The 142,122-nt window shown below is 48.1% G+C and overlaps 2 protein-coding genes, 2 long non-coding RNA genes and 1 pseudogene across 11 annotated transcripts; 3 read left to right on the top strand and 2 right to left on the bottom strand.

The window, feature by feature from the left end:
• The first annotated feature begins 43,622 nt into the window (after nucleotides 1–43,622).
• Nucleotides 43,623–60,872, top strand: CBX7 (chromobox 7). 2 transcript variants are annotated; one of them, XM_037006940.2, is made up of 6 exons: nucleotides 43,623–43,916; nucleotides 46,062–46,105; nucleotides 52,552–52,617; nucleotides 54,487–54,553; nucleotides 57,541–57,613; nucleotides 57,960–60,872. In XM_037006940.2, exons 1-6 carry the CDS (start codon nucleotides 43,848–43,850, stop codon nucleotides 58,115–58,117), a joined length of 477 nt encoding a protein of 158 aa, XP_036862835.1. In that variant the 5' UTR covers nucleotides 43,623–43,847; the 3' UTR covers nucleotides 58,118–60,872. The 2 variants fall into 2 exon arrangements, with proteins under 2 accessions (XP_036862835.1, XP_036862834.1); XM_037006939.2 differs by having other exon boundaries at nucleotides 43,753–43,916; nucleotides 57,262–57,613.
• On the top strand, nucleotides 46,060–93,477 carry LOC108386308 (DNA dC->dU-editing enzyme APOBEC-3G). 7 transcript variants are annotated; one of them, XM_073213891.1, is made up of 12 exons: nucleotides 46,060–46,105; nucleotides 52,552–52,617; nucleotides 77,609–77,644; nucleotides 78,723–78,764; nucleotides 83,084–83,306; nucleotides 85,779–85,938; nucleotides 87,093–87,372; nucleotides 87,587–87,698; nucleotides 90,672–90,816; nucleotides 92,175–92,451; nucleotides 92,882–92,997; nucleotides 93,249–93,477. In XM_073213891.1, the coding sequence occupies exons 2-12, from the start codon at nucleotides 52,608–52,610 to the stop codon at nucleotides 93,261–93,263; spliced, it is 1,416 nt and encodes a 471-aa protein (XP_073069992.1). In that variant the 5' UTR covers nucleotides 46,060–46,105; nucleotides 52,552–52,607; the 3' UTR covers nucleotides 93,264–93,477. The 7 variants fall into 7 exon arrangements, with proteins under 7 accessions (XP_073069992.1, XP_073069990.1, XP_073069991.1 ...); XM_073213889.1 differs by lacking the exons at nucleotides 46,060–46,105; nucleotides 52,552–52,617 and adding an exon at nucleotides 69,253–69,325; XM_073213890.1 differs by lacking the exons at nucleotides 46,060–46,105; nucleotides 52,552–52,617; nucleotides 78,723–78,764 and adding an exon at nucleotides 69,253–69,325.
• On the bottom strand, nucleotides 61,218–69,238 carry LOC118970196 (uncharacterized; annotated as a pseudogene).
• LOC140843649 (uncharacterized) lies at nucleotides 71,170–77,601 on the bottom strand. The gene is made up of 2 exons (XR_012121607.1): nucleotides 77,017–77,601; nucleotides 71,170–73,540 (listed from the first exon to the last, which is right to left on the bottom strand). It is a non-coding gene; the product is annotated as an uncharacterized lncRNA (long non-coding RNA).
• On the top strand, nucleotides 78,762–82,949 carry LOC140843650 (uncharacterized). The gene is made up of 2 exons (XR_012121608.1): nucleotides 78,762–78,894; nucleotides 82,018–82,949. It is a non-coding gene; the product is annotated as an uncharacterized lncRNA (long non-coding RNA).
• Nucleotides 93,478–142,122: the final 48,645 nt, after the last annotated feature.

Raw genomic sequence — 142,122 nt, 5'->3', positions numbered from 1 at the left:
GAGCCTCAATAAAGCCTTCCTTCAGTGGGCTGTTCATTCCAGGTGTCCAGGTGGCAAGTCTGAACTGCTGTTTCCCTCTACATGCCCCAGGATTCCAGATCTGATCCCTTATTATGTGCTGCATTTTTACTGTCTTCAGTCCTAGGCAGTCCAGATAACCAATATCCTCCAACATACATTGCCTGCAACCACCACTGGCACCAATTTCTATATAAGGCAACATTCTCAGTTGCAGGCAACAGACACCAACTCTAGTTAACTTAAGCAGAAAAGGACGTTCAAAGAGTAGATATTCAAAGGGATATTCAAAGAATGTTGGGTGACTCATGAGCTGCAGACTTGGGCTTGTGGTATGCAAACAGGATCAATATTCTTAGGTGGCCCATGAAGTCAACACTCCAAACTCTTACTGGATGCCACAGCTGTGTGTGACATGCACATCCCATGCTCAGCCCCCAGCACCGGGCACCAACGCTGTCCCCAGGGCTCAGCACAGATGCCCTCTGCTTCTCTGCAGCATGTCGTGTTGTTAAATCTCAAGTTGGTGAGCCTCAGAAGGTCCAGCTGAAGGGAGTCTGTGAACATAGGCAGCTGGCAGTTTCTATAGAGGGGGGTGGTCCGTGGATTTCTAAGTGGGGTTCAGAAAGTGGGTGGGAAGACAACCAGACAGAAGCCTGCCTCATTCTGTACCACTCTCATCTCTTCCAGTCTGTCTGCCCAAGTGTCTGTGCCCTCTGATCAGTATTTCTGATTATTATTTCTATTTGAGGATGAAGAACTACCACCTACTGTTGGATCCCTGGGTCCCGGTGCAGTTGCAGGTGCATCAGGGCACATGGTGAGCGTTGTTGGACATCCCACAGCCAGGATGAGGGCCAGGCCAGTGAGGTGCTCACCTCACGTGCCAACTTTAAGGGGCACTGAAAGCTCAGTGATCAGGCAAGTAACGTTTGAATGCAATATTGTCAAAAACTCAAAATTAATAGAAAAAACCCACAATGAACCAAATCACGTTTCAATCACAGACAGGCTCCAGCCCTTGGCATGTGCGATGCCACACCTACCGGTCCTTGCTCTGCTCTCACTGTCCTCGCTTCCTTTTGTGGCTTTGCTCTACGGTCTTCACTCTCTCTTGCTCCAACCAGCAAAAATCTCCTCCTGGAATTCTCCAATCCCAGAATATTCTAGCACAGTCCACCTCACTCTCAGCTGCCCCAGTAGCCTCTTGGGGGCAGAGTGGTCAAGTCACTCTGTTGCTCAAAACCTACTATGACCCCTGTCCCCAAATGATGGTCATACTCACCAGTAAGAGGTTTAAAGCCCTTTGCCCCACCCTGCACTCTGGCCTCTCCCTCCCCAGCTCCCCTGCATGCAGGCCACCCCCCTCCTCGCCATTCAGGCTGTGCCCTCCCCACTCCAGGCCCCTGTGCGGAATGCCTTTCCCCACATCTGAACCCCACTGACCTCCTTCAAGGTCAACTTCATTCGCTGTAAAATTGCCCCTGCAGGAATATAAAATGGTGCCGCTGCTGTGGAAAATATATGGCGCTTCCTGAAAAAATTAAGCAGAATTACCATATGATCCAGCAATTCTGCTCTGGGTACACACCCTAAAGAATTGAAAGCAGGGTCTTGAAGAGATATTTGTACACTCATGTTCAGAGCAGCATTATTCACAACAGCCAAAAGGTGGAAGCAACCCAAGCGTCTATCGATAGATGAATGGATAAACAAAATGCAGTGTATCCATACAATGGAATATTATTCAGCCTAAAAAGTATGGAAAAATTCTGACACATCCTACAGCTGTACACTTAAAAATGATTGAGATGATAAATTTTATGTTGTGTGTATTTTACCACATTTAAAAAACTGGGGGGATAATTAACTGCCCTTGGAGCTCTCCTGGCCGCAAGTGAGCTTTCTATCCTCTGAATCCCTTCAAACGTTCTACCCAAGATTTCCTTGAATTGGGAGAGGCGGCAAGATCTCTCTTGGAGGGCAGGATCTGTGACTGAGCCACCAGTCTGTACCCCTGTGGCCTGACTGGGTGCCCGGCACCCACAGATGTCAAATGGATGAAGGAACAAGACGTGTGGGCTCAGCGCATGCCCGAGAAAGCACAGTGAGCCCGTGGGCACACGTCCCCGCGCTCCCCACACAGCGGGCAGTCACCTGTCAGGACCTGGGTGCTCAGGTAGCCTGGCTGCACACTTAGCTACGGGAGGGCAGGTGTGCGGTGAGGTCGGTGGTAAATGGGGCCTGACAGTGGTCCTGTGGGACGCTGTCCTGCTTTCCTGGCATTTGACCCCCTCCATGACCTGGCAGTCTGGCAGAATGGTGAAGAACATGAAGCAGTTCTGCTCCTGGCTAGCTTTGTCTGCTAGATTGTCTTTGTAAGACTGTGCGAGGCTGTGTGAAGATAAATGAGACGATGTATGTGAACTGCTTCGCATAGTATCTGGGGGAACATATCCTGTCTGTCACCAGCGGCCATCCTCCCTTTTCTGGATAAACAGAACCACCCCTGACCTGCTTGTGGAACCAGCAGAAATGCTGTGGTCTCAGCACTAGAAGGTGGACTGAGACTGGTCTAAACCAGTCATGGACATCTGAGTCCCCTGGACCCGTGGTTGGTCTAAATTAAAGGTACCCAAGTGACCCCATTCTAACTAGTGGGATGTCAGAGGAAATCTGTCGAGTATGGAAGGAGGGTGACAGTGGAGGCTCTTCCTCAAGAAAAAGACAAAGACCACCAGGGACATAGTTCTTCCTTATTCTCCCTTCCCCCTGCTTTGAATATAGATGTGATGCTTTGAGGATCAGCGGACATTTTGCAGTAATGAGGTGATAAGGATGATGGTCAAGGGAAGAACAGGAACTCTAGCCCTGATAGTTTCAGGACACTTGCTAATGCCAGGGTTACTATCTCCCGATTTCTTGTGATGGAAGAAAAATAAATTCAACCCTGTTTTTCTTCCCTCAGCCATACAAGTTGTTATTTTGTTTCTATTACTTGCAACTGAATGCATTCCTATAGAATACACCATTACTTAGCCCAATAAATGTTAGCTTTTATCTGACCTCATATTCTTTTCCATCCTTGGGCAAGATGTACAACCCTCTGAGCACATCCCATCATGTATAAGTTGGAGGCAGAGACAACTGTCTCCCCAGACTGTTGTGAGGATTAGATGAGACCCAGGCTGTGAAATTGCTCTGTGGACTGTGAAGGCTTCAGCTGGGAGAGAGGGTTGTTGTGGGCCTCTCTCCTGGAGACCAGGGCTCCCCGGGGTCGGGGAGGAACAAGTTAGCTGCGGCCAGAGGGAAGAAAGCAAGAAGGCGTATCTCAGGGCAGAGCCCCAGCCCCAGCTGCTGGCAGTGCCGCGTCCCTGTTTCTGGAAAAGGAGATTCGATTAGTAAGGGGCAGCATGATGGGTTGGTTACATGCTCCCGTTCTGGAGCCCAGCGGCTTCTGCCTCACCCTTAGACATGTTGCAGCCTCTCTGTGCCTCCATTTCCTCACTTGAAATATGGGAGTAATGATAAGGGTGAACCACATAAAAAGAGCGTGTAAGAGCTCAGCAAATGCGAGCTGCTTGAGCCAGTGATTGACACACCAACACTATGGAACAAACTCTGAACTCAGTGGCACGGAGCAATGAGCTTGTCTTTCTCCTTTTGGGTCTGCAGGTTGACTGGACTTGGTTCCACACTGTGGGTGGGGTCCAGGCTTGCTCCACCTGTCTCTCGTTCTCTGCGGACCAGCGGCTACCTCATCTTCTCTTGGCGAAAGGCAGGACTGCAAGACTGTTGTCAAGAACGTGTCAGACTTTTGCTCACCTCTCACTTGCTGACATCCCTGTGGCCACAGCAAGTCCCTTGGCCAAGCCCCACTGTCCAGGTGTCGGGAAGCTGTGTCATGGAGTCAACACACAGCCCTACTCCAGGGCAACGAGGACTGAAGCCAGCACTCAGTCAGGCATGTTCGCTGCGTCATACAGAGCATGGCATGTATTGGGAAGAGCAGAAAGCTGCAGGTTATCCCGTCAGGCCCTGCAGAGGATACAAGATTAAGTGAAGGCACCGCCACCTGCCCACACCTTAGCACCTGATATCCGACATTAATTTAACCCCACTCTGTGGTGGGCCCTAGTGAGGCCCCACTAGAAATGGGGATATAGAGACTAACAAGACAGGTGCCTGCCATCCAGAAGTTCCCCGGGCTGCAAGGGTAGATAGACAGTGTGGAGTGACAGGCTGTGAAGGCGGGAGACAGGGGGGCTGTAGGAGTGTCAAGGAGGATGGTCTCTAACTCTGCCCGGGGTTAGAGAGGGTAGGAGGAACCAGGAGAGAAAAGACACCTGGCCCTAGGCTTCAGAGGTGGGGGCGGACACAGCCTGCAGACAAGGGAGGAGCGGACGGGGCAGCACGTGCAAAGGCTCCCGAGAGAAAGAGAGAGAGAGAGAGAGAGAGAGAGAGAGAGAGAGAGAGAGAGAGAGAGAGAGAGAGAGAGAAAACAGAGCCCTGCCTGGCTGGAGAGGAGGGAGGGGCCATGCCACCCAGTCATGTGCATGCCAGGGCTCAGTGTGCTCCACGGGAGGAGCAAAACAACTGCGGCCCCCATAGTCCCCTGCGGGTCTCCCTTCATGGCCTTGATCTGTACCCTGTGTTGTCATTGCCTGTTTACCTTGGGGCCCTAACACAAGAACTGAAGGTATCCTGCTCCCTGCCCAGGCCCAGGGGAGTTTGGAGGCTGGAGGAGAGACTGGCATGACCCAGGGTGATTGGGGATAATGCCTTGATGGAAAGGAGGGGTGAACCTGACCTTGAGGATGGCTAGCAGGTGGATCAGGCCTGCAGGGGAAGTGAGTATGGCCAGGTGCATGTGAGGTGGGCAGGGCCATGTCCTAGGAGAGGGGCTGGGGCTGGCAGGGGAGATGAGGGGTTTTGGAGGTCAGATGGCAGCACTTCCAGCCAGATGATGGGGCGCCAGGGCACCCTGCGTTCAGGAAGATGATGAGGTCACATTTGCTTTCTTGGAGAATCTGGCAGCTGCTTGGGGGCCTGGCTTGGGGGTGAGGGTGGTGACTGCAGGACTGCAGGTGGGGCTGAGCCCAGGGTGGGGTTGCCCAGCCATTCATTCAACAAACAAATGTTTACTGAGCATCGACTATGTGCCAAGCTGGGTGCTGGGATACAGCTTGAGTGGGACAAAGATCCTTTGCATGTGGAGCTCCAATCCTGGGGGAAGCAGGCGATGGAGGTGGATGGAGAAGATAGGGACAATGCACAGGAGATCTGAAGGTGATGCCTACCGAAAGGCCAATCACTGTGCCCCTACTGTGTGCCAGAGCCAGGGGAGCTGAGATCTCTGCCTTCTAGGACTCAGCCTTTCGAGGGCCAAAGCTGTGTGTACCTCTGTCCCCTCCTCTGTGGGTTTGTAGTCTGGGTTCGTGTCTGTGTGTGTATGTGTGCACAGCTGTCTGTGGGTGTGGCTGAGAGTGCATCCGCCTTGGCTGGCAGCTCTGTGTATTCCTGAGACTGGGTGTGTGTGTGTAAGGAGGGAGTGGGGGGGGCCAAAGCCATGATTCAGGCCTTCCCCTGCTACAGGACAAGCTGAAGTCTGGAGGGGCCTCTCCCACACACCTGCCCCCCTGGCTCGGGCTGGGGGTGGGGCACCCTGAGGGTGCCTATGACTTTGTGGGAAGAAGGTCAGGGCGCAGCCGGAATGTGTTTGCGTTTCCTGGGTGACTGACTGTGGGGAGCAGGCTGTCTTCCAGTGACAGATGCAGGAATGTTTCTGTTAATCAAGGCGGAAAGCAGGGGCGTGGGGGCTGCCCGAGGCCTCCCTCAGCCGTGCTCCACGGCCACCTGTCAGGGCCTGGGAAACAGTTGAGCAATGGTAGGGAGACACTCCCAGGCCTAGGAGACTCCACTGAGCCCCTCTGCCTCCAGGCACTGCTCACCTGCTCCCCAACTCTCCCCAGGGTAGGTGGGAGAATGGGGCCCAGGGTTTAGTCTGGGAGGAGCCTGGACATTGAGGGGCTTTTGAGTGAGGAAGAAGGACATTGAGTGTCGGTCCTACCAGCCTGGGGGACCAGGGAGGGGAAGTGCCCATTTTTCCAAGGTTCCCTGTGAGTCCCCTGCCCCCAGCCAGTCCTGCCAAGGGCAGCCCCCAGCCAGTCCTGCCAAGGGCAGCCCCCAGGTATTTCCACATTTCTTTTCTGAGTGGTGGTCTAATAGAGCCCTACAATGGTCAGTGATAGGCAGGTCCTGGGTCTTAAGGAGGTGGCACTGTCTTCCCAACCTCAGGGGCCCTGCCCCCAGCCCCACATTCTCCAGCCTGCCGTCCTGGGTAGGGTAAGGGGGCAGCAGATAATGTGATCCCCCGGGCCAGTGTGGTCTGGCCTGTGCCCAGGTCTAGGCTTCTGTCCACTCATCTGTGAGAACAGGTGACTCCCTGCCCCATCTACACACATCCCAGTGGGCGGATGGAGCCCTGGATATGTGAGGACTTTGTAACTGAGGTGAGGGTGGCGTGGGCCCAGGACTTGTGGGTGACAGCTGGCTGCCAGTCTGCATGGCTCCAACCCCAAGACCCCTGGGAGGCTGTGGATGGGATGTCATCTTGTGTCAGCCTTCCCCCGCTATATCCAGGGAGTTCTTCCACAAGTCCCATGGGGCGTGTGAGGGAGGGAAGGAGTTGATGGCCTGCCTTGTTTTCCAGTTGAGGATCCCTACCCCTGACCCAGGCAGGCCCGCGGCCCAGCCAGCCAGTCCGAAGTCGCTGTCTCAGGTTTGCCTCTGAGACCCCCCTGCACCCTCCCCCTTTCCCAGTCTGCCCTTGAAGATCAGGGGAGGAGGGATGTGCCTGTGAGTCACCGTATGACTCATGGGAGGCATAGGCAGGGCTATGGGGGGTGGGGGGTGCACTCAGGTGAGTGTGTGTGTTCGTGCATTAGGGGGACGGGCCTGTGCTGGGGTGGGGGGACATGCTTTGGCTTTCTTACCAAGTCACATTTCAAGTTCTCAGTAGCCACAGGTGGCTAGTGGCTACCGTACTGGGTAACAGGTCTAGGAGACCCAGTGCAGTGTTTAATGGAAATGGGGATTGCAACCATCCTTGCCTCATTACTGATCTCAACAGGAATACTTTCACCATTCCTGCAATTTTGTCACTTAAAGAAGGTTTATATATATACATGAAGGATATACACATGGAGTCATACAGTATGTAAACTTTGGGGACTGGCTTTCTTCCCTCAGCATAACTCTTGGAGAGTCATCCAGGTGTTGTGTGTATTAGAAAGTAGTTCATTTCCTTTCTTTATGGAGTGGTTTTTTGTGGCTGGGATGTACACAGTTTGTTTAACTCTTCATTTGTGAAACATCTGGATTGTTTCCAGTTTGGGGCTATTATGAATAAAGTTGCTATAAACATCCCTGTATACAGGTTTTTGTGTGAACCGAAGTCTTCATTTCTCTGGGATAAATGCCCAGGAGTGTAATTGCTGGGTTGTCTGGTCTGGTAGTTGCATGTTTAATTTTTTAAAGAAACTGTCAAACTGTTTTCCAGAGTAGCTGTACCATTTTACATTCCCACCAGCAATGTATAATCGATCCAGTTTCTCTGCGTTTTTGCCAACATTTGATCTTGTCACTTTTTAATTTTAGCCATTCGGACAGGTGTGTAATGATAGCTCATTGTGGTTTAGTTTTCATTTCACCAAAGGTTAATGATGTTGAACATATTTTCATGTGCTTTTCTGCCATCTGCATATCCTCTTTGGTGAAATGTCTCTTCATGTGTTTTGCCCATTTTCCAATTGGATTTTATTCTGATTGTTGCATTTTGAGAGTTCTTTATATGTTCTAGATGATACTGGTCCTTGTCAGATAAGTGGGTTGCAAAGATTTCTTCCCAGTCTGTAGTTTATCTTTTCATCTCCTTAATGGCTCTTTCACAAAGGAAAGTTTTAAATTTTGCTGTAGTCCAATTTATCAATCTTTCCATTTATGGATGATGCTTTTGGTGTCAAGTGTAAGAACTGCTTTGCTTAGCACTAGATCCCAAAGGTTTTCTCCTGTGTTTTTTCTAAAAGTTTTATAGTTTTATGTTTTATTTAAGCTCATGGTCTATTTTGAATTTATTTTATATACAGTATGAAACTTAGGTTGAGGGCACCCCCCCAACCCAGGGAAGTCCAATTGATCCAACACAGTTTGCTTAAAAGTCTGTCTTTCCTTCATTGAATTACTTTCCCATTCCTGTAAAAAATCAATTAAGCATACTTGTGGGCTATTTTTGGGTTCTCTACTCTGTTGCATTGATCTTTATGTGACTAGCTTTGCCGGTATTATAGTCTTCATTACTATAGGTATAAGTCTTATATGCCTTATACATGAGGTTTAAAATAAATCACATAGATGGATTCCTCTCATTTTGTTCTTTTTCAAACTTGTTTCAGTGATTCCAGTTCCTTTGTTTTTCCACAGAAATTTTAGAATAACCTTGTCTATAAGTACAAAAACTCTTGCTGGAGTTTTTATAGGTATTGCATTAAATCTGTATGTCAATTTGGGGAGAACTGACATCTTTACTATGTTGAGTCTTCCAATTCATGGACATAGAATGTCTCTATCTTCTTTGATTTATTCATCAGCATTTTGTGAGTTTCTAGAATGCAAGGCCTATATATATATTTTGTTAGACTCACAGCTCAGCATCTCAGTTTTTTGAGCAATTTGTAAATTTTGGTGACCAGGTGCTCATTGCTAGGATATGGAAATATTGTTGATTTTGCATATTTATCTTGTATCCTGCCATCTTGCCTAATGCACTTACTAGTTCTAGAAGTTGGTTTATAGATTCCTTGGGATTTTCTAAATAGACAGTCATTTCATTTGAAATTGGGGCAGATTTATTTCTTCCTTTCTGAACCGTATGTGTTTTATTTCTTTTTCTTGCCTTACTGCATAAGTTAGAACTTCCAGCACTATGTTGGATAAGGGTGAGATTTATTCCTGATAAATAAATATTGCTGTATTCCTGATCTTAGGGGAAAAGCATTTAGTCTTTTATCATTAGATATAATGTTAGCTGTAGAGTTTTTGTAGATATTCTCTTAAGTTAAAGAATTTCCCCCTCCAGTCCTATTTTTTTTCCTGAGAGTTTTTATGATGAATTGGATTTTGTCAGATGTTTTTTTCTCCATTACTTGGTATGATAACATGTTTTTTTCTTCTTTAGCCTGTTAGTACAACACATTATGTTGATTGCTTTTCAAATAAAAACACCAGTCTTGCCTCCCTGGAATAAACCCCACTTGATCATGGTGTATAATTCTTTTCATATATTGCTGAAAGTTTATTAAGGATTTTTGCACCCATATGCATGAGGGAAATTGGCTTGTAGTTTTCTTTTTTTGTATTCTCCCTTCTTTGTTGTGGTATCAAGATAATACGAGCTTCATTAAATGAATTGGCAAGTGTTTTCTCCACTTCTGATTTTTTGAAGAGGTTGTGTATAGTTGGTAGTAATCCTTCATTAAACATTTGGAAGAATTCTCTGATGAAAACATCTGGGCCTGGAGGCTTTTTGGGGGTGTGTTTTAAAATTATAAATTCAATTTGTTTGATGGTCACAGGCTATTCAAATTATCTATTTCATATTGAAAGAGTTGTGGTAGTTGGTGTTTTTCTAAAAGTTGGTGTATTTCATCTGAGTTGTCAAATTTGTGCATGTAGAATTGACCACAGTATTTCCTTATTATCCTCTTGATGTCTATAGAGTCTGTAGTGATGTGCCCTATTTCCATCCTGGAATTGATAATTTGCATCTTCTTTTTTCCTTTTCAGCTTGCTAAAGGCTTGTAAATTTTAAACATCTTTTCAAAGAAATCTCTCTTTGTTTCATTGATTTTCTCCATTGTTTTTCTATTTTCAACATCACCAATTTCTTCTTTATCTTAACTAGGCCCTTGTTTTGCTTATTTTGAGTTTATTTTATTCTTTTCCTAGATTCTTGAAATGGGGTACTTTCCCTCTTTCCTGATTTCTCTCTCAGCACTGCCTTAGCTGTGTCTCACAAATTTTGCTATGTATTTTAATTTTCATTCAGTTCAATGTATTTTTAGAATTCCTTTGAGACTTCTTTTTTTGGATCTGTGACTGTTTTGTTTAGCTTATAAGTGTTTGGAGATTTTCCTGTTCCCTTTCTGATCTAGGTTTCTAGTTTGATTCCACTGTAGTCAGAGAACAACTTTGTATAATTTCAATTATTTAAAATTTACTAAGTTTTTTTTTTAGTGGTCCAGGATATGGCCTAATTTGTTACATGTTTCAAGGGTACTTGGAAAGAATGTGTATTTTGCTGTTGTTGGGTGGAGTGTTATATAAATAATGGTCGGATCCTGTTTGTTGATGGTGTTGAGTTCTATCTTCTCGCTGATTTCCTGTCTGTTTGTTCTATTACTTATCAATAAGTGGTAAGAGGGTGTTGAAGTCTCCATCTCTAACAATTTGTCAGAAGACAAATATGGGAATTTTTCGATTTTTCCTTTTAGTTCTATAAGTTTCTGCTTAATCACGTATTTTGCAGTCCTATTGTTTGGTGCATACATATTCAGGATTGCTATGACTTCTTGGTGGATTAACCCTCTTATCATTATATAATATTTCTCTCTGCCTCTGGTAATTTCTTTTGCCTTTGCATCTACTTTTAATCTGATTTTGATATAGTCATTTCCACATTTTTTTGATTAATACTTGTGTAGTATCTTTTTTTTATCCTTTTGCTTTTAACCTGCCTATTTCATTATATTTGAAGTACATTTCTTATAGACAGCATACAGTTGGGCGATGTTTTTAAATCCACTCTTTCAATCTCTACCTTTAACTAGTGTAATTAGGCCATTAACATTTAATATCATTGTGATATCCTAGGGCTTAATTTTGTTTTTTGGCTTTCTGTTTGCTCTGTTTTTCATTTCTCTGTTTTCTTTTTCTGTATTCCTATGGGTCACTTAAACATTCTTTAGAACTCCATTTTGATTTATCTATGGTATTTTTAAGTGTATATCTTCATATAGCTTTTTGGGTAGTTTTTCTAAATATTGCATTACGTATATGTAATGTATCGCAGTATACTGGGTTCATCATTTTACTAGTTTCAGTGAAGTGTAGAAATTTTACCTCCCTTTAAGTCCTTTTCCTTTCTCCTATTTATAATGGCCTTAAATATTTCCTCTACATACAGTTAGAGCCACACCAGACAGCATTACATTTTTGCTGCAACTCTCAAACTCATGAAGGGAAGGAAAATCTAATGTTTTTACAAAAACTTTTTTTTTTTTGCTTGCAAAAGCTTTTTTTATGTTTTTTCATTCTATATGATCCAAGATTATTTCTTTTATAATTTCTGTTCTGTTTAGAGCAATTTCTTTAGCTATTCTTTTAGGATAGGTTTGCTGGTGACAAATTCTTAATTGTCCTTCAAGAATATCTTGATTTCCTCTTCATTCTCAAAGGATATATTCTCTGGATATAAGATTCTAGGTTGACAGGTTTTTTTTTTCAGCACTTGAAAATGTTGTGCCACATCTTTCTAGACTCCACAGTTTATGAAAGAAAGTCCGTTGCCTTTCAAATTATTTTTGCCCTATAGGTAACATGTGTTCACTCTTGCTGACTTCTTAGTTTTCAGAAAAAAATTTGACCATAATGTGTCTTTGTGTGGATTTATTTGGCTTTATCCTGTTCAGGATTTGCTCAGCCTCTTGAATCTGTACTCTTATGTCTTTTGTGGAATTTGGTACATATTTTCAGCCCTTATTTCTCTGAGTACTTTCCAGCTGTGACCTCTTTCTCTTTTCCTTCTGGAACTCCAAAGACAAATGTTAGATCTTGTGTTATATTCTCACAGCTCTCTGAGACTCTTCATTATTTTTTTGAGTTCATTTTCTCTCCATTGTTCAGATAAGGTAATGCCTATTGTTCTATATTTCAGTTCACTGATTCATTCCTCCTTACCCTCCATTCTATGGTTGAGATTCTTTATATCTTCTATTTCTTTGCTGAGACTCTCAATTTTTGTTTGTTTGTTTCAGGTGTGTTCCTCACATTTCTGTTGTCTTGATTTTGGCATCTGTTGATTGTCTTTATTCAGTTTGAGATCATCCTGGTTCTCAGCACAAGGAGTGATTTTCTATTGGCATGAGGAGTGCTTTTCCACTAAACCTGGACATTTTGGGTATTATGTTATAAGACTCTGTATCTTGTTAAGCCTTATGCTTTAGGTGGTTTCCTCTGATGCTGCTCCTGCAAGGTAAGTTGGGAAGTGCTTCATTGCTGCCAGACAGGGTTAGAAGTCCAAATTCTCCACTTGACCTCTGTTAAAACATGAGGTCGTGGAACTTCTTATTACTGCTTAGGTGGAGAGGAAAGTCCCACCCCTACTTGCCCTTCTCTGACAGCATCCTGACATGGAGATTGGACCACTGTATAACCTGTGGAAGGTGGAAGTCTAGGTTTCCCATTTGGACTTGCTGACATGGATGGAGTCACAGATTTTTCTGAGGTGTTTGGCTAGAGAAGAGCAATAATTGTCTAAAATTTTTCTGTTGTTAGCTGCCTCTTTTCTGGTTCTTTGGCTAGAGAGAGCAGGCTTTTTTGGGGGGCATTTCATGTCCAGATCCCTTGGTGTTTCCAGTTTCCTGGCTTCTTCAGCTCCAAATCTGAGGTGTATGAGGCAAATTAAAAACAAAATCTGGGAAACTCATCACCATGTTGTTCCTTAGATCCTGCAATCCCTAGCTAATCTGTCTTCTCCTCCTCTGCTTTCACAGTCTCTTTATGCTTGCTTTATCTATTATGTCTAGGGATTTTAGTCGTGTTTAATGGAAGGAATAGGAAAAAGAGTATGTCTACTACATCTTCCCAGAAGCAGTAAACTTTAAAAATTTTAAATTTACTTTTACTTCAAGTAGAGATTACTGAGTTAATTAAAATCCTTGGTTCTTAGCACATTTAGTTGTCTATACAAGGCCCTATCTTATTTTATATAAAGTATATATGTATGTGGGTATAAAAACACCTCCACTCTTCCCTGAACCAATTCCTATTCCCCTCCCTCCAAAAGCTCCCCCATCTATTATAGACAATATAGGCCCTTACATACATATGTACCTTCAAAAGTATTTAGCTTTTTTGGATGTGTGAGTATGTGTGTGTGTGTCTTTTAAGTTTACACAAATGGTATCATGTTAGACATCCCATTTTATTCATTTCCTTTTTACTCAAAACTGGGTCTTTTCGGGTTGACCCATGTTGTCCTACAGATGGGCTATTTCTTTTAGCCACCACCTTTTACTTACCCATTCTGATGTAATGAATCAAAAGAAATACGTATTTGGTCATGTGACCCAATATATATTTTCCAGGTATATTTGGTCTTCATCTACAGTTCCTGAAAACAATACAGAGTCGTAAAGGTGAAACTGGTATTTTGTCATGTTAATGAGAGACTTTTGTATCCCCACCCAAGGGTGGGGACTGGCAGTTGAATCAGCCAATGGCCAGTAATTTAGTCAATCATGACAATGCAATGAAAGCCTTACAAAACCCCTGGAGAGGAGCTTATCATTCTCTTGGATCTTGCTTCCCTGCTGGAGGGAGGGAGCTTCTATGCTTGGAGCCAGAATGCCTCCACATGCTAACAAGCCAAGTCCCAAGCTCCACAAGGATAAAGCTCCTTTACTTGGGGAAACTTGCCCTGTGTAGCTCTTCATCTGGCTATTAACTTGTACACTTTACGGTATCCTTTATTAAGCTAGTAAATGTGTTTTCTGGAATTCTGTGAGCCACTCTAGCAAATGAATCAAACCTAAGGGGGGAGGTGGTGGGAACCTGCAGTCTGTAGCCAGTAGGTCAGAAGCACAGGTAACTGCCTGGAACTTGAACTTGTGATCGGTGTCTAATGTTGGGGGTGGAGGGCAGTCGTGCAGTACAGAGCCCTTAACCTGGGGAATCTGGTGCTGTCTCTGGGCAGACAACATCAGAATTGAGTTCTCTGACACCCTGCTGGTGTTTGAGAATTGCTTGGTGTAATGTGTGGGAAGATCCCCTCCCACACACTTACACACACATTGGAATCCGGTCTGGGAACCTGAACGGAGTTGTACTACCACTACTGCTCTGTATAATACTATTAGTGTTGTTGTATATGCAAGAACACATAGCACCCATTTTCCTAGTGAGGGACATCTGGATTGCCTCCACCTCCCAGCTGCTGCCAGGGACATCTGGAGCAGGCCTCCTGTCAACCTGGGCATCATGTGCTCCGAGGTTTACACCAAGGAGTGGGGTTGCTGGGTCACGGGCATACACTGTCATAATCACTCCAAGTCCTGGTTTATTGCTTCTGGGAGGGGGAGTACCTGTTTATGCTCCTGCCAGCAATGTCTGGGAAATCCTGTTGGGAAGACTAATTAAAATAGCTTTGGGAATTATTTGGTAAAGCAGACATTATTTTGGCAAGGTGAACAACTGCCCCCTAAATCATGTTTGGGCTTGTGAATAACTAGGCAGTACAACCCAAGGTTCCCTTGACTTTTCCCTGGTGGTCACGGAGAGTTCTGCCTGGTCCAGTGGAAGGGAGCTGAGGTATGGAATGGGGAAACATCCAGGATCAAGGAGATGCTCAAACCCAGAGAGACCCCAGGAGTTGAAATATCCACTGGGAATTTGGCATGAATGGGAGGCCAAGGGGACAGCCCCTCCTATAGGGCCTGGCATGTAGTAGGTACTCAATTAATGTTTATGAACTAAATAAATGAATGAAGGTAGGAATGACTGCTGGGGGTCTGTGCCTCTGGGAATCCGAACCTTTATTTCTCACACTGGCTCAGGCAGCTGGAGGTGCATACTTGTGAAGGGGCAACCTCCTGGAGTCCCCCAAGCCCCTGCCCATCTCTTCCAGACTCCAATACTCCCAGACACTTGTCTGGACCAGGCTCTGTGCTAGCTCTTGGGGGCTGAGCGATGAATGGCAGCCTGATCCCAAGACACTCACAGTTTAAGGCTCTCGGTCAGCATGGTCCACTCAGCCTGGAGACTCCTCCCGGGGACTCTTGACCTGGCTCCCATTTGTTCTCTGGGTCTCTGCACTGGAGACCCTTCCCTGATCTTCCAGTGTAAACCAGCCCCTCCCACTCCTCCACACCCTGCATTATTCTCCACTGATTTTCTAAACTTCCCTTCTTGGTCATTAGTTGGAATTGTCAGTGTCTATTTATTTCTGATTATTTAAATAGTTTTTGCCTAGTGTTAACTTATGACTATGTAATTTACAGGCATATGTGCTTGGCTCATTGCAAACACTCAGCACGTACTGGGCTGACTGTCAGATGAGCAAGGACAGAAGTGAATTTGCCTGTGGCCCCTTGAGGAGGGAGAAACCACCTCTGTCTCGGGCCAGGAGGAAAGGCTTCCTGACGGTGGTGGTGACCCCAGGACAGAGTGCCCACCAAGCGGCAGAGAGAACTATCACATGTCCAGGAAGCTGAGCATATGCCGACAGCAACCTCCATGGAGGACTTTGGGCGATACAGGCGGAGGCTCTTTTGAAAATCCTTTTCTTGAAGAGAAATGTATGTAGAGAAAAGTGCTCATGGCGTCTAAGTGTCCAGCTCCATGAATTTTCACAAGCTAGATACACCTGTGTACCCAGGGCCTAGATCAAGACACAGGTCATTATTGCCAGTACTCAAGAAATCCCCATTGTACCTTCTTCCCTTTAAGGGAAAAAGGAAGCATTGTTCTTCCTTTTTCCTCAAAGAGAACCATATCCTGACTTCAGTGCAGTTTCACCTATTTTTGAAGCTCACGAAAATAGAACCACACAGCGTATCCTCCTTTGTGTCCACCTTCTTCCTTTCAGTGCCATGAGATGTGGCCACCTGGTTGTGGTGTTCATACCTCATCCGTTCTCATTCCATTCTACTGTTGATCGGCATTCAGGTTCTCTCTGGGTTTTGGCTGCTGTGAATACTTGTACGTGATCAATGAACAGGAACAAATGATCAATGAGTATGTACAGCATTTCTTTGGGACATACACCCAGGAGTGGAATTGCTGGATATAGGGTAGGCAGACGTCCAGCTTTAGTAGACAACACAAAGCAATTTTCCTAAGAGGTTGTACCAAATACGCTGCCCTCAGCAGCAGTGTCCTGAGAATTCCAGTTGCTCCACGTCCTCACCAATACTTAATATTTTCTATGATGTTCATGTTAGCAATTTTGGTGGGCATGTAGTGGTATCTCATTGTGGTTTTATTTTGCATTGCCCTGGTAACTACTACTGTTCTCATGTATTTATAGGCCTCTTTTGTGAAGGGTTTCTTCAAAGCCTTTTGCCCCTTTTCTACTGCTCTCTTTTTCTAGTTGATTAGTAGGAGCTCTTTATATACTCTGGGTATAAGTCTTTTGTCAGGTACAAGTTTTGCAAATATTCACTGAAGGCTTTGATCCCAGAGACTGATGAGATTGAACTGCATTTCTAAAAGCTCCCCCTGGCTACAGATGTTAGACAGACTGACTAAGACCAGGAAGGAGGAGTGTGATGGAGGAAGTGACCAGTGGCTGTGCGGCTGGGTGACAGGGGCTGGGGTCTAAACATAACATGTCATGTCATGTCATGGCAGAAGCAAAAGATATGCATGGTGACAGAGAAAGTGGGTGACAAGTCTGACTTCCAGGTCTGGCTGGCTGGCCAGTGAGCTGGCGCACTCTGCCCGCCTGGCATCCAGCAGCCAAAGGCAGCTTTGTCCTCCCAGGCCTGTTGTTTGGGGATGCTCTGGGGTCACTGTCAGGACACTGGAGAGAGCAACCAATGTAGAATTTGGTCTCCCTTGGCAACTGAGGCACAAACACACCCCCTTCCCCCCACACACACACACTGCTGGGCTGGTCCAAGAAGACCCTGTGCCCAAGATGGGCTGGCAGCTCTGCGATCTGGGCTCAGCCAGGACAGACAATGACTCCCTGTCTGCAGTCTCCTCACCCCTGCTGAGCCCAGGCTCAGGATGAGAGACTTGCCCCCATCCTCGGGGAAAGGGTGGAAACAGATTCTGCAGTGTCTGGGCTTCCACTGAGCACAGTGACAACACTGGGACTGGACCTGAGTCCCTCCCAGGAAGCGAGGACCCCTGGTTAATTTCTGGGCAGATATCCCACCGAACCTGCTTCTCGCTGTTTACTTGGAAGAGAGCTCACCCTCTTCAGCTTGTCGCACAGAGTTCAGTGGATCACAGCATGACTGCCCCAGTGTCACAAACCGTGCAAGCCCTTTCCTCCCACTGCAGGGGGTGGCACGCACCACGCACCGCCCTGTGCTTGATGCATGTAGTACCTGGAGCTCCTCCCAGGGACTGCTAGTGGATGTATTTGTTTCTTTTCGTAGATGAGGACACTGACTTGCCCAAGTTCACACAGCCCCAGTGGGATTTGATTTGGGCTGGCTGGACCCTGCCTCCCCTTTCTTCTATCTCCCCAGCCTCCCTGATGGTGGTGGCCTGGAGGGATCTGAATGTCCTCCCAACCAGTGGCCCCCCATCAGGTTACTCTGTGTATGGAAATGGGCCTGACTGGGCTGCCTATGGGGAAGGGGGACAGTATTGAGAGAGCTCAGTTCATGCCCCGGCTTTGCGCTACCTTGCTGGGGGACCTCGGGTGGGTCAGGGCCTCGGCCTGCCCATCTGAGCAGTGGGGTAATCCTCACTGCCAGCCTTGCTCCCGGGTTCTTGGCAGAGCAAGACACAGAAGTACCACAAAGCTATCTGCTTCTGTCTCATACTGCTTGTTTGATGCCCCCCCACCCCATTCCCCCACCTAAGCTGACCCTTTCTGTTCCCTTTTTTACTGTTAAGGAAGAGTCAGATGGCTTCCCTGCCCCAGCCCCGCCAGCCTGCACTCTTCCTGGCCTAACCAGCCTCCAGATGCCAGAGAGCCCCAGGCATGTCCTGGGGTTCCGGCCGGTGGTGGCCGCCCCCATCCCAGGGCTCCAGGCTGGCCACGTGGGCAGCTGGTACTGGAAATAGCCTTGATGGGAGATTCCCCCCTTTCCGGTGCTCAACCACTTCCTCTCTGACAGAGCACGCAGTCTCCAGAGGTTCTGCTGGGAAGGACTGAGGGACATGCCTTGGGTCCTTGTCTGCTGTCCCCCGGTGTGTCCTGTGGTGGCACACACTGGGGCACTCTCTCCTGGCCCATCACCTTTCTTCCCTCCTGACAGGACACCGTTTCCCAGCCCATGGCAGGGTTCTGTAGGCACCATCCCTGAACAGTTTAACCCAATGATTATGTCCTATCCCGTGGCCACTGTGACTGGTTCAGGGATGGACACATGACCCACATCAGGCCAATGAGAGCAACAGCCTCTCCTTGAGATTGTGGGGAGGTGGACTTTCTCTCTGTGCATTGGATGTGAAGAGAAGCATGTAGTCCCAGACCGGACTGGGGGCCATGCAGATACTCCCCAGGGGAGAGCCAGCCTGGGAAAGGAACACATGGAGAACATGGAGCCCAGAGACGGAGGCAGAGAACCAGGTCCTGTGACCCTGCTTGCGTGGCTGGATCAAGCTTCACTTGAAACCTCCAATACCCCTGTGCTTTTCAGTTACTACACAGCCCATTGATGTTAGTTTTTAAAGCCACCTTGAGTTGGGTTTCTGCTACTTGGAACCTAAAAATCCTCAATAAGACCTGCAGTGTAAGGAGACCCAGGCCTCTCATCCTCTTCCTGCACGGCCAGCTCACAGGATAGAGCCTGGGCCCCAGCCTAGCATCAGTTCAGACCTGTGGAAACATGACCAAAAATGTCCCTGTCCCATCCTTAATCTCAGAGCCAGAGATCACTCCAAAGCGTTAAGTCCAAGGCCCCCATTTTCAGGTGGAAGCACTGAGGCTCCCCCTCACCCCCTCCCAGTCCACTGGCCGCATGCCTTAACCTACAGGGTCAAGTCCAAACACCTTAGTCTGTCCTGGAGACCCAATCCCCTCCATTCCCCGCCAGAGGCAAGAAGGGAAACTTGTGACTGAAGCCTTCTGTCCCTGCAGAAACGTGTTGAGTAGCATTGGGCCAAAGAGGTGTATCTCTTTAAATTCACAACCAGAATCTCAAGTTGGCCCTTGGTGTTTGTTCTGATTTGCTATTTCTGCTTCAGAAAGTAAAGACTTGAGACAACCATACATTTATGATTTCTTGTGGATTGTGTGGGCCTGGATTTGGGAGAGGTTCGGTAAGGTTGTTCGAGTCTCACAGAGTGGCAGACAGACAGTGGCTGGGGCTGCAGCATCTGGGAGCTGGCCGGACATCCCTCCCTCCCTCTCTCTTTGGACTCAGGGCCTTTCCTGTGGTCTTTCTGCACAGGCAAGTTGGGCTTCCTCACAGCAGGGGAGCTCAGGGCTCAGCATGGTGTCTACAAGTCGGCAGCTTTTCCCATGAAGCTTCAGCAGTGTGGCTGTGTCACTCCTGCTACATGCCACTGGCAATGAGTGAGTCCCAAGCCTGCTCAGGTTCAAGGGAAGGGGAATTGGACTCGAGTTCTTAGTAAGGGAGTAGAAGGTTCTAGAAGAGCTGTGGAGTGGGAGACGTTACGGCCATCTTGGGAGAGTGCTAGAGTGTGGCCGCATCTCTCTGGTCCCTTGCTCCCCCTGCATGTGAGAGGGCTCTTTCATACGTTCTTCCCCCTCCGCAAACCTCCAGGGGCTTCTTCCCTTATTTATAGCCCATGGCCTTGCAGCTCTTTTACTGACATAACAAAAGGAATCATGGGAAAACTTCTACATGATCTCCTGCTCCACCCACCGTGCCTGGTGCCCCTCACGCTGCCTTCGCCCCTGGTCTTGTGGATGGAGCATCTGTGAGCGTCCCTAGGCCAGCCCCTCATGCGTTGCTGGGTCCCATCCCTCCTACAATTCCCACCTGCTCCTGCACCACCCATCTCCCCTCTCTGAGATCATTCTTAGGAGAGAATGCTAGTTCTCCCACCTCAAAAAACAAGACAAAAACAACTGTCGTCACCCTGCCCCTGTCTTCACCTCACCGCTCCAGCTCTCTGCTCCCAGGTCAGCCCAACACCTCAGGGCCTGGGCCAACGCACACATGGAGGCCCACTCCTGACCTGCTAGGTCTAAACATCAAAATGGGAGAAACGCATTAAACAACTGCTAAGTCATTCTCTCTTTTAACTTGAAAGTAGAGCTTCTTAGTGAAAGATTTGGAAACTGAATTCTCCTGCTCCTGGGACGTGGGTGCTCGGGGAGAGCCAGCTTTGGCCCTGGCCCGGGTCTCCATCCCAGCCCCCTCCTTCTCTCACCCTTGGCTCTTCCCGCCCCTTGAATGGCCTTGAGCACCCATATGTGGACTCCCAGCGCTGACCAAGCTCTTTCAATCCCCCCACTCTGGCAGCAGACAGCTGTCTCTGGGCCACCCCTGGGAGGGCGGCGGGAGGAGGGCCGTGGCCATGCAGGGCTCTCTGAGCCTCTTGCCCGGGTTCGGGGAGGCACTGCTGCTCGCCTGTACAGCCGCACTGCTGGCAAGAGCTGTCTCCACTGTCCCTTTGACTTCCTCTGCCCCGTTCCTTCCCTATCGCCCTCTCGAGACCATTAGGCTTGTCTGCACTGCTTGGCTCGGCAGGAACAGTCGCTTCCCCGCCGATCTCTGGGCTGCTGAGGATCCCACTCTCCCAGGCCTTCCACCCCCGCGGCTGCCCCTCTCAGGCTCCCTTGCTGGCCCCTCCTCATCTCTCTAATGTCTAAATATTGAGGGGAGCCCAGGACTCCAGGCTTGCACCTCCTCCTTGTCTGTATCCATTTCCAGGTGAGCTCATCCTATCTCATGGGTTAATTGCCGCCCCCGAGCCAATGACACCCAAATGTGTGCCTCTAGCTGGGCCTGAACTTTGGACTCTCATATTTGGCTGCCTGCCCCCTGCTCGCCGTGGATAGCTCAGGAGTACCGCTGGGCAGTAACCTGCCCCACGCCTGTGGGGCCTGCTCCTGCTCCCACCCGTCCCAAACCTGCCTCCCCCTAGCCGATTCCATCCTCCCAAGCGCTGGGGCCCAAACCTTGGACTCAGCCTTGACCTTCCCTTTCCTTTACCCTGGCCCCCATCTAGTCTGTGAACATTGTCAGCTCCACCTTCTAAGTACATTTAGAATCTACTCCTTTTACCACCTCCATACTGCCAGCCCAGTGGCTGCCGACCCATCCTCAGTCCCCCACTGCCCCAAACCCCAGGCTGCAGCCAGGGTGTAAGTCAGGTCACACTTCTTTGCTTAAACAACACCCGCCTCTGCACTCCCAGTAAAAGCCCAAGTCCTCACAGAGGCCCGCAGGACCTGGGGGCCTCATGCTGACCTCACCCTTCCCATGCTCCCCGGTGCATTTGGGGCCCCCAGCCTGAAGCCCTCCTCCTGCAGACCCCATATTTCCTTCCTTTAGTTTCTGCTCAAAAGCCATGCTGGGTAGGCCTTCCCTGACCCCCTTGCATACAGGAACCCTGCCTCCCACCGCCTCCTCCCGTTCCCTCACCCGGGCTCCTCCCTCCCACAGGCTCCTTACCGCCGGAGGGACGCACTGTTCTCATTAACTGTGCTACTGTCTGCTTCCCTCCATGGAAGCTGCCCTGCAGGACCCCAGACCACGCAGTGCCCTTAGCAGGTAGTCAAAAAGCAGTTCTTTAATGAATGAATGAATGAATTTCAGATCAGTCCTTGCATTCTTTCCCAAGGATGCCTACGTAGCTTCAGTCTCTCTCAACCCAGCCCCACAGACCCGCAGTGCGTGGAGGCCTGTTGCTCACGCCTGCCCTGTAGCTGTGCTGCAGACACACCACCCGCCACCCTTCCCTTCACGATCTTCTGCCCTCCCTGGAGCCCTCCCCATTCACACAGCTCTCTCTCTCTCCCTGCCGCCCTCCTGAGGGGATCACATTCCACCTGTATCTGCATCATCTATGACTGGTGACTGTCCCCCCTCCCAGGGACAGGGCTCTGGCCTGGTGGGCAGGGGACGGGGGGCTACATCTTGTGCATTTCTGTCCTGCACTCTGCAGAGCCCCAGCTAGTGTTTACTCAGCCTTTGCTAACCTGAGTTGAACATTTGCCTTAGTTTTATGTTTAATATTTTCCATTTGGCCTTAGTTTCTTTCATTTTAAATCATGCTTCTTTGTTTTATAGTTCATCTCTAATTGTTTTTATGGAAGTATAGTTGATATACAGTCTTATATTAGTTTCTAGTATACAACACAGAGGTTCAGCAGTTGCCTACATTATTAAATCCTCACCCTAACTGATGTATTTACTAGGCGGCAACATAGGAAGGTATTACAGAATCATTGGCTGTATTCTAGTGGCTGTATTACCATCCCCATGACCGATTTATGTTATAATTGAGAATTTTGTGCCCCTTTATCCCTCTCACCCTCCTCACCCACCCGCCCCAACCCCTTCCCCATGGTAACCACCAGTCACTTCTCCGTGTCTATGAGTCTACAGCTATTTTGTTCATTTGGTTTCATTTTGTTTTTATATTCCACAAATAAGTGAAACCATATTGTATTTGTCTTTCTCCACCTGGCTCATTTCACTGAGCATAATACCCTCTAGGTCTATCCATGTTGCTGCAACTGGCAGGGTTTCTTTTTTTATGGCTGAATAATATTCCATTGTGTATATGCACCACATCTTTATCCATTCATCTACTGATGGACACTTAGGTTGCTTCTGTATCTTGGCTATTGTAAATAATGTGGCAATAAACATAGGGGTGCATACATCTTTTTGAACCAGGGATTTCGAATTTGTTTTTCATTACCTTTATTCTCCTTCTTCTGATTATAAAAGTAACACTGCAGGAAATGTTGAAACTATGCAAGAGTATAAAGGAAAGACAAGACTACTTATAATTTAGGAACCCAGAGATAATTATTATTTGATGTAGCCAGTTCAACTTTTTCTTCTGGGAGCACATTTTTTCTTTTACTAAATCTTTTCTTGTGACCATTTCTTATGTCATGACTATTCCTCAAAGGCCTCATATTTAATGGCTGCATAATATTTTACTGTATCAGTTTATTTTAATTTACTTAACCAAGCATTCCACACACAAATGATCACCACCTGCCTGCCCTGTCCTCTACACACATATGCACAAGCCCCACACTCACACACAGGCACACGCTCTGGCAGCTCCAGATCTCCACACTTGGGGTGATTTCCCAACAGAGGGTGAGTAGTGCACTGGTCACGTGGACCCAGCAGGGTGGCATTCCAGCCTTTTCCTCTTATTGTCCCTCAGACAGACAGATGTCGGGACAGACACAGACAGGACAGGCGGACAGGGAGCGCAGGTGGGAGGTGGAGGGGGGTCAGGGGAAGGTGGAGGCAATGGCTTTGGGGTGTCCATGTTCTCAGAGGAGTCAGATGATCAGGAAGGTGGGATTGTTGTGAGCAAGCCCCAGCTGAGGGCAAGTGACAGGATGGGGTAGTGGGAGCAGATGGTCCCAGAGCCAAAGAGCCGAATCTAAGAATTCTGGGACCACAGAGCGTCTGAGTGGGGCTGGCCCAGAAGGACCATTTTGTCCAACTGCGCCATGGTCAGTGCGAATGCTGGGGCCCAGTGGTTGGAACCCCTTAGGGCACCTAACTTGGGCAAAGAGACTTTTCTGCCTCCCTGTGTGGCCAGGACCACGTTGCCAGGTCTCTGTCCCCAAAGCCAGAATGAGCTCTGGATCTGTGCAATGGGGCATTGAATGCAGACCCCCTGGAGGCCTCTAGGTCTGGGCAGAGGGACTTGGGATGTTCCTTGGGCCACAGGCAAAGAGAGAAGGAGGGAGTCCAGAGACTGGTGCCCCAGGCTTGACCCCAGCTGTGTCCACCCCAGCACAGCCCTTCTGCCCCTGCCTCACGGGGTCCCTGCACCTCCTCTAGGCTTCCCCCTGCAGGGGCCTCCCAGGGGCCCGCAGAGGTGCCTCAGCCTGGGTCACCTGCTCCCAGGCGTGGTGTCCTGTGGAAGGAGGTTTCTGAGGCGGACCCCTGGGGAGCTGCTCTGCTCTGGCTCCTTTCCAGACTGCTCTGCTTCCATGGGTCAGAAACCAGAGGCTGTTTTCAGAAAAAACATGGAAAAGAATGGATTCAGTTCAGGGCAGCTCTGAGAAGGAGCAGCAAACGCGTGGGGTCCAGGGCCAGCTCCACCTGGCTGACTGTGGGGTCTTGGACAAGTCATTTCCATCCCAGAACCCCCGAGATGCCCGCAGGCAGGAGGCACCGAAGCCTGACCACCCTGGGACTGAGTTGTTCCCAGCTCTTCTCTGAAGCTTGTGGACCATTGCACGGCTGGAATTGGCGCTGGTGGGAATCTGCCATAACCTGCAGGAGGCCAGGCTCAGCGGGGAGGAGGGCTGGGTTTCTGTCCTTGGTCAGGGGAAGAGGCTCCTTAAAGAGGCAATTACTCGATCCTGACACCACAGTCCAGCAAGGTTGAGGATGCCCGAAGGCGGGAGGAACCCTTCCATTCTGCAGATGGGCAAACTGTGTCCCAGAAAGGAAAAGCCCCTGTCCCAGGCAATAAAGAGCCCTCTGCCCCTCCCCTCACACCTGTCCACCCCCGCCCCCTGGCCACTCTTCAGAGCTTCCCTGGGGGTGGAGGGCAGGATGGGGGGCTCTATCAGGTAGAACTGAAAGCAGAAACCTCTCCCCTGTTGACTGACTACCTCTAGACCCCCTAAATCTCTCCAGGGTTAGGGTTTGTCTGATTCTGTGACAACCTAGGGTGAGTGGGACCAGTCCAAGTCCCAGGGGCACCCCAAGTGGGACGCTCTTCTGCCACACCGGGACAGTGTGGCACTGGGCCAGCATCCCGGCGGCAGCAGCTCCAGGCAGCTGGACGGGGCTGCCGCCAAGAATGCCAGGAATGTGGAGCGGCTGTGTCCTTCCCGCTCCTCTTCCTCCCCCCACTCAGAGAACAGGATATTCCCTGTCCAGGGAAGCCCAAGTCCTGCCCCCTCATGGGAAAACCTCATGGTGAGCGCTGTTCTGCCCTGCCATGAGCACTTGGCACAGTGTGGAACCTGGGGGGTCTGGCACTGCTGGGGAGGACACCGCAGGTCTGTGTGGGTTCAGCATGTGTTGAGGACCCACTATGTGCTAAGCACTTCATGTGTATTAACTCAGTCTTGCAGCAATTCTGGAAAAAGCTGTTTTCTGAATCAGGAAGTTGAGGCTCAGAGGGGCTAAGGAACTTATCCATGGGCATCAGCTGGCAAGTGGCAAAGTCACACTTGATCCAGGCCAGTCTGATGCTGACACCCATACTCAACTCCACTGTGGCCACTGGGGGCCATCCCCTGGTGCTCCCCATGGCATCTGCAGAGGATGGGGGGCATGCTACAGAGGCAACCCCTTTCTACTGGCAGTTGGTCTACTCTGCACTGGGCAAAGGGTCGATGTGGGAGTTTTGTCTCTGAGATACGGGGGCTGGAAGCTCAACTCCAGGTCCTTTCCTGGCTGTTCTTGCAGGGTCCTAGCACCAGGGAATCCCAGGGTTTGGCCAGGGTATAGGCCACTAGCTGCAGGAGGGACTCCTCTGGACACCCTGTGATGGGCAGGGAGGCTGTCACTGGGGGGGCCAATGACAGAAGGTGGGGTTCTGGGAAGTCTGCAGAGGATTGCAGGGGTCAGAGGGGAGCACAAACTGCACCCAGACACCCATCCATGATTCGAGAGGTGCTGCCTGCCCCCAGGCCCTGGCCCCATCTCCTCCCTCCTTCTAAGGCCAGCTTGCTTGGCCCTTTGGCTGGGATACGCCTCTAGGCATCGCCCTGGCTGGGTCAGGTGCAGCCCTTCCACCCTTGACCCGAGAATTGGAGGGCCCAGCCCCGGACCAGGCCTGTTGGCAGGGGGTGGACAGAGAAGACTGCAGAACCGTGGGCTGTGCCGTAGGGAGGCTCAGACTCAGGCCCACCCCAAGAGATTGGAGTACCCCAGCCACATACACAGGGGGATTAACCCATTAGAAAGAGGGGGAACTGAGGCCCAGGAGGTCAGGTGACCTGCTTGAAGTCACAACTCTCACCTAGCAAGCTGTGATTGGACTCCCAGTGCCGTCTCTGGTGCCCAGCAGCCCTCATGAAGGGGGTCTGGGGTCTGGGCTGGAGCCAGTGTCCCTCACCTTCCCCTGGCCTTCCACTGGATCCCATAGCCCCTGAGGTCTGACTGGTTCTGTCCCAGTATGTTGTCTTGCAATGGCTCCCAGTCCCCCAGGGGGCTGGGGTCAGGTAAACAGGATCCCAGCCGCACTCCCTGACCTTGTTTACCTCCCGAAAGAATGTGAGGGCATTCTTCCCCTTCCCAGGCTGTGAGTCACCCCTCAGCAATGTGCCCGGCTCCGCCACTGCCTGCCCAGCCCCCACTCAGCCCCTCTGGACCACGACCCTTGCCTCCTCACCGGGTGATGTCAACCATGTCACCCCCTCCCCACCCCTCGGAGCCCACCAGGCCTTGAGTCACCATGGCGACAGCTCACAACAGGAAGCAAGGCCCCGTGGAGGCCGTGCTGGGCAGAAACACAGGAAGCAGCGCTGAGCACTGCGCAGCATTGTCAGCCTAGTAAAAAACAAAGCAGGACAAAAAGACTTAATGAGAACAATTAGCCCAAAGAAAAAGGAAAAAAAAAAGGCCAAAAAAATAAACAAAGCCAAACAGCCTGAAGGCAGGGGGCTGGCTGAGCTCCAAGGACCCCGTGTTTCCCCTCCCAGCACAATGTCAGTTAAATGCTTCCTTCTCAGAAGAACGCTCCTTGGGGGGAAAAGGGGCCTACCCAATGGCTCCTCTGCTGTGCACCCCAGCCTCTGAGGCCCCCAGGGCTGGCCCTGAAGTAGCCCTGACCCAGGCCCAGCTCTGTAACCTCCGCAAAAGCTGTGGGGGACAGGGCTAGTCCAGGTAGTAGCAATCCCCAGGTCCTACAAGGGCGACAGCCAGCTCAGGGGCAGAAAGAGCACAGGGCCTGTGTGTTCTCAGATGAAAACTCAACTCCTGGCCCCACTGTGCACGGCCGTGAGCTGCTGTGCAGGGATGAACCTCTTGAGCCTCATTTTCCCCTCATCACCATCAGCAGCGTCATCCTCCCCACCTCACGGAGGTGTCCCTTCCTGTCTTGGGGGAGCGCCCTGCTCCCCTCCGGCTGCCTATGGCCCTTCCTCGCACCACCCAGCCTCCCCAGCCCCACCTCACGGAGGGACTGCCGAGCTTCAGTGAGTGGCGCACCGTAGGTGCTCGATGTGGGTTGAATTATCTGGTGCAAGAATGAATGAGCCAGGCAGGTTGCATAGAGGCAGTTTCCAGCTGGGTGTGAACCAGCGGTCAGAGATGGGTAAGATGCCTCCTGAGGGGCAGAGCTCCCGCAGGAGAGGCGGATGGAACAGAGGCTGGGAAGACGTGGGGTTTTGTACAGGGTGGGGCTGATGACATGGTTTCTTTTACTTTGAACTCAGTAATGACACAGAATAGGTGCTCCATCAGTAACAGGTGCTCTTGAATGAGTAAGTGATAACCACCTTATACTGAGATATTTACTTTGCATACATTGTCTTATCAATTCTCACTACAACCCTATGAAGTAGGCCTCAATCTTACCTGTTTTTACCAATGAGAAAATAGAGTCTCAGAGAGGTTAAGGGACTTGCTCCAGACTGCACAGCATGTAATGGTGGGGCCAGATTTTAGACCAGCTGCCTTCCACCTGCCATCTCAGGCATGCCACACTGTGGTAACCCCGTGCCAGCTACATGCAGATGATCAACTTCGGAGGAGCCCCTGGGTTAATGGTCTCTTCCCAGCCATAGAGCAAGGGGCAGTGGAGAAAGCCCCAAGCCCCCCTGAGCTCGCTCACCACCAGCCTCAGAGAGCCAGGTGGGCACCAAGGAGAGCAGGGGGGCTCCACAAGCCTGGCTGGGGAAGGGGAGGCTGAGAGGAGGAGGGAAAGAGGAGCAGCTGAGAGGAGATCGGATACCCGTGGGCGTCCTGCAGGAAGAGGAGCGAAGCCCAGGACTCGGCAAGGGGAAGGAGGGGCAGATGTGGTGAGTGGCAGGAGCAGGTGTGGCCAGGAGCCCGAGCAAAGGAATCTCAGTCCCAGCCCCTTGGGCCCTGGGCCTGCTCACCGGAAGCTGCGCTCCAAACACAGCTGAAGGGGTTTGGGCCTGCACCTGACGGCCTCAGGTGGGCCCGCAAAGGACACGCCTGCCTACACTGCCTCCTCATCCTCATCCGGTGCCCCTCGAGCACCTGCCCTGCGGTGGGGAAGAGCCAGAATCTCTTCCAATCCCTGGTGGAAATCCTTATCCCCGAGGGAGCTACTGAAACGGGCTGCAGGAAGGGGATACAGTCTGAGTGTGTGTCTGAGCAGGTGAGGCTGGGGAGGCTGGGTGGTGCGAGGAAGGGCCATAGGCAGCCGGAGGGGAGCAGGGCGCTCCCCCAGGACAGGAAGGGACAAGCGGTCATCACAAATGGCTGAGGAAGGGGTACTGGCTTGGGAGCCCCGGGCCAAAGTCTTGTTTTGGTTCTGCTCATGCAAGGGATGGGGGTCTCTGATGAGTTATTCCCCTCTTTTGGCCTCAGTTTCCTCATCTGTGAAATGAAGAGTTCTGACTCCAAGGAGAGGCAGCCAGCAGGCCTAGAGCTGGAGTGCGGGTCGGCAGCTGGACTGTCTGGGCTCAGTCCTGGCTCCAAAGCCACCAAACCCGATGGTCAGGCATTTTAACAACACACGATGTGATATGGTCTGCAGTGTGGAAATGTTCTGGCTCTGTCAGTCGTTAGCTGTGTGACTTGGCAAGATGCTCAACATCTCTGTGCCTATTTCCCTATCTGCAAGAAGAGGATTGTATATAACAACACCCATTCCTGGGGTGCTGGAGGCCCCAGAGATGTGATGCATTTATGGAGGCAGCATGGTGCCTGGCAGGCTGTGAGTGCCCAGATAGCCATCCTAAGATGCTTTTTAACTGGGGATCCTGTTTCCAGAGATGGAAACAGGCAGAGGAGGAGGAAGAGAGAGTGGGCAACAGTCTGGCCCAGAGGCTGAGACTGCCTCCCTTGTCCTGTCTCCTGGCCCTGATCACATTCAGGGCAGGAGCGAGCCATGGGTCGGGCTTTGTCATTCCCCCTCCTGGACTGGGCAGGTGCTTGGCACACAGCAGGGGCTCACTGGGAGGTGCTGGGTCCTGGGAGAGAGGGTGTGGCCTGGGCTTCTCAGAGAGTCACACAGCCACTCGGGGTTCAGGGTGCTCCTCTGCAGAGTGAGGACTGGCAGCATGAGGACCCGAGGACATCCCACCTTGGGGGGCTCCCAGTGAGCTGGGGAGGTGCTCCGGGGGCTGCTCCTCTCTCCTGCCCCTTCCATCAGCTGCTCCCTCTCTATTGAATCGTCTCCCCCAGCCATCTAGACTCATTCTCAAATGTCTGCTCTAAAACAAAAAGACAGGCCCCTGGCCCCCAGCTCCCACCATCCTCCTCCCTTTTCCCTCTGGTCCACACTGCCTCTCCAGCTTAGCCTGACACCGTCGCTGTCACTCCTTAGCCTGCCGCATCTCCCACCAGGCTGCAGCACCTCCTGCCTCTGGCTTCCTTCTGGGGCCTCTGCCTCCACCCTCTTCTCTCCTCCCTGGTGCAGACATCACAGCCATGGCTAATCCCTCCCCTGCAGGATCTCGGTGGGCCAGAACCCACCTGCTAGCTACTCAGTCTTTTGCTAACCTCTTAACTGCTCTATGGTTCAGTTCTCTCATCTGTAGAATGGGGTTAATAGTGTTTCCTGCCTCCAAGAGTGATTGTGGGATTAACTGAGTAATAAATATGAAGTACTCAGAAGGTGTCTGCACACAGCAAGAGCAAGCCTCGGAGCACTCAAGTCCCACAGCCCTAAGTGTCAGAGGGGGACTTGAGCCCAGGTCTCCTAACATTATTCTTGTGACATACCCATCACCCAAGGCTCCTCCCTGGGGGATTTTGAGGTGGAGGGCAGGCATTGCATCTAAAGTGGTGGAATCTCATGCACAGAAACGCAAATGCAGCAAGACCCCCTGAGGACTTGAGGTGACACTAAGGGCTGGCCTAGAGGGACCCGCTAGCGTTGCTGTGGTGGGCCCGGCAGTTCCGGCTCTGGCTTCCTTGGTGCTCCATCCCAAGAGGAAAGTTGCGCAGCCAGACGACTGGGAGCCTGGCGCCACCTGGTGGTCAGAGTGAGTCCTACTGTCCTCTAGGGATCAGGAGGGTTACGGAGAGCCGGGCATTCTGTACCCATCCCTCTGCAATTAGTTTTTTCGACCCTGGCTGGCCCTTTAACAGCCCTCCCACCCTGTGCTGTGCATCCCGCATCTTTTGCCCTTTTCCCTGCACCTTGCTGCAGGCCAGCCTCTCACTGAGCATTTATTTATTCACTCAATAAACCTAAACCGCCACCAAGTGCCTGGCCCCGGGCAGAGCACTGGGAGAGTGAGACGCAACAGACGTGGTCGCTGTCCTGGGGAAGCTCCCAATCCGGTGGGGAAACACACATAAACCAACAGCAGGATCAGGCTGTGACTGGGAGAAGCCCAGGGGTTTTGCTGAGGTCAGGCAGAAGGATAGCCCAGGAGGCGCCGTGGAGGGGAACAAGGTTGAGCTTCATTGTGAAAGATGGAAACAGTAGCGACTGGTTCTGAGTAACCTGAGGGGTGGGGAGGGATGCCAATGAAGGGAAGAGCATAGGCAGAGCGCGGAGGTTGAACTGAGAGCCATTGAAGGGTGGTCTGGTGTGTTTTTTCCACCACCAACAACCAATGTGCCGAGTTCTAACTATCTTCTTGGGGATAGCGTTGGGTCCCCCCATAGGTTAAGGGCTCAGTCCCACAAGCCTGCCTCCCCACCCCGACCTCCCCACCATTCAGAAGCCAATCACAAGAGAACTTGTGCTTCTGGCCACCCAAATGGCTCTAAACAGGATGTTCCTATGACCTTTTTCTTGGATTCGATTAATTTGCTAGAGTGGCTCACAGAACTAAAGGAAACAGTTTATTACCTAAGATATTACCAGTTTATTATAAAAATAAGTAACTCAGGAACAGTCAGATGAAGAGGTGCCTAGAACACGATGGTGGGGAATGCGATGTGGAGCTTCCACGCTTTCTGAGCCCGCTGCTCTGCCAAGACCTCCGGGCGTTCACCACTCTGAAAGCTCTCTGAACCCCATCGTTTTGGGGTTTTACTGAGGCTTCATTATTCGGGCATGATTGATTAAAAATCATTGGCCCTTGGCTACCGATTCAACTTCCAGCCTCCCTCTCCTCCCGGGTGGTCTTTTGGGTGGGGCTCAATGTTCCAACACACTAATCACCCAGTTGATTTCCCTGGCAATCAGCCCCCACCCTTAGTTGCTTTTAAAATTGCAACTGCATTAACATAAATTCACAAGTGGTTGGAAGGGGTTTGTTATGAATATCAAGACACTATTATTATTCTAGTCACTTAGGAAATACCAAGGGTTTTAGAATCTCAGGTGCCAGAAATGGGGAAGAAGGCTAAATCCTAATTTCCTCAATTATTGCAACTACAATATCACAAGTAGTTAGTAGGCATTGATATTGTCCCTCTGGCTGAGGGCTGGGTGGAGGAGGTGACCTGGAACGGAGTCTGGCATGCTGGTGGCTTGAGCTGGGAGGGAAAGGAATGGTGTGGTGGTGACCAGAGTGGCTGGGAGAAGGGGATGGAGTTGAGAGATGGGAGGAAGACAGGCCACAAGGAGGGTCTGGGAGTCTGCATGTTCATATTTAAGAACCAAAATTTTAAAAATATATTTAACTTTATTATTGATTTTAAAAAGCAAACCCTAAGTGACCGTATTAACCAAACCAGAAAAGCCATATGATCATCCCAATAAATGCAGAAAAAGCATTTCACAAAATTTGACACTGTTGTAACAACTTGGCAAACTAGTGTTGTTGGGCAGCTGCATCTGGGGGGTCTCTCCCTGCACCCCAGGTGAAACCTCAACCTGGACAGGGGAAGATTCTTGACTCTGACCAAGAAAGAATTCTCGACCAGGTCAGATGAGTGTAGGTAAGGCAGTAATTCATTAAAGCAAGGATAGTAATGAACGGCAGCAGCCGTGCGGGTAGTAGAGAGCAAGGAAGAACAGAGGGAGGAAAGGGAAACTCATTGAATCCCTGCTGGCATAGAGCAGATCCTTTGCCAACTCCTGAACCCAGGGTCACCTGGTGTCCAGTGTCCGCTTGAATCTGCACGGTGTGGGGACTAAGCCCCTACTGTCCCAGGACCTGAGGGAGCCACAGCGCACTGGATGGAGTGAGATTATGTTCTGAGAAGTTACTAAAGCAAAGAAAGGAGATTTCCAGGCAGGCTGCTAAAGAGCACGATCGCACAGCTGCAGTTGTGTCCGGGTCACCAGGGTGGACAGGAGCTTGCAAGCCAAATCAGGTCTCAGCAGCCCCTCCCTACTTGTCTGAAGTAGGACAGAGAGAGTGAAGAGGACTTGTGCTTAAGTCTACAAAACTGAATGAAATAGCAAAGTAATAAAGACGCTTACCTCTGAAAGAACTCAGTAAGTTGAACAGCGAGAAGTCCTTAAAGGCAAAAATACACACTTGAAGAAAGGGGAGTATGGGCAACTTCAGAGAGGAGCATGCTCAAAGGCTTAGGCATTAAAGAATGGGGCAAAGGGCTGGGGGTGGGGACCGTAGGCGTGACATGTGCTCTCATGATGTCTGTCACCAGTGAGAAACATTATGTCATTATCCATAGTCTATCCTCTAGATACTCTGTAAGAGAAACTTAACACAAGATCCTGTTCTTCTCCAAGACAGTGATTATCCTCACACAGTGGGGACACACCATTTAGGACTACTTGCCCTGCCTTAAGATAGGGTCAGTTACTGGCTGATTACCATAAAATACGTTAGGAATCTTCCCTCCTAACTCCCTGGTTTTAAAAATGGAATCTTAGCCCTAAGATGGGGTCCCTCCTGTTCTTACTATACTGTCTATATCTTGGCATTTTTCATCATAGGCAGGAAAAATTAATCATCACGCTTGTCCCAAGTCCTTGCCCTGCCTCACTAGGAATAGGAGGAAACTTTCTCAGTCTAACAAAGGATATCTGTATATATATATATATTTTTTTTAATCTAAAGCTGATTATTGTTGCTGAGCACTCCCATCTGAGGAGATACCTCCCTGCCCTGTAGGGGAAACTTCAGCCCAGGAGAGGGTCCTTGGCTCTGCCTGAGAAAGACTTCACGAACAGGTCCAACAAATGCAAGGAAAAAGGAATTCATTACAGAGAAAGTTAAGTGGGTCACCCAGGCAACAGGCATGTGCAAGCCCCCACATCAGAGGTGTCGGCCCCCACCTCCCTACTTGCCTGGAATGAAACAGGGAGAGAGGAGAGACTTCCTATAAGACTAGGAAGTTGAGTGAGATGGCCAAGTAACAAAGATGCTTACCACTGCTGACAGAAAGGGGTCTCTTATTAACCTTCCAACAGGCTTGAAAGAACTAGAAGACAAAATGCAACAAGCTAAGCAGCAAGAAGGTTTAATTTAAAGCAAAATACACACCCAAAGGAAGGGGAGTTCAGGGAACCTCAGAGAGAGGGTTTAAGGTTTGGGGCTTTATAGGGCCTTTTGGCTGTATAAGGCACAAGGTATACAGGTGATTTATAATTCCTATGAAGTTTTGTCTTAAGAATAGGGTTGTCCTGTTGGTTTATATCTTGGCATTCTTTATCCATCAAAATTGACACATAGGTTTGTTAACACCCCAGAGGTCTGTTCTCTGTCCTGGTTACGCTCTGGAGGTTTGTCCCGTGTCTCGAATACTCTATTATTTAATTGACTGATGTAACTAGAAGAAGGGAGAACAACATGTTGAAGGTTGAGTTAAAGAGTAAACTAGGCCTTTGTTCATAGGCAGGAAAAATTAAGCATGATTCTTGGGCCCTGTTCTACACCTCTATATCATAAATAGTGGTAAAAATCTGAGTGCTTTCTCCCTAAGATCAGGAAAAAAGCAGAGATGTCTGTCCTCAATACTTCTGGTCAACAGTGTACTAAGATTTTAGGCAGTGCAGTAAAGTAAGAAAAGAAGGGCATACAGCCTGGAAATGAAAGAAAACTGTCTTTATTCACAGACACGATCATCTATATAGAAAACTGGATGGAATTTATAAAAAAAAGCAAATCAAACTAATAAATGAGTTTGGCAATGTTGTAGGACACAAAGTCAATATAAAAAGTTAAATTTAGTTCTACAGACTAGTCATGAACAACTGGAAATTGAAATGTAAACTTAGCACTTACAACAATGATGAAACACTCAGGAACAATTCTAAGAAAGATGTGTAGCAACTGTACCTCCCAAACTACAGGAGATTGCTGAAAATTTCAAGATTGTTGAAAGAAATTGAACAAGAACTTAGTGTTAAATGTTGTTAAGTGGAGAGTTACAACATTTTCATGGACTAGAAAACTCAGTATTGTTAAAACATCAGTCATTTCCAAATTGAGCTACAGATTCAACATGATCCCAGGAAAAATGCTATCAGTCTTTTTTTTTCCCACAGAAATTGACAGGATGAAAAACCGTATGGAAAAAGATGAACCTTGGTCCTCACCTCACATCATATACAAAAATTTACTCATAATGGATCATATATCTAAATATAGGAGCTTTTGTTCTTTGAAAGACACCATTAAGAAAATTAAAAGACAGACCACAGTCTAAGAGAAAATATTTGTGAAATGTTTATCTGATGTAGAACTTGGAATATAGAAAGAATTCTTATAACAAAAATGAGACAAACAACCTGATTTTTTAAATGGGCAAAAGACTTGAAAACACATTTTACCAAAAAGGATATATGAATGGCAAATAAATACATGAAAAGATGCTCAATATCATTAGTCACTAAAGAAATGAAAATTCTCTACCCTCTATCACTATACATGCAATAAGTAGTTAAAATGGAAAAGATTGATGATAACAAGTGTTGACAAGGATGTGGAGCAACTGGAATGTCAGTGTTGATAGGAATGTAAAATAGTCCAGAAGTTGTAGAAAACAGCTTGATGTTTCTTTGGAAGTTGCCATTTACAACACAGTGATTCCATGCCTAGGTTTCTACTTGAATATTACTTTCTAGGCTTGCTAACAGGTACATCTCTGAAATTTCTTTCCACTGGACTCCTGGATAAATCCCTTTGTTCCTTGTTTCCTCCTTCCTCTTAGTTGGTTTCTACCAACTGAGTCTAGAGACTGAAGGTACTCACCAAAGACCGTGAGCTCATCTGCTTCCTGGCACCGCGGTTGATGACCCAGTTCTCTGCACCCTGCTGGGTCACAGGACTACTTCATGCCAATGAAGTGCGCCTTGAGGTCTGTTACTTCTGTGGAAGTGACGTTCCTTCTTTATTCCCTCTCTCCCCTTGGCCACCAGCTGAATGTTCCTACGGAATACTCCAACCCAGGGGATGGCAGAACAACGAGATGGAAGAAATCTAGGTCCTGAATGACTGTGTGGGGCAACCTCCCCTGCTCCTGCCCTGGCCATAGTAACCCACACTGGACTCTGAGGTGGTCAAGAAATGAACCCTTAGCGTATTTAACTACTGAGAATCTGTGTATGTGTGTTTGGTTTAATAGCTAGTATTACTTATGCTAATACATGAACATTCTTGCTAAAGGAGATTCTCAAATAACTCCCCAATGAAGGGTGCTCAGGAGATAAATTTTCAGAGCTCTTGCATGTCTGAAAAATGTCTTTATTTAGCCCTCACATTTGAGTTTGGCTAGTGAGGCTGACCTGCTAGCTGCCTACCTCATATCCATTCCCCCACTTATACCCCCCACTTATATCTCCCCCACTTATATCTTTTGCATGTATGGGTAGCCATGTAACTTGCCTAAATACTTGCTTTCTCAGGCTCTTTGGCAGCCAGGAGGAGCTATGTGACACGTTTCTGGCAACTGAATCTTAAGTAGTTTTCCTGAGTTTCCTGGGTAAGCTTTATTTTCCAGATAAAATCAGGATAAAAGGGAACTTATGCACGTGGCACCACCCTTCCTCCTCCTTCCTGAAAGGGATATGGGTGTAATGTCTGGAACTGTCAAAGTCATCTTGTGATATTGTGGAAACAAATAGAAGCTAAATGCCTGTGGAATCAGGGAGATGCTAGCCCTGATGTCTCTACCTGCTGACTAGCAAACAATGCTTCCTAAAGATGTCTTGTTAGAAGGGAAAAGTCACGTCCTATTTGTTTAAGCCACTCTAAATTGTATTTTCAGCTACATAGAACATTTTTAACTGGTCAAGAACATTTTCAACTGGCTAAGGATTTTAGGTTCAAAGTAATTCTTCCTTAGAACTTGAAGATGTTTCTCTGGCTTTTGTTGTGGGTGATGCCAGACTGATCCATATTCCTTTCTTTTCATCCCTTTTTTAAAAATTTTTTTATTTAGGTATTATTGATATACACTCTTATGAAGGTTTCACATGAAAAAACAATGTGGTTACTACATTTACCCGTATTATCAAGTCCCCACCCACACCCCAATGCAGTCACTGTCTATCCTTTGCATCTTTTCTTAACACAAAGTTTTTAAATCAAGTATTTTTTCTAAATCCTTGCTGTTCAGATATTTCTCAGTGTGTGCAGGTGTTAGTCTTTACAAAAAGTCCACTTTGCTCATCATTTTCAATTTGATGGTGGTATCTGCTCAGCTCTAGAAAATTCTTTTCTCTTTGGCCATTCTTCCCCTTTGTTTTCTCTGCCCTCTCTTTCTAAAGCTCCTGCTAGCTGAGGTTGGACCTGGGTAGATTCCCTGTAGCTCTTGTCTTGTCTTCCCAAATCTGGGCTATGTTCTAGAATCCACTAACTCCCCAGTGAATTCTGAAAATTTCATCAAGGGTTTTATCATCTAAGAAGTCTTTCGTATTTTCTGGTCTCCCCCTTCTCAAAGCTCCTTTCTCAGGCTCAACTTGGTTTCTTCCTGTGGTATCTCCTTAACTATCTCTGAGAAGTGTCCATCTCAAAGTTATCTTTTGTATCTGAATTATCTTTATTTTCTTTTGAGTCACTTTTCTTCTATTACTCTTGGTTTTTCTCTTTCAGCTGCAGTTTTCTTCTCAACTGTCTGGTATTTTTAGGATAAAGACCAAAATGCTTAAAATAGCCTAAAATGTCCTGTATAGTCTGGCCCCTAACTACAGTTTCAGGAACATTTCTTTTAAATTTAATTTAATTTTTGGATTGTGACACATAATGTATAAATAAGAGTATAAGAAACATATGGACATTCAAAGAATAATAATAAAGCTAATGTCCACATAAACAACTTCCAAATTAAGAAAAGGCACATGGCCAGGACTCTGTGTTCCTCTGCATTCATGCTCACCTTGCTCCCCAAGGGGAGACACTCTTCTGATTTCTGCAATAACAATTTCCTTGCTTTCGCATTAGTTTTACCACTTATGCATGCGTCCCTATACAAGACAGTGTTTGGCTTTGCCTGTCTTTGAACTGTACCTAAGTAACACCGCATGGTTTGTATTCTCATTTCTTTTGCTAAGCATTATTTTGAAGGATTCATTCAAGTTGATGTGCATCACTGTAGTTCCTTCCATTTGAGTGCTGGATAAATAATGTGATGTGTGGCTATTCCAGACTTTACTTGCCCAGCCTAACTGGATATGGGGACTGTCTTCAGATTCAAGTTTTTACAAATTTTGTTGCTATGAACATTAAAAATAGGCTTTCTGATGCACATGTGCAAGAATTACTCTAAGGTGTGTCCCTAGGAGACAAATTGTAGTTTCATAGATTGTGTGCAGGTTTAAATTGACTCAGCGGTGACAAACTAATTTTCCAAAAATTTTCCACTTTTTTTTCCCACCAGTCGTGTCTGAGAGAGAGGTCATGTTGCTCCACATTCTTGTCAGGACCCGCCATTGCCAGGCTTGTACACGTTTGCTTCTCAGGTGGGGGTGAAGTTGAATCTCACCAGGGGTTTGTATTTGCAATGCCCATGAAGTTGAAGAACCTTTTCATTTTATTGGTCACTTGTTCCTCTTTATGAAATGCCTGTTCGAGTCTTCTCTACTCCTGTATTTTTGCTCGAATTGGTTGTCTATCTGGCTCACTGATTCACAGGACTTCCTTACATAACCTCCTGTGTCAATTTATGAGTGTTTTAAATATTTTCTTTATTTTTCATTTTCTCTATAGTGTTTGATAAAGAAACTTTATACCTTATTTTAATGTAGTTGAAGATATCAGCTATTTCCTATGTGACTTCTGCTCTTTGTTTCTGGTGTAAGAAATTCTTCCCTTCCTCATGTTTAAAAGCTGTTTTTCAATATCTTCTAAAAGTTTCAGTTTTGCTTTTCACATTTAGGCTTTTAGGTTAGTATGGAGCTAATTTTCATGATGTAGGAAGTCTAACTTCATTTTTTCCCATATGGATAACTAATAATCTCAGGACCATTTATTGAAAAATTGATACCCACTGACCAATAGTCTCTCTCTCTCTCTCTCTCTCTCTCTCTCTCTCTCTCTGTATATATATATATATATATATATATATATATATATATACACAAAAATATATATATATATAAAGATTCTATATAGAATATACATTTTATATTCTTTCTATGGATTCTCCTGAATAATAAGAATAAATGAAAAATATATTCTTTCATTTTTGTTTCCTCGTCCTATCTGTCTATCCTTGTGTCAATGGCACTTTACCTTACTTGCTTTATTATGTCTTGCTTTCTGCTGGGGATGATTCTATTACCACCATCTCCTCTCCCTTCAAGGGTCTCTTGGCTAGTCTCAGCCCTGTGCACTTCCATATAAATTTTGCATTTATCTTACCCAGTTCCAAAAAAATTATCCGTGCTGATTTTGATTAGGATCCTCTGACTCTATAGACCAATTTGCAGAGAATTGACCTGGTTCTAGTACCGAGTCTCTCAATCCATGCACACAACTTAATGTTCCATTTTTATCTTGTCTTTATTGTCTCTCCATAAAATTTTACTTTATCCCATAAGGACCTTGCACATTTTCATTAGGTTTATTATTCCTAGGTACTTTACATATTTAATTGTATTCTAAATGATATCATATTTTACTTAATTTTCTAGTTGTTTATTGTTGGCATAGAGAAACACAAAATAACAGATTTTTGTACATTGGTTTTTTTAATCCAACAATTTTGCTAATTTCTCTTACTAATTCTAATAAATAACCTGAAGAATTTTTTGGATTTTTCTATATAAAGAAATCTGAAAATAATGACCATTTCATTTATTTCTAATCCCTTCATCTTTGTTTCATTTTGTTGTCTTACTATCTGGGATAGCACTGTACAATAGAAAACTAATGTGAGTCATAAATACAGATCATATGTAGAATTCGAAATTTTCTAATAGCCACATTACAAAACTTAAAAGAAGTGAATTTAGTTTTATATTTAATATAACCCAATTATCAAAAATAGTTTCAATATGTAATCAATATAAAATTATTAATAAGACATTTTATGATTTTTAAAAATTAAGTCTTTGAAATCTAATGTGCAGTTAATTTTACTCTTACATCTCAATTTGGACTAGTCACATTTCAAGTTCTTAATAGTCCCACACTGGGCAACACAAGTCTAGGATATCTTGTGCAATATTTAATGGAAATGGGGTTTGCAGCCATCCTTCCCTTGTTACTGATTTCAAGGGGAATGCTTTCAACATTTCCCCATTAGTTAGGATATTTGCTGAAGGTTTTTTTGTAGATGTCTTTACCAGGATGAAGACATTCCCTTGTATTCCTAGTTAGCTTCAAGTTTTAAAACATAAACAGATGTTGAATTTTTCTTGCATCTATTGAGACTACCATTTGTCTTTCTCCTTTAACTTTTAATGTGGTAAATTACAGTAACAGATTTTCCAATGTTAAGCCAATCTTGAGTTTCTGGATGAGACCCGATTTTGTTGTGATGTGTTACCATTTTTATAGACTACCAGATGTGGTTTGCCAATGTTTTGTTTAGGACTTTTTAATCTATATTTGTGAGTGACAATGGCCTATAATTTTCTTTTTTGTACTGTACTTGCCATAAAAAGAACTAGGAAGTATTCCCTCTTTTTCTACTACGTGGAAAAGATGGGGAAAGACTGAAATTGTTTCTTCTTTAAAGAACTCATAGGTGAAGCCCTCTGTGCCTGAGTTTTGTCTATGAGAACATTATTCATGATTGATTCAATTCTTTTAGTGGTCATGGGGAGGTCTGATGTTCAGCTGGTACCCCTATATATCAGCTTGCTAAAGGACCAGAAGTGTTACACCAGGTGGTATATAGCCACCACTCCCAAACACCTAAATGCAACAACCTCTCCATGGCTTCCCCATATTCCCCAGTCCTTCTGATAACATATAGGTCAAGACTTAATGCCTGGCATAGACAGGGGTCTTTTGGACTCTGCTCCGTGGGAAGGCTGGAATTTGTTATGAATGCTCAGTGCCCAGCTGTTTAACACTTTGGTACTATGATCACAGATGGCGCTCATTCAGATTTTCTCTTTCTCTTTGAGTCAGTTTTGGTAAGTTATACTTCTCTAGGAATTTGTCCATTTCATTAAAAATTAAACCTATTATAATAATCTTTCATTTTTTCTTTTTGTCAATGTCTGAAGACTTTTTAGCTTTTCATTCCTCATGTGGGTTAGTTGTGCCTTCTTATTTCTTGTTCAATTTCACCACAGTTTACAATTAGTGTTTTCATAGAAATAATTTTTGGTTTTGCTGATCCTTTTCATTATTTCTCTTCCCTTTATTCTGTCCTTCCTATTGTTGTCCTTGGTTTACTTTCCTGTACTTCTTTTAACTTCTTGAGATGGGCACTTACTACTTCAGCCTTTTCTTTTTTCTAACATAACATTAAAGGTCACAAACTTCCTTTTAAGTCATGCTTTCGCTGTGCCTACAATTTTTAATATGTAATATTTCCGTTCTCATTCATTTTAAAAATACTTTAAAATTTCCATTGTGATTTCTTCTTTGATCCATCAGTTATTTAGAAACACACTTCTTAATTTCCAAACACATGCGACTTTTGAAGTCATCTTTTTGTTATTGGTCTTTGGCTTGTGTTGTGTTCCAAGAATATACTCTATAAGATTTCTAACTTTTGAAATTTCTTGAGATTTACTGTTTTTATAAATAATCTACATCTTGAAGAGAAAAGTATTCTGCAGTTGTAGCCACAATGTTCTATACAAGTCCACTAGTTAAGTTTCTGAATTACATGCTTATTGACTATATTGCTGCTTGTTCTACCAGTTACAGAGGAGTTTTTAAATCTCCACTTTAATTGTGGATTTGTCTATTTATCTGAGTAGGTCTCTTCTTCACGTTTCTTGTATTTTAAGACTATAGTATTTGCGTACAAATTAGAAAATTTTCTATCTAGTAGATTGGACCATTTTCATTATGAAGGACCTTTTTTATCTCCAGTGATGCTTTTTTCTGCTATTAAAGTAACTGCACCTGCCTTCTTTTTGTTAGCCTTTATGTGCTGCATTTTCTCCCATGCATTTACTGTTGCCTTTTCAGGATTGTTTTGGAAGTGTCTCTTGTGGATGTCTTGTGTAAATTGCATGTAGCCTGTCTGATAATCTTTGTGTTTTAACTATAACATTACTTACATTTATTGAATTATAATACATTTGAATTTATATCTGCCATCCATTTGTCCCATCTGCCTTGTATTTTTATTTTCTCTCCATTCTTGCTTATTTTAGGACTGACTGGGTTAATTTTCCCATTTCTTTCCCCTCTAATAATTTGAATGAATAGTAAACACTGCCTTTCCATTCTTTTAGTTTACTCTGGTGAGGACAACTTGCATTCTTAACTCATCAAAGCCTAGGTGTATTTGATTTCTACATTTTCCTCCTGAAGAATATGAGCATCTTCAAATACTTTAACTCCACTCACTCAAGTTATATGCCATTGCTGTTGTGTATTTTAATTCTATTTTTAACCCAGAAGACATTGTTATTGTTTTATATTGTCAGAGTTCTTCATTGTTCTTTATTCCCTATTGCATCAGACCTTTGTGATCATCTTCCTCCTGCCTGAAGTTCCTCCGTTGGAATTTCCTTTAGGGAGGGTCTGCTAGTGGCAAAGTCTTAGTTTTTGTACTCGTAAATGTTATTATTTCACCTGGTTCTGGAAAAATATTTTCACTGGGGACACAATTCTTGAAAGACATTTTCCCTGGGTATTTGTAAGATGACGGTTATTTTCTCTCAGGACATTGGACGTACCATTCCACTGCCTTCTGGCTAGCTTCCGTTGCTTCTACTGAAAAGTCCAGTATAAATCTATCATTTCTTCTTTCCGCGCTCCGGAGTAAGGTATTTGGACTTTACTCTGAGGGGAACAGGGAGCCATGGAAAATTTTTAAGCACTAGAGCGACCCAGTCGCACGCGCGTTTTAGAAAGCGCCCCTCCGGCACGGTGCGGACACGGGCTCCGAGACGGCTGCTCGGCGGGAAGGCTGTTCCTGCAGCCCAGAGAAAGGACGAGGGCTGTGCCTGGGGCAGGACAGAGGGCCAGGGCTCAGGATCAGCGCGGATAGGCGGCGGGAGCCGGAGGGGCGCGGATGGCTCCGCGTTGCTCGCGAGAGTGAACGGCGGCGTCGTCGGCGAAAACAGAGGGGGTTTGGGGCGGCTGGGGTCAGAGTTCGTCTAGGACGTCAAGGTCCGGTCATTCCACAAATAGTCGAACACCTACTGCGCGCCGAGATCAAGCGTGTGTGCGTGTGTGTGCTATGTGTGCGCGGGGTGGGGGCAGACCAGTGGCAAAATCCATCCCGGGTGCACCGTGTGTCCGCTGCAGCCGCACTTTGTGCGAGTTGTCGCCCTCTCGGGGCCCTCGACACAGCGTCCGCGACGGACCCGGGCATCTCAGCACCACCGCCCAAAGCCTGATGGACGGACAGACGTGGAGACGCCTGCTCAGGACAGGCCGAACCACAGCGCTCCGGAGCCTGAATCTGGAGAGCGCTTAGCCCTGTGGCGCCCCATCAGGTTGGGGAGCCTCGGCAGCACCCGCCTTCCTCTAGCTCGAGGGTCCGCGCCCCAGCCCCGCCTACTACTTTGCGAGATGGGGCGAACGGCCTCCCCCGCCCTGCAGGTTTCTTTTCCGCCCCCCTCCCGGGCCACGCCCCTCAGTGTCGTCCGGAGGATCTTTGAAAACGCTTCTCATCGCCCCCGGGCGATGTTAAGATCTCATCGCCCCCGGGAGCCCAGCAGCGCACGCGCCAAATAAGTCCCGGGCCGAAGGCGCTGAGGTGAGCGGCCCAGGCTACCGCGCGCGGGACTCCCTGGGGACGGAGAATGTGGGGCGTGACTAGGGGCGTGGCCAGTAAGGAGAGGGCGACCAGGGGGAGGGGCGTGACCTGCCTGGCGCGAGCCAGGCCCCTGCCCCGCCCCTGCCCGCGCGCTCGCTCGCTCGCTCGCGCTGAGGAAAATGTTGCGCAGGTTCAAAAATGGAACGTCGGCAGCGTGAGGGAGCGCGAGGGGGTGTGCGCGCGTGCGCGTGCGCGTGCGCGCCCGGGCGAGGGTGACGGGGACCCCGCGGCCCGACCATCGCGCGCCACAGCCGCGGCCCCGCAGCTCCGCCCCCAGCCCAGCCCGGCCTCGGGCCAGCTCGCCCTCCGCCCCGCATGGAGCTGTCAGCCATCGGCGAGCAGGTGTTCGCTGTGGAGAGCATCCGGAAGAAGCGCGTGCGGAAGGTGAGGCTGCGTGGGGGCGGCTCCCAGGACCCCTCTGGGGTCCCTCCTGTCCCCAGCACCGTCCCCTTCACCTGGGAGCGAAGGGGAAAGTGGGGCGGGAGGCCCAGGCAGCCCTGCGCTGCTGGGCTTGGCTCCCCAGTCTGTGCCTCAGTTTCCCCTCCACCTTGTAGGATAAGTAGAATAAAAGTTATCTACCCGGATCCTGGGGGCAGCTGAGCCCACCAGAGCTGGAGATGAGGGTCAGACTTTAGGGATCCTGAATGATCATCCTCATCCTCCTCATTCTAAATATGGGGAGACTGAGGCCCAAGTTAAGCAAAGGGCTTGCCTAGTGTGTTAACGTCCGAACTGGGTCTAGAACTCAGGACTCTGGACTCTTGCGACCAAGACCTTTGAAGTTGGAGGCGGAGCTCTGGAACAGTGTCCTGCCTCTGAAGTCAAATTACTGGACTTAGACCTTCTCCGATCCCTTCCACACCCCCACCTCCGTCTTTCCCCCCCTCTAAAGTGCACACCCCTCTTTCTTCCCCACCCCAGCTCTCAGCCCCGCCCGGCGGCCCAGTGAAGCCGCCTACAGCGCTCGGGCATCCTCCAGGCGCCTCCCCCCGCTCCTACGCCTCCAAAACAGACACACAGCCTGCAATTTAAGGAGGCATCTGTTGTGCTGGGTCCGGTGCCGGCGCCTCGGGGCTGGGCTTTGGCGGCCCACACGCTTCCTGTGCACGTGTTGCGGAGTGCGCTCCCCCGGGCTGGAGGTTGGGGATGGAATTCTTCGGGAAAAGTTCCTTTCCTGGTGCTCACTGCCATCCTTTTCCTGGATCTCCTCTGTTCAGCCCCTTGGGTTGATCCAGCGGCAGGGCTGGGAGGGGTCACAGGTTACCTCTCCTCTTTTGACAAAGACAGAAACTGAGGCCCAGGCAGGGGAAATGACCTCGTCAAGGTCATGCGGCCAGTTAGGGATGGAGGTAGAGCGGGAGCTCGAGTTGGCTGATTGCCAGCTGATCTTCTTTCCAGAGAGAAAACTTGGCTCTGGCATCTTGGGCCAAGGGGGAAGGTCAAGGTGGGCCATGAGCTTTTCTTCCCCCAACCCAGATGGGGTTGAACTGTATTCAGGTCCGAGCTGCTCCTCCCCACTTCCTCCAGGGTTTCCTCAAATTTAATTTATTCCACAAAGCCTAGGGCTTTCCATAATCAGGTGCAGTAAATACCCCTTCTTTGTGGGGCCTGAGGGATGGTACCAGAGGGTAAAGAGCATCGTTCCTTTAGTCATTTATTCAAAGTGTATTTATTGAGGGAGGATCTGTTATGTACCAGGCACCATTCTAAGCCTCAGGGAGGGATAAATCCCTCCCGTCCTGGAACTGGCATTCCAGCAGAGGAGACACACAATAAAAGAGGAAATAAATACAGATCCTACCTAGGAAGAACTGTAAGGTGGGAAGGATGGCATAGAAGGGTTAGACAGGGCAGGCCTCTTTGAGGAAGTGGCATATCTTGGTCTTAAAGTTCCAGTGTAGAGGGGTTTCACCCATTGGATGAAAACAGCCCTGCCAGCTGTGAGAAAGGGAGGGGCCTGGCTCTGTTTTCTAACTCTTGGAGGGGTGACCACCATTTTTGAAGGTGGAGACTTTTGTCAGCCTTCTCTGGGGTCCTGCCAGGGTCTTTTGAGTTGTGGGTCTTACAGTCATTGGCCTGTCACCTCTGGGCCAGAGGCAGCATTTCCCAGGAAAGGGGCTGGTGGGGCTAGAGCCATGGGGAACACCCCAGCAAGAAATTTCCTAGGACTTGGAGAGTCTTCTGATCTAAAAAGGAAAGAGAGTTATAGTCTTAGCACTGGGCCTCTGGACACTGGATTTTTGGTGGTATAGGCCTCCATGTGGTCTCAGTTTCCCCTGTGTGGCATGAGCTCTGAGCTTCTGCCACAGGAGACCCAGCAATGTTGGCGGCCAGATGCACTCCTGTGCTGTAGTAGGGAGAGCAGTCTGGGATGGTCATGCAGCCAAAGTGTGGGGGCCTTTGCATTGGTGGAGATGTGGGAGGTGGTCCCTGGACTGTGTGTTTGCAGAGGGGAATGGGCCTTACTGTCCTGTGAGTAGTTACTGGGTGGGTGTGTGTCTCACTGTGTCTGTTTCTCTCTCTTCCCAGGGTAAAGTCGAATATTTGGTGAAGTGGAAGGGATGGCCCCCAAAGTAAGACTCCTTTATGTGTGTATGTCTTTTTGTCTATACATCTTCCCATCTACTTTTTGCTTTCTCTCCTGCCTAGCTTTTAGCTCCAGCTGCTCTAGTAATTGGCCAGTAGACTTTGATTAAAGCATACTCTTCTCTGGGCTTCAGTTTCCCCTCCGCCAGCCTAGCAGCTTGTGGCACATGAAGGTCCCAGTGGGCCCCAGCTTCTCTTCTCACCTGCTCCCCTCCAGGTTGAGCTCCATGTTGGAGCCTCCTCCCCTTTCCTTCTGGCTTTCCTGGCACTGGGATGTGAAGGCACAGCATCTTGGCTTCTGAGATGTCTGCTGGCCAGGTGGAGGGGCTCCCAAGGCACAGTGCTGGGTGGGGGTTATTGGGTCTGGGAAAGGCAAGTCTAGCCAGGGAGACACAAGTCCTCAGTGCCATAAGGCTAGGGACAGAGCCCAAGCACACCTCTCTCCAGTCTACAGAGCAGGTTCCCATACAGCCTGGTGAGGCAGATGTGGTAGTGACTTATTAAGAGGAGGAAACAGCCTCAGAGAAGGTAAGCAGTTGCTGTATGTCACACAGCAAGTGGAGGCAGAGTTGAGCTTGAACTAGGCCTCCCCATTTCCAGGTATCTCCTCTGTACCTCCTCCATCTCACAATTGAGGACCAAGTACCTCTCCTAGTTGCTCCACCGCTCCTTCTGCAGCCCAGTCAGGAACTTTCCCCCAACCAATCACTTCCCAGCAGGGAGTTTTGTTGGGGGAGGGAATAAGCAAGTCGTGGGGCCTCTCCATTGGTCTGTGGGTGCCCCACCTCCCTGCCCTGCCTCCTAGCAACTGACTTCTGGAAACCCCCTCAGGCTGGAAACCCCCTCAGTCCCCAGCCTCTGCTGTCAGTGCTGGGGGCTGATCTGGTATTGGGTCCTGGAAGCATCTTGGAGGCATGTTGGGGAGAGATGGCAGAGGGGAAGGTAGCCCATTTGCCTCAGCTTTCGTCTCTGCAAAATGGGTTCAGTAGTCCTGGCCTTGCCCTCCCCTCTTAGGCTCCCTCACTCTTGAGGGGGAGAGACTCGGGTGCATGTTCAGGGGGACCTGCAGGCATCCTGATAATTGGGGTTGGCAGCTGGCCAACCAGGTAATGGACTCCAGGGACAGAGCCCAAGCACACGACTCTCCAGTCTTCTCCTACACTGGGCAGGCTTGAGGTGGATTTCCAGCCTAGACAAAGGGCAGTAAGAGGTGCGGGAGGATTATCAGGGGAAGCCCGCCCAGGGTGGGCTGCTGGAGCACTGGCTCCCTGCGTACTCGTTCGCTTCTTAGCCTCTACGCTGGAAGGCCGGGTGTCCCACTATAGCCTCCAGCCTACTGGCCTTCAAGGCACTGTTGGCTATTTTTCCTCCTCTGTAGACTCCATCTTTTGAAAGATTTCCTTCTCTAAACAGAGGTACTTATCAATTAAAAGTTCCTTCTCCCACTGTTATAAATCCCAGATGAATTATAAATCCCGTCAGAGCTTCAGCAGGAGGGAAGGCCCTCGCGCTCCAAAGGCAGTCCCTCATGTTTCTGTTGGCCCGCACCCCCAACCCTGGGCTCCCTTGTTTCATGACATACTGAGACCACCAGTGGGACCTTATGACTGCCTTTGGAAACCCGAGGGGGTTCTGGGAGCCCTGTTTGATCAGTTGGCCTGGGGTACCTCTGGCTCCCCCACACTTTGGTCCTGGGTTTGTGGCCCATGGTGGGATAGCTGTGAGCTCCTGGGCAGGTCACCAACGTGGCAGGGTCTCTGTTTCCACATCTCCAAAGTGGAATAATAAAGCCTCCGTCACAACGTTGTTGTGAGGATTAGATGATGGATATAAAGGATCTGGTGTTTTCTCAGCCTACCAAGCAGTTAGAAAATGTTTGCATTTAATACAAAGTTAGGCAGCTTGGCTCTTAGGTCTCTCCCAGCCAGGAGAGGGATCTGGGGGGTTGTATTTCTCACAGGAGCTCAGAGTAGCCTTTAGAAATCATTTAGATCAGTCTTCAGCTGGGGAAACTGAGGCCCAGAGAGGGGAGGTCATTACAAGAATATAACTGCCAAGCCCACACTGTGTTGCACACTCTTCACACCATCCACTGCATCTCCCACTTTGCTTGGAGGAAAATAGGTTCAGTCAGGGGAAGAAGCAGGAGAACCTGGGCTCCTTTGTAATCTACTTGGTCCTCAGTCTGCCCTCCTCAGGCGACCTTTTTGGAAAAGAGGCTGAGAAAAAGGGTAGGGGGTAGGTAGTTGGGCAGGCTGCTTGCTGAAGGCCTGGGACTTGGCCAGGGCAGTGCTAGCCTCCGTGGGCAGAGGAGCCAGATTCTCCTGTTCCGTAGTACCCTGCACACTCCACACCCTGGCCAGGAAGCTCATAGCTAACAGAAACCATTATTGAAATAAACACTCGCCCTGTGCAGACCCTGTTTCGTTTGTACATGCTTTACCTATGTCCCTCCCCAAGAGCAGGTAAATGACTGCCCTCTCTCCCCAGCAGATGGGGCAGAGGAGCTATCTTGCTAGTTGCGGAAGGTACAGCAGAAGGCACAGGGAGGGGCTGGGGCACAGGGCAGAGGATGTTAAATCAATCATCAGCTACAGGCCTTCAGCCCCGCGGAGACCCCTCAGATACCCAACTCTCATTCCAGCCTGCCCAGGACTGCTATTCCCTCTTCAGAAACGTGTTCCTTCCTTCTTTTTACATTTGTGAATGCTACCCCATCTTTTAAGGAGGACCGCCTTCACTGAGCTTTAGTAATGATATCACCAGCAATAACCGTATCAGTAAGCCCCTACTATGAGTCAGGTATTGGCCCATTTAATTGCCTAATGGCAGCCCATTTTACAGATGGGGAAACAAAAATCCTCAGAGGAGTCCTCGCCCGAGGTCATACAGCTGGGACAATCTGGACTAGGGGCTGCCTGATCCCAGACCTAAAGGTGACCTAGGATCTCCTGTATTGGTCTTTTGACCAGTTTAGTAGGGAGGCTTTGGAGTCAGACCAGGGTGCCTTTGAACGCTGGTTCTGTAGGTTTACCAGCTTTGTGACCAGGGCAAAGTCTTCAGCCTCTCTGTGCCTGCAGATCCCCGCCTGTAAAATAAGGCCCTAACCTCAGGAGGCCCTGCTGAAGGTTGCCTGAGCCAAGGGAAGGTTCGTAGTGCAGTGCCAGGGCAGTGGAGGCTGTTCTCCCTCCTCCAAGACCGGGTTTGGGCAGCTGGCAGCAGACCCGGGTTCCGGCCCTGGCAGGGTTTTGCGCTCTGTAGGCGTTTGAAATTGTTTTAATTAATGCTTATTTGCTTTTATTATGTGCCATAATGATCTAAGTGCTTAAAATGGCTTAATACATCTAACCGTCACATCAGCCTTAAAAGGGACACTTGCATGGATGGAGAAAAGAAGCCCTAGGGTGGAGTTACTCGTCGAAAGGCGCACAGGCAGTGCCGACCTGATCCTCCGTCATCCTCACTTTCGGCATCTTTAAATTGTTAGTTGGGGGGCTGGGGCGGGCCCGACTCTGTGGGGTGCCCCGCCCCCAACACAGCCGGAGCCTGCGCAGCGGGGCTCAGGCGGGGCTGCCTCTAGCCTGTTTACTGGGGCGCGGGGGCGGGGCGATTGGTCACGTGGCCGTGTTTACCTCGGAGCCGGCGCGAGCTGGCCCGGCCCCCGGCCCCCATTGGTTGACCGGGGATCTTGTGCGTGCGCCTCCGCCTGCGTGCGCGCGCCCCGCTGCCGGCTTCAGGGGCGGGGCAAATGCCCCTTTCGCCTCTGAACGCTCCTTTGCTTCCTAGCTTGCGCGCGCTGAGCGCGCACGCCGTAGCCCGGTGCGCGGGACGGGAGACCCAGATCCCAGCATCTCTGAGGCTGTGGATCCGTCTGGCTTGCGCACTCCTGTCCTGCCTGTACCCAGGTGTTCACAAAGCGGCATTGATCCACCTGTGGTCTCTGGTTTCTCACACTGTGGAGGAGAGCTAATGGCCTCCACTTGAGGGGGCAGGGGTGTCCGAGGGGGTGAGACGCTGTACATTCCCTCTCCTCCTCCCCGCCCCCGTCAGGGAGCAGGGCCAGGCATCCTGCTGCCAAATCGGACCCTGCGCTGTTGCCTGAGACCTAACCCAATAGCAATCCCCCCTGAATCCACTGCCCCTTTCTGTGCACCCACTGTGCCAGGCTCCAGGTCAGACATCGAGAAAGTCAGTTAGGCAATGCCCCTCCCCGAAGGACTACACAACCCGGTGGGAAGTCAGATACAGTGATGTGTCAGGAATCCAAGGTAGGGTGGCCAAGATTCAACAGAGTTCCAAGCACAGACTGTCCACTTACTAGCTCACTGACCTTGGCAAGGTGTTTACCTGCTGTGCCTCAGTTTCTTTATCTGTAAAGTGGGATAATTTACAGGATGTTATGGGGAATGGGTGAATTCCTGGTGGTAGTTGTGAGCTGGTCCCTTGCTGTTACTGTCCTGGTGTTGGTGATTCTTAAGATGAGGAAATTGAGGTGTAAATTCACCAGGAACCACAAAGCAACTACACCAACCAAAAATGGGTAGGGCAGTGGGGAAGTAGGCAGGGCAAAAAGGACTAGAGTACTGTAGAGACATTTCAGCAGCTAGGACAAGGCAGAGGACACAGGAAGAACACAAAATCCCCCTTTCTTGTTATTAGTACAGAGGAGGAAATTCAACCTTTGTTTGGGGGAGTCTTAGCCACCCTTTGTTTTCTTATAGTTGGGCTTTACCTAAACTATAAAAAAATCCACAGTTGTACTTTCAGCATTTCTTCATTGTGAGCAAAACTCTGTAGTGGCTTCTACAGCCATTCCTGGGCGTGGGCTGCATCTCTGAGGTGGAAACAGGTACAGAGGGGTCACAATCTGCCAGCCATAACACCGGCGGGAGTCATCAACAGCTCTGGCAATGCCAGGTGCAACAGCAAGCTGTGGAGAGCAGCAGAGGGGAGGGCTCGTTCTGCTGGGAGCGGGACACCTTGCACAGTAGTCAGGGAAGCCACAAGGCACTGGCTCTTAAAGGGTGACTGAGAGTTGTCTGGAGACTAGCTCTGGGGAGAGCACAGCCCTGCAGGGAATGAGAGGGGGACATGTAGCACTCGGGTAGGGGCTCTAAGGTCATCAGGGCGTGGACCTTCATTGCTGCATCCACAGACCTAACACAAAGTAGGTGTGCAGAATTGTCAGTGCGGGAGAGAAGGGAAGGGAAGGGTTCTGTCCCTGGGCAGCTTGTTTGAATCTGTCTTGGACTACTGTTAGGTGTCACATGGTCCCAGGACACTTTAAGATGAAGCTTTTAGCTCAGCCGGTTAGGAGGCAAGCAGGAACAGAGAGGCTCTGCCCTGCCTCTTTCTGCCTCCTAACACCTCCCTGATACCTACTCACCTTTCTTCTTATCCAGAAGAGCTGGGTGCACACATGTGTGTATGCATACATACATGTATGTGTATTTGTATGTTTGTATGTTGTATAGTTGTATGTATACATATATATATAGACATATGTATGCTTTAAATTTTTTAATTTTCTGTGTACTAGTATCTGTTTATGGTACGTGATACTAGTTTTTCCGTTTATGAAAGTCATACAAAGTTTTTAAAAAATAAAACTACTTAAAACAAAAATAGTGAGTTGCTTTAAAGGCAGATACTAAGTAAATAATAGTGCAAGTAGAAGCGGGAGAGCTGAGCCCCAGAACTCCTGAGCCGCCCTGCCCAGATCTGTCCCAGCAGGGGGTGCTCTCTGCTCTGAGAGTGTTGTGCACATCACATTCCTGCAGTGCCAGGCCCCGGGATGAGGGCACATCAGAACTGGCTGTGAAGGTGCACCCATGTGCTGAGTGGGGAGGCGGCAGCTCGGCCAGGGCAGAGGAGGTTGCGCTAGGGCCAGGTGGGGACAGCAAAGCTTCCTGGGCACCGGGCACTGCTATAAACATTCAGACACATGAATGTGTTCAATCAGCACAAGAATCTTTTCCGGATGGGAAAATTGAGACACAGAGATGTTAAGTAAGTTGCTCAAGGTTATACAGCTATCAAGGGCACAGCTGGGATTTGAACCCAGGCAGTTTGGCTCCAGAGCATCTGCTCTTTACCAAATGTTCTTGCTGCTCATGGGCACGGAATCCTGGGACTTAAAGGGCCTGCCTTCTTGCAGGCACCCTGTGTGTCTGAAGTGAACATGGAATCTGATCAGGAGTTGGACACAGTCGTTAATAGGGTGCCCAAAAAGAAGGGAGTTCTAGCGTCACTGGAGCCTCCAGGAGGCCCTGGCCTACCCTGCGCAACCAGGGACGGCTTCTGGGAGTAGGTGATAATTATGCTGGACCAGGAAGGGGCAAAGGCCTGCAGGCAGTGGGCCCTGGTGGAGCAGCTGGGGCCTCTGAATGCCAGAGGGAGCAGAGCAGCTCTGACATCTTATTTCTCTCCCCAGGTACAGCACATGGGAGCCAGAGGAACACATCCTGGACCCCCGCCTAGTCATGGCCTATGAGGAAAAGTAAGGGGCCTTAGTCTCCCAGTGGGTCTGGGCATAAGGCAGGCTCTGGGATTTCACAGGGAGCCTCCTGTTGGCTTGGCTCTGAGCAAGGGTTGTGGGCATGGGGTGGAGGTCCTGCAGGGACAACCTGGTGTCATTGGGGGGAGGTGGTGGGCACCAGGTCCCAGGGAAGCTGAGGGCCCTGGGTCTCTTTTGTTGCTGGGGATATCAGCCACTTCCTTAACCTTCCCAGGCTTCTGTCTCTAATGTAGAAAGAGCTATCCCTAATACACCTGCCTGATTCCCTCATAAGGGGGGAGTTTCAACTGCAGTGAAGAATATAAAAATGCCCCGTGTGAAGGGCAGCAATGTCAGTAATGCCCTTGGCGGCAGGCAGTCCAGAGAAAGAGTCTCTCGAAAGATGCTCTCACTAAGTGAAGGAAATACGATGAAGCTCAGGGAAGGCCAGGGGAGGGGTGTGACTCTGGAGTTGGCATGTCTGAGTTCTGGGCCATCCCCCTTGGCTACCTCGCAGCTGAGTGGCCCTGGGCAAAGCCACCTCCGGGCCTCAGCCTCCCGCGTGCAGTGCTCTGCTGGGATTCTGCAGCTTGGTCAGTGATTGGCAGCTCCACTGATGGGGAGGACATATCTTAGTAGGGAGCCTTTGACAAAATGTTTCTCCTGGTGTGGGGCCTTCTGAGCATAATCTAGCCACTCCCGTCCCAGCTGACCCCAGCTTTACTGGCCTCCCTTCCTGCCAGCAGTCAGTCAGCTGAAGTCCTTGCACATCTCCTGTCCCACCTACCCTGTACAGTGTGAGACCGTTTCACAAAGTCGTTTTTATCTGGCCCCTTACAGTAACCTCCTGAGACAGGAATTAGGGTCTTATTTGACTGATGGGGAAATTGAGGCTAAGGGGCTTGTCCAGGGGCCTCACCCTCAAGGGTTTGGGAGGTCTGTTATGGTGAGCCACCAGGAGCGGGACCCAAAGTTCTGGGTGTCACAGTGCCCTGGCTGCTTTCAAATGCGGGTTCTAGGGCTGCACAGCAGACCTGCTGAAGCCAGCTCTGTAGGGAGAGAGGGCCCTCCGCAAGGGCATTTGCCCAGCACCCCAGGAGGCTGGTGTCTCTTGGATTGTGGCAGCTGCTGCCTGGGCCCAGGTTGGGGAAGCACCGCTGGACACAGTGCCCAGGATTCACTGGTTTGGCTGAGCTCAGATGGAGAGGCCTGTTTAAAGTCACACAGTACTCGGGGGGGTGGGGCAGACTCCTAGCCTCCACGTTCTTTCTGCTGTCCTCGTGGCCTCTGCACGGGGTAGGGGGGTGCTACAAAAGCGAATGGAATGAAGTGCAATAGGCAGAATGAAATGCCAAAATTTTCCCTCCTCCTCTGGCACTGGTTTTGGAGCCTCGGTCATGATGTGCTTGCTCTCTTGTGTGCGGGCGTTGCATGCATCCACAGGTGGTGCCTGTATGTGTGTGTGTGTTTGGGATGTGGGGAAGGCGCCCAGCAGTAACTGGCATCTACTAGGCACTCAGAATAGGCTAGTTTTTCTCCCCTTCCCAAACCAGATGGTGCAGAAAAGTCCTACCAGTCCTTTCCCCAGGCTCATGCAGATTCCCAGATGGGAGAAAGCTGGGCAGAACTTCCCTGCAGGAGGGCCATTCCTGGGCTTCTCAGCTCCTCCTGGGACATTTGAGGCAAATTTGGCTGAAGGGTTTCTGTATGGCCTAAAGAGCACAGAGGAGCCCCTACCCCAGAATCGGGCGGGGCCTGTGGAGGATGCCCTCCCCCTCCCCCAGCAGCAGAGGACAAGGTGGAGAGAGATCTCACTTTCCCTTAAATGTCACCAGTGTTTCCTTTTCTTCTGCCATCTGCTTTGTACCCCAGGGAAGAGAGAGACCGAGCGTCAGGGTACAGGAGGAGAGGCCCGAAACCCAAGCGGCTCCTGCTGCAGGTAACCCCGCCAGCGCTGGTGCCTGCCCACAAGTCCCCCTAGTCCCTCTCCCAGCCCCACCTGGTCCTTGCATTTGCACCCACTAGATGAACTGAACCATTTACCCTCCTGGGCTCCGCCCAGGGCACTGTGGGGCAGGGCACCTAGAGGGTAAGTTTCAATAGGAGGAGTGGGGAGAAGTCAGGACTGGGGACTGGTGTCCCAGAAAGACAGCCTGGGTGAGAGGTGCTATGGTAGGAGGGAGGGTGGCTGTATGGCTGATGGGATCCTAGAACTTTGAGAGCTTAGAGTATTGTAAGTAAGCGTTTTTGATGCTCAAAAGTCCCCAAAACACAAAATTGTCGTATTTGAGAAACTTAGAAACATAAACTTTAGAATTGAGGAAGCACGGGAGCCTGGAATTTTAGAATCCAAGAAAAGGAGACTTAGAATTCTTCAACTGTAGCTTTGGGATGTCCTAGAAACATGTCATTTTTGAGTGAGAAGAAACATACAGGGCCTCCTTTTCCAGTCCTTTGCTGTAGGTGTGTGTCTAGACTGCAACATCCCAAATTACCCAGGTCTTGGGGCCACTTGGCTGACTTGACTGCTTTGCACTGAAAAGCAAATGGAACCTGGAGTGATGCGAGGCAAGTGTCTTAGCTGCTCTGAGCTTGAGTTTCTCATCTATAAAACCAGTATGATAAGAATACCAGCTCTGTTTAATAAGGCCCACCCAGGTGTTGAAGCCAACAAATAAGACTTCTTAGTCCACATGCATGTCCAGTCTCCTGCCCATTCTTGGTTTTAGATCACCTGAGGCTTTTGTCTGAATAGACAAGCCCCTCTTCATGCAGTGGGCCTTTTACACAGGGGTTCGGTATGAACTGGGTCCCAGGAAGGAAACTAGCATCTGTCTATCAGACATCTTCTCTGTGCTAAGCTATGTTCTTGGTGCTGCTCATAAATAAACACACATCATCCACACACCAAACCTATGTGGAAGGTGTATTGGTTATCTATTGCTGTATAATAAATTACCTTAACAACTAAACAACTTAAAAGCAATAAACACTGTATCACATAGTCTTGGTGTCTTGGTGGGCCAGGAATTTGAGAGTTCTTTAGCTGGTTCTTGAGTGATTCAGATCTGGGGTACATTCATTTGTCAACCAGGGCTGCACCACCTGAAGGTTTGACTGTGGCTGGACGACCTGCTTCCATGTGCAGATCTACTCGCATGCCCAGCCAGTTAGTGCTGGATGTTGGCAGGTGGCTTGGTCCCTCACCATGGGGACTTCTCCTTAGGGCCACTGAGTGGCCTCACAGTATGGCCACTAGCTTCCTGGAGTGGGTGATCCAAGAGAGAGCAAGGGAGAAGCACAGCGTCTTTAGTGTGACCCAGCCTCAGAAGTCCCACGCCACAGTGTTCCGAGCTGGGGGATGGCATATGGGTGTTAATCCCATCCTTGGGGCCCTCTTGGAGGCTGGCCGGTGCAGTTTCATCATTGTTTCACTGACAAAACTGAGGCTCAAGGAGGCCATTAGTTGAGCATCACAGAGCTGGATGAATCCAGGTCTGATTCTGGTGCTCCTGGGTCCGTTAGTAACTGTAGTTCTCTCGTGCTGAGATGGACAAGGCCAAAGATGAGTCCTTTTCAGGATCATAGGCGAGTTGGCTGGGCTTGTGATGACCTGTGCGCCAGGCTGAAGGAGCAGTTTTGATAAAGCTGCGTGTAAGATAAGTCCCCTAGTATTGCAGTATCTTCCCAGTCCCTCCCAGTTCTGCATCCTCTCACATCCCCTAACCATCTGCACCCTGCGCTGAGGGACGGCATTGCCAGGTGGGACTGGAGAATGGAGGCTGCACCTGTGATCTTTGCTCCCAGCTTGGAGGTACTTGACCTACAGGTCCCATGTGATGGCCTCACTCTTCCTGGGAACCTCTGGTGACAGGTGGCAGTAAAAGATACTGTCCAAAGTGATCCAGGCCCTCAAAACACCTTAGCACCAAGGATCCTTCTTAGACTTGTATAAATTTCTCCAAAGTCAGACACTCACCGAATTACAAAACTCCAGCCCTGGGCTTGTATAAGAATATGTCCCACAGCCCCATGTTAACAAAAGTGAAGGGGGGCCTCAGCGGTGGGCTGGATTCACATCGGGCCTCTTCTGTCACTCAGAGCCAAGGAGTGTCCTGGAGGGGTCAGGGGGCACCTGCAGGCTGCTGGCAAAGTCCCGACCTTGTGGCTGTGTGACTTGGTGCCCCCCAGTGCTGTGTGTACTCTGGGGTTAACTTGCCTCAAGAAACTTAGCCCTCTGCCTCCCATCATCTCCCTAGTAGACTGGCTGTTTCAGCTCCCAAAAGTAAGCAAAAATTCCTTTCCTATAATGAAGGATAACTCCTTAATTTCTCTGCCTTGTAAATCCAACTAAGTTCTTTGTTGGTCAGTTTTTGGTTGGTACTTCTTACAGGTGTACCAAAGGAACGTGCCCCGCCACCCCCATCCCTGAGCCACTGACGGCCCCCCGGCAGATTAGGCTGCATGGTGGGGCCAGGATGTGTGGCTGAGCCGCGCCAGACCTGGGGCTGGGGTTGGAGTGCCAGCTGGTTCTGGGCCATGAAAGATGGGGAAGGGAACTCCGGGTTGGAGGAACAGCATGAGCAAAGGCGCGGCAGTGGGTGGGAGGGCAGGGCTGACCCGCCGTGCCCTGCCTTGCCCCCGCAGCGGCTGTACAGCATGGACCTGCGGAGCTCCCACAAGGCCAAGGGCAAGGAGAAGCTCTGCTTCTCCCTGACGCGCCCACTCGGCAGCGGGAGCCCCGAGGGGGTGGTCAAGGCAGGGGCACCTGAGCTGGTGGACAAGGGCCCCTTGGTGCCCACCCTGCCCTTCCCGCTCAGCAAGCCGCGCAAGGCCCACAAGTACCTGCGGCTCTCACGCAAGAAGTTCCCGCCCCGTGGGCCCGACCTGGAGAGTCACAGCCATCCACGGGAGCTCTTCCTGCAGGAGTCACCAGCCCCGGAGGTCCTGCAGTTGGCCGGCGAGTGGGAGCCTGCTGAGCAGCCCCCTGAAGAGGAGGGTAAGAGAGCCAGGCCCACAGACCCTCAGGGCTAGAAAGGTCTCTTAAGTCATCAGGAACAAGTGTCATTGGAATGGTCTGAGGGTGCCCCTGAGGCCACATAGCCTGCAGGGACCCTGGCGCCCAGCCCACAGTTCTTTCTGTGGTGCTGCTCCAGACAAACTCTTGCCCAGCCAGGAAGGATAAGTGTAGTGATCTCCTCCCGTGTGCCCTGCCTTGAGGTGGCCCTAAGCTGGCGGGGGCCTCAGGAAGACCTGGTGTGGGGCGTGGGTTGCACACAGCCCCCTGCTCCCTTCTTCTCCACCTTGTGTCAGTGTTGTCCCCCGTGTCTCTCCCATGGCTACAGTTGATGCAGATCTGGCCGAGGGGCCCCCTCTTTGGACACCTGCGCTCCCGCCAAGTGAAGTGACAGTGACCGATATCACCGCCAATTCCATCACCGTCACCTTCCGTGAGGCCCAGGCAGCTGAGGGCTTCTTCCGAGACCGCAGTGGGAAGTTCTGAATCACCGTTTTTACTCTTCTTAAACTGTTTTCTTTTGGGCTTGGGGTGGGAACTTCCAGAGATGGGGAGGGGTTGGGGGCGGGTTAATTATTTTATTTAAAAGCATATGTAACAGGAGAAGGGGGAAGACACAACACTTCCCCACCACCCTGCGCTTGCTCTGCGTGTCATGTTTACAGAGGGGCCTCAGGGTCTGTTTGGGGGGCTGGAGAGGCCTGGAGCTTCCCTGTGAGTCGGGGAGCCTCTCCAGGGCAGGATAGAGACAGGGCCACCGGCCCCTGGATGGACACCGCCGTCCCCGTTCTCTGGAGGTGCGGCGGCTGTTCTAGGAGCTCAAGGACGGGAGACCCAAGCCCTTCCCAGAGCAGCCCACCCCAGCCTTCCTGCTCGGCTCCCCTTGTCCTTTCTTTGTCTGTAACTTTTCACTCCAGCTTCATGGTGGGATGTAGAAGCTGGCTGTGACCAGAAGTGACCAGGTCAGAGAGGAGGGTTGGAGGTGACGAGTGCATCCCATGTCCTCCGGGGAGACTCTGCCTCTCCTCTGGTGGCAGCTGCGGCTGAGCAGAGTGGCTTCTGCTCAGAGTTCTGCGCCCCACGCCCGGCCTGTGAGGAACACTCGTGAGCACACCCATCCGCACAGGTGTGCACACTGTCCCACCCTTGTGCCCTCCTGCCTGTGCACGTGTCTCCATACCTCCTGTCTGGAAACCGTGACCAGGTGAGCATGGGGGGATTGACAGCACAAAAGAACCTGCTGCAGGCACCCCACACTCACCCCACCTTGCAGGGCACCCCGTGGGGCACCTTTGTCCCAGCTCAGCTTGCTCACAGCTGTCAGCAGAGGGCAGGGGTCTGGCATGCGGGTGAGACAGCCGCCACGTTCCAGGCGTGCAGGTGTGGTTTTGTGGCTTCACCTGGCCAGCCGCAGGTGTGCCAGGCATCAGCACAGGCTATGAGGGGGTCTGGCCTTTCTTCCCCCGAGGGGCTCCTGTTCTCTCGGACTCAGGTGACTTTTCAGCCCATCCCGTTCTCCTCTTTCTCTGCCCTCCCATCCAGCTCAGCCAAGCCCTGGGTGGGTACGGGCTGTCGGGGAGGGAGGGAGCCCCGACTGCTGCTGACACTCGCCCCCATCTGCCCTAAGGCCCTGCTGGGACTGACCCTGTGTTCCTGTGAGGGCACCTCTGCCGTGTCTTCCTGCAGTCGGGCTGCAGTGGGCGGTGGGCCAGGAGGTGCACAAGCCCCACGCCCGGCAAGGGGCTGTGCCCCCCAGGAGGAGGGGCGCTCATTTTCTAGTCGCCGCAAATATGCCTGTGGGCTAGAAGCACCCCTGGCAGTGAAGAGTGACTTGTTCCCTACCCTGGCCCTATGTAGGGAGAAAGTCAGCCTGGGGGAGGGCAAAGGAGGGGCATGTAAGGCCGGCTCCCTCCACCCATCCCACTGTCAGAGGCGGGGCCCTCGGGTCCTGCACCCCACCTGCCCTCTCCCAGGCTTACCCCCACTCTGTTTTGCCCCGAGGTAGTCCACACACCCCCTGCTGAGGCAAGGCCAGGGCCATTCTTCTCCCAGGCCCCTTCTCCCTGAGTTCCCAAACCAAAGACAGCCAGCACCCCATTTTTGTTTGGGGTGCCCTGCTGGCAAGTTCCTAGTCCCTGAGTCTCTCCCCTTCCTCCTTAATCCATCTTTGTCCAGGGTCAATTCAGTGCTTCCACTGAGGGATGGACCCCTCTTGGGTGACTTGATTCATCCCCAGCCTAAGAGCTAGTCTAGAGGTGCATGTGGGGGTGGGTCAGGGAAAAGAGGGGCAGCAGAAACCCCGCCCACCCAGCCGTGGGGCGCTGGGGAGGGGAGGGGCAGCCTGGAGGTGGGAGCTCTCCCAGGACAGGGGCTCCCAGCAGAGGGGAGGGTGGTGGAGGGCAGTGGGCGGCGGAGGGGGCCTCTCCAGAACTAGAAGATGGTGGCCGTGGATTTGGGCCTCTGGTGGCAGCTTCCCAAAGAAGTCATAGTCCTCCTCCCTGTGAGGACATGGGACCTCTCTTCCTGCGTCACTGGCACTTTCACAGAACTGTTGGTGCAGTCCGCGGGCTTGGGGTTTGGGGGCTTTCCTTTGATTCTGTTTGCTGCAGGAGCACTTCCTGCCTCTTACTTAGCCCTTTGGGGCCCACAGAGCTCCATGCGTCTCAGGAAGGGGACCTGGGGAGCCAGGGCTCCCTGGGGAAAGGGCTCTGTGCTGTTAGGACCTTGCCCTACCCAGGACAGAGACCTCTGGGAGGAGTTGGGTGTGGCCCTGAGTGTCCCAGCAGGGTGTAGCAAGGAGCCCACTGACCTCCTGCTCTGTCGCCCACCCCAGAAGGCCAGTACTCATGGGGGTTGGGGGCTCAGAGAGTTGGACCACCTGTCTTTCCTTCCCTCAGCCCCCATACATCTTGAATGTAGAGAGACCAGTTGGTACTTTTCTTTTGCTGTGGGATGGGGTGTGGAGAGTGTCCCCCCACCCCTGGCATGGCCACTTACAGTGCCGCAGCCGAGGCCTGCTGGGCGCCCCGGTGCGCAACACTCCGGGTGGCAACCCCATCGCCAGCTTTCTCCTCCTCTCCCGCTCGGGGGGTGGCGCTATGCTTGCGTAAGGTGGTCCAGCTTCTGCTTTATAAGTGGCCAGCCCAGCCTCCAGGTCTCAGCATGAGAACACTTTCTTTGCACAGAATGAGCGTTGAGCTTTGTTCAGACAAAATGAATGTATTCGGGAGGGGTTGGGGGCACGAGTTGATTCCAAGCACATGCCTTTTCTAAGTGTGCTGGGGAGCGAGAGTGGATGCAGAGCACGGTTTTATTTTTGTACTGATATTGGTAAGAGACTGTATAGCATCTATTTATTTAGATGATTTATCTGGTAAACAAGGCAAAAAATTATTAAGAATACATTAAAGATGATTTTAAAAAAAGCTCTTGTCTTCGAGCCTTCTCTCTGATGGCGCCACCTCCAGCCCCGGGGTGGCAGCCTGAGATTTAGACCCCAGGTGCATGAGTTACTGACCGTGATCTCAGAAAGTTAGTCTGGAGGTGTATGTGGTGGTGGTCAGTTTTCTAAGCCCCCCAGACATACAGTGAAGATTGATTTGGGTGGTGGGCAAGAAAGTGGTTGGGACGTGGAAGAGGGCGTGAAGATGGGCAGTGGCCCCTGTTACGGCCCCTGCAGGGAGTGGGCCGCGCTTCTGCTCTCTCCTCCACCTTTTCTCTGCTTCCTGCCGCGGGAACCCAGGGGCGGCCAGGCGAGCCCTCACCTACTGTTCTGTTCGGCCAAGCCCAGCACACCTGCCTGACCCCAGCGAGTGGTGGTCAGACCAAAACTGAGCGGGAGATGGGAGAGCCCCCCAGGCTCACCTGCACTGAGCTTCCCTGCCTGAGAGTAGATCCTGGGAGGGAGTGGGCAGGGCTGGCGGCAGGCAGAAGAGGGAAGAGGCTGCTGTGGCCACTCAGGTGGGGGATGTGGGGGTGGAGACCACAGCCATGGGCGTGTCAGTGAAAGGGGGTGCAGAATGGATGGGCTGGCGATACCCTTATGCATAGAATTGTCAAGACATGCCAAAAATTTGGTGCGAAGGTGAGGGAGGTGTCACGATTATGTGCAGGTTTCCAGTTTGGACGACTGGGTAAAGGGTGGTTCTTTGTCTGATGGAGGCTAAATGGGGAGAAGCAGGTTTGGAGATCACTTTGGTCACCTCCAAAAGCAGAGCTTAAGTAAAAGATTTTATAAAGGGGCATATTTAGGAAGTGATCCAAGGAGCAGGGGTGAGGGGTTGGAATGGGTCAAGAAAGGAGGAAAAGCCATTAGAAGGTGTGTTACCAGGTCACCATTAAGGCAACTAATGTGTCATTCCACCTGAGACCGCCTGAGAAATAGACAGATGTCCCCAGAGCTGTCCATTCTCAAAGGATGAGGCGGGGAGCATCACCCAGCGGGTGCCATCCGTCGCTGGTTGAGGGTTGCCCCTGGGTGTGCTGACCCAATCTCCCAACTTCCAAGCTGTGCATATGCCAGCTTCCACCTGTCCATCACCCAGTCTGCTGTGCAGGCATACCTCAGAGAGATTGTAGGCTTCATTTCAGAACCTCATGATGAAGCAAATATTGCATGAGTCAAGTGAATTTTTTTGTTTCCCCCTACATATAACAGCCATGCGTATACTATATTGTACTCTATGTAAAGTATGCACTGGCATTATGTCTACAATGTACAGATCTTAATTTAAAAATACTTGATGCTAAAATATGCTAACCATCATGTGAGCTTTCAGTGAGTTGTAGTTGCTGATCACAGACACCATAACAAATACAACAATATGCAAAAGTTTGAAATATTGTGAGAATTACCAAAATGTGACAGAGACATGAAGTGGGCAAACGATGTTAGCACCAACAGACTAGCTCTGAGTTTTGTCCAGCTGCAGTGACCTGATCTTGTTAAGAAAGCAAATGTCTGCATGGTGCTTTTTCTAGGCGTGGGGTTCCTGACAGAGAAAAGGAAGGGTTGGTTAGAAGGCAGAGGCCAGAGGTTATGTCCTGAGGGTGGAATCGGGAGTGAGGGGCTCTGCCCTGTGAACTTCTGAGCATGTAAACTGGCCTAGGACAGGGAAAGAACCTCCTTCTTTCCCTCATGATCAATTAATTCACTCACTCATCCATTGACTCAGCAGTCCCAAAGCACCCACAGCTTGACCCAGACCAGACCAGGGTCCCAGCACCCACAGGAGGAGGTGGGTCAGCAAACAGACACCCCTGTGGCATGATTGCCCATGCTTTGCAGACCTCACCTTTGGACACTTGCCTGGGACGCTGTCTGAAGATGTTTGAACATAGGGTCCCCAAGGAGCAGGTCAGTGTGGGAGGAAGGAGGGACAGGGCAGGTTGAGAGAGAGGCGGAAAAGCAAGGGGACAGGTGTATGTTGGAGTTCTTGCAGGTGAAGCTCAGCGTTCAGTTCTTGGAAGAGCACCAGGCTGCCCACAAACAGTGACTGAGCGGTGACGCAGAAGAGTAAACATTATCTTCTCAAAGAGGGGCAGGAAGAGCATTCTGCTTCTGCAGAGGCCCAGCGTTGGGAAAGAACGTGGAGAGTCCGGGGAAGCTGGGGTAGCTCAGACCCAGCTAAGCCTCAGCGTGTTCCCCGCACATGGGACAGATTAGCCCCTGGCCCAGAGCCCACTTGGCACCTTGTTCCAAAAATAGTCTTTGTCAAGAGGGGCATTGGCAAGCTTCAGCTGGTAGCACAAGTAGGTTCTCCTCTGGCAGTAGGGCTTCATCAGCCTGAGCTGGTTGCCACACTGGAGGCAGAATAAGCTTGCTTTCAGCAGCAGTACTGTATTTCTGTGCAACAGGAAGGAGAAAATCCAACATGCAGAGAGCATCTTCTGGTGTCATCCCACCTTCTGTCACCTTCCAAACACAACTCCATGGGTCCACTTGGGCTTCTGCGGGGGAGTAAGGGAAGGTGGTCTCCTCCTCCTTCACTGGCCAGGAGGACTGGGGAAGGGAAAGGAAGAGGGTGAGCTCTCCCGCCTGTGCTGGCTGCCTCCCTGCTCCAGCCTGGCCAAGCACCCGCCACCCACCATTGCCCTTGCTGGAGGCTGACGCGTGAAGGCTGCCTGGGCTGAGTGGGGCTTCCTGAGAACTGGATATCACATGTCCCTTCTCAGCTCACACATCTTTGCCCTGTGCCCCAGACTCCTCTGTTCTCAGGTCCCACGGGAATCTCAACCCTGGAGTGCCCTTCTCTTTGGGGACTGAGGGGGTGGCTGGTGCTTCCTCTAGATCCCTGCTCTTTGCTTAGGCGTGGATGTCACACCTGTGTCTCTACAAAGAGCACAGAGACAGGTGAGCAGGAAAAATGGTTACCACCAAGGGAGGATGTGACAGAGACTTGGCTGAAAGACTTGTAGCATTTCCTCCCTCTAACTGTGATGATACTCCATAGATCATTCCATTTTGTATCTTGCTTTCTTTCATTTAATATCACATTGCAGAGTGACCCGGCCCATGCGCAGATGCAGAACCACTGGATTCTTTTTCACAGATGCTCTTGGCTCTGCACAGATAGATTAGGTGGACAGAAAGAACTAGGAGCCTTCCTGCTGTGCCCCGGGGAGGTGCATAAAGGCTTGCTCTGGTGGGAGCCCTCTGCGTGTGGACACTCACGACCAAGCGGGTGCCAAACATCTGAACAAACTTGGGAAGCTTGCTGGACCACCAGCCCACCATTCTTCTGGATTACTCCTCCCAAAGCTAAGACTTGCTGACCATTGAAACCCTTGGAATTTGCATCTGGACACAGGAATCAAGCCAGGGCTGCCATCCCGCAGGGCACAGACCGCAGGGAGCAACTGATTTCCATATCCTGTTCTTGCAAGGCCAGAAATGCCTCCCCCCAGTATTTCTAGCCAACTAATTGAAATACCACTAATTCCATCAATGAAAGACCGTTTCTGATGTGTTATGCTAATTAACAAAGCCATGATTTAATCAATGGAAACCCATCTGTGACATCTTTTCTGCTAATTAGCAAAACTGCAGATTGATTTGGGTGACAATTGCTGGAGGAAGCATCTCTGGACTGTGGCCTTTCATTACCTGCCGGTAACCTCTGCTGAGGTTCATACTCCCCATTAGAGCAACTGGCTGTCCTCTCGCTGGGGATTAGAATGAAGACACCCATTCATAGCACGCTTAGGAAACCCACTGCCCATTTGCCTGGAATCTTCCTGATTTTAGCACTGAAGTTCCCACATTCTGGGAAAATCCCAGTACCAGGCAAGCCCAGACGTTCAAGGCTGAAATATTTCAAATTTTAGACAAGTGTACTATCTTAATGGCACAAATGTTGAAGCTTGACCTTGAATAGCTAAAAATGTGTGGGATATGGGATAGGGCCCCGGATACAGTGAGACAGGCCAGGAGGCAGCACAGGACTACTGCAGAGACGGGGCTGGGGGTCCTGGGGTCCTGGGGTGGGAGCAGACCCTACAGAAAAGGCACTGGAGAATGCGAACCGAGGACCACGGAGCAGGAAGGAGGCAGGAAGGCAGAGCCCTGGGCAGAGAGGAGAGCAGACGGTGCTTGGTACCTGATCCCTACAGCCCCACCCAGCCTCCTTGGCAGGCTTGTCAGAGCCTGCCCTGGGCACTGGGTGCTCGACTCCATTCCCTCTCACAGGACCGCCCTTAGCCTTGGGACAGCCTCTTACCTCTGAGTGTCCTTCCATAGCTGTGAGAGCAGTGGACCCACTGCTTCCTGCCTCCAAGACCAGGTGGGAGGCCTGGAGTGTTTGTTTTCCTGGACTCCCACCCACCTTACTTTCCTGCAGACTCACCTGGTCTCAGGAGACCCAGTGCATCCCCTGGCTAGGCAGGCCTGTCCCAGACCTTCTGTCATGGGCTCTGGGGCCCCTCTTCTCTCACAGGACCCTGGCTTTATGTGAGTAGCCCCCGCAGATCCTCTCACCTGAGGCCTCACCTCCTTTGTGCTTTGGCACCAGGAGTGGGTGGGGGGCCGGGGTGGTGGCCCTCCTGTGGCTATAGTTCCTCAGGCTCAGACCCACTCTCTCTCCTCCTCTCAGGCTCTCCGCCTTGACAGAGATACACCCCTGATGGAGACGGGCCCCTTTGTGCAGCAGGACCCAACATTGCTGTTACAAAGGGAAAGAAAGAAATGGCACCAGAGACAGAGGGCAGGCCAGACCGGGAAGCTCCAGCTCCCCTGGGGGAAGGGTAGGCTGCCACCTTCTCTACTCCACCTCTGCTTTATACTGAATTGTCATTCAGGACCCTGGTGGGCCTCTGGCATGATGGGAAATGCAGGCTGGGGGTCAGTGGTCTGGGGTTTCGTCTCCAACCCTACGTAAAGCAGGTGTGTGAGACACATCCTGTCCTGCAACCCCACCTCAACCCCCCAGTAGCACTGAGAAGGGCAGATCATTCTCTTGACGTCTCAGATGAGGTCTTAGGCACAGAGAGGTTCGGATACTGTCTGGAGGACATAGCAAATACATGGTAGAGCTAGAAAGCTGTCCAGGAGTTCTGGCCCGGCTGCCTCCCCTGGCCTCCCTCCTCCTGCTGCTTCTTTGTTGCAGGGAAAGGAGTGGGGGAGTAACACAGGGGGAGGGCGTGGCAGCCCACACAGTGCCTCCCCGGTCAGCAGTGGGTCACTTAGATGGCAAGTGTGCACCCTGAAATCTACCTGCTTGCCTGGTCCTACGTCCACCCCCATCTCCAGAAGGAAAAGCAGGAGCATCCTAGGGAAGCTGAATCCTCCGTGGCACCCTCAGATCAAAAAGGCCCTCGGCCACTGTATGGGCTGAGCAGTGAGCCCCCAAATACATCTGCTGCGGTCCCAACCCCTATTTCCTACGTTGTCACTGATTTGAGATGCAACCTTTAAAGAGGTGACTAAGTTCAAATGAGGAGGGCACTAAGCCAAGGTGACAGATGTCCTTGAAGAGGAGGACTCGGGGACACACACAGGGACGGCAGGCCTCGCCAGGGGTCGAGCACAGAGGGAAGACCCCGCAGGACAGAGCAAGAAGGCGGCCACCCCTGGGCCTTGGCCTTGTAGCCCCCAGACCCGGAGGGAGTCAGGCCTGGGGACGGGCCCCAGGAGTGGGCGGCCTCGTTCGGAAGCCTGGGCAAAGGAGGCGTCCCTCTCGCGGAGGGTCTGCTTTCTCTGATGACTCAAGTCCGTCCTGGAGGACGTTTCTCAAACCATCTGTGTAAGAAAAATTTTAGCCGAAATAAGCAGGCGAAGAGGGGCAACAAAGGGCCAGGTAGTTTATTTGAGTGCCACTCCCAGGTGATGTTCCCTGGTCTGGCTATCACAGGCCGGGGAAGTCACACCCGGTCAGGGAGGTGGGGGCTTCTAAGGGGTTAGGAGGGGGAGGAGTGGGCAAGCTACCCTAGGGGGCGTGGAGAGGTATGATTGGCTAAAGGTGACATAATAGACAACTAGAAACTTTGTTTCCTCCCAAGAGGGAGGAGGCTGACATCCGGGTCTTAGTTGGCACATCAGAAGGATGAAATTCAGGGAGAGCTGTCCCCTTTCCATATAAGGCACAGACCTTGGGGGTCTGGTCTCTTCTCCCCCTTTGGTTTCTCTCTGTTCTGTTTGCATGTCCTTGTTTTTCCTTCCTCCAGCCTAACAATCTGACTCTCACACTCATAGCTATTCATGCCCGTGTACATGTTGCCTAATAACAAGGTTTGGTTAGTGTGGTGAGACGGGAGGAAGCAGGTGGGGGAGCGGAGACCCTGAGGGGAGGAGGCAGGGGGAGCAGGAGGAAGAGGAGGCCGGGCCTGAGGCCCCAGGAGGGCAGGAGGAGGCTGAGGAGGCCCTCACCTGATTTCCTCAAGCTCTGTGACCAGGAAATTATAATTCCGATCCAGGTTCCACCAAGGTTTAAAGGACTTATTCTTTTTGTTCACAAAGTGGTCCCAGCAGTATTCAAAATCTGAGACAAAGAGGGGAGAGCAGTCAGGTCCTGCCCCGGGAGCCTCTGTCTCTGGAGCCTCCTGGGCCCTCCCACTCAGGGCCTGGCTCCCCCCTGCCAGGTGCCCTGTCCTGCCTCAGGTGCCCAGCTCTCCTCCCACTCACTCTCGCGGGGGCACGTGAGGCCCCTCCCCTTGTCTCCCCCACAGCCCTGCCCCTCCACCTCTGCTCTCACTTTGCAGGGACATGATGTCCACCGGGGCCCCCTCGCCACACAGCCTGCGAAGCCCCTGTCAGGTAGCCGGGTCCCAGAAGTAGGAGAGGCGGGCGGCGAAGAGGCAGGCGGCGAAGGCCCTGTGCTGCTGCAGGAACTGGGCCACCCGCTCTGCACAGCTGGAGCAGGGCCTCCAGGATACAAAGCAGGGGACATGCTGCTGCTCATCACTGGACAGCATCTCATCTTGGAACCATCCCCCTGCTCTGACAACCGCCATTCCACTCTGTTCCTGTGACTCTGCCTTTTTTTCTTATTCCACATATAAGTTATATGATACCATAAACACCTGTTTTTCTCTGTCTGTCTTATCACTTTGTACAGTGCCCTCAAGGTGCTTTCCTGTTGTCACAAATGGCAACTATTTGATGGTTGAATAATATTCCATTGCATATGTAGCCTGCATTTATCCCCTCATCTGTGGCTGGTCGGATCCACAGGTTGTTTCCACGTCTTGGCTGTTGTGACTAACGCTGCAGTGGCCACAGGGGGTGCAGACAGCTCTTCAAGGTACTGACCTCATTTCCTCTGGATGTATGCCGGGGATGGGGTTGCTGGACCACATGGCACATCTAAAGGTTTCTTGTGGGACTCTGACTTCACACCACTGTGGGGGCTGCTGACACAGCCTCTGTAAGGTGTCTTCATGTCTGATGCTGCAGCCTGAAGCCCTCGAGACAAGCAGCTGGTAAGGGGTGACGGATGTAAGACGTGGGAGAGCAAGAACGAGCTGGAACCTGCAAGTGTGGGCTGTGCAGCAGGCGAGGCTGCACAAAAACCCAAGCAGTTGTTCTTGCCTCTGACTTAGTGGTCTGGGTGTCCTGCTGGGGCCCTTCACCACCTTTTAAGGACACACACCTGGCTCTGGTGTTGCTGAAACTCAAGGAGGATGTGGGGGAAGTTCCCCAAATTGCGACTTCACACCAAGGATGTGAGCGAAGTCAGCTGCTCAGCATGTGAACATTCTAGAAAAGGCTGCTGCTTCACTTCCTCCCTCTCAATTGACCAGAATAATCTCTCCTTGGCCCACCCTAACCCAGATCTACTGGAAAGGGCATGCTGGGAAACGTAGTCTGGCTTGGCAGCATCGTCCTGAGAATGTGATTAGAACTGCATGGAATCTAGCCTTCCAGTCCATGAGCCTGAATACCTTTCCGCTTACTTAGGTCCTTCTTTGCTTTCCTTTCAGGATGTTTTGTAGTTTTTAGTCAATGAGTCTTATACAACTTTTGCAAGATGATGTGTAATCCTATTTTCAGAGACTGATTTCTAGTAACAGAAAGCAGCAAACAACTTTAGAATGCTTACTATGGGTTAGACACTCCTCATAATGTATATAGGTCTCCGTCCACTGTCTCAACAGCTGTGCTCACTTTCCAAGGTTGGACCGTGCTGGTGATCTGAGCGTGAATGGATGGGGGCAGAGAGAGAGGGACGGATACAAGAAGGGAGCCTCCCTGTAGCACAGGTAGGTCTTGACCCGCCAACCATTATTACCGAAGTTCTCCAAGAAGATGTCTTCAGCTGTTAGGAGTCTTCAGACAATGGAAGGGGACCCAATGCCACTGGGCTCCTCCTGGGACCCTCAGTCTCCTTCCTCTCCACCCCATGACCCCTCCCCTTCCTCTGAGACCCACTCCCGTAACCCTGCTGGACCCATATAGACTAGGCATCCACGTACACTGCTGGGCTCACCTAACCTCCTTCTCTGACCCTTTCTGGAGGCTCCTGGGGAAGTCAGCACAGGCCCTTGCCAGGGTCTCCCCCCAGGGGCAGGGCAGGGATCAGATCCTTAAAGAAGTCTTCTCCTCTGTCTGGAGGAGGCTGGGATCACACCTCCTGCCTTGTCATCCTACCCCAGTCCTGCTGACCTCCTCTCCTGCTGGGCCTGGGCACGCTGGGCTTGTCCTCGTCCTCAGGGGTAGCCCAGGGCCCAGCATGCCTGTGTGGGGTCCCTGGGGTAAGACATGTCCAACTCATGTCCAATCTCAGGACTTTTCTAATTAGACAAATACCACATGCCCTTCACAAACCAGAATCATGGAGCTGAAAGCGTCCTGCCAGCCCACAGTTCAGAATACATTCCAACCAGACACAATGGATATCACAGCAGTGGAAGACCGGTAGGCACAGGGCCCATCCAGGGTGACCTCCCTGAAGCACAGAGGCAAGCAGGTGGTCTGAGACAGGGCCTCCACCGGGAAGCTGCCCTCCAGGAACCCTCAAGTGCCCTCCAATGTTCAGCGCACAGAGTGCTTCTGAGTCCCCCACTGCGAGGTTCAGGGGGAGGTTCTCCTGTGCATAAAGCCCAGTCCTCAGGGTAGAGGGTGACCCGAAGAACGCGGGTGCTGCCCACAAGCCCCAATGGTCTAGGAGACCCTCAGGAGGCAGAGCCCCTACCCCTGCCCCCCTTCCATGTGGCTCCTACAGTCAAAGCACCAACATCTCACTGGGCTCAGCCCTGCATCACTTGCCTCCAGACCAAATGTGCCCATTCTGGAGCACTTTGCAGGGAGGCCAAGAAGAGGGCTCCACTGCAGGGAGAGGGTTTGCTTCTCCATCCCTGGGGGAAGTCCCTCTCCCAGTCTAGCTCCTCAGCCAGCACCTCCTCCATTCCGGCTCCCGGGACCTGATCAATCTGCACTGGCTGCTCTCTGCTGCCCCCTGTCTGCCCCCCTGATGCAGACAACCTGGCCTAGAGGGTCTCCCACTCTGGGAAGTCGGCTTTGCCAAGAGTGAGCAGTACATAGGCGGCTAAGAGAGGCCGTGTCCTAGTGAGACAGGGACCCTGGATGTAGTCAGAGTAGGGTGAGGGCCTCCGGAGGGCGCAGGGTGGAATATTTGCAGTCTGAGCAGTGTAACTACCTGCAAGGAAACCCTCCTGCTAAAACTCTATGTTAAACATTAAGCTCTAGAATCATTCTTCAGTGACATCAGTTAATGTTCCCCAGATAAAGAAGAGTAGCACAGGTTTTATTATGCTAATCATTTGTAATCATGTGTAAGATTCACTTTAGCATACTAAAAGGCCCAGGCCTGTGTGCTGTCTGTCCTCCTTCAGATCTGACAAGGTGATTTTGCAAACTGAGCAACTGACTTAGCTGCAGACCCAGCTGTAGACGGCAGTGTAAAGGGCAGGAAGAATTCCATCTTAAGGATAAGATTGCATTTTAACACCCAGGAAGTTCCAGAGGCAAGATTCTTTAGCAAGTAGACAATACCTCAGCCCACCTTGGGGGCTGGGCAGGCAGCCTTTTGATGTACTCCCAAGACCAAGGTGCCGGTGTCCCAGAGAGAAATCAAGGCAGGAAATTCCTTATGTTAAGTTAATCTTTAATATTCAGGGACCACTTAACAAGTCCACACCCCTAAACTCTTTTTCACATTCTCGAAAAATCCTCAACTGCCTATAAAACCCCCTAGACAATGCACCACTACGGACTCTCTTGTCCCCTCTTGGCGTGAGCCGGGAGCTCTGTCCTTTCACTGTATCTCTAAGTAAAAGCCTGTACCTTGCTCTCCTACCTTGGGTGTTTGTGAAGCTCATTCTTCGGCTCCACAAACAAGCACCCCGGCATCATCTTTGGGGGCTCGTCCGGGATAACTTCGGAGGTGAGTATTGGCATCCAAGCCTGCCTTATCTTTTGCTGTCCTTATAGAAGGAAGCCATCTGTGGCACACAAAATTGGGCGCTTGTCAAGCACTTAAATGGGACTAGACCGGCTACTGACCTCAAAGTCTCGAGCGCCAGGTTCCCTGCATCTCCCTCAGTGGATCCCCCGTCTCCCTTGGGAGCCGGGAAAGTCACCTGAGTGGAGGCCAGGATTCCCTTTCAGAGGCATCTCCTCAGATGCGAGGGACTGAGGAAGGCCGTGGGCACCTGCTAGAGTCTAGGCTGAGGCTACACTTCAGCAGCTTCTCAAAGGCCCGTGTGTCTGGAATCAGGCCCCGACAGCCCAACTGGGTATCGGTGAGGAGCGTCTCTCTCTCTGCCTCTGACTCCCAGCCTGCTTCCTCAGGCCGCCCTGGCCTCAGTGGAGCAGGGGGCATTCCTAACTCTCCTAACTTGGTCTGTAAGACCCAACGGCCTTATTCCAGTCTGCGCTTCCCCCCAGTGAGGAGACAAGGCCACGGCAGATCGATGCAACAAGCAAGAGGTTTATTATTATTCCAGCTAGCTGGGTTCCAAGTGTCTGCCTCATACAGGTTTCAACAAGGACCCCAAGCACTCAAAGCCAAGGGTTTATATAGCATTTTCAAAACACTTAACTCATAGTAATTTTCCACAGCTGCACATTATTCTTGCAAGACATACATCCTGGGGTTAGGCAGGAGCAAGATAAGACCACTCCTCAATGGTCAGGGAGGTTCTGCATGGTAAGCTTGGTATGTCAGATTAGCTGACCACGGTTAGCTGACTAAAGGCCACAGCTGCCCACCACCTGGTGTTCATGATTAACTTGTTTTTCAAGGCCTTACCCAGTTCTTCTTTCTAAGTCACATACTCAGAAAATGGCTTCTAGGCCCTTAAGATGGCTATGCTTATGCTAACCTATTTCTATTCTTACATTCCCCTCTTCTTGTATCTATTTCAGTCATGAAACTAGGGGTCATCTGTTTGGTCAACACTCTGATAGTTCTGTCTCAACACCATGACTTGCACGGTGCTAATGCGTTCTTTGATAAAGGTAACACATGGAGTGACTCCGGTTGGGCAGGCCCAGCACCTGTTAGAATAAGCTGGGGTGGTGCTGATTACTTCTGTCCTGTTGCAGAGGGAGGTGTAAGTTTTAGGAACTTCCTCAATGCAGGTTCTTTGCCTACTTACAGAAGATAAATTGAGTCTTGGTCTTTGTCTCATTCTCTTCTCTACAGATAGGGACTCTAGCTGCTGCTAGGGAAAAGGGGCGATGACCGCTCTGGCTGCTTTGTGCTGAGAAGGGGGCGCAGTAAAGGGTGCAGCTAGGTCTCCATTACTGGTCAGTTGAGAGGGCCTCAGAAGGCTGGCGCTTCTATTCTGGGTTTCATTTCTATTACTATTTGCAGTTTTGTGGCTTCTAGGCAAGATAAAACAAATTGTGTTATTAGGTTATGTAGCAACATCTGGAGTTGGATTTTCTATTCTGGAAGGTGGCTGCGTTATTGAAACAATACTTTTCTCTAAAATCAGCTTCATTTTTATTAGAAGTAACCAGGTTAATTTTCTTAACAGCTGGCTTGATTATTTGCACAAGTGCAGCAAGAAGAGCAATTGATTACACAGGCTCTTTTAAATATGCTTTGCTGGAACTTTTTGTAAGGAATTTCAGATTGAACTTTTAAAGGCTTCTTGAGGCCAGACAGCCAAGCCAGACTTGCCATCAGGCTTTGCCTGCAGTACCTGTAGATTTGGATGAATTTCTCTCTTCTCAAGGTCTCTGCACCTGCCAGGAAGTGACCTTCTTTACTCACCTGGTAAGGCTGCTGGGAACTCTGTAAGCAAGGTACCAGGCCAGCTCTTCCAAGGGGCTTTGTTGGCTTTATAAAGTCAATTTTAGTTCTTTAAAGTTGTTCACATCTGAGTCCATGCACATGTCTCTCAGGTATGATATTCCAGTCAAAGCCCTGGCAGTATAACCAGTGTTCTTAAGTAGTCTTCTCACAAGGAAAGCAGATTCTTATTGAACTCGTGCAAATAAACATACTGCCATGGAATACAAAAACAGTCACTGAAAGTTTTTAAACTCTGGAGGGATCAGGTAGAGAGAAGGATGTTTCAATTCTGCTCATAAATATAGTCATTTGCTAAACTGTCGTCAGCTTAAGAGAACAAGGTTAAAACACTTTATCAGCAACATTTGAAACAAAAAGACACAAAATCATTTTCTTTAGTTTATGTAAACTTATGTAACTAATACCTGTTCTGCTGAAATCTAGTTCCTTACTAGTTTAGGAATAATAAAACAGTGACTATAAATGACAAAAGACTTACAAATGACAATGGTTAAAGATCTGATGAGAGCTTACTGTAAGATAGTTGACATAAGGAAATTCTGATATTTCTGTAATACAAAACATTCAGTAACAAAGTTTAGCATCATTCTCTTTGACAGTGCTTTCCTGGTAAATATATATATTTATATATATATATATATATATATATATATTTATCTGATATATATATATATCAGATAAATAAGCCAAATTAGTCACATACTTTCTCTAATGAGAAAAAATTCCTCTGACATGTTCTAGGGGCCCTCTGGAAAATATCAGAGTTAACTAGGGGTAAAAGCACCTTTTTGCATTTAATTTTTTAAGAACTGTCTATCATTACACATTTATTGTCTATATACTCAGCACAGTAAACGAGATATCTTAAAAAGGTGGGGCAGCAGGGGAGACTGCTGCTGTCAGTTTTTAAAGACAATATACAGAAAGTCAAAATAATTCTAGGTTACCAAGCATTCTTGAGAGAATGGTAGCAGATGGTAGATTCTTCTGCTTTCATCTTCAGGAGGGGAAAAAAGCTACAATAAGAATTCACATTTAGCTGAAAGAACTGTCTAAACTCAAGGCAGAGTATAATATCATCAGGCATACAAAAGACCTGTTAGAGATACGTACAAAGAATGAATATGGCTATAGTCAAATTCAACTTAAAAGTTTAAGCAGAATCTCAAATTTAAATGTCTCTTTCTTTCACACAGATATCCAGATCTGACCAGAAATATGCTTTGAGATGAAAGAGATCAGGCATTTTTACCTCTTCGTTTAGGGATTGAGAAATGATGACTTTTGGCTTTCTAACCAGCCATTTTATTCATGGCGTCAATAGTGGGTTGTGGTGACATGGAAATGTATGCTGGATATTTGGATGGTTTAAAGATTATATACAATCAATAGCTTACAAACAGTGAAAATAATAAGAACATAACTCAGCATAAGTGTCCAAGACCAGATACAAAAAAGCAGAGAACATGCTTAAGTCTACAGGTCTTCCCTGAAAGCTTCAAGAATGTTTTACTCTTTAATAGTAGATAGAGCTTTTACTAGAATTTGCATAGCAGCTTATAAAATCATTTGCATTAAAAAATATGGAGAGTCCTCCATGTTTTTTAAAACATACAAACATATCCACAGCATATAAATTAAACAAGAAGACCTGGTGGTTCTCAAAAAAATCTATTACAACTTTTCTCAAAAGTGGTCACACGTTCGTCTATCTAAACTTTTACAGTGAAACCTGTTTTTCTGGGAGAAACATAATCTTGTCCAGATTCTACACAGTTTAATTTTTAAGAATAAATTTTGGTTAACTAAATGCATTTAATCAGCTGAAAAAAGCTTTGTTACTATTCTGCTTAGGAGGATAAATTAAGAAAACAAATAATCAGTAACAACTTTAATCATTTGTTGGTTAGAGATTTTTCCACTTATAAAAATATATGGAATAAATAATTCAATTTCTCATGCCATGCAATCGTTTTCAATAACAAAATATTTTAAAGGCAAATAAAGGTTATACAGTTGTTAACAAACTTTAACTTTTAGTCTTTTTAATATTAAGATTTCATTTTTTGAAAATATTCTGGCAACTCACTGAGACTTTAAGCATGAGAAACTGCTTTGATAAAACAATTAGAGAACTTTTTGCAATCTTTCAACATTAAGAGCGGACTTACAGTTAAAGAAAACTGTTTAACTGGAAACGAGATTCTAATTTTGCTGTGCACTTGATATCAAGACTCACTTGCTTTAATTTCACTAGGCACGACTATATCTGTAAGAATATAGTAATTTATTCTTCATTTGCCCCATGGTCCCAAGCACATAAGCAGGTGAGAATTATGCCTGGGCTTGCCTGCGGCTTGACTGGGTTTATCCCACCTTATCTCTAAACATCCTGACCCTCCCTCCAAAGCAACAGGCTGAGCAGATCTTCCACAACAAAAGGCACCACGCTGTGCACTATGCTACTTTCTCTCTTTGTTCCTCTTTAAATAAATAGCTGTACTTTAGAACAGTTACTTTCTTTTATCAAAAAACACATTCTTTAGCATGCAGACGAGTTTTCATTCTTTATACTTTCTCTTATTAAAACATACACCTTTTAGCATAGAGAAATATTTTCTTTATTACTTTAAGTAGTTTTAATTAGAACTTAAAACTATTAGAAACTTTAATTTCCAGTGAACACTGAGAAGTAGGATATTGTAAACTGTTAAACTAACATTCTTTAGATTGACAAATTTATGAACACATTTTATAATTTCTGTAACCATGAGCTTTACAGCACAATCTCTCACTAAACATAGAGCATATCTTTATGCTCTTAACTTAGCAAAACTTTAAGGTTTTAAGTTGCTACAAAGATTCTCAGACTGTAGGTAGGTATACACACTGTAACACAATTAAAAAGGTGTTCACTTGTCACACTCCTTTAGTTCACTCATTCGTAACAACTATGCTAGATTACTTACAAGACTTTTACTGAATATTAGACAAAGCCAAGCCTTAAGCATTTTATTCTTAAAAGATTTAGCAGATAACATGACTTAAATGACCTTAGGTAAACTTAGGCAGCTGATAACCACCGGGACATGCCCGCCTCAGGCAAACCCAAATTAGCATTAATGCTTAACATTTTTTATCAGGTTTTCTGGAAGTTTTAGAATACCCAATTTTCACAAGCGCTTGTCTTTAAATCAATTTCATTAATACCATCCGGAGGTAGAAAATATATTCATTTACACACTTAGGGGGTCGTCTGAGTCTGTCCTTTCTTATGTCAACAAGACTAAGACAAACACGACAAACAACAAACAGGCGCCTACAGAGAAGAATCTGCCGGGGCCACGGAGGCAAAACTGAAACTGAGTTGAGGGCCTGTCGGACTGCAGCGGCAGCCGACTTTCCTCACAGATGAGGACCTCGTCCTCCAGATGGGGGCAAGGGACGTCTCCCAAGACCCTTGGCCGGTGACCTGCCAGCGCGTCTGCCTAAGTCAATGCCGACCCAGATACAGATTGGAGCCCCCACAGGCTTTACACAGGTTTCAGGCTTGTTCGCCAACAAAAACACTGGGTGCGCTCACCATCCGGCAAGGCACTTTCTGATTAAACACAGAACGTTCTTACAGGTTTGACAAGAGACACACAGACACAAACACAGTAATACCTGGCCAGGGCAAGCCTCCGATCCTTGGCTTGTCGTTCCTCCGGGGGGAGAGGGGGGGCACGCGATCCCGGACGAGCCCCCAAATGTAAGACCCAACGGCCTTATTCCAGTCTGCGCTTCCCCCCAGTGAGGAGACGAAGGCCACGGCAGATCAATGCAACAAGCAAGAGGTCTATTATTATTCCAGCTAGCTGGGGTCCAAGTGTCTGCCTCATACAGCAGGTTTCAACAAGGACCCCGAGCACTCAAAGCCAAGGGTTTATATAGCATTTTCAAAACACTTAACTCTTAGTAATTTTCCACAGCTGCACATTATTCTTGCAAGACATACATCCTGGGGTTAGGCAGGAGCAAGATCAGACCACTCCTCAATGGTCAGGGCGGTTCTGCACGATAAGCTTGGTATGTAGGATTAGCTGACCAAGGCTAGCTGACTAAAGGCCACAGCTGCCCACCACCTGGTGTTCATGATTAACTTGTTTTTCAAGGCCTTACCCAGTTCCAGTTTTTCTTTCTAAGTCACATACTCAGAAAATGGCTTCTAGGCCCTTAAGATGGCTATGCTTATGCTAACCTACTTCTATTCTTACAGGTCAATCTCACGGAACCCGATGCTCACTGCCGCAAGGTAGGAGACCTACGCTTCGCTCTTATTCCTGACTAAATGCTGTATTTTTTATCTCATAAAAATGTGTCTGGGCACCCGTTAGCCACTTAAAAGACGATTAGCATCCGCTACCAGTCATAAGTCTCGGGTGAAAGGTTTCCCGGTGTCTGCCGCTCCTTGATCCCCCACCTCGGGACGGACGGGAATGTCGGGGAGTGGCTGAGCCGACTTCCTACTTTCCTCTCCTAATCTGCAGACTCCGAGGGCAGACGGGACTAGTAGACAGTGGTCCTTGGATCTCGGCTCCTGCCGATTGATCCGACGGCGCCAAGTGAACCTCTGCCTTGGCTGCTGCCTATGCGAGAGTCGCAGATGGCACCCGACCTCTTGTCTCATAGATCAGATTTCTTACAGTGGGTGACTAGTGAGATAATTTCCAGGCAGTGGCAGAAACTGTTGTTTGAGAGTATAGCCCCCCTCCCCCATAAATGTCCTTGGCAGCCCCTGAATTTTATTTTTGGCCTTAGCAAAAAGCTCCCTTGCTCCCCATTCAAAGCAGTCCTCTTAGGCCTCCGCCACTTTCTCCTGTGTAATGTAAATGAAGTCTGTAAAGTAATCAAGCTAAAACCTGAGACCAACATGTATATGGCTCTATTCTGTTGATCTCCTTTCCTTAGGGGCAGTCATCCTGGGGCCGGGCATTTCCTTTCCTGCAGCCCGGGAAAGCAAAATAGGCTTGTGACTTAGATCAGGGCTCTGGCAGCAAGAAGTCACACAGCCCCTGCACTTATCAGACAGGCAGGGAGCGCTCAAGGGAAGCTCCAGAGAAAACTAGGGAAACTCCCAAAAGGCGTAAGTAGGAGCACACTGGTAAGGTCCCACTAAATCCAGAGCTCCAAGGCGACTTTTGCTTAGTGGGAAGGCAAGAGGGAAATCAAGGCAAGGTGCAGGCCACGCTGGTAAGGAGTGGTTAAATCCAGTAGGCCTGGCAGAGGGGGTGATTGACCAGTATCACCTAAGCTCCAAGGCGAGGGGACACCCTCACAGAGAGAGAGGCTGACCAGGTCTGGACACCCGTCTTTCTCTCTCTCTCTTTCAGATGGGAGCATCCTCTTCAAGGTTAAAGCCAGACACGCCCCTGGTATGCATTCTGAGGAACTGGGAGCAATTTTGATCCCCAGACCCTGAAAAAGAAGAAATGTCTTATCTTCTGCACATAAGTCTGGCCTCAATACAAATTCTCTAATGGAGAGGCTTGGCCCCTGAGAAAAGTATGCAATATAATAAGGTTATAGCAGCTAAATTTATTTTAATGCAAAGAAGAAAAATAGTCAAAAGTCCTGTAGACTATAATATGGAACTAGTTTTGTAAATTATTTTGGTAGAAATCTATTCTACTTATTGGGTTCATTATCTTCAAAAATTGAGAGGTTTTTGAACTAGACTCCCTGAAACAGAAGAAATGTATCTTCTGCAATGCAGCCTGGCTTTAAATGACTGGAGCTAGAATTGTGCTTGCATTTCATTTCCAGCCCCCTGGAGACACACAGTCCCTATCAGTTCAGAGCCTTCATCGGCCCTGTTAGTCTGGGGTCATCTAAACCTTAACCCAGTTATATAAACTGCTCGCCTGTAGAATGTATTCTTGAAAACTGAAATACTTTTAGTCAAATAAGCTAAAAGAAAAGGCAATTAGATATCAGTAACTCAAGTCTCTGTGTCAGTTTGTCTGTGTATATGTTCTTTTTATGAAGTGTTGTTAACTATAGTCATTATGTCTCAGTCTGTATGTTTGTGTGTCCAAGCGTGTAGATGAAAAATTTTTCTACCTCCAGATGGTATTACTGAAATTGATTTAAAGACAAGCGCTTGTAAGAATTGGGCATTCTAAAACTTCCAGAGAATTCTAATAGAAAATATTAAGCATCAATGCTAATTTAAGTTAAACTAAAACAGACATGTCCTTATGGTTATCAGCTGCCTAACTTTACCTAAAGTCATTTAAGGTGATGTTATCTGCTAAATCTTTTAAGAATAAAATGCTTAAAGGCTTGACTTAGGTCTAATATTCAGTAAAGGTCTTGTAAGTAATCTAGCATAGCTGTTAGGAATGAGTGAACTAAATAAGTGTGGCAAGTGAACACCTTAATAATTGTGTGTTACAGTGTGTATACCTACCTACAGCCTGAGAATCTTTGTAGTAACCTAAAACCTTAAAGTTTTGCTAAATTAAGAAGATATACTTTGTGTTTAGTGAGAGATTGTGCTGTAATGCTCATAGTTACAGAAATTATAAAATGTTCATAAATTTGTCAACCTAAAGAATGCTAGCGTAACAGTTTACAATAGCCTGCTTCTCAGTGTTCACTAAAAATTAAAGTACCTAATAGTTTTAAGTTCTAATTAAAACTACTTAAAGTAATAAGGAAAACATTTCTGCATCCTAAAGAATGTGTCTTTTGATAAAAGAAAGTAACTTTGTTCTAAAGTACAGCTGTTTTTACAGAGAAAACTCTAGATGTAAAAAGGTTATAGGAAGTTTGTAGAAGAATTTAATATAGTCATGCTATATAAAATTAAAGCAAATGAGTCTCAGTTTCAAGTACACAGCAAAATTAGAATTTTGTTTTCAGTTAAAAAAGACAAAATTTTCTTAACTGTTAGTCTGCTCTTAATATTGGAATTGAAAGATTGCAATAGGTTCTCTAATTGTTTTATCAAAGCAGTTTCTCATGCTTAAAGTCTCAGTGAGTTGTCAGAGTATTTAAAAAAATGAAATCTTAATATTAAACTTTGCTAACAACTGTATAACCTTTATTTGCCTTTGAGGTATTTTGTTGTCATTCTAGTTAAATGAATAAGTATTGCTTCATGGCCACCTATAATCTTATTTAAGCAAATGCCAAAGAAACTTTCTTCTGACAACTTTCCAAAATCAAATTCAAAAAGGTGCTTTTACCTCTAGTTAACTCTGATATTTTCCAGAGGGCCCCTGGAACATGTCAGAGGAATTTTTTCTCATTGGAGAAAGTATTTGGCTAATTTGGCTTATTTATTTGATATATAATTACTTGCTTAATTACCTGGAAAGCACTGTCAAAGGGAATGATGCTAAACTTTGTTACTGAATGTTTTGTGTTACAGAAATATCCAAATTTTCTTATATCAACTGTCTTATAGTAAGCTCTCATCAGATCTTTAACTATTGTCATTTGTAAGTCTTTTGTCATTTATAGCCACTGTTTTATTACTCCTAAGCTAGTAAAGAACTAGATTTCAGCAGAACAGGTATTGGTTACATAGGATTAAGTAAACTAAAGATCATTTTATAGCTTTTTGTTTCAAATGTTGCTGATAAAGTGTTTTAAGCTTTTTCTCTTAAGCTGACAACAGTTTATTAAATGACTAATCTTTATAAGCAGAATTGAAACTTATCTTTCTCTCTACCTGATCCCTCCAGAATTTAAAAACTCTCAGTGACTATTTTTATATTTCATGGCAGTATGTTTATTTGCATAAGTTCAGTAAGAACCTGCTTTCCTTGTAAGAAGACCAATTAAAAACACAGGTTATACCATTTGATCAATAAATATGAGAGATGCCCTCTAAAAAAAAAAAAAACACAGGTTATACTACCATGGCTTTGACTGGAACATTATTATACCTGAGAGACACGTGTGTAAACTCAGATATGAACAGACAGCTTTCAGGAACTAAGGTTGACTTTATAAAGCCAACAAAGCCCCTTGGAAGAACTGGCCTGGTACCTTGCTTACAGGGTTCCCAGCAGCCTTACCAGGTGAGTAAGGAAGGTCACTTCCTGGCAGGTGCAGGAACCTCAAAATGTCTTGGGGACCTTGATAAGAGAAGAGTTCACCCAAATCTACAGGTACTGCAGTCAAAACCTGATGGCAAGTCTGGCTTGGCTGTCTGGCCTCAAAAGGCCTTTAAAAGTTCAATCTGAAATTCCTTACAAAAAGTTCCAGCAAAGCACATTTACAAGAGCCTATGTAATCAATTGCTCTTCTTGCTGCACTTATGCAAATAATAAAGCCAAGTGTTAATTATTTTCTTAATCTGGTTACTTCTAATAAAAATGAGAGTGATTTTAGAAAAAAGTGTTGTTTCAATAATGCAACCTTATCCATACTAAATCCTAATACTAGTCATTGAGACATAAACTAGGTCCAGAATTCTAGCTTCTTCAAAATATCTGGCTATGATTTCCGAGGTTTTAGTTTTCTCTTATCATTGCAATTAAAGTTTTACTATTTGTAGTTCTCATATTCAACCATGCATTCTTAATCTCATCAAATTTGTCCTTCCAGAATGGAAAATCCAACTCCAGATATTGCTACTTAACCTAATAACACAATTTGTTCTATCTTGCCTAGAAGCCACAAAACTGCAAATAGAAATAGAACCTGAAATAAAAGTGCCCATCTTCCAAAGCCTTCTCGAATGACCACTGATGGAGACCTAGCTGCACCCCTTACTGCGCCCCCTCTCAGCATGAAGCAGCCAGAGCAGTCATCGCCCCCTTTCCCTAGCAGCAGCTAGGGTCTCTATCTGTAGAGGGGAGAATGAGACAGGGACCCTGGATGTAGTCAGAATAGGGTGAGGGCCTCCGGAGGGGGCAGGGTGGAATATTTGCAGTCTGAGCAATGTAACTACATGCAAAGAAACCCCCCTACTAAAACTCTTATGTTAAACATTAAGCTCTAGAATCATTCTTCAGTGACATCAGTTAATGTTCCCCAGATAAAGAAGAGTAGCACATGTTTTATTATGCTAATCATTTGTAATGTGTAAGATTCACTTTAGCGTACTAAAAGGCCCAGGCCTATGTGCTGTCTGTCCTCCTTCAGATCTGAAGGGGTAATTTTGCAAACTGAGCAACTAACTTAAGATGCAGACCCAGCTGTAGACGACATGGTTAAAGGCAGGAAGAATTCCATCTTAAAGATAAGGTTGCATTTTAACACCCAAGTAGTTCCAGAGGCAGGATTCTTTAGCAAGTAGACAATACCTCGGCCCACCTTGGGGGCTGGGCAGGCAGCCTTTTGATGTGCTCCCAGACCAAGGTGCCAGTGTCCCAGAGAGAAATCAAGGCGGGAAATTCCTTACGTTAATCTTTAATATTCAGGGACCACTTAACAAGTCCACACCCCTAAACTCTTTTTCACATTCTCAAAAAATCCTCAACTGCCTATAAAACCCCCTAGACAATGCACCACTACGGACTCTCTTGTCCCCTCCTGGCATGAGCCGGGAGCTCTGTCCTTTCACTGCATCTCTAAATAAAAGCCTGTACCTTGCTCTCCTACCTTGACTGTTTGTGAAGCTCATTCTTCAGCTCCGCAAACAAGGACCCTGGCATCACTAGGAGGACTGGAGGGGACAGAATATGTAACAATGTCTGACCTACTTCCAGAGATTCGTGTCTGCTGTCACCTGCAGGTTCCAGCTCGTTCTTGCTCTCCCACGTCTTACATCCACCACCCCTTCCCAGCTGCTTGTCTCGAGGGCTTCAGGCTGCAGCATCGGACATGAAGACAACAGCTTACAGAGGCTGTGTCAGCAGCCCCGACAGTGGTGTGAAGTCAGAGTCCCACAAGAAATCTTTAGATGTGCCATGTGGTCCAGCAATCCCATCCCGGGGAATACATCCAGAGGAAATGAGGTCAGTACCTTCAAGAGCTGTCTACACCCCTGTGGCCACTGCAGCGTTAGTCACAACAGCCAAGACGTGGAAACAACCTGTGGATCCGACCAGCCACAGATGAGGAGATAAATGCAGGCTACATGTGCAATGGAATATTATTCAGCCATCAAATAGTTGCCATTTGTGACAACAGGAAAGGACCTTGAGGGCACTGTACAAAGTGAGAAGCCAGAGAAAAACAAAGAGTGTGTGGTATCACTCATGTGGAACAAGAGAAAAAGGCAGAGTCACCGAAACAGAGTGGAATGGGATTCGTCAGGTCCTGGGGTGGGAGTCGGTGGGGTAGGGGAGCAAAGCAGGAGATGCTGGTCAAAGGGAACAAACGTCGAGTGATAAGATGAATAGGACCTGAGGATCTGCCGTAGCGTGGTGAGCACAGTTAATAAACTCTGGGCAGCCTGCCGTGCACCAGGGGAGCAGGCTCAGGGTCTGTCCCGCCCTCTCTCTGGCATCCTCACTTTCTCTTTCCCTTTGCTCACACTCAAGGGCCCTCCCTCGGCGGCTGCAAAGCAGGAAGGAGGTGGGGCTTCAGCCTAGAAGGCCTGGGAGGTTACTCACAGATAAGGGGCTTTCCTAAGCCAAGGCTGTGTGACAGAAAAGGGGCCGAAAACGCGGGACACAGGGCAGAGCTGGGACAAAGCTGCCCAAGAGGCTGCAGCCAGATGCCCTGGACCAGGTACCTCTACCCGCTCTGCCCGCCCTGCCCCTCCATCTCCTCTCTGCAGCCTCTTCCTGCCAGCTGGGCCCTGCTCTGCCCTGACATGGGCCTCCTCCTGCCCACAGCTCCACTTCCCTTCTCTCCATCTCTGGGCTCCTTCTCTGCAGGCCCCACCCCCACCTGGGGTCTTTGCCCTGTTCTGTGGATGCCCCCATTTGGCTTCTTGGCTGGTCCCTCCCACACCTGCCCCCAGCCCTGGTGGTCCTGGTGATGCCGGGGTTCTTGTTCACGAAGCCGAAGAATGAGCTTCACAGACACTCAAGGTAGGAGAGCAAGGTACAGGCTTTTATTTAGAAATAAAGTGAGAGGACAGAGCTCCTGGCTCACACCAGGAGGGGACAAGAGAGTCCGTGGTTGGCTCGTTGTCTAGGGGTTTTATGTGCAGTTGACGGTTTTCAGGAATGAGGGTAAAGGATTAGGGGTGCAGACTTGTTGAGTGGTCCCAGAATGCTCATTCTTGATGAGTAACAGGAGATTTTCAGCTCTGATTCTTCCTCAAGACAGCAGTTTCCCTCTGGGAGCACGTCAGTTAAGGCCGCCTACCCTGCCCCCAGGAGGGCTGGGATGTTCCCTGTTTGCTGAAGTTAAGAATCTTACTTCTTAACTTCTTGGGCTGTTTATAGTTGGGCTTGCTTACTAAATCAGTCTTTTTCCTACGTTGCAGATTACTTGGTTAGGATCCGAGAAGGAAATACAGCACATAGGTACGGTTAAAATAAGCTGGGCCTTTTAGCAGGCAAAGGTAAATTTTACAGCGAAGTCACAGGTTATGCTGAGACACTTTATCTGCAGAACACTCAGACATTCCAGGCTAAGTTGCTTCTGGCCCTTTGAGTTTTAACTGATCTCACTGAAGATGTCTATATTCCTAGTCTGGTATCTTTACCCTAGAGAATTAGTGTGACTCTGACTTTGCGTGATGCTCATCACAGAATTTCATTAGGGACTTCTTTGCACATTGCTACATTGTTCTGACTGTAATTATCTTGCTGTGCTTTTTCTCCGGAGGCCCTCACCCTACTCTGCCTAATCCCATGGTCCCTGTCTCACTGGGAACCCAGCTCTCAGCCTGAGCCTCTGCCACCGGGGCTGCCCCTTCCCTGACTGAGTGGGGTGGCCTCTCTGTGGGGCTACAGGGAGCTCCTGGGCTCTGTTAACTTACCATCTGACTAAAGGATGATGCAAGCAGTTGGAGGGTTTAGTTAAAGCTCCTTGGTCGATTTTCTACAATCTGTACACGATTATAGAGAATGGTGTGACAATAGCATCTGAGACAATAAGATCACTCACCTGTGGCAAGGATATCTCAAGTGTGATCAGAAAAGTGACTGCAGACTGTCCCCAAGCACCCTCACACTAGGTGACTGCACTGCAGGAGTGAATGAACTGAAATACATTGAAGGTTGTTGTTTTGGGATGGAGGATTTCTATCTTTACTTTTCCAATAGGTGGGGGATGGGTGGGCAGGAAAGTTTGGGGTGGGGGCCCAGGTGGGAGAGGGGAGTTCAGTCCCTGTGGGGTTGATCTCCTGTCCCCTGCTGTCCCTGGCAGCCCCTCTTGCCCTCCTCCAGACTCCCTGCACTCCTTGCCTGGAGGGGCAGCAGGAAATGCTCAGGGTCCCGGAGGGGTGGGTGGCCTGTGTTCAGGGGACATCAGCCAGGAGAACGCCAGGCAGCGATCTGCCCGCTCTGTCTGCTCTCCTTTGCCCCCAGACCCCCTATGGAGAGGATCCCTCGGCACAAAACCTTCTCCTTCTACTTTCGTAACCTTCCCAAAACCAATATACGAAACTGCAACTACCTCTGCTTCGAAGTGAGAGGAAAGGGGCGACCATCAGATGCCTATGTCCACAGGGGAGTCTTTCAGAACCAGGTAAGGCCCATGGCAGAAGGAATTAAGCGAGGTGAGGATGCAAAAATGCAATTAGTAGAAGGCCCATGGGCCCCCAGGGGATGAGCTCCATCTCGTGACATTTTCCTTAGTCCTTGGCCCTGAGGTCCCTGCCCAACCCTCCTGCACTTGACAGCAGATGAGAGTTGGCCTCCCCACGTGCCTTGTTCTGAGGGCCCGCAGGGTCAGGTGTGGAGAGTGGCCTTGAGCAGCCTTCCAGCATCTTCAGAAGCCCAGCCTGTAGTGCCTGGGGGCCTTGGCTGGCCCTGGTCACGGTTCGCTGGTGGGAGCTCCCCCAACCGCTGCCCCCTGTCCCACAGGATATGCCACCTCCCAGGGGACCCCCAGCCCTTGTTGTGCTGCACCCAGCCTCTCCTAGGTCCCAGCCAGCCCTCCCTGGATGGTTCTGCACAGGCATGACCAGCAGCAGCCCCTGGAGCCAGGCCCTCCCCCTGTCGCCCTGGCCCAGCACTCCCCACTCCTGCAGGACGTCCCTCCGCACGCCTGTCTCCTCTCTGCTCCAGGACCTGTTTGGAGGGGGAGAGCATTGGGGGGTGGGCGGGGTGCGCGCCGGCAGTATATTGTCCCAAGGAAACACAACCGGACTCACACATGTCATTTGCTCTGCCTAGTACCCAGTGTTCAAAAAGCTACAAGGATTTGGTGAAATTAATAGTGAACCTGTATTAGGCAATATACCTACAATATTATTTCAACCTGTAACTAATTAAAAATTCTCCATAAGATAGCCGACTTTCTTTTTTTCAAACTAAGCCACTGAAATGAGATGTGAATTTTCCGCTTGCCACGCCCCTAATTCAGATGAGCCACATTTCCTGTGCTCAGTAGACACATGTGGCCAGTGGCTCCCTTGGGGAGCCACCCTGGGCCCCAGAGGACCTGGCCCAGGGCAGTCACTCAGAACGCTGGGGCGTGAATGAGGGGAGAGTGTGTGTTGGAACTCGTGGGTGACTGCACGAGCGTGGGAAGGGGTGACAAGATAAAGACGGAAGGGAAGGAGAGAGGGAGAGAAGGGATCCATGAATGCCATGCCCCTGGGACTCCTGCCCACACCCTCCTGCCGCGGTGACCTGCCCGGCCACCCACGGGGCCCCTTCTCCTCCCATCTCCCCCAGGTCTATCCCCACGCTCCCCGCCATGCAGAACTCTGCTTCCTTTCTTGGTTCCAAGATGAGATGCTGTCCCCTCATGAGCAGCAGCGTGTCACCTGGTTCGTATCCTGGAGCCCCTGCTCCAGCTGTGCAAAGCGGGTGGCCCAGTTCCTGCAGCAGCACAGGAACGTGACACTGAGCATCTTCGCCGCCCGCCTCTCCTACTTCTGGGACCCGGCTACCCGGCAGGGGCTTCGCAGGCTGTGTGGCGAGGGGGCCCGGGTGGACATCATGTCCCTGCAAGGTGAGAGCAGAGGAGGAGGGGCAGGGCTGTGGGGGAGACGAGGGGAGGGGCCTCACGTGCCCCGAGGGTGAGTGAGTGGGAGGAGAGCTGGGCACCTGAGGCAGGACAGGGCACCTGGCAGGGGGGAGCCAGGCCGTGAGTGGGAGGGCCCAGGAGGCTCCGGAGACAGAGGCTCCCGGGACAGGACCTGACTGCTCTCCCCTCTTTGTCTCAGACTTTGAATACTGCTGGGACCACTTTGTGAACAAAAAGAATAAGTCCTTTAAACCTTGGTGGAACCTGGATCGGAATTATAATTTCCTGGTCACAGAGCTTGAGGAAATCAGGTGAGGGCCTCCTCAGCCTCCTCCTGCCCTCCTGGGGCCTCAGGCCCGGCCTCCTCTTCCTCCTGCTCCCCCTGCCTCCTCCCCTCAGGGTCTCCGCTCCCCCACCTGCTTCCTCCCGTCTCACCACACTAACCAAACCTTGTTATTAGGCAACATGTACACGGGCGTGAATAGCTACGAGTGTGAGAGTCAGATGGTTTGGGAAACGCCCTCCAGGACGGACTCGAGTCATCAGAGAAAGCAGACCCTCCGCGAGAGGGACGCCTCCTTTGCCCAGGCTTCCGAACGAGGCCGCCCACTCCTGGAGCCCGTCCCCAGGCCTGACTCCCTCCGGGTCTGGGGGCTACAAGGCCAAGGCCCAGGGGTGGCCGCCTTCTTGCTCTGTCCTGCGGGGTCTTCCCTCTGTGCTCGACCCCTGGCGAGGCCTGCCGTCCCTGTGTGTGTCCCCGAGTCCTCCTCTTCAAGGACATCTGTCAGCTTGGCTTAGGGCCCCCCTAACGGCCTCATTTGAACTTAGTCACCTCTTTAAAGGTTGCATCTCAAATCAGTGACAATGTAGGAAATAGGGGTTGGGACCGCAGCAGATGTATTTGGGGGCTCACCGCTCAGCCCATACAGTGGCCGAGGGCCTCGTTGAGCTCAGTGTGTCCGGGGAGAGCAGGATCCCTGCTCTGCACTCCTGTCCCTGGGCAATGCCCACCTAGCGCCACTTACCTGCTTGCAATCCAGGCTTTCTGTGCCTGGACCCCCCACTCGTGTCGCCAGCCTCACACTGCACCCGCATCTGCTCACCCCTTATGCAGCCCCACATTGCTGGCAGGGCGGAAGCTGTGGCGGTCTGCAGCCTGGGGATGGTGATTGGGAGTGAGGAAAAAAATTAGTGGTTAAGTTTACACTGAGAAGCATTTTCGTGAATGTAGGATTGAATGTGTGGACTGAAATGATTAGAGCTTTTCCCAAGAGCGGTGTAATCGCAGAAGGGCAGCCAAGAGTCAGTTCTGGGCCCTGGCAGCTCAGGCCCGCGGAGTCAGTCATGGGGGGACACCTGGTTCCCTGACCACAGAGCCAGCGGCCCCAGGATCATCCTGGGGAGAAATTCGGTGGACGATCCAGGCAGGGTGGCCTGGACCACGGCACAGCAGACAGGGAACTGAGATCAACCCGACTGGACGGGCTTCTGGGCAGGCAGACGCAGGGGAAGGAAAAGCCAGAGGGAAGGTGTGGGGCTTGGAGGACATCCGTAAAACCGCAGTGGAGAACCTCCTCTGTCCACCAAGACCAGCTGTGTGTCCCTCTGATCATGACTTTCTCGGCCCAAACTCCAGACACCCCAGGGTCATCGTGCAGTCCTAGTCGAGCGACACAGGCTGCGTAGACGCTGCCCCCTCCCTGGGGTCCTTTGGCTGCAGCCTGTCTCTCTGATCCCAGTGCGGGTTCCCTGGGGGCACTGCCCTGCTGTCTTCCCGCTGGGGGAAAAGGGATAAATCCTACAGCTGCCCAGGGCTGCTGTCCCCATACACTCCCATCCCCTCCTGTGGGGATGTAGGTCTTGCCTTCCCTTCTCAGAACTTCTCATACGTTGATGGAGACCCCAGTAAGAAGGAAGAATGGGTTCACATTTTCACTAAAAGTTTCAGGGTTGGACGGCAGCGGGGCAGGGCTGTCATTCCCCAGAAAGGTCAGGGTCTCTTCTTCTCCTGGCACTGTGGATTGAGGGGAGCTGCACGCTTCCCTACCATCGTGTGGGAGGTGCTGGGCTCTCCTTTGGACCTAGAGCTCATCACTTGGTCCACCGATGTGTTTCATGAACTGTGTCCTTCCCTGGCCCAGGGAGATGGGAGAGGAGCCGTCGCTGGGCCTCTGCTCCTGGGAAGTCAGGTCCAGGAGAGCGAGCTGGAAGGGGCTGGGGGCTCGGACAGGGCCTGGGGCAGAGCAGAGAGGGAGGCCACCAGGTCTGAGTTGGCGTCCCCTCAGCGTCCTGCCCCTTCCTGATACTCAGATGGGTGACAGCAGACACAGAGCTCTGGAGAAGGTCAAACATTGTCGTATCGTGTCCCCTCCAGTCCTTCTAGGACATGGCCTCTCTTAGCCGCCTATGTGCTGCTCACGTTGCCAAAGCTAACTTCCCAGAAGGGGAGACCCTCTAGGCCCAGCTTGTCTGCATCAGGGGGGGCAGCCAGGGGGCTTCAGGGATCAGCCAGTCCTGGTTGATCAGATCCAGGAAGCAGGGATGGAGGAGGTGCCGGGAAATATTCCAGAAGAGGAGACCTCACAGCTGCTGGCTGAGTAGCGAGACTGGCAGAGAGACTTGCGCTGAGGATGGGGGAGCATGCCTTCTCCCTGCAATGCAGCCCCCTCCCCGGGACCCTGGGGGACACCCTGGGCAGCCCCGCTCCTCCTGGTCCCCGGTTTCCTGTGAAAACCAGTGTTCTTGCTCGGAATGGATTCTGAACTTTCAGCTCCATAATTCTGGTCTGTGAAGGGCATGTGTCATTTGCCTAATTAGAAGAGTCCTGAGATTATTTAGCAGTCGGACACATCCCACCCCAGGGTCCCCACACAGGCTACCCCCCGGCATGCACGGGCTACCCCTGAGGGCAAGAGGACAAGCCCGGCGTGCCCACGCCCAGCAGGGGAGGAGGTCAGGGTGACTGGGCAGGATGGCCGGTGCCCAGGCAGGAGGTGTGATCCCAGCCTGCTCTGGGGCAGAGGGAGAGGCCCTCTTGAAGGTCTGAGCCCTGCCCTGCCCCTGGGGGGAGACGCTGAGAAGGGCCTGGGCTCACTTCCCCAGGAGCCCCCAGAAGGGGTCAGAGCGGGAGGCCTGGTGAGCGGAAGCCTGGCCTCTGTGGGTCTGGCCAGGGTGCAGGGTGCGGGGTGGACCTCAGGTGGAGTCGAGGGGCTGTGGGGCAGCGGGGAAGGAGGCTGCAGGGCCTTGGAGGAGCCCGGGTAATCGGTCCCCCCCTTTGTCCACAGACACAGTTTGGATGAAGACACCTTCTTGGAGAACTTCAATAATGACCTTTGGCCGGGCAAGACCTGCTTGTGCTACGAGGTGACAGCTCCAGTCAGTGACACCAGGGTCCCGCTGGGCCAGGAAAGAGGTTTCCTGCACAGCAAGGTAAGCGGCCCAGCCCAATGGCCACAGGGAGGGCCTCCCTATCCTGGGACATCCAGGGAAGAAGGTTCCAGAGCACACGAGTCCCACCCAGCTCTCTGGCCCTCAGTCCCCACAGCTGCTGTGACTTTCCCTGGATCTAGTGGAATCGTTGGCTCGGAGCCACACTGCAGAACCCAGTCACAGTGTCCCAGGGCCTGGCACTCCAGGCCCAGTGTCACCCCAGCCCTGGGGCTCAGGCTGTCCCCTGGTGGGGTGCCTCTGAGGAGGGGTCAAGACCAGGGAGAGGCTGGAGGAGGGGTCAGCCTACTCCCTGGCCCTGCCCCGGAAGGCCTGGGGCCTGAGAGCCCGAGTTTGTCAGCCTTCCGTGTTCCCTCTGGGCGCCTCCGGAGGCCTGGCAGGATCCCTGCCTGCTGCTCGGGAGATCCTGGCAGAGAAGTGGTCCCCACAACTGCACTGCCAGCTGCACATAGCCCCTGCCGCCCCCATGGCCCAGTGTGCCCGTCACAGGCCCAGCCCCAGTCTGCCCTGCACAGACTGCCTGACCTGTGCCCAGACCCTGGTTGAAAACCCTTCCCTGTGCAGGTGGGGCCAGTCTCCCTAATCCCGTGAGCCTGTCAATGACGCTCATCCTGTGATCCGGGCCCCATTCCCCTTGGCGCCCCTGGCCCGTTCCGTCCCAAACAGGGAGCCCTTCTGGCCGGAGTCTGTATCACCGTGGGGCTCGGCTCAGGCTGAGGCAGTGATGCCTGGTGGGAGATGGAGGGGGGTGGAGGGTAGCTGGTAAGGCCCTCTCTGGGGGCAGTGTTCACCTCCCAGGCAGCAGGCCAGGGCCCGTGGCGCTGACCTGGGTCCTCCCTCCTTCCTCCAGCTCCTCCTGTCCTCCCAGAGGAAGGGACTCTGTGAGGCTCCCAAAGGCACTCATCTCCAGCACAATTTTCCTGGGGCTCCAGAAACTCCATGTTCAGAGATTATTTTAGTTTATTGCAATAGTTTAAAAATCAGTAATTTGAATTGCTCGCTTGAACTATTGGTTTAAAATGAAACTTAATGCAAATTCCACAAGGAAGGAACAATTTCAAGGAAGACTGGTCAGGGCAGTGTGTTCAGGGCCATTGTGGACCAAGGTAGAATAAAAAGTCATCACTGGCGACCTGGGCCTTTGTACCGTCCTGCTAATGTTTACATGGGTTTGCATTCCAGTGAATCATGTAAATAGCACATTGGCATCTCACGCCCTGGGTGCTGAGGTTTGCCCCCCTTAATTATGTGCTGGAGGCTGGTGGCTCACCTGCCTCACCCTGGTCCTCTCCCGCTATGCACAGCAAATGACAGATCACCTTTCTCCCCCCTGTGCTCAGCATGGCACACCCGAACCATGCTGCCATGCAGAGTTCTTGCTCCTGGAGAGGATCCTTTCTTGGAAACTGAATCCCAAGCTGCGCTACATGGTCAACTGTTTCATCTCCTGGAGCCCCTGTGCTGCCTGTGCCCAGTATATAGCCAATTTCCTGCGTGAGAACCTCCATGTGCACCTGTACATCTTTGCCTCCCGCATCTATAGGCGCAATGATTATAAGGAGGGTCTGCGCACAGTGTGGGAAGCTGGGGCCCAAATGGCCATCATGAACTACAAGGGTCAGTGTGGGCTCACAGGGCTGGGCAGTGGGCAGGGAGAGGCCTGTGGGGAGCTGTTAGTGTGGTTGAGCAGGATCAGAATGTGTCGGGGAGAAGCTTTCATCTGCTGCCTGCAGAGGTGAAGGTAGGTCCTGGAAAGGACTGGCAGTCACTGCGAGAGAGTCTGCTCAGGGGAGGAGAGGTGGTCCCGGGATCGGGGGCAGGGAGGACGCTGACATGCAAGAAGGACTTGGGGGCTCCCAGAAAGGAGAATGGGCTGGTTAGATTGCAGTGGGAAGACCGAGTTTGAGGGATGAGGTACTTCCTGGGGAGGAAAAGGAAAGGAGTCTGGGAGATTATGACAGGGACTCTGTCTCTAAGCGTCAGACACCTATGACCCCTTTCCCTCCCTGGAGCTGGAACCCACTCTCCCTCCCCTGTCCTGGTTCAGACTTTCAGTACTGCTGGCAAACCTTCGTGGACCACCAGGGAAGACCCTTTCCGGCCTGGCAAGGTCTAACTCGAAGGAGTTCCCGCCAGTCTGTGGAGCTGTGGGAAATTCTGCAGGTGAGATTCCTCCCTCCCTGCCTCCTCTTGTCCTCCTTCCCCCCCTCAGCATTCCCTTCCCCCCCTCAGAGCCTCCTCTGGGTTTCTTGATATCTCCTGGGACACAGGCTCCATTCCCACTCCATCATCACAAACTACCTCCTGCCTGTCCCTCCTGCCTCCCCACCCATGTGACCACTCAGACCTCTGCTATTGTCCCTCCTTCCACCACCCCAGTCCCTGCTGTGCTCAAGTGCCCCTTCTTCTCCTAGAATCAAGAAAACTGAAGGGTGGATTCTAAGCTCTGTAAAGATGACAAGAGACCTCTGTTCAACAGCAGATAATATACTTTCTTCCAAGAAATGTGAACTTGCCATTTACCACCTTCTCCACATGGATACAAAGAAACCATCAACAGACAATGGGTTCATAAGAAAGTGTGTTTTTTAAATCTTCTTATATTCTAAATATGCCTCAGTAAGATTACAACCCACACCATCAGAGGAGTTTTTCATTTTTTAGAGTCATAATGATATTGAGTGATTTTAATCCAAACAAATAATGAACTTTGGCCTGGACTCACTTCTGGACCTCAGGCTCCTTTCCAAAATGAGACAATGGTCAGAGACAGTGACAGTGACTGACCATAGGCACTGAAGTGACTGTTAAATGACAGTGTGAGTGTCCAATGCCTAGGACAACATCTAAGATAGCTATTCCTCAGCAAAAGATGATGTTATTCTAAAAAAAACAAGTGGTATCTTTCATGCAACCAATCACTCATCCCACGAATAATCAGTCTTCAGAATGTTCTGGCCCACCATGTGCAGCCAGGCCCCAGGGTCATGGTTTCATGGAGGCCTCAGCAGAGCAGTGCCAGGCCAGGGCCAGTTCCTGGGGATGGAGCCAGGGAGGCATGAGGTGTCCACACTGCTCCCCGTGAGACAGGTGTCAGGGGAGCAGCAGCAGCAGGCGTGGCTTCAGCTCAGTGTCTGTCCCCTGGCCTCCTGCACTGTTTCTTGTTCTGTGACCCATGGTTTATTTGCTTGATTACAGCTGGGGGTCCCTCCTCAAGGTGAGCTTCAGGACCTCAGGCCCTGTGTATGTGACAAAGGCTCTGACCAAAATAAGTGGATGGTGACACTCTGCAGGGGGGTCTGCAGGATAATGTCAGGATAATTTCCTCCCTTGGTTTGGATTTCTGGGCTCTGACATGAGAGCTCCCCCATTCCCCAGTACAAGTGACCCAGAATGCTCAAGATGCCGTCAGTCTGGACAAAGGCATCAACCTGGGCTGAGGACAGGTGCTCTTACATTGGGAGCCGAGTCCCTAGTCTGTGCTGCCACAGTGCAGGTTCTAGGGGCACCTGCAGTCACCCATCCCCTGACTCTTCAAGTCCTACAGATCTGGCTGCTTCAACTCACAGGTGTGGGGACAGTGTGCCCTTCCAGGGTCCCACAGGGCACAGGAGTTTGTGGAGCAGGTCCCCACACTCCGTGGGCCACCCTCTGCCCCCAGCACAGGGCTTCATGCACAGGTGGCCCTCCCTCCGAAATTTACAGTAGGTGACTGAGAAGCACCTTCTGGGTTGAATCAGTGAGGAGACTGGGATCCTGTGAAGAGAGCTGCCTGGGTCAGGACAACGTCCCCCTCCCTGGAAGGCAAGCTTGCCCAAAGTCTCTGACTCCAGACCTGGACCATGTAGAGAGGCCATCTTCAGCTCAGGAGGGTTGGAAACTACTGGGTGGGTGGTGTCTGTCATGTGGGGAGGCAGGTTGGGACCTGGGGATTGTGGCGCTACATGCAGCACACCCCAGATTAGGCTCTCACTGGAAGCCACCTGGGTCACCACACACGGGACAACAGTAAGCTTAGAGGGGACCAGGAGATGAGAGGGGCCTCAGCAGAGGGTTGATGGAGGGCACCACACTTCTGTCTGAGGAGGGGCGCCCATCCAGAAAGACGGGGACATTGTACTGAGATTTCCACCTTCCAGTTCTGAGCGGCCAGTCTGGGAGGTAAGTAGCCTGGTTCTCTGCAAACAGCCAGGGCAGGACTCCGGGGGCGGGGGCTCTGCCTAAGAAGGTCACATCCCTTGGGAGGGGGCACTGGCCCAGGATAGGTGGGCTAAGAGGAGCTGGTATGGGGGAGTCAGTGGGAGAGAGGGCAGCCCCTTGGGAGCCCCTAGGGCTCAGGGTCACACTTGGGGCTGGAATACAACCCCCACAACCCTCCCCGGAAGAGCAAGGCAGGAACCCTTCCTGAGGTGGGTGTACATCCCTGCAGCCGCCGGCCCCTTGTGTGGGGCTGGTCAGGGCTCAGTCCCTTGAGGAGCCTTTCTTTTATGCTCTGTAATAGGGTGAAAACCTTCCGTGTCCAGTTTGCAATGGGTCATTAGATGGTGGGCTCGGCAGAGGTGTGTCCCCATCCCTTCCTGGGAGCAGGGGTGAAGGCCTGGCTGCCTGCCACCCAGACCAGACGGTCCCCTCCCCGCTCACAGCCCACAGCTGTCTCAATCCCGTAGGTCCCAGGCAGTCCAGACTGGCCTTGCCCTCTGCTGGCTGCTGTGGGGACTCAAAGGCAGGCCACCCTGGAGCTGCCCTGTGGGGCTCTGTGTCCTGTGCCAGGGCCTTCCTGCAGGCTATGGACACCTGTCCGCTCACCTCCTGCCCTGTGGTCTGCTGCCCAGAGTGACCCCACCCCCCACACGCCGCGTTTGCCATGGTCAGTCCTTGTGGCTCTGAGTTAGGGCCTTTGTCAGAAAAGAGGAGGAGGGGTCAGCCTCCTCCCCGGCCCCGCCCCTGACGGCCTGGGGCCCGAGCCAGAGTTTGTCGGCTCTCCGTGACCCCTGTGGGCGCCTACGTGGGCCTGGCAGGATCCCTGCCGCTGCTCTGCGTCCAAGGGCATGGGGATGCATCATGTGCACATAGAAGTTCCTTCCTCTGTGATACCGACGAGGGTAGCGTGAGTGGCCTGAGTTCAGAAAGGGGTGGGGCCCAGCATGGCCAGCGCAGCAGCTTCCAGGTGCCCTGACGGTACGTGATGCTCCTGGGTCCGGGAGGAGGCCGCAGGCTGTGCCCCCGCAGGGAGGCAGCAGACACAGACCCAGGGACGGTGAGGGGACAAAGATGTGGCGGCCAGAACAGAAGCCGTGGCCGGGTGCTACCTGCCCCACAGAGCCCCTGCGCCTGCCTCTGAGTTGCCCTGGTGGGAACCTGCCACCCACAGGAATCCTCCTGGGCCCCTGGGGGGCCCTCCTCCTCACTGCCTCTCTCCCGCTGGCTGTCTGGGGTCTGGCCATGACCCCCATCTGCTGTCCAGCCCATCTCCTTGGCTCCGTGCTTCAGGGAAGTCACCCTGGGCAGCCCCGTTCCTCCCTGTCCTCTGTTCCTGTGAAAACCAGTGTTCCTGCTCGGAGTGGATTCAGCAGTCAGGCACATCTTACCCCAGGGTCCCCACACAGGCTACCCCCCGGCATGCACGGGCTACCCCTGAGGGCAAGAGGACAAGCCCGGCGGGCCCGTGCCCAGCAGGGGAGGAGGTCAGGGTGACTGGGCAGGATGGCCGGTGCCCGGGCAGGAGGTGTGATCCCAGCCTGCTCTGGGGCAGAGGGAGAGGCCCTCTTGAGGGTCTGAGCCCTGCCCTGCCCCTGGGGGGAGATGCTGAGAAGGGCCTGGGCTCACTTCCCCAGGAGCCCCCAGAAGGGGTCAGAGCGGGAGGCCTGGTGAGCAGAAGCCTGGCCTCTGTGGGTCTGGCCAGGGTGCAGGGTGCAGGGTGGACCTCAGGTGGAGTCGAGGGGCTGTGGGGCAGCAGGGAAGGAGGCTGCAGGGCCTTAGAGGAGCTGGGGTAATCGGTCTCCCCCTTTGTCCACAGACACCGTTTGGATGAAGACACCTTCTTGGAGAACTTCAATAATGACCTTTGGCCGGGCAAGACCTGCTTGTGCTACGAGGTGACAGCTCCAGTCGGTGACACCAGGGTCCCGCTGGGCCAGGAAAGAGGTTTCCTGCACAGCAAGGTAAGCGGCCCAGCCCAATGGCCACAGGGAGGGCCTCCCTATCCTGGGACATCCAGGGAAGAAGGTTCCAGAGCACACGAGTCCCACCCAGCTCTCTGGCCCTCAGTCCCCACAGCTGCTGTGACTTTCCCTGGATCTAGTGGAACCGTTTCTGCCGGGATTGTTGGCTCGGAGCCACACTGCAGAACCCAGTCAGTGTCCCAGGGCCTGGCACCCCAGGCCCAGTGTCACCCCAGCCCCGGGGCTCAGGCTGTCCCCTGGTGGGGTGCCTCTGAGGAGGGGTCAGGACCAGGGAAAGGCTGGAGGAGGGGTCAGCCTACTCCCTGGCCCTGCCCCGGAAGGCCTGGGGCCTGAGAGCCTGAGTTTGTTGGCCCTCTGTGTTCCCTCTGGGTGCCTCGGGGGGCCTGGCAGGATCCCTGCCCACTGCTCGGGAGATCCTGGCAGAGAAGTGGTCCCCACAACTGCACTGCCAGCTGCACATAGCCCCTGCCGCCCCCATGGCCCAGTTGTGCCCGTCACAGGCCCAGCCCCTGTCTGTCCTGCACAGACCGCCTGACCTGTGCCCAGACCCAGGTTGAAAACCCTTCTCTGTGCAGGTGGGGCCAGTCTCCCTAATCCCGTGAGCCTGTCAATGACTCTCATCCCGTGATCTGGGCCCCATTCCCCTTGGCACGCCTGTCCCGTTCCACCCCAAACAGGGAGCCCTTCTGGCCTGAGTTGTTATCACCGTGGGTGGGCGTGGGGGCCGGGAAGAGAGGAGAGTGGAGCATATTACTCCCTGGAGGAGTGTCAGGGAGTGAACACCTGGGCACTCACTCACGAAATGACCTGCCCCTCTCCTTCTGGATTTGGTCTCTGCTGCCCAGATTGGCCATCTCCGGACCCTAGTGCCCCTTGTCAAATGCCAGTCCCTTGCTTTCTGAAATGATAGGGCAGGGATCTAAGCCCTCCAGGGGAGTTCTGGGAACTGCAACTGAGGGGTACAGAGACACAGCATCCCAGGCTAGTCCCAGGTGCCTATGGCAGGTCCTTTTGTGACTCGGTGTCTGTGTGTGTGCATTTACCTGTGACCAGGTCAGGGATGCGTCAAGACAGGCCCTCGATCTGTGGATAGATGGGATTTCTGAGATGAAAATGTTCCTGCAGAAGAGAAAGTGGGAAGGAAAACAGAGGGCACTGAGCCCAGAATCAGAAATGGGAACCAGGACCAGTGAGTCCATGTCCTGCCCCCGCCATCTCCCTGGGCTCCTTCCTCCCAGGACCTGGCCTGTCCCCAGACCCAGCCATGACCTCTCTACTGAGCCTCCCATACTGCCTTGTCCACCCTAACAGCCTGGACTCCTGGCCTGGGCTTTGTGAGCCACCCTGGAATCTCTCCTACATATGTTATGAAATCCTGTTATTCCTGCCTTTGCAAGGTCTCCTGAGCCTTCAGTATTTCCAGTCACATCAGAGAGAAGAATATGCTCACCTTCTAACTCCATAAGCACATATCAGGGCTTCAGGAACCCGTTAGGCATGCTAACCTTTCAAAATGTCAACTGAGGTGGATTGCAGTGATGTCAAAATGAATTTAAAAGTTGACAAAATGACAGAGACAACATCCTCGTTTCGGATCTTATGACCAAAAACACAGGTACCCTTGACAAGGTTATACTATTTCCTATGGGTACACTGTCAACTGAGAAGAACATTTTATTAACTTAATTCCTATTTCCTGGTCATTTCGAACTATAGCCTATGTGAGCAATGTTTAAAATATAACTGTCATTGAAATATCACATTCCATGAATATCTGATAATACAGACATACTTGTTTTATTGTCTTTCCCTTCGTTGCACTTCACAGAGACTGACCCTGTGTCGAGGAAGTCTGTCAGCACCATTTTTCCAACAGTATTTGCTCCCTTCATGTCTCTGTGTCCCAGTTCAGTAATTCTCAAAATATTTCAAACTTTTTCACTATTACTATTATATTTGTTATGGTGATATCTGTGATCAGTGATCTTTGATATACTATTGTAGTTGTTTTGGGGCGCCATGTACTGTGCCCATATAAGATGGCGAACTTAATCAATAAATGTTGTGTTCTGACTGCTATACCAACTGGCTGTTCCTGTCTCTGTCCCTCTCTTCAGGCCTCCCTATTCCCTGAGACACAACAATATTGAAATTAGGCCAATTAATATCCCTACAGTGGCTTCTAATCTTTCAAGGGAAAGGAGGAGTCACATGTGTCTCATTTTAAATCAAAAGCTAGAAATGATTAAGTGAGGAGGGCATGTTGAAAGCTGAGTTAGGCCAAAAGCTAGGTCTCTTGCACCAGAGAGTTAGCCAAGTTGTGAATGCAAAGAAAAAGCTCTTGAAGGAAATTACAATTTCCTCCAATGAGCACACAAATGATAAGAAAGCGAAAGAGCCTTATTGCTGATACGGAGCAAGTTTGAGCGGTCTGGATAGAAGATCGAACCAGCCACAGCATTCCCTTGGGCCAAAGCCTCATCAGAGCAGGTCCCTAACGCTTCAATTCTGTGAAGGCTGAGAGCGGGGAGGAAGCTGCCGAAGAAACGTCAGAAGCTCGCAGAGGTGGATTCTTGAGGTCTAAGGAAAAACGGCGTCTCCATCACAGAACAATGCGGGATAAGCAGCAAGTGCTGATGGAGAAGCTGCAAGTCATCCAGAAGGTCGCGAATGAAGGTGGCTGCACTAAACAACAGACTTCTGACGCAGATGGAACAGCCTTCTGTTGCAAGAAGATGCCATCTAGACCCACAGCTAAGGAGGATAGGTCAAGGCCTGCCTCAGAGCTTCAAAGAACAGGCTGACACTCCTGTTAGGGGCTAATGCAGCTGGTGACTTTAAGTTGAAACCAATGCTCATTTACCATTCCAAAAATCCTCAGGCCCTCAAGAATTATGCAAAAGGTACTTCGCCTGTGCTCTATAAATGGAACAGCAAAGCCTGGGTAATAGCACATCTGTTTACAACATGGGTTACTGGAATATTTGAAGTCCACTGTTGAGACTTACTGCTCAGCAAAAAAGATTCCTTCCAAAAGATTACTGCTCGTTCACAGCTTACCTAGTGACCCAAAAACTCTGGTGAAGATACACAATGAAATTCAAGTTGTTTTTATGTCTGCTACCACAACATCCGTTCTGCAGCCCATAGATCAAGCAGTGATTTAGACTTTTAAGCCTAATTATTTAAGAAACACATTTTGTAAGACTATCGCTGCCATAGATAGTGGTTCCTCCATGCCCAAAGCAAGTGAAAACTTTCTGGAAAGGATTCACCCTTCTAGATGCCGTTAAAAATGTTTGTGATTCGAGGAGGGAAGAGGTCAAAATGCCAATGTTAACAGGAGTCTGGAAGAAGTTGATTCCAACCCTCCCAGATGACTTTGAGGGGTTCAAGACTTCAGTGGAGGGAGTCACTGCCCATGTGCTGAAAACAGCAAGAAACTAGAATTAGAAGTGGAGCTCAAAGATAAGACTGTTTTGCTGCCATCTCAGGGTAAAACTTGCATGGGTGAGGAGCTGCTTCTTATAGATGAGCAGAGAAAGTGGTTTCTCGAGATGGCATCTACTCCTGGTAAATACACTATGAAGACCGTTGAAATGCCAACAAAGAATTTAGAATATTACATAACTTAGTTTGTCAAAGCAGTGGCGGGTTTGAGAGGACTGGCTCTGGCTGTGGAAGCTCTGTGGCCCAGTGCCATCACATGCTACAGAGATATCGTTAGTAAAAGGAAGAGTGAATCCATGTGGCAAACCTCACTGGTGTCTTATTTTAAGAAATTGCCACCGCCACCCAGCCTTCAGCCACCACCACCCTGAGCAGTCAGCTGCCACCACCATCGAGGCAAGACCCTCTACCAGCCAAAAAGATTATGACTTGCTCAAAGTGCAGATGGTGGTTAGCATTTTTTAGCAGGAAAATATTTTTCAATTAAGGTATGTATGTTTTTTAGACATAATGTTATTGCACTCTGTATTAATAGGCTATCGTACCATGTGAACATAACTTTTCTATGCACTCGGAGACAAAAAATTCATTTGACTTGCTTTATTGAACTATTTCTTTATTGAGGTGGTTCAGAACCAAATGCACACTATCTCTGAGGTATGCCTGTCGAGAAAATGAGCAAAGTGAAAAAACAAAACTATACTCCAGAAATCAGTGAAGAAATGAAAAAGAATAATATATGAAAGGAACTATACGCTTCTACATTTTCAGGAAGATTCCTTTCCTAGAGAACTAAAAGAGTTGTCAAAATTTCTGATTTTATCCTGCCTTTTAGTCACAATTTTTGGCCATTTGGTTTTAGCATTTAATACAGGTTTTAAAATACCGTTTCCTTTATCCATGAAAATACACCTCCTAGCCTCTGGGGAGACCAGAGTTGCACCTTTCTTCCTGCTTTGTGACCCCCAGGGCCTGTCTAATCTGCATTTCATTCACATCTTGTATAATTCCTAGCATGGCTACCTGCCCTGTCATAGCCTAAGACACTTACTTAATCATGTTAACACGGCAGAGGCGATAACATAGTAAAGTAATTGTACACGCCCCACTGTGGAGACAGAGCAGGCTCTTCTATGGACACTTAGGCAGCTACTCACAGCGCTAGTACGGCCACGCCTGGGCCAACTGGCCCAGCAGAGCCTAACTTGGCTGTGGGAATGGTGGCAGAAGCTGCAGACTAACACATCCCACTGTGCGAATTAAGTAGCAATTCATATCAGCTGCCATTCTGGGGCCTGAGATCCAGCAGTGATCTCACATAATCGTGAAGAATATTGTACAAAGAAGTGGGAGTCCACCCAAATACAGCAAAATGCCAATTTTGTCATCTAAATGAGAAGTAAATGACAGGGAAGTAGACAGATGATAGGGAGACAGGTATAGATAGATGACTGATAGATACATACATACATACATACAGAAGGAGAGAGCAGCCAAATGTTAAAGCAACTGGGGAAAATGCTCACAGCAGGTGAATCTGAGTATAGTACATGGAAGCTCTTTATATGTAACTTCCTGTAAGTTTGAAACAAAAAAAAATAGAATTAAAATATTCGTCATCTGTAGCAGATAATATAGACCATTTGCTGTCACAGTTTATCCCTCCTTTTCAAACTGCCTGCAACAAGTGAGCGTTTTTCTAACCACAGAATTATTGTGATTATAGCTGTGGATAGCGGTGCTAGGAAACGCAGGAGCCATGAATGAATGCGGTTTAGGTGGACCTGGGAAATCACGATGCAGGAGGAAAGGGGCAACTACGCTCATCCTAGAGGCTGAGGAGGTGTGTTTCCATGGACGGAGGAAACAACATCCTGAAACCTGTACTGTAACCCATATTAAGAAAGTCTCCTGAAGCCATCGCTTCTCCGCGGGTCCTCTCAGGGGTGGGACTAGCTGTGGGCAGTCTAATAAGACCTCCGAATCACTGTGCACCCCCCTTCAGTCTACAAAAGCCCCTCCGAAGGTAAGGGGCAACTCTGCCCAGTGCTGCCCTGGCTCCTGGCAGCGCCTCCCACAGAACCGAGGAGGGACAAGGATCGGGCATCTCCAGGTAAGCAGCCAAGAGATGGGCAGAGACGGGGACTCTTGCTTAGACAGCCGGTGGCCCCAGCACTGGGAAGCAGAGGTGGTGAACAGAAGCCACATTCACCCGGAGAGACTGCTCTGGCTTCTTTTCCTGTGTCCTCAGGTCTTCTGGTTCAAGAAGGGTTTTGCTTTCACTTTAACACCTCCATGCCCATGAGCAGTGCTCTCAGCCTGTGCTTCTGGCTGCAGTGACTGCACTTTGCTGGATGCTGGTCCTTTCAAAACCAGGTGCCACCCAGAGTCCTATTTTGCAGAATCGAGAAGAGATGGGCTTGGCTCAGCACTGCACTCCGTGCTTCCTAGCTTTAACTTCTTTAAATTCCATTATGTTGAGATTGTAGGGTGTTCCCTTGCCTGAATCTGTTTGCACTGCTATACCAAAATACCACAGACGGGGTGGCTTATAAACTGGAATTTATTTCTCATGGTTCTGCAGGCTGGAAGTCTGAGGTCAACGTGCCAGCATGATCAGGTTCTGGTGAAACCCTCTTCCTGGTTGCAGATTGCTGACTTCACATGGCAGAGAGCAGAGGAGAGGAAGCAAGCTCTCTAGCAGCTCTCACAAGGGGACTAATCCCATTCATAAGGACCCCACCCTCATGACCTCGTGTGATCTGAAAGCCTTCTAAAAGGCTCCACCTCCTAATCCCTTTTCATGGTGAGATAGGGCTTCAATGTACTCATTGCTGGGGAGCACAAACATTCAGTCCATAAACACCTCCCAAGATCACCAAGCCCTCCTGGGCCCCTGACACCTGAACAGACGTGAGCCTAGCCATCTCTCCTCTGGAGGTACTGGGTCGGGGTGGAAGGGTGGCAGGCAGCAGGGGGGAGTTTGCATCACAGCTGCTAGTGAGGTAGGGCAGGGATATGGGGCAAGCATCAGGATGAACTTTTCCTGACTGTGATTAAGAATGCTGCAATATAAGCAGTACAGTAAGACAGCACGAAGTCCATCTTAAGGCTGAGATTCCATTTTAAAAACCAGGGAGTCAGGAGGTAAGATTCCTGACATATTTTATGATAATCAGCCAACCACCTGCCCTGTGTTAAGGCCGGGCAGCAGTCCTATGGGTATGTGCTCACTGCCTGAGGGTAACCACTACCTTGGAGAGCGACAAGATCAATAAATTCCTTGTGTTAAGTATCTTACAGAATGTCTAGAGGACAGACTGTGGATGGTGACATGTCTCTCCCAGGAGACAGACATCATATGACCACAAGTTAACCCTACGCTGCCCCCCACCGCCCTGCCCTTTGCCGCATTCCTGAAAGCCTCAAAGACAGAATCCTAACCCTCAAGTGCGCCTCCTCTCTTAGGTTGCCGCACTCCCCTTTCTTCAAGGGTGTACTTTTTTGCCTTAAATAAAGACTTCTCTGCTCAACTCACTGCGTTCTGTCTCTGCACTCGTCCACTAGTAAGCGTCTTTGCTACTTCACTATTTCATTCAATTTTCTAAACTTAAGCACAAGTCTTCACTCTGTCCTACTTCAGAAAAGCAGGGAGGGGCTACTAAGATCTCTGATTTGGGCTTGCAAGTCCCCGGCACCTGGGTGACCCGGACAGGACGGCAGCAGTACGATCAGGCTCTTTAGTAGCCTGCCTGAATATCTCCTTTCTTTGCCTTTGGGAAGTTCTCAGAACATGTTTCACTCCATCCAGTGCTGTGCAGCTCCCCCAGATCCTGGGGTGGTAGGGACTTAGCTCCCACGCCATGCAGATTCAAGGGGACACTGGACACCAGGTGACCCTGGCTTTAGGAGTTGGCCAGGGATCTGCCCTGGGCCAAGGAGTTCGTTGAGCTCCCCTTCCTGCCTCCGCTCTCCCTGCTCCCTGCTGCCTGCACGGCTGCCGCCATTCTCTGCTACTCTTGCTCTAATGAATTCCTTCCTTACCTACTCTTTATCCACCTGCTGGAGAATTCTTTCTCGTTCAGAGTTAAGGACCCTCTTCTGCTGGGCTGAGGTTTCACCTAGTGCACAGGTGAAGACCCCTAGTGCAGGTGCCTGGCAACACTAGCACTGTCCTGGGCTCAAGGTCAATGTCAAGAGTTTAGCATTGTCAGCAAATCAGGGTCCCCGGAACCTTCCCAGGTACCTTCCAACTTATTAGCTACTTAGCTACAGATAACAAGGACAGAGGGGGAAGGATTTAGGTCACTAATGGACTCCCAAAACTGACTTTCATAAGATACGTGATTCCCAACTGCATACTCCCTAATTCAGAGAGATGGGGGTGGGAGTCAGGGTGGGGAATGGGCCAGATGAAGAGAAAGAGGAGGACATTGCAGACACGGAGCGGAGCAGAGCAGACGCGTAGAAGCAAGTAGGAATAGGTTGCTGGAGGGGATGGCCAGGAACTACTGCCGCTGACACAGCTGTTAGGTGACCCTGGGGCCAAGACGGGTGGGGATGGGGCTAAGCTGGCATCAAAGCCAGGACTCAGAGACCTTTTTAAAATTGCAGTAAAATATAAATAACACAAAATTTCCCATTTTAAGTAGACAATTCAGTGGCATTAACCACATTCATACTGTTCTGCAACCATCACCATCATCCATCTCCAGAACTTTTTCTTCATTCAAACTTAAAACTCTGTCCTCAATAAACACTACTAACTCCCTACTCCCCCTCCCCCACAGCCCCTGGCAAAATGTCACCTGTTTAGGGAACAGGCAGGACAGTTTCTACTTCATTTCTGCAAGTCTTAATATATAATAATGAATTCTTTTTTTTTTTTAATCTGGAAGGCACGTAAGATTGCAAAATTAGCTCCCCCGTTTCATTTAGCCACCACACAAAAAACACAATGACAGTCCTAACTCGGGAAATTTTGGAGAATTAAGATAGCAGACACTATTTGTTATCTATAGTGGTTTTTGACTCTTAGCCTGAAATATTTGGCTTATTCTAAAAAAAATAAATCCCTTTCAGGTCTTTCCTCTAATTTTGCTAGACTAGCAAACAAGAACCACGAATTCAAAGGCTGACAACTGTAGAGTATTCTGCTGCACATACAAATAGAAGACTGGGGAATTCTGCAAGTTGCCTAAAGACTGTTATTTATTAAAGGGAATTGGAATAAAATCCTGACCCAATGGCACCACTTAGTCCAAATTATTAGAAATGGCATAAAACTAAATGTGATTTATTCCCAGAGGAATTAATGTTTAAACAAAAGGGTATTAACAAGAAGCCTACATGTCAGAACATGTACCAGGTAGTCACTCGGGCTGGGAGCGGGTGGGAGATTAAGATAAGAGAGAGTCATGCCTCTCTGAAAAAAAAATTGCAAAATTAGCTCCATTTCATTTAGCCACCACACAAAAAAGTTTTAAACCGCAGAAAAAGTTTTAAACCAGCTAAGGAAATGAAGACTAATGTAAAAAAAAAAAAAAGCCTGATACAGATATAACTTGCTTAGGCGACATCCGGGAAAGAATATGAACCCTGTAGTACCCAGCCAATGAGGAACCAGGGGAGGGACTCTTGAGCTAAGGAATAAATTGCTTGTTGTAACCATCCTGAGTGCGCCTGTTCACCAGACACTGATCTTGCAAGACCATCATTAAAGCCCCACTCCGCTGTTCTCTTTGACTAAGTTTGGACCAGTACTCGTTTCTCACAAAATGACTAAAGAGTATTGTGTAACAAACTGTAACTTCTGACAGTTAATATCCATACTATGCATAAATTATATGTCAAATTAATAGTTCAAGAGTATATGAAGTTGGATCATGCATTCTTACCTCTAAGAATATAATGTACAAGATAAACCCCAAGTGCTTGTAACAGTATTTCAGATGGAAGCAGTCTTATATACAAAAACAATGTAGTTTCTCTGCTGTGCAGGTATATAACATAAAGAAATTTAAGGGATTACTGAGAAAAAAACGTGGTTCACTAGAGACTGATAGAAAAGATCAATTTGTAGGATTTAGAATGTTTTCTTTTTAAAAAAGATCCAAGGGATCTGTGCTCCACTGCTGTGATGTACTGTACCCCCCAGTTCTGTGCACTGATTTCCTTTGAATAAAGGACATCACACTTGTTCTTTTTTCAAAAATCCAGTTATGTGCATAAAATACGTAACTTCCGGTACAAAGAAAAAAAGAGAACTTCTGGTCCACGTTTTGGCAACAGTTGATCATGATTTAGAATGAAATTATGTCTTTGGCCAAAAACTATTTTCTACTTTATTCATTCTTCCAACAGCATTAATTTGTGAACTACAGCATTAATTTGTGAACTAAGGTTTATATTATGCAGTTTATATATATTAAGGTTTACATAAGTGCAGTTCAGCTGCGTGTATGGTATAAGACCTCATTTCCAAAACAGTGACACCAGTTTTCCTTTGGGAATTTCCCCTGGCATCACTCAATTTTTAGTAGCAGTTATACTTCTAAAAGGCTAACAAAATGTTTTAACTGCATTTCTTTTCTTTTCTTTTCTTTTTTACTTGAGGCTTCCAGTTTTTAATCATATTTTTAAAAATTCATTGAAATAAGGAAATTTATTTCAACGAGTCTCCTCAACTGCTGTTTAATACATACCTGATACTCTTACAAAAAAAGGGGCATGGCAAATGGGCCAAACTCAGTTATTTTGTGCTTTCCAGTTATCTGTTTTTAGAAACATGGCCTTTGTCTTCTTTTATTTGTACTGTTCTTCTAAATGGAATCAAAGGTGATGACTCATGTCTTAATCTTTATCAGTGTCTACAGTGGAAATACGGGCAGAATCTGTTAGACGGATAGGGGACCGTGTCCTTGTGCACTACTGTTTCTTTTCAGAGATCTTCACGCACGTCCCACCCTGATGCACCTTCAAAACCGTGTCAAGCGTCAGCCTTGCTTCAGTTTGCAGAGGTATGGCATTTTTTTTTTCCCACTGATAATTGGGCTCAGAAAACTTACTGAGCTCAGGAAATATTGGAATGGAGTTTTAATAACGCATAGTGAACTTCAGGCCTGTCTTTGCCGTTACTAATATAACGTATATGATTTTTGCTGCTTTTGCTCTAATAGTCAGATTAGCTCCATATCTTATATCGATTCTACAAGCATTCATTAAAGAGTTCATTCAGAATAGACACTTCCCAGTAATTCATTTATTTCATCTAACTTTATTTTTAATTTGTTTTAAACGCTTGGAAAAACTCTCAACATGAAGGCCACAGGATTCCAGTTCATTAAATTTTCCAATAGTGAAATCAGGTCCGTGATACACGCGTGACTCTCACAGCGAACGAGCAGTGAGCACGACCTGTTCCATCATCAGTGCTTAGCTTCTGGTGATGTAGCTTCAGACAGTATTTTTATTTTTTTATTAAGGTATCACTGATATACACTCTTATGAAGGTTTCACAGGAAAAACATTGTGGTTACTACATGCACCCATATTATCGAGTCCCCCCCATACCCATTGCAGTCACTGTCCATCAGTGTAGTAAGATGCCACAGAGTCACTACTTGTCTTCTCTGAGCTACACTGTCTTCCCCGTGACCCCCCCCACACCATGTGCACTAATCATGATCCCCCTCAATTCCTTTCCCCCTCCCTCCCCATGCATCCTCCCCAACCCCTCCCCTTTGGTAACCGCTAGTCCCTTTTTGGAGTCTGAGTCTGCTGCTGTTTTGTTCCTTCAGTTTTGCTTCATTGTTATACTCCACAAATGAGGGAAATCATTTGGTATTTCACTGAGCATAATACCCTCCAGCTCCATCCATGTTGTTGCCAATGGTAGGATTTGTTTCTTTCTTATGGCTGAATAATATTCCATTGTGTGTATGTACCACTTCTTATTCATCCATTCATCTACTGATGGACACTTACGTTGCTTCCATATCTTGGCTATTGTAAATAGTTCTGCGATAAACATAGGGGTGCATATGTCTTTTTGAATCTGAAAAGTAAGGAAAACAGTTTTTAATAGGGTTATTTGCTTTTTGGGTGTTGAGGCGTGTGAGTTCTTTATATATTTTGGATGTTAACCCCTTGCCTGATATGTCATTTACAAATATATTCTCCCATACTGTAGGATGCCTTTTTGTTCTACTGATGGTGTCCTTTGCTGTACAGAAGCTTTTTAGCTTGATGTAGTCCCATTTGTTCATTTTTGCTTTTGTTTCCCTTGCCCGAGGAGATGTGTTTAGGAAAAAGTTGCTCATGTTTATATTCAAGAGATTTTTGCCTATGTTTTCTTCTAAGAGTTTTATGGTTTCATGATTTATATTCAGGTCTTTGATCCATTTTGAGTTTACTTTTGTGTATGGGGTTGGACAATAATCCAGTTTCATTCTCTTACATGTAGCTGTCCAGTTTTGCCAATACCAGCTGTTGAAGAGGCTGTCATTTCCCCATTGTATATCCATGGCTCCTTTATCATATATTAATTGACCATATATGTTTGGGTTAATATCTGGATTCTCTATTCTGTTCCACTGGTCTGTGGGTTTGTTCTTGTGCCAGTACCAAATTGTCTTGATTACTGTAGCTTTGTAGTAGAGCTTGAAGTTGGGGAGCATAATTCTCAGTATTGCTTTGGCTATTTGGGGTCTTTTGTGGTACCATTTGAATTTTAGAACTATTTCTCTAGATTACTGAAGAATGCCATTGATATTTTGATAGGGATTGCATTCAATCTGTAGATTGTTTTAGGCAGGATGGCCATTTTGACAGTATTAATTCTTCCTATGACACAGGTTGTATTTCCATTTATTGGTATCTTCTTTAATTTCTCTCATGAGTGTCTTGTAGTTTTCAGGGTATAGGTCTTTCACTTCCTTGGTTAGGTTTATTCCTAGGTATTTTATTCTTTTTGATGCAATTGTGAATGGAATTGTTTTCCTGATTTCTCTTTCTCCTAGTTCATCGTTACTATATAGGAATGCAATAGATTTCTGTGTATTAATTTTGTATCCTGCAATTTTGCTGAATTCAGTTACTAGTTCTAGTAGTTTGGGGATGGATTCTTTAGCGTTTTCTATGTATAATATCATGTCATCTGCAAACAGGGACAGTTTAACTTCTTCTTTACCAGTCTGGATGCCTTTTATTTCTTTGTGTGTCTGACTGCCATGGCTAGGACTTCCAGAACTATGTTGAATAAAAGTAGGGAGATAGGGCATCCTTGTCTTGTTCCCAATCTCAAAGGAAAAACTATCAGCTTCTGGCTGTTACATATGATGTTGGCTGTGCTTTTGTCATATATGGCCTTTATTACGTTGAGGAACTTGCCCTCTCTACCCATTTTGTTGAGAGTTTTTGTCATGAATGGATGTTGAATTTTGTTGAATGCTTTTCCAGCATTTGTGGAGATGATCATGTGGTTTTTGTCCTTTTTTTAATTGATGTGGTGCATGATGTTGACAGATTTAAGAATATTGTACAATCCTTGCATCCTTGGAATAAATCCTAGTTGATCATGATGGATGATCTTTTTGATGTATTTTTTAATTCTATTTGTTGATATTTTGTTGAGTATTTTTGCATGTATGTTCATCAGGGATATTGGTCTGTAATTTTCTTTTTTTGTGGTGTCTTTGCCTGGTTTTGGTATTAGGGTGATGCTGGCCTCATAGAATGAGTTTGGAAGTATTCCTTCCTCTTCTACTTTTTGGGAAACTTTAAGGAGGATGGGTTTTAGGTCTTCACTAAATGTTTGATAAAATTCAGTGGTGAAGCAAAGATCCTGGCGCTGTTGCAGTTGTAGCTGCATTCATCCCGCCGGTTCCTGGACTTGCCATTGGAAGGAAGAAGGAGATATCTAAGCTGGCCTGTGCATACAGTAAAACAACAAATTTGACTGGATCTATACTGTCGGAACTCAACCAAGAATTAGGAGAAGTACAAGTTGCAGAGCTCCAAAATCTTGCAACTATAGACTATCTACTGTTAAAAGAACATATGGGATGTGAACAGTTCCCAGGAATGTGTTGCTTTAATTTGTCTGATTTTTCTCAAACTATTCAAATTCAGTTAGACAATATCCATCATATCATTGATAAGTCTTCACAAATGCCTCGGGAGCCTAACTGGTTTTCTTGGTTTCACTGGAGATGGCTGGTAATTGTAGGTCTGCTTTGGTTATGTAGCTGTATTCCTATTATGTTAATGTGTGTGTGCAATTTAGTTAGTAGTTTAAAACCTATACATGCTTATGTTACTCTACAAGAAGATAATGTCAAAGAAATAATCAATCTTCCCATGTTTTCTTCCGTCTGCTACTTCTATAGCTTTTCTTCTTCCTACCTAATTACAACCCTTAAGTAGAATTCATGCCTCATAACGAAATTACCGAGTATCATAATTCTTCCAAGTGGTTAAAATACCTCAAGACAAATGCTGGGCATAGAAGCCACAGGGCATAAATCTGCAAAGAAGTAAAAAGCTAACCTTTTCAAACAATATTGCTTCTCTCTCACTTACCAACTTTACATTTCCCTGTATGGCCCCGGAAGATGACTGGTTAGCCAGAGACGGGTAAGATTCCTCAAGGGAGGAACAACCTAAGACAGGCACAGTTGCAGGGGGGCCATCAGGTGAGAAATTGGGGATCAACAGAGGTGAGGCTCAGAACCTCATCCCCCCCTGTTTTGAGAGAAATCTTCTGCATCCATGGATGTTTTGTTGCCCTTGTCTAGCTTGGATTAATACTTAGTCTACAGGCACAGACCTGATCATCTACATTTGCCCTCTTACAGCACTAAACTCTGTTTTCTACCTTTATCTTGCATCTACCTACCACTTCATTATTTTATTTTAAAAATATATATATAATAGTAATAATAATAATAATAAGGGAGAAATGTGGGATTCACATATAAATCAAGTATAAAAATCAAACAAATAATCATATTTGACCTGATTGTTTATAGTTCATGATGCGTGATCAAAACCTAAAGTTTCTGTGATGACTGCCCTTGCACTGTTCACCATGTAAGAACTTATTCACTATGTAAGAATTTGTTCACCATGTAATAACTTGTTTGTTATGCTTTAGAAGATTGGAGACTGTTGAGAATTAGGCTTGGGGTTGATTAATGATTGTGCATTGAGTCCCCTATACAGAATTTTATTGTTGTTAACAACCATCTGATCAATGTCCTCTGAGATGTCCTCTCAAAAAAAAAAAAAAGTCAGTGGTGAAGCAATCTGGTCCAGGACTTTTGTTCTTAGGTAGTTTTTTGATTACCAGTTCAATGTTTTTGCTGGTAATTGGTCTGTTCAGATTTTCTGTTTCTTCCTGGGTCAGCCTTGGAAGGTTGTATTTTTCTAGAAAGTTCTCCATTTCTTCTAGGTTATCCAGTTTGTTAGATATAACTTTTAATTGTATTCTCTAATATTTCTTTGTATTTCTATGGTGTTTTCCTTTCTCATTTCTGATAGAGTTTATGTGTGTAGACTCTTTTTATCTTGATAAGTTTATCTATTTTGTTTATTTTCTCGAAGAACCAGCTCCTGCTTTCACTGATTGTTTCTATTGTTTTATTCTTCTTGATTTTATTTATTTATGCTCTAACCTTTATTATGTCCCTCCTTCTACTGACTTTGGGCCTCATTTGTTCTTCTTTTTCTAGTTTCATTAATTGTGAGTTTAGACTGTTTATATGGGATTGTTCTTTCCTGAGGTAGGCCTGTGTTGCAATACACTTCCCTCTTAGCATGGCCTTCGCAGAGCCCCACAGATTTTGCAGTGTTGAGTTATTGTCATTTGTTTCCATATATTGTTTGATCTTTGTTTTTATTTGGTCATTGATCCACTGATTATTTAGGAGCATGTCATTAAGCCTCCATGTATTTGTGGGCTTTTTTGTTTTCTTTGCATAATTTATTTCTAGTTTCATACCTTTGTGATCTGAGAAGCTGGTTGGTACAATTTCAATCTTTTTGAATTTACTGAGGCTCTTTTTGTGGCCTAGTGTATGATCTTTTGTTGAAAATGTTCCCTTGAACTTGAGGAGAATGTGTATCCTGCTGCTTTTGGGTGGAGTGTTCTGTAGATGTCCGTTAGGTCCATCTGTTCTAATGTGTTGTTCAGAGCCTCTGTCTCCTTACTTATTTTCTGTCTGGTTGATGTGTCCTTTGGAGTGAGTGGAGTGTTGAAGTCTCCTAGAATGAATGCATTGCATTCTATTTCCCCCTTCAATTCTGATAGTATTTGTTTCACATATGTAGGTGCTCCTGTGTTGGGTGCCTAGATTTTTATAATAGTTATATCCTCTTGTTGGACTGACCCCTTTATCATTATGTAATGTCCTCTTTGTCTCTTGCTACTTTCTTTGTTTTGAAGTCTATTTTGTCTGATACAAGTACTGCACTGCCTGTTTTCTTCTCCCTATTAGTTGCATGCAATATCTTTTTCCTTCCCTTCATTTTTAGTCTGTGTATGTCTTTGGGTTTGAAGTGAGTCTCTTGTAGGCAGAGTATAGATGAGTCTTCTTTTTTATGCATTCAGTGACTCTATGTCTTTTGATTGGTACATTCAGACCATTTACATTTAGGATGATTATTGATAGGTATGTACTTATTGCCATTGCAGGCTTTAGATTCATGGTTACTAAAGGTCCAAGGGTAACTTCTTTACCATCTAACAGTCTAATTTAAGTCAGCATGCTTTTAAAAACACAATCTAAAAGTTCTTTTTTTTCCTCTTCCATTCTTTATATATTAGGTATCATATTCTGTACTCTTTGTCTATCCTTTGACTGACTTTGGGGGTAGTTGATTTGATTTTGCATCTGCTTAGTAATTATTTGGTCTGCTTTCTCTACTGTGGTTTTATTTCTCCTGGTGACACTTAGGAACACTTCCATCTATAGCAGTCCCTCTAAAATACACTGTAGAGATGGTTTGTGGGAAGTAAATTCTCTCAGCTTTTGCTTATTTGGAAGTTGTTTAATCCTTCTTTCAAATTTAAATGATAATCTTGCCAAGTAGAGTATTCTTCATTCGAGACCCTTCTGCTTAAATTGCATTAAATATATCATGTATTAAATATATCATGCCACTCCCTTCTGGCCTGTAAGGTTTCTGTTGAGAAGTCTGATGATAGCCTAATGGGTTTTCCTTTGTGTGTGATCTTTTTTTCTCTCCCTGGCTGCTTTTAATACTCTATCTTTATCCTTGATCTTTGCCATTTTCATTATTATATGTCTTGGTGTTGTCTTCCTTGGGTCCCTTGTGTTGGGAGATCTGTGCACCTCCATGGCCTGAGAGACTATCTCCTTCCCCAGATTGGTGAAGTTTTCAGCAATTACCTCCTCAAATACACTTTCTATCCCTTTTTCTCTCTCTTCTTCTTCTAGTACCCCTATAATGCTAGTATTGTTCTGTTTGGGTTGGTCACACAGTTCTCTCAATATTCTTTTATTCTTAGAGATCCTTTTTCTCTCTGTGCCTCAGCTTCTTTGTACTCCTGTTCTCTAATTTCTATTTCATTTACTTTCTCCTCTACTTTATCTGATCTGCTTTTAAATCCCTCCATTGTATGTTTCATTTAAGATAGTGTATTCTTGAATGTTTGTATCCTATTCCTGAATTCCTCCCTGAGTTCTTGAATATTTTTCTGCAGCTCTGTGAGCATGTTTATGATTTTTATTTTGAAATCTCTTTCAGGAAGAATGATGAGTTCAGTTTCACTAGGCCCTCTTTCTGGTGTTTGTGGGTTTGGTTTGAACCAGATTCGTTTGCCATTTTGTATTTGTAGATTTTGGCCTCTAGTGCCCAGAAGCTCTGCTCTCTGGTGCTGCTAAGCCCCTGGAGTGATAGTGGGGGTTGCAGGGGAGCTGTGCTGGTGCCTGTCTGGAGGAAAGGGAGGTCTTTCCTGCTTCCTGGCTGCAGTGCCTGTCTCCACTGCCAGGGCCAGGGTGCCAAGTGTGCAGGGAGAAGCCTCTATGCTTTGTACTTGTAGCTGCCATAGGCAGGGCTGCCTTCTGGCTGGCCTGGAGCAATGGCAGGGGCAGCTGGTTTGTGAGCTGGTGCCAGCTGGGAGGAAGGCACAGCAGGCTGTGTGGGGCCTCAGAGCTGCATAGCCAGCCAGGGGGATGAAGCACCTGAAGATCCTTAAAGTGCCCAACCTGCTGGGCAGAGTGCGCCTGGACAACTTTGTCCACCTTTCTTTTCTCCTGAGCAGCAAGCTCTGTGCAATCCTTGCCCCTTTAGCAGCCCCCTCGCTGTTAGGAAGCCACTCAGATTACCTGCCTTTCTTTTGTTCCAGAGCAGCTGGATGTGGATCCCTGTTTTCCACAAGTGGCTGGAATCTCAGTCTCTCCAAGTATTCCCCTCTGTCTTAGCTTTCCAACCCCACTAATCTCCAGAGCACCATGTAATGTAGGTTTGTGCTCCCGGAGCAGATCTCCAGGGCTGGGTGTTCAGCAGTCCTAGGCCTCCACCCGCTCCCTGCTCTGTTTCTCTTCCTACCTCTGGTGAGCTGAGGTGGGAGAAGGGCTTAGGCCCCTCCAGCTCACGGCTTTGGTACTTCACCCTTTTCCTTGAGGTCTGCTGGTTTCCCCAGGTGTAGACAGTCTGCCGCAGCCTTCTTTCCTGCTGCTCTTTCAGGATTTGATGTATTTGCTATATATTCATATTATCTGTGGTTTGGGGAGGAGGTTTCTGTCTCACCTCTCACACTGCCATCTTTAATCCTCTCCTGTATTTATTTTCTACTTTATACTCTCTATTTACTATTTACAACATTTATAGAAAGTTTAATCTACTTACATGGTGATCTTTCTAGCCCTTCCATCCAATAGTATGTATAGAACTCCCTAAATAGCTCTATATAGAGAGCTATACTTTCTGTTTAATAACTCTTGAGTTATTAGAGGAAATAATCACAGAAGGTGGTTGGTGACAAAAGTTGCAAAATTGAGCCAAATGAGTTGACAAATTCCTGAAAAGAACAAATTAAATCATTTGTCAGCCCAAACTTGAAATTTGTAAGTTAAAATTGTGACCCTGTGAGTCAAGTTCTGGAGCAGATATAAAATTTCTTTAGACCCAGAATAATCATTTTCACTAAGGCCAGCAGAGAAGGAATTTTTGAGTATGTTAATGTTGAGTATGAATATGTTCATGTTGTTAAAAAGAAAACAAGTTAAGAGGGAAACGTACCCACCAGCAAGGGGATTTGACTTTTAGAAGCCACTACTAGATAATAAGCCACAGAATGATATCCAGTGGACCCAAAACGTTGACTGTTGTGGAGAAAAAAATGACAGTCAAAAATCACAAGGTTGGGGGAGAACCCTTAGGGCATGTAAAAGAATTTCTTAAATCCATATGGCTTTGGCCTATTAAAATATTTTACAGTATTTTTTTTTTAACAAGGTTTCAAAGCATCTGGAAAACACGCACATTGAAAACCCTGCATGGCAAATTGAGTTCGCAAGCATCATTCAGATGTTTGCCAAGGACAATAAAGCCGCTGCTCTCCGCGGATTGTTCCCGGTGACAGGTCCTTCTCCGACACTCGGTGTGGCCCAGAGGTCTGTGTAGAGTCACAAACAAGGGGTCTGGAAGGAAGGAGCTGCGGTGTTTGCATTACTCAGGGAACGACCCAGTTTTCATTTTCCAGATTCTTTGCACATTCAGGTTCCTGACCTTGGAGAACTTTGATTGCCTCTTCCACATGGAGTCGTTCTCTTCCTTGCCGTAGTCCAGGAATCTCCCCAGTCTTCTGGTATTTCCTGGCGGTGAGAACATAAGCATATATCCTGAGCAGCGCTTATGGCACAAGATCTCGTTTTCAAAACAGGGGCACCAGTTCTCCTGAAGTGCAGCGGCACCCAGTTTTTAATAGCAATCCGATCTTTAAAAGGTTAACGACTTGCAGGCTGGGTTCCGCTCAGATCTGCCCAGACGTCTTCCTAATTTCCTTTGCCCTCATTGCAGCCTCATTGCAGCCGCTGGGTCACAGGCTAGGGTGCCGCCCGGGTCGGTCTGCTAGCTGCTTCTCCGGTCGCCGCCAGAGTGGGGCGGTGGCGAGGCGCGGGCGCAGTAGGCGCTGGGGGCTGCAGACGGGTCCCGGGGTGCGCGGGCGCCAGGTTGTGGTCCACCGCCGCCGCAGCGGTTCCCGCGCTCGGCGACACCCCCGCAGCCACCGGCGTAGAGCTGGGCCGGCGCCCCGCGCGCGGCACTACCCGAGACCCACCATTAGCGCCGCACACCGGCAACCTCTGAATAGCAAATAGATCCTTGTGTTTTCATTGCCACGGGAGACTTTAGGCCCAACATTATTTTCAGGTTTTTTTTTTAATGCTCTTGGGACTATTTTTTGTTCCTTGAAAATCTATACCAATAAAGCGGTCTACTGAGGATATTCCTGATTTTGGGTGTGTGCTTGGCAAATGGAAAATAAAAGAATGACGACTAGAATAAGGAAACTTGAATATATAAGGGCGTCCTTCTCTATAAAAAAAAATGTGGGCCTGGGGAGAGGGGCCAGGCAAGCTCATGGGGTACTGCAGCGTGCCAATCAGGGTAAGGTTTCAGGAAGCGAACCTGGCCAAGGAATTCCTGTCCTTTATTTACATGTGCACCCACCTGCTTTGGTCAGAAGAGATGAGTTACGCAGCAGGAACCATCAATCCTCAAGATCAGAGTGTCTTAAAACAAGGAGGCCTTTCTCTTGCTCATGTTAACATCCAGTGGAGGGACGTAGGGATGCGGGCCGCCTCCACCTGGAACATCCCTCAGCAGCTTGTAAGAAACAGCGAATATTACTCTCTGACTTTCAAAGTTGCCGCCTGGAAGTGAAGCATCCCTTTTGCTGACATTTCATTGGCCAAAGCAAATCACGTGCGCACAACCCCCTCAAAGTGTGGGAGAGCCGAGCTCTAGCTTGGGCCTGGAGGGAGGCAGAACGTGGGCCCGCAGCGCTGATGGTCATCACAGCATCTCACCACCTGCTTAACCAGCTTCTTTGTGAAGGCCTGAGCCAATATCAGCCAAGGAAAAGGAGAGAGATACGGCCATCGGAAAGAGGCCATGTTTGTCTTGATTTCTAAGTTATTTTTCTATCTTGTCTCCACTTAAGAGGTCAGAGGGTCACAACCTGGCAGAAGCGGGCATCGGTGTCCCAGCTCAGCACAGGTACGAGCTGGCATAGGCATAGAGTATGGGCTTGCCTAGGGCGTTCCTTCTGCACTTTACCTACCATCCCCTCCTGGCCCATGGAAAGCAAAACGCTTCCATAGAAAAAAGAGCCCTGAGGGGAAGAGACCGAAAACAAAGAGGTAACAGGACCCCAATGCTGATGGGTTTTCTTCCAAGGCTTGGGGGCTCTTACTCATCTGTTCACACCTCTCCCCAACCCCCATCTCTCTCTCATACACACATCCGAAGTGCCACTGTGAAGCTTCAGAACATCAGGAAAAAAAATAAAATCTTAAAAGCTACCAGTTAGAAGAGAAATACATAGCCTAGGAAGGAACAACAATCAGACTGACAAAGGGCTTCTCGCCTGCAAGTTGTTCCTGTTTGCAAGTTTTGGATTTTTGTGGTTCCTAATAACGTTGCATTTTATCTGCAGTTCACAAAAATGGATCAATGGCCCAAAAGAGGTTCTTCAAAACATAAAGTAATGATGAAAATGGCAACAGAAATCCTCAGAAGAACGCAGTGAACACAGTGACTAAATAGTTCTCTGGTGTTAACTACGAAATAGGAAACTATCCTAGGACAAAGGAATTCTTGGGTAATGATTTTATATGTGCAGCCCTAATAAAAACTGCAAATAAGTTCATTGAGAAATATTGGAAATTTTCATTTATTGCACCAGCAGTCCATTTGCTCATAGTCCTTAATATGTTGCCATTAAAATTAAAACTTCGATAAACAGTAGACTGAAGCCAGAAAATAATGTTTTCCATTATCTTCCCCAAAAGCAAGTTTTCCCATAGCAAACACTGAATAATGCTTTCTAGTGTAGGATGTGTTATTCTCATTACTAAAGGTGCAAAGGAGACCAAAGTTACACAGGCAACATTCTAAGTTGCTGTCCTCTTAACAATGCACATAGAAGTCAACCACACAATTACCAAGAAGCCTATAAGCCAGCTGCAAAAATAATGATAAAGACTATGATTGGAGAGAGAACCGAAAGGACTACTAATGAAACTCCTTTATCAGATAACACTGCTGGACATTGCACACCATCTAAAAAATATAATGTAGGAAAGCACTGCAAACACATGCCAGTGGATACTTTGCTTTACAGCAAGCCTGTACTAATATGGGGGGTATGAAGAAAGCTCGGCACATGTGCGGTTCAAACATAAAGGAAAAATGCTGCCTGGCTTGTCATTTTGTTTGTCGTGCCAAAGTATGATAAGAGGTTTTCCACTTATAGATTATTTACTTTGTGAGTCATGTGCTAGAAATGGTTCTTTGGAATCCTGCCACACTGCTTTATTCACAGAAAAGAGTTAATGGTCAACAAAATGCGTCTGGACCTTAATTCGGGACTAAAGGAAGTAATTTAAAAAATATTAATATCATTGAATCCTGGCAAAGTTAAATGCACATCTTTTCAGCATGCTGTGAGGAAAAACAGGTAGAGTACAGGTCAGTATGCTCTCAGTCGGGGATGACAGAAACCCAATTCCAAGTGGATTAAACAAATGGAACGAATTGGATCATTCATGATGTCAGGGCTCTGGCTGCATTTCGCTGCAGGTGCCTTGGCTCTGTCCTCCTTGTGTTGGCTTCTTTTCAGACCAGCTTCCCTTGTGCTAGAAAATGGTTACAGCAGCACCAAGCCCCACATGCTCACCCTACACCTTACGGACAACCAGAGAGTAGCTGTGGCCCTGAATGCCGGAAAAAGTCCTAAGGTTCACACTGATTGGATAGGCTTAGGTCACATGTCCACTTGGGAACCAGTTATGTTGTGGCTGGGGGTGGGATGACTGAGTGCTGCCCTAACGGCAAAAAGCCAGCAGAGCAGCAACAGGAAGGGTGGGGGAGACGGGGAGGTCTTCTCATCGACCTGAAACTATTCTTAATGTTTAAAATGCTGTTTTATCTTGTAATTTAAAGACATTGATGAAACCCTGCTTTTTTGCTACAAAGTCGTGATCTGTGGTGTGAAAACTTTGAGGGACTGTGCCTCAAAGGATTCTTCAAAGATCTAACATCTAAAAAACATCCCTTGCAAACCCATGTTCTTTGAAATAGCGAATGCTAAAATAATTATTACAAATGCATACCACCTCACTAAACCCTCCTGCATCTGTTCCCCTCATGCGAAATGGCCTCAGTAGATGGTAGAGAGCTGGAAGCATCAGGCCAGACCTGCAGCTGTGCCATTGTTCTGAACTCTGTGCTCACCTGGCAACAGCCCCACAAAGTCAGTGTTTTCTGCAGGCTGTCCTCACCCAGGCAGCAACTCTCTCCACCTCGTCCCGTTTCTGCTTCTCCATCTTCTGTTCTTTCATTCTGTCCCCTTATCAGTCTGGTTTCTCTGTTTGCGTAAGGACTACCATGCCTGTCCCCAAATGCCCCCCTCAGCCCCAGGTCTCCTTGACCTGCCAGTCCAGCAGCCAAAGCTAACCTAGGAGAACCAGTGCCTCTCAAGTCTAAATCTCCAGAAGAGAGAATGGAATTGGTGCAGCTTGCCGCAGGTGTCCACACCTGGGCCGATTAGCCACGGAAGACTGCGGGGCCACCAGTGTGGGGGAGGGGGAAGATCCCAGCAAAGGGGACGCTGGCTCCATAAGTATTGCAAAGGGTGTCTACAAGTTCTGTGGGAAACATCCTGACATCTTCCTCTAAGTGTACCTTTAGAAGACAGTTCATAAGGACCACTTGGACTATGCTGTCCACTTAGTGAAGAGCCTTGCTCAAGTAGACCAGGTGGAATCAGAGTGAGCCCCTAGTAGACCAGAAAAAAATCTCCATTCTCTGGTGACATGAGGAGAGAGCTGGCCACACTGAAGTCTGGGTGGCTGCCCAGCTGACTCCTCTGGGAACTGGAGAAAACCGCCTGGCTGTAGCCCAGACCAAGCCTCATCCCACACCACCTGAGCTGTATCTTGTTCCCCTGCCTGATGTGTTGTGTCTTTGTTGGCTCTCCTAGTGACTTCTGGGATTGGAAGTTACTCATTACTTTTGCCATCCAGAGGTGGGACATGCATAAGGCATTGAAATAGGGGAAAACCTCAGGCCCTGTTGAGGTCTGAACCCTCTGACTGAACATTTTTCTGAACACCTACCATATACACTGGCAAGGAGAGGAGGGAACCCAGAATGGATGCTGAACCCCAACAATTCACAGTCCTGTGTCTCCATCCTCACATACAAACTTACCATCAGAGGGAAGTGGCAGGGTTATGTGTTTCCCAATTTCCCAGAGGTCTTGGAGACTGTAAAAGTTTGAAAATTATGTTTGCAATAAAAAGTCCCATTTTCTTCTCTTTGGATATGTCTCTACAGCAGAATTCTGCAAAGGATTCAGTCTGTTTTTCTTTCTTCTCTCTGTCTCTCACATCCTTGGTCACTTGATTCTCAGTTCCTGGGAGAGGTTGACTAGGAGTCACCACTATCCCAGTGGAAGGTGAACAACAGTGCCATGGAGACCGGCAGCTATGGTTCAGCACCATGAACAGCGTCAGGCCCGACCCAAAGGGCAAGTCCTGTTGGCCCATGGCCCTGGTGTCCTTGTGGAGCCAGTCTAGTGGCAGAGCCTCTTTGCCTCTCATAGGTCGGCTCCTCTGACTGGGGTAACTGGATCTACACTAGAGCTCATGTTGTGAGCTATTACACGCTTCCCTCTGGGCCAGAAGATGGTTCTGAAACCAAAATGCCCAGAAACATTTCTATTAGGACCCACGAATAGAGAAAGGGGAGATCTGCCTGCCAGCTTCTGGGGTAAGCAGATGTAAAGGATGTAGCATTTGTAGATCTGCCTAAGAGCAATTTCTTATGCAAGTCAGTGCTTTTCTGCTTTTAGCCTCCTACTTAAGCTAGTCAATGACTTTTAGGCACAAGAGGTCATGGAGAAGTACCCTATCAAGGAAAGCCCAGAGCCGAGCTCAAAGTATGGCTGACCCTTTTCTACTGGCCTGTCTGTGGCATCTGGAAGGGGTGGTCAGTCGGTCAGCCAATATTTCCCAAACCAAGATACATGTAGACTAAAGAATAGGGTTTTCAGTGATAGATTCCACCTGAAGTTGATAAAGTGACCACATGCATTCAGCCCATTCCCCTCTGAAGATCTCTCCAGGATGATAGCAAAAAATAAAAAGGGAATAAACCCATAATTAAGAAGAGAGAGGAAGGGAAGTCATAGAGAAGAAATTAATTTGAAGGACAGAAAATAGATGGCAAAAGGAAAATTGACAATGCTTAGAGCATGCATGGAGGGAAATCCAATCAAGAAATGAGCTGATTTGCCCCCAAGGAGCGTTTGTAGAGTGGAGGGCAGGGCCCAGCTCACTGTTTGAAGTCTTGGATCTTGGCTGGACTTCCCCTGCTGTGAAAAGAAGATCTGGGGACTTGGGGAGGTGATACAAACCGTGTGATCAGGGGCTATGCCAACCCCCAGCTGCTCTGCAATTGGACCCAGCTCAGTGTGACGGGAGACCAGTAACCACCTGAGCGACCCCTGTGACGTGGGATCGAGCCTGGGGGCCTGAAGATCCAGCTACTGAAAACTGCCAACCAGGGAGGACAGGCGATCGGGAGGGGAGTGGAGGAGAAAAAGGAAAACAAAACCAAGTTTCCTCTCAAAATAAGCCTGCCAACCCAAACTCCCAAAACCTACAGAGAAAGCTAATGCTAAGAAAGGAAGCCAACAAAATCAATACATGGAGTCACTATAGATTAAGTTGTCTTATGGAGAAATGTGACAATACTTTAAAGAAGAGTATTGAGAATCTTCCAAGATCAGAATGCCTGCACTGACTCGACGCTGGGCGACACTTGCAGTGAGACTCCCCCCTGGGATTTCTGGGGGGTGAGCTACCAGCGGACCCCACCCCCAAGCCACAGTGTGAGACTCCTCTGCCTTTCAACACTGGCTGGACTCCTGCCCTTGACAATATTCCAACAGCCTGACCGAGGAAGGTAACTGAGGTGTCCCTGCAGCCGGAGGGAGGATCAGCAAGTCGAACGGTTAGAACACATGCCTGGCTGGTAGGCTGAATGATGGCCCACTCCCCCCAAAACACCCACATCCTAATCTCAGAACCTGTGAGTATGTTACCTGATACAGCAAAAGGGACTCATCAGATGCGATTAAGCTAAGAATTCTAAAACAGGAGAGTCTCCTGGATTATCCAGGTGGGCCCAGTGTAATCACAAGAGGAAGGCAAAAGGTTCAGAGTCAGACAGAGGAGATGTGACAGCAGCCCCAGAGGTTGGAGAGACGTGTGTTGAGATGGAGAAAGAGGCCGTGAGCCAAGGAACGCAGGTAGCCTTGAGAAGCTGGAAAAGCCAGGAAGTGGACTCTCCCCATAGAGCCCCTGGGAGGAACCAGCCCTGCTGACACCTTGGTTTTGGCCCAGTGGGACTGATTCTGGACTTCCAATTTCCAGAACTGTAAGATATGCAGATCATGCTGTTTTAACGTACTAAAGTGCAGTAATTTGTAATAGTAGCAGTAGGGATCTAATAGGCCTGAAATAGATCTGCTTACCTTAAAAACTGAAATCCAAAAGCAAGATGCAGTGTGCACATGCACACATGCATACACACGTACAAGACTTCTTGGAGCATAAGACATGATTGTCAATGAAAAAAATTCAGCAGGTAAATCAAAGATTATTGAGACCCAATTAGTGACCTGAAGATGGTATGCAGGAAATACTTCAAAAACATGAAGAGGAAAGATATCACAAAAAAAAAGGTGATTTATGAGGGTTTAATGAACAGAACCAGGAGTTCTAATGGACAAATAATAGCTCTTCCAGCTGGAGACAAACGTGAACAGATGGGGAAGAAGTCATAATTAAATACTAGGAGAAAATTTTCCTGAGCTGAGGAAAATGTGTCTATCAACTGATTAAAGGGCTGCATTCTTTCTGGATTGATGAGAAAGTCACATGTGAGGGCCCATCCTGATGAAATGCATGATCTTAGAGGATAGAGAGAAAATACTCCAGGCTTCCAGGCAGAAAAGGAACTTGAAAGGAAGGAGTTGTCTCTTATAGGATGTGGTTTATGCTTTAGGTCAGAGACCAGTATATGGAGCTTTCTCTCCCCTCACCAACTTATTACGAGTCCAGGAATTAAGGGATAGAAATAGGAGGGGCTCCTCTCACTGTTACACCTAATAACCTGCTCTCAGAATTTTGACTTCCTGTCCCCACAGCCTGAGCTCTGCAAGTCTGGAGGTCTGGGTTCCTGAGAGAGGAAGGCTTCTGCCAGAGGACGCAGCCCGAGGGCCATTGACTTGGAGTTGGGACTGCTACTGGCCATTGGAGGGCTTCCTGCCACTGAACCAAGAGAAGAAAAGGGTTATCCTGCTGCGTTGGGTGACCGATCTTGATTACGAGGAGAAATTGGTTTGTCCCTACACAGTGGGGGCAGGGAGTACGTACCTGAAACCCGGAGGATATTCTGGGACGCCCCTTAGGACTGCCATCTCCGGTTATAAAAATGAGTGGAAAATCACAGCAGTCAAAAAGACAGGGCCACTAAGAACTCAGAGATTTCAGGAATGAAGGTTTAGGTCCCCCTGTCAGGTAAAGAACCCTAAGCAGTTGAGAGCAAAGGCTGTGCAGAATGAGCAGTGGAAGAAGGAATTATAAATGTCAACTACAGCCTCCTGACCTGTTAACAAAAGCCAAGACCGTGTCAAGCGTGACTGTTTTCTCTGTTGCTTGCTGTATGGTGTGCATGTGAGTTTGTACGGGTTAACTACTTTTTCTTCTCCCACTGCCTTCCCATTATTATTTTAGGTAAGTGTTGTTAGAGGTTAACTTGCCAGTTTTGTGTCTAGGTAACAGAATATTCAGGGGGATCTGTGAATGGATGTGTGGGGGTTATTAGCATTGCCCAGAGATGGATACATGCCTGTTGGGGACTTTGCATCTTCTCCTTGGGGGAACAGACTGAGAAATCTCTTTATTTGCATAAAGGAGAGTTGCATTGTATTATATGGGAATGTAGAATTGATTTCCTGTTGTGTAAAAGCCAAAAACATGTATAATGGTGACTACGAGTGTTGAGAAGCAGTGAGGTGGGCTCTGCGACTTCTAAGCTATTGCTTCTCAGCTCTAAACCCACCCTTCTACTCTGATAGGGGGGCTGGGACTGTGAGCCATGTTTGAGCTTGGCCGGCTGGTGCCATGTTATTCGGCCAATAGGGGGCGCCAGGGGAACAGTAGGCGGCCCAGAGAAGAAGAAGGAGCTGGTTGCTTTTCATCCGCCCCCTAGTTGATGATGGGTTGCTTTGCTTTTCCTGGGAGAGTCATCTGGCCTTTCAACCTGCAGCAGCACCTGGATCAGTTTGAAGTCTTTCGAACCTTGGCAGGAGCCTCATCACACCCGCCACACACACCCCAACAGTTAGGGCTTTAAAAATACTAATGAACTTGATAAGCCTCTGCTGCGATTCATCAAGAGAAAGACAAATAAAATCATAATACCAAGAATGAAAAAAGGAAGCCATAACCCCACGTGCTGCAGGTATCCGTAAGGTAACGATGGGATACTATGAACAAAAGAGACAGCAACACTAGCCTTCCTGCCCTCGCACCTCAGAAGGCCGCTTCCAACCTGGGGGCCCATCCTCCAAGCTGCACCCGCCTGACACTTCCTCATTAGGGGTCCGAGCTTCACCTTTATGAGGCCCCTCCTCTAAGTCACTGCGTTTTAATAACTTCTTCCCTTTGTTTTCTCAGTCCTACGAGTGCTGGCTGCATTCTGCAGCCGCTACCTCCCTATCTTCAAATGATCTTTTTACTCTTTTAGTTACCCAGTGAATGCCTTTATACCTAATATACAATTCTATTAAATTCTCTCTCCTCAAATACCTGGTGTGGTTTTTATTTTCTGAGTAGACCTTGACTGATACACTACTCATTCAATGTATTTAATGGTTTGTAGGACTATGCACAGTTTCTGCATCGTCTGGAGTCAATACTAGTAAGTTATATTTTTCTGGGAAATTTTCCAGTATAAAACTTCAAATATATTGGTATAAATTTGTTCATAGTATCCCATCATTATCTTATGAATACCTGCAGCATGTGGAGTTATGGTCTCCTTTTTTTATTATTGATATTATTGTTTTCTGCCTTGCTCTTGATGAATCTCAGCAGAGGCTAATCAAGTTCATTAGTATTTTTAAAGACCTACTGTTGTCTCTAAAACAAGTTTTGTTTTTTTTTTTGAGAGGGCATCTCTCATATTTATTGATCAAATGGTTGTTAACAACAATAAAATTCTGTATAGGGGAGTCAATGCTCAATGCACAATAAAACAACAGTTTTTTAATGTCAATTTATTTGAGCAACACTTCTCCATCCTACAAATAGGATACAGAAATCTGGAGAGCCCTGTAGGCGGTACACTTAGGAATGCTGCCTGAGACTTGAGCCCAAAAAGCCTTGGATCCGGGCAATGATGAGGAAGATTTCAGTTTGCCTGATGCCAACTGTAAGAGCAATGGAACCTTGTCTTTGGGGTAGTGTCACATCCACCTTACCGCACCTTCTGTGTGAGGTAATGGCTGAAGCACCTGAAAGGACAGAATTGAGGCTTTGTTAGCCTACAGAACTGCTTTGTACCTACTTGCTAGTAACTCTTGATTTATAAGCATCTATTTATATACGTGGCAGCATTTGGGCAGGGGAAGCAAGTAGCTCACTCTCATCCACCTCAAACGTTAACAGTTACCAATTTCTACCAAAGCAAAGCTGAGAGCTGGCTTGACCAGACTGGCTGGGGTCAGTCCCCAGCATCTGACACGGCAAGCAGTGGCAAAGATCTTTTGGAGGTTTTGGAGGAGCCACACATGCATGCTGGCAAGGCAGTGGGTCATTATGCTGTGGGGAGGTTGGGGTTCCTTTGGCCAGGATCCTCACTGAACTTAAACCACCTGATGATGTAACTGGCCTGTTGCTGGGCTGCCACTTCCACACCTTTAGGCAATAAGCTATTATTGCGCTATATAGAGAGCTCGGCCCAGTGCTCTGGGCGGAGGCAGAGATGCTAGTGCTCGACCTACTGCCAGGAGAACAAGCCGGGTAATAAACCCTTTCACCCCAAAGAATGTTTTGCTGTCAATTTATTTGGTCACGCTGAATCCATAGCGAACTTGCCTGGGGCTGAAACCCATGGGCAAGACAACGCCTATATGACATAAACAGAAAAGAAGGAAGTGGTGGGCAGGGGCCTCTTAGAAGCAAATCCATGGCCTCGGAACCAAACCATTGTGAACAGCTGGGGAAACGTGGGAAGCAGCAACATCTCTGGATGTTTTGGTTGAGCTTGGAGATTGTGTGAAGGAGAATAAAGGGGTTGATGTAGAGGATGGTGACAAAGAGTGAAGGAGTTGGGGAGAGTGTGAGGTAAGGCGGGTGAAGAGAGAATGGAGGAAGAGCGAAAGCTGTAAAATAAACAGGTGTGTTTTCATGACAGGATTAGGTAATGGTTTCTTAATATGACACAAAAGCACAAGCAACCAAACAAAAAAAAATAGATCGGGCTTCATCTAAATTTAAAATTTATGTATTTCAAAGGACACTATCAAGAAAGTGAAGACAACCCACAGGCTGGGAGAAAATATTTCCAAATTATATATCTGAAGCTATTGTCTCTCAGCTCCAAACCCATCATTCTATACTCTGTCCAGTATCCAGATAAGTAAAGAACTCTTACAACTCAGCAATAAAAAGATAAGTAATACAATTTTAAAAACAAGCAAAGAACTTGAAAAGGCATTTCCCCAAAGGAGATACACAAAGGTTAATAAGCCCATGAAAAGAGGCTCAACATCATTAGTCATTTGGGAAATGCGCATCAAATCACAGTAAGGTACCACAACACACCCACTGAGATATCTATAATCAAAGACAGACAATAACAAGCGTTGGTGAGGACATGGAGAAATCGAAACTTTTATACATTGCTTGTGGGAAGGTAAAATGCCTCAGCTGCTGTAAGGCAGTTTTGCAGTTCCTCAAGATAAACATAGAATTATCATATGACCCAGCAATTCTGCTTCCAGGTTCCTACCAAAAAAACTGAAAATAGGTGTTTGAACAAATACATGTGCACCTGTGTTCACAGCAGCACTATTCACAATTGCCCATAAAGGTGGGAACAACCCAAATGTTCATCAGTGGATGAATGGATAAGCAAATTGTAGAATATACATACAATGGAATATTATTTAGCCTTAAAAAGGAATTAAGTACTGATACATGATATAACATGGATGAACCTGAAAACATTATCCTAAGAGAAAGAAGCCAGACACAAAAAGTCTTATATTGTATGAGCACATTTATATGAAATATTCAGAACCAGTAAACCCATAAAGACAGAAAGCAGATCAGAGGTTGCCAGGGACTGGGGAGAGAGGGGAGTGGGGTGAAAACTGCTTAATGTGTGTGAGTTCTCCTTTTTAGGTGATGAAAATGTTTTAGAACTAGATAGAGGTGAGGATTACACCACTTTGTGAGTGCATGAAATACCACTGAATTGTTCACTTTTTAAATGGTTCATTTTACATTATGTGAATGTTACAGCAATAAAAAAAAAACAGGCAAAGATTTGACAGATTTGATATAAATGAAAACAAGTTTGGAAATAAAAGGATGAAAAATATATACTGGAAAAAATACAGACCAAAGAAAGCAGGTGTACATTCTTTTTAATACTCAGAAGGGGAAAAAGATTTCAGGGCAAAGGTAACTAAAGAAAATAACTAAAGATCAAGTGAGTCATAACATGATGATACAAATTTCATCGGGAAGATATAAAAATTCTAACTTTGCCAACATAGCTTCAAAATATATAAAGCAAAAATGGACAGAACTACAAACAGACAAAATTGCTCTCAGAGTGGATCATTTTAACACACTTTTCTCCATCCAATCATGTATGCACTCATTCAAGAAATATTTTTTGACCGCCTACTGTGTGCCAGGCACAATTCTAAGCAGTTGCTGTATATGAGAAGGTAACCATATTTTCTGTAAATAATGGCAGCTTTGTTTCTTCTTGTTCCAATTTTATATTCTTTATTCATTCGTCCTGGCTCTCTTACCCTTTAATGTTGAATAAAAATGGTGAAAATAGGCATCTTTGCCTTGTTCCTGATCTTAGCATTTCATCAGTCACTAAGGTGTTCACTTAAATGATTTAAAAATATATATTTACATCCTTTATTAAGTTAAGAGGTTTGTTTATAGTCTCGGCTTGCTTGTATTTTTTTAATCATAAATGGAGGTTGAATTTTATCAAACACTTTTTCGGCGCCCATTAAGATAATCATGTGGTTTTTTCCCCTTTTCTCTGTTAATGTGATGAATTACATTTCTTGATTTCCTAATGCATTCCTGGGACAAATCCAACTTGGCCGTCATGTATTATCTTTACGTGTTGTAGGATTCAGCTTACTGACATTTTATTTATGGAAAAGATTGGCTTATGTTTCCCTTTCTCCAGCAGTCTTCGGTTTGGATACAAAGGTTAAGCCAATTTCATGAAAAATGAATTAGGGAGTACTGGTATTTTTCCTGCTCTCTGGAAGAGTTTGCGTTAGACTGCAATTACTTAATCCTTCATGTTTGGTGATACTCTGTTTTTTTTTTTAAAGTTTGGTTCCGATGTTTTTTTGATATGAAGACCTTTGATCACCAATTAGATTTTTTAAATGGTTGCAACATTGTTCACATTTCTTATTTCTTATAGAGCCTAAGTCTGTTACTTGTAATATATATGTGCATTTGATTTAAATTACCAAAATTATTGGCAAAAAGTTGCTCATAATATCCTCTTACTGTATTTTTAATTTACTCTCTGTCTAAAGTCACATTTCCTTTCAGCTCCTTTCACAGGTTATGATAGCTCCAGAGCTGTTTTCCTAATTAGAATTGCCAAAGCTTTGCCAGTTTTATCAGCTTTGCAAAGAACCAGAATTTGGCTTTGTTAGTCCAATTTTATGGGTTTTTTTTATTTCATTTATTTCTGCTATCTCTTACATTTCCTTTTTCCTAGTTTCTTTGAGTTTACTCAGCTGTTCTCTTGCTAACTTCTTATGTTGACTGTGTGGTTTATTGATTTTCAGCCTTCTTATCTCACTTCAGTCTCTCATACGTCCTGATATATGAAATTTTCATTATTGTTCACTTCTAAGCATATTCTAAAATCTATTATGCTTTCCTTTTTACCCATGAAGTATTTAAAGAAGGTTTATTTATTTCTATGTATATTTTTTGCCACTGACTTCCTCTGGAATTACATAGTGGTAAGAAAATGTTACTTGTTCAACCCAACTTTTCTACATTAACCAGAGATTGCTTTACGGTGAGCTCAATGGCCAGTGTTCATAAACATCCCAGGTATGGTTGAGAAGAACGTGATATCTCCAGTTACTTGGTAAAATGTTCTAGAAATTCCTGTTAAATGACACTTGTAATTCTATAATTTCAATCTTCTCTGTGCTCAAAGATTTTTTGTTTTTGTTTCTCAGCCACTTGTTCCAGATGACAACACAACAAAAGCAGCAACTAACTCATGACAAGGAACCAATTAGACAAACCTACAAGGTAGAATGTTCTACAGGACAGTGGTTTAGTCCCTTCAATTCACATTAGGAAAATAGGGACTGTTTTAAATTTAAAAAGATTTGTGGATGTAAGCACTTTGGGCCCTGGATCCAAATTTAGAAAAACCAGGATATTTTTGGGAAAACTGATTTGGGGCTGTCTGAAGCGTGGGGCCCCTCTTGCCCAGGCCAAGGGCATCCAAGTGCCCTGCCTTTCCAGATGGCCAGTGCTTTGATCGTGCCAGAGGAAAGCTGACATCATCATCAGCCATTCCAATGATTACAGTACTATTCCAATGATAATAAAAGCGCCTATAGCTATAACAAAAATTGGTCCCCTGCACTCAGAAGAGTCTGGTAAATGGTAGACACTTGAGAACACTGTTTGAGTGACTTACCATAGACTCTGGAAACAGACTGTTTGGCCAATCTCCCCAGAAAGGCTCTCTAAAGTCTCTGATGCTAGTGCAGCCTCTCCCCACCTTCTATCCTCACCTATCAGTCCACAGAACGCAGAGTAGGTTAATCGTTTTGTTACAGCTCTCAGAGACTTGTTTATGGGTCTGCCTCCTCTGCGGCACAGCTAGATCCTCACGGGCAGGGACTGTTTCTAGTTTCCCTGGGTCTCCCCAGCATCTTGTCTGGCTTGTTAAATAAACATAAGAATCAGCAGACCATGGAATCCAGGCCTCTGTCTTGGCACAGCCTCCAAGGGCTTTTTTGCAACATTCTGGGCCCAGTTCCCTCCACCTCCTTCATCAGCCTTCAGAAAGGGGTTCTCAAGCCCATCACAGAGTGAAACACACATTATGCATGAGCTGCCCTGACAGACAGGAAAGAGGGCAGATGCAAAGGTTTCTTATGGCCAAACTATTACTATGTCTGTCCAAACAGGGCAATTTCAGGGTTTGGAAATTCCCCAGCTGAAGACCGGCAAAAGCTCCACCCTGGCCGGTTATCTGAGTCAGTGACCAGTGAGGACAGCTTCATGTGGGGGTATGGAGACTATGCTCCACCCTCATTAGGACCCAGCAGAATGAACCCCTCCATTCAGGGAATTTAGGAAGCAGAGACATGAGAATCTATGGCTGAACTTAATGGGCCCAGAGCAGCAGTATACTCCCTCTAAGATCTGTAAGTTTTCTCTAAACTCTGCCCACTAGACACATTTTAAGAAGACAATTGGGCAAGTGCAAAAAGATGTATGCTTAAGCTTGTTTGTAATTTCAGAAAAACTGGGAACATAAGGATCCATCAATTTAGGATTGCAAAAATGAGTAATGGCACATCCATACAGTGGGCTACAATGCAATCCAGGCTTTTCTGGGTGCCTAAAACCTAGTATCATCTATAACACGAATTGCCAAACAGAGGAGCCATGTTTACAAACTTCTAGGTGAATATGCTTTCCAACCCAGCTGGACTCATGCAAAATGTTGTTTGGGATGATAGAAAATTAAGGTGATTTTGCACGTGCAAAAGATATACAAAGTTTAGCTCTAGTCAATATTGCAGGAAAAAGCTTTTCAAGAATCTACTCCAGAAAACGAGAAAGGAATCCAAAAGAGATGATGCAATTTAAGAATCGACCAGTAAAATGTATAGTAAGTTCAAATAATTGATGTGACTGTTAATTTTAATACAAATTAAGATAAAACATTTATCAAGTGCTTGCCTTAAGCCAGGCACAGTTCTAAGTGTTTTCTGTAACTGAATCAACTCATATAATCCTCATAATGAATCTTAATTCTATGAAGTAGGTACTATTAAAATGGAGAGCTATATTTATTGACATGGAAAGAGATAAATAACTAGATAGATAGATAGATAGATAGATAGATAGATAGATAGATAGATAGATAGACAGAGAGATAGACAGACAGACATATGTGTATGCATTTGCATAAAGAGGATTTCCAACCATTCGCAACAACATGGATGGAGCTAGAGGGTACTATGCTCAGTGAAATAAGCCAGGTGGAGAAAGACAAATACCAAATGATTTCACTCATATGTGGAGTATAAGAACAAAGGAAAACTGAAGGAACAAAACAGCATCAGAATCACAGAACCCAAGAATGGACTAACAGTTACCAAAGGGAAAGAGACTGGGGAGGGTGGGTGGGAAGGGAAGGATTAGGGTGGGGAAAAAGAAAGAGGGCATTATGATTAGCATCTATAGTCCGTGGAGGGTACGGGGAGGGCTGTGCAACACAGAGAAAACAAGTAGTGATTTTACAGCATCTTACTACGCTGATGGACAGTGACTGTAATGGGGTGTGGGGGGGACTTGGTGAAGGGGTGAGCCTAGTAAACATAATGTTCTTCAGGTAATTGTAGATTAATGATACCAAAATAAACAAATAATTAATTAATTAATTAATTAATTTAATTTAATTAAAGAAAAAAAGAGGATTTCCAGAAGGCCATTCACCAAACTGCACCAAAGATCATCACTGGGTAGTAGAATTTAGGGTGATTTTTACCTTCTTATTTACACTGTAGGTATTATTTAAGTTTTTACTGTGAGCATATTTTGTTTTTATTATCAGAATAAAGTCATTCACATTTTGGAATAAATAAAATTTGCCATTAGCATTTTTGAAATGTTCAAATAGAATCATTTCCCATTACATAAATATATCAAAGTATCAAGTTGTAGAGCTAAAACTAATATAATGTTATATGTCAATTATCTCTCTCTGCTTAAGAAAAGAATTCATCAATATGTATACAATTTTATCCTAAAAATGGTTAAACTTCAGTACACTTTTTCCCCCTTTCCTTCATTCCTCCACGTAGATTTCATTAAAATCAGCTGGAATTGAAGTCCAAGATTTTTGTTTTATAATTATGCTGTTTCCATTTCTGAAATTCTTTCTTAACAATGGCATTACACCACAAGAGTTAAGAGCCAGGCCCTGGGGTTAGACTGCCTGGGTTCAAGCATGACCCTGAGAAGGTCACTTAGCTGCACTTTGACTCATATTTAAATTTGGGATGATAATAATACCTACCTCATAGAATTAAGAGTCATCAGGAGGATTATATGAGTTGATTCAGTTACAGAAAACACTTAGAACTATGCCTGGCTTAAGGCAAGCACTCGATAAATGTTTTATCTTAATTTGTATTAAAATTAACAGTCACATCAATTATTTGAACTTACTATACATTTTACTGGTCGATTCTTAAATTGCATCATTTCTTTTGGATTCCTTTCTCGTTTTCTGGAGTAGATTCTTGAAAAGCTTTTTCCTGCAATATTGACTAGAGCTAAACTTTGTATATCTTTTGCACGTGCAAAATCACCTTAATTTTGCTATCATCCCAAACAACATTTTGCATGAGTCCAGCTGGGTTGAAGATCATATTCACCTAGAAGTTTGTAAACAGTGTTCCTTGGTTTGGTAATTCATGTTACAGATGATGCTGGATTTTAGGCACCCAGGAAAGCCTGGGATTGGTAGCTATTTACTGACATTTCAAAGAGCATAAAATGTAAGTACTGAAGATAGCCAAAACTCAAAGAATGAGAACGTCAGGGTGGGGATTGTTCAGGGATAGGAGGACAATGCCTTCCTGCGATATCATTTTGGTGCACTGTTCAGCAAATTTTTCCTCCCCTTCCTTCCCCACCGTGGGTGGTGTAAATGTCCTCATCACATGGGCTTAGCCATGTGACAGGCATTAGCCAATGGGATGTTTCTGGTCATATTGGAAAGAAGATATGAAATCTGCTTGTGCAGTGGGACTTACCCACTCATGCTTCTGCCATTGCCGAAGGAATAATATTCTATGGCAAGCATGCCAGTCCTAGGAGGATGAAACACACGTGGAGCAAACATGGGCCCCACCTAGTGCCAGAGCCAATTGCAGCCAACTCCTATCAGACCCTCAAAAGCATACACAAGCTGTTTTAACCTATCAACAGGCAAATGGATAGATAAGGTATATCTGTTCAAATAGAATAGGATATTACTTAGTACTAAAAAAGATAAAACATGGATGAATCTCAAAATAATTATGCTGAATGTAAGAAGGCAAATAAAAATTCTTACGGGAAACTCTAGAAAATGCACTCTTATCTATAATGACAGAGTAGATGAGAAATTGCCTAGGATTTGGGGAAGGTGAGGATGGGCTGGAGGGAGAGATTACCAAGAAACCTGAGGAAACTTTTGGAAGTGATGGATATGTTCACTATCTTGAATAGGACAGTTTCACAAGTTTGTGCATATGTCAAAACTCATTAACTGCACAAATATATACAATTTATATGTCAATTATGACTCAAAAAAGCTATTTTTAATAAAGAACAAAGGCGTGTTGTTTAAACTACTGAGTTTTGGGGTGTTTGTTCCATTGCAAAAGCTTACTGATACATCCCCACCGTTTACGTTTTGCTGTGAACCATTTCCCCAATATCTCTTCAGACTCAGAAGCAAGGCCATTTCCCAAAACATAATGATCAACTTGTTAGAGCTAGCGCCTCACAGACACACCACCCAGGCATACGTCTAAATAGCAGCCATCAGACCCATGTGAATGTATGTGTGTCTGTGTGTCAGAGTCCTGAGAGAGAGAGAGAATTATTTTAATAGTTATGAGAGTTAAGTGGTCCTACTAGGATTTTTTTTAATGTTCTACCAGATAAAAGCATGGGCTCGGAATCCCAGATCATTCTTTACCTGCCCATGTGATCCTGGACAAATTACCCAATCTCTCTGCTTTAGTTCCTTTATCTGTAAAATGGGGAAAATAATAGTACCTACCTCAAGAGTCGGTAGAATTGAACAAATTAATACATGAAAACCACATAGAACCATTCCTGGAATATAGTAAATCTTCAATAAACATTAGCTATTAATATCATGAAGTTCAAAAGGTCTTTAGACACTTTTATATTTTAAGTGGCAAAGAAATACAAAATCCAATCAATGTGGACAGTGACTGCATTAGGGTATGGGTGGGGGCTTGGTAATATGGGTAAATGTAGTAACCACATTGTTTTTTCATGTGAAACCTTCATAAGAGTGTATATCAATCATACCTTAATAAAAAAAATTTTTAATCCAATCAATGATGTAGAAACTAAGGTGGGAGTTACAGATTTCCATGAACAGAGGGAATATTTAGGAAAGGATACGGACCAAGGCAGTCCTGAAGGCTTTGAGACAACCCCATATGGAAGGTCTTGAGATAAGTATCTATAAATAGGCCTCTGAATGGGCCACCAGGGCCTGGGTTTGAATTCTGGCATGTAGCTCTTGGGCCATTATGTGACATCAAATGGCTGAGTAGATAGCCTCAAAGTTTTCCTCAAATGACCGAATGGTTTTCCCTAGTCAGTACTTTTTACCCCCAGGAAGGTATGAAGTAAGTACAGAAACATAAAAGAAACAAAAACTGAAGTGTTAATGTTTATATGTTAAGACAGTTTGTTATTTTATATCTTTATAATATTTAAGAGAACATGGTCTATTAGAAAAATAGCTTGCCTTGTGATTCCAATTTAAAATACATAATTGAGTAATTGACCTGAACTTAAGATTTTCTTTTATACATGGTATTGGGACAGCTCTTCAAACTTCAAAGTCAACGTATTTATAGGTTAAATGTGTTAGGCTTCTAAGAATTGCTTATGTAATTGAGAAGAGCTGTCAGCCAGTTATGCTTAGGAAGTTGAGCAAATATATGTGATGAATAATGCTAAGTGAAATGATTAAAGAAGTTAAATTTGTAAATGAGAACATAATTAATCAAAAGCTCTGTAAAAGGGATTGCTAAAATTTGCTAGGTCTATAATTAAAATAGTAAGTTATCTGGGCTGAAATTAAGAGCTGAAGGAAGAACTAGGTGTTTTCCTTTCATGTATTAAGTTAAATAAATTGAATATTAATTTAAAAAATCTAAGTAAACCCCTGAATGATCTTTTTAGCACACATATACACAAAAAAAAACATTTTAAGGGCATCAAAGAATTCACATTAATGTGTACATGTGTGTATGGGTTTAAGGTTATTTCAGACAATCTTGACACCTCTTATTTCTGTTCATGTGGGGTTGACAACAGGACATATTCCCAGCAGGCCTCTGGGCTGACCACCAAGCCCCCTTAAATTCACATAGGAAGTGGCCCTGAGTTATGACTGCCTGCTCTACACACCTATCACCAGCTGTAGGTCACACTGGACCCAGAGGACAGAGTGTCCCCAGCCTGTATGGGACAGAGGTTGTGGCTCACCACGTTCCCTAGAGAGGCATGTGCCCTCTCTGTATGAGAGACGGTAGAGGGGGTGCCCATCCCAGATCCGAGGCTCGGGGGCACCGAGGTTCCTGCTCCCTCCATGGCTCAGAAAAGGAGACCAGAATGCAGTTCCCTCAGCCATGTCCTCTTGGGCCCCTCCTCTACGTGAGGCCCCGCGTGGGATGGCAGACCGCCCAGGCCGGGAGAGTCCACCTCAAGAAGGCCTGGTTGCAGGAGCAGAGGAGAAATTACAAATCTGGGTCATACACACAATACTAGAAAGACTTTCTGAGAGTCACACGGGAAGGGTGATGAACTGCACTGGTGACAAAGATCAGGGCCGACTCCCGGAGCAGGGGCAGCCTCCAGCATGTGGCTTCTGAACTAAGCACATCATCAGGCTGACACGTTCTTTTGTCCTCTGGCTGTGGCCTGCCTGCTAACCTGCGAACTCCACGCCCCTGGAAAACATCTCACAGTAACGTCTGGGAGGCCCAGGTGTGTCCCCAAGCCCTGGGTACCCACCCCCTTCACACCGGATCTGGGCTGGTTCGCTGAGCACAGTTCTTTCTCGGTACTTCCTCTGCTGGGCGTGCATTTGGAGGCAGAGCTCAAGGAATCCATTAGAAGATTTCTTTCTAAAGTTTATCTGCTCAAACAGTCCCAGAACTGCTATGTGCCAGTACGATTTTGTTCTTTATTATCACCCACCTGTGGGGCTCCCTTAAGACCCAACGGACAGAGAGGAGGAGGAAAAAGCCAAGGTGATGTGACACAGAGATGCTCTCCAGCCAGGACAGCTGGCCCCGCAGTGACAGTGGTCCCCTCTAGGAGCAGAAGCAAGGAACCACGGCCAGGATGCTGGGGAGAGCAGTGGTCAGCAGCAGCCCCCTCTGGCCTCCCTGCTGGCCCCCTGCTCCAGAGGGGAGGGCCGCACTGCTTGACAGACACCGGAATGGAACCTAAAGGGGCACCTGCTGCTTGGCTCCCCCTTTTTCAGACGCAGCCCCCCAGCCCCCACCTGTCGGGGGGCCCTCACCTTTCCTTGCATTGAGAAAGAATCTGGAGAAATCACCACCCGCATCCCCAACCCAACAACTGAAAAGTATTTGAAAGAGTTTCCCAGCAAAACAGGGAGAGCAGGAAGAGGACAAGTTCGCACGGAGCTGGCCCCGCGCGGCTGGGAGACGGAAGAAAGCAGCCGGCACGCCGCGCTTCTTCTCATCTGTTTTGCCTTCACTGGAAGAGGGAAGGCTTATCAGGGTGAGGGGCCCCTGTGAGCCAGAATCATCCTGGATTCGATCTGTAATTGCTCAGGAGTCAGTTCTCCCAGAGGTGGCCTTGACCGCCCCTACCAGTCCTGCTGACCTTGCTGACAGCCGCCAGCCTCAACAAACAGCCTGTTATCAGAGAAACAAATCACTGCCTTTCGGGGTGTCTTGGTAGAGAAACTTAGCATTTGCCCAAACTAGCAGACCTGGGGCTTGGCTTCCTCCCCCTTGTTCGCCTCTCTGCTAGGGGATGTTCAAGCTTGGAGATTTTAGAGACAGCTCTTCCGTGTTTATTTACAGCCTTCTGCCTCCCTGGACATACAAGGAGGAGGCTGGCCGGCGGCGGGTATGAGAAGCAGCCTCCGCTGGGTACTCAGGACCTCTCCGACAAGCCATGGCTTTGCCTCTGCAGCAGGCTCATTGTGCAAGGCAGTGTGTTCTCTCTTGGAGCTTCCTTACTGCACTCCGACCAGAGCTCATGCTCTCCTTTGAGGCCTGTGAGGACTTGCAGTGGGCCTCCTGCCTTCCTTGCCCACCTCGGTCTCCCAACAACTCCACTACAGCCCCACTGACGTCCTTCTGTCCCTCAGATATGCCCCTGCCCCAGGGCCTTTGCACTAGCTGCTCCTTCTGCTCAGAAAGCTCTTCTCCCAGAGCTCGCAGCTGCCTCCTTTGTCTCAGGCAGTTCTCACCTCAGCTGTGACTCCTCAAAACGCACCCTAGCTGAGCACCCCATCCACACGTGCTCTTCCAAAATAAGGTCACTGAATCCTGTGACCTTATTCAGTCTTTTTAGAACACATATATGGCCTGGAAATCATCTCCTTGTCTTGTGTACTTGCTGTTTGTCTGCTGCCCTCAGAAGAATTTAAGCTTCTTGAGAGTAGGGGTCTTTTCTCCGCCACATCCCCAGTGCCTAGAATAGTGACAGGCACGTGGTTAGCACCCAGTAAATATTAGTTGAATGGCTCTCCAGCATCAGGGAACTGAGGGATACAGGGCCCTGTCCTTTACAGGAGGAGAGGACACATGACCAAACAGAGCTCTTCTGTGTTCCTGGACCTGTGCAGACATGCAGACGAGGCACAGGAAGGCTGGGCAGTTCCAGCAGCTATGGCTTCTTACAGGACACCCCAGAACGGAGCTTGAAACATATGTAGTGTGTTTCCTAGGTGAACCCAAAGTGCAAAATTGTGAAAAAAAGTAGGGACCACTCAGGAAATAGCAGGCAGTTCAAGGAGACCAGAGGAAGGGGTAGAGCAGGGCAAGGCACGGGCAGGGAGGGGAGACCATCGGCAAGCATCCTGGCTCCAGGACAAGCAGCTTGGTCTTGCTTCTGGGGCCAGAGATGAGCCGCTGAGAGGTTGTTTTCCCCTGTTGCTATTTTGGCTCTTTCTGGTGTGAAAGACTCTTATACAGAGGAGTGACTTGGTCGGGACTGCATTTCCAAAAGATCCCTCAGCCAAAATTGGAACTCCCCATGTCCCTTGACCAATTATGACCATATTCAGGCATATTTCCAAAAGACTCTACTGCCCTCTTTCTAAAAATAGTTAGCCTTTCTTTAGGGGCACATAAGTTTGCAGTGCAATATCTCAGAAGGACCTAGACATATTTCAGCTCTTTGGGACTCATAGGATCTGTCACCTGACTGTTGGTCTTCAGCTTTCGACCATAGTCTCATAAGTCAGATTACATCACATGACAGATCTCATCAGGTAGTGGGAGGAGATAAAGGGCACTGATAGATGGACTGGAACTTATGCTTTGTTCATCTCAGCATCTTCCATGTTTGGGTAGAAACCCAGTGTCCTCAACGGTGAAGGAGAATAATAGTACTTACCTTGTAGGACAGTTTTCAGGATTCAATTAGTTAATATCATCTATAAAGCACTTGGCAGAGTCCTTGAAACATGACAGTGCTATATAAAGTATTTGGTGTTTTTGACTGACAGTTTCAATTTCTAGGCTTGATCCAGTAAACTGAGTTTCAGTGGAAGAAAAACACGTAAGTCTATACATTGTGTGTGTGTGTGTGTGTGTGTGTCCATCTTTAGCTATGAGCCAGCCTGGTGCATATACACACATACACCTCCACTATCAAAGACCCACTATGTGCCCAACAGAGTTCCCGGTGCCACACGTTTTAACCTCTTACCCTCACAATAAACCTACAAGATAGGAATGGTTATCCCTGTTCTACAGATGAAGAAAACTGAGGCTCAGAGAGGTGGACAACTAAAAGTTGCACAGTTCAAACTGCATCTGTTTGCCCCTTCATCTCTTCTTACACTTCAGCTCCTAGAGAGCAGAAATTCTATCTTTGCATTCCAGGAGCTTGAGATGGGGAGGAAAGAAGCCACCCAGTGAGTGTTTGCTCGGTCTGAGTCCCTGTACGTGTTATATGGTCAAAATTACTCTTGAAAATCTATTCAACGGCTACTCATGGATCCAACAAATATTTATTGACCACCTACTGTGTGCAAGGCCCTGAGCTAAAGCTGGAGAAAAAGTGCACCAGATACGCAGAACTCTGCCCCCACGGAGCTTGGAGCCTAGTGAGGCTATAACTAAACAGTTACTGTAACATTAGGTGGTATGAAGGCCTGGGAAGAAACAGTAAGATAGCTCAGGGAGCAGTGACAGGTAGCGGGGGTGGGGGTGGGGCTACTTTAGATGAGATCGGAGGACAGCTTTCGGAAGAAGTGAGATTTAAGCAGGGATTGAAAACAGTGAGGAAGGAAGCCATGTGACCATCAGGAGAAAACGTGAGTGCTCCAGGCAGAGGACACGGTAAGTACTAAAGGCCACCCAAGTGCCACATAAGGGTGCTGCGGCTCACCCCCGTACAGTAACAGCTGCTCTCCACCCAGATCCCCTGCGGCACAGCCCTTTGTCATGTCCCCACCCCACCCAGCTCTGTGCCTTTCCTTCCAAAAGCCAGTACCTTAAGCTCTTCTTCCAAAGACCTCCCCCGGGCCCTGAAGCCAGTTTACCCGCTGGTGGAAAACTGGAAGTGCACGGGAATTGACGCCTGCCCTCCGACACCCTCCCCCTGAAGCCTTCACCCTCTGGCAGGTGGGGACAAACCCGGGTGAGGGACTGGCCCCCAAACTCCCCTGCACCATCAAGCTGGGCCTCCCATGTGGGCCTGCACCTGACGCAACACCCTTGCTGTCCTCCCGGCTTCTCCCCTCTCCTGTCCTGCTTCACCCACTCCCTCAGCACCCTCCCTGGGAGCGGTCCTTCCCAGGTCACTCAACTACCTAAGACAAGCATACAAGGGTTGCAGTACCTCGTAGTAAATACATCTGCAGAATATCATTTTACATCGTTTAAGTAACGGCAACCAATGCCCAGACTTCCCTGTGTTGAGTTAAACACACATAGGTGCTATCCCCCATTATAACCCACACTCCAGCCCTCCGGGACCCCAGACTGGGGGTAGCAGAAAGGCGGGGGGCTTGTGGTTCCGAGCTCCAAGCTTTTTGGCATCAGGAACAGGAGGGTCCACTCTAGAAAGTGAACTTGGCTACCTCTTCAGGCTGATGGGAGCTAAAGATACTCTTTTCCAATTCTAAAGTTACTGAGAATCTCAAGAGATAGTCTGAGGGTGTCAGCCACCCTGGGCTGGCCTGTAAGCCTGTGCCAGAGCAATTTCTCCATACACCTTCTCCCTCCCCTGCCCCAAGTACAGGCAAATCCTTTTTAGCAAAGGCCTGGCACCCACCATGCATAGCCCAGGTTTCAGTGTGTCCACTCCTTCCTTTGACCAGCAGACTTTTATTAAGCACCTACATGAGCCAGCCGGTGGGAGGCACTAAGGCAGGCGCCCAGGACCCTGCAGGTCCAAGATGCAAGGAGCATCTGGCCCCAAGGACCCCGTCGGCTTTGAGCGTGAGGTGTGTGTTCCAACTGGGGCCCCACTTTCGGTACATTATTACAAAAGTGGCACAAGACCCCTTTTCAACGTGACTTTGTTGTTCCCCCCATCCCGGGGGGGCGTCTGTTTTCCATTCCCTGAATCTGGAATGGCCTTAGATTTTCTAGTGCTTTGTAACAAATCCCCACAGACTCGGTGGCTTGAAACAGCACTCGAGTGTCAGTTCAGTTTCTGTAGGTGAGAGGTGCCGGAAGAGTTTAACCGGGTCCTCTGCTCGGGTCTCGGGCTGCTGTCAAGGGCTCAGCAGGGCTGCGCTCCTACCTGAAAGCCAGGTCCTCCTCCAGGCTCACTGGCTATTGACAGAACTCAGCTCC

The sequence above is a fragment of the Manis javanica genome, chromosome 10, assembly GCF_040802235.1.
Source record: "Manis javanica isolate MJ-LG chromosome 10, MJ_LKY, whole genome shotgun sequence".
Classification (NCBI taxonomy): Eukaryota; Metazoa; Chordata; class Mammalia; order Pholidota; family Manidae; genus Manis; species Manis javanica.
Note: the sequence above shows the minus strand (reverse complement) of the source record. Positions and strands in the feature narration are given on the sequence as shown.

What these genes read in the sequence shown, in the direction of transcription:
- LOC108386308 (XM_073213888.1), top strand. Translation starts at nt 76,782, where the DNA reads ATGGGGGCAAGGGACGTCTCCCAAGACCCTTGGCCGGTGACCTGCCAG. An exon ending in GGACATCATGTCCCTGCAAG is followed by an intron (nt 87,373 to 87,586) that starts GTGAGAGCAGAG and finishes TCTTTGTCTCAG; the next exon opens with ACTTTGAATACTGCTGGGAC. An exon ending in GGCCATCATGAACTACAAGG is followed by an intron (nt 92,452 to 92,881) that starts GTCAGTGTGGGC and finishes GTCCTGGTTCAG; the next exon opens with ACTTTCAGTACTGCTGGCAA.
- CBX7 (XM_037006939.2), top strand. Translation starts at nt 43,848, where the DNA reads ATGGAGCTGTCAGCCATCGGCGAGCAGGTGTTCGCTGTGGAGAGCATC. An exon ending in TGGAAGGGATGGCCCCCAAA is followed by an intron (nt 46,106 to 52,551) that starts GTAAGACTCCTT and finishes TTCTCTCCCCAG; the next exon opens with GTACAGCACATGGGAGCCAG. An exon ending in GCAGCCCCCTGAAGAGGAGG is followed by an intron (nt 57,614 to 57,959) that starts GTAAGAGAGCCA and finishes CCATGGCTACAG; the next exon opens with TTGATGCAGATCTGGCCGAG.